The 113,929-nt window shown below is 52.5% G+C and overlaps 8 protein-coding genes across 17 annotated transcripts; 4 read left to right on the top strand and 4 right to left on the bottom strand.

Moving 5' to 3' along the window:
• Positions 1-5,937: 5,937 nt before the first annotated feature.
• EXOC3L2 (exocyst complex component 3 like 2) lies at positions 5,938-29,921 on the bottom strand. The gene is made up of 12 exons (XM_066638516.1): positions 29,371-29,921; positions 24,996-25,684; positions 17,523-18,165; positions 17,042-17,156; positions 16,620-16,730; positions 15,554-15,654; positions 14,069-14,179; positions 13,724-13,859; positions 13,225-13,347; positions 12,506-12,661; positions 11,729-11,850; positions 5,938-6,772 (listed from the first exon to the last, which is right to left on the bottom strand). The coding sequence occupies exons 1-12, from the start codon at positions 29,769-29,771 to the stop codon at positions 6,469-6,471; spliced, it is 3,012 nt and encodes a 1,003-aa protein (XP_066494613.1). The 5' UTR covers positions 29,772-29,921; the 3' UTR covers positions 5,938-6,468.
• Positions 29,922-33,237: 3,316 nt separating this feature from the next.
• Positions 33,238-36,696, top strand: POLR1G (RNA polymerase I subunit G). The gene is made up of 3 exons (XM_066638964.1): positions 33,238-33,299; positions 34,228-34,366; positions 35,117-36,696. The coding sequence occupies exons 1-3, from the start codon at positions 33,284-33,286 to the stop codon at positions 36,339-36,341; spliced, it is 1,380 nt and encodes a 459-aa protein (XP_066495061.1). The 5' UTR covers positions 33,238-33,283; the 3' UTR covers positions 36,342-36,696.
• A 183-nt stretch (positions 36,697-36,879) lies between these two features.
• ERCC1 (ERCC excision repair 1, endonuclease non-catalytic subunit) lies at positions 36,880-43,953 on the bottom strand. Its single transcript, XM_066638965.1, has 10 exons — positions 43,778-43,953; positions 41,523-41,618; positions 40,845-41,174; positions 40,632-40,735; positions 39,833-39,932; positions 39,584-39,660; positions 38,358-38,457; positions 37,923-37,994; positions 37,542-37,610; positions 36,880-37,140 (listed from the first exon to the last, which is right to left on the bottom strand). The coding sequence occupies exons 2-10, from the start codon at positions 41,601-41,603 to the stop codon at positions 37,072-37,074; spliced, it is 1,002 nt and encodes a 333-aa protein (XP_066495062.1). The 5' UTR covers positions 41,604-41,618; positions 43,778-43,953; the 3' UTR covers positions 36,880-37,071.
• A 1,456-nt stretch (positions 43,954-45,409) lies between these two features.
• Positions 45,410-63,686, bottom strand: CIPC (CLOCK interacting pacemaker). 3 transcript variants are annotated; one of them, XM_066638649.1, is made up of 4 exons: positions 63,657-63,686; positions 49,786-50,008; positions 47,620-47,801; positions 45,410-47,308 (listed from the first exon to the last, which is right to left on the bottom strand). In XM_066638649.1, the coding sequence occupies exons 2-4, from the start codon at positions 50,000-50,002 to the stop codon at positions 46,445-46,447; spliced, it is 1,263 nt and encodes a 420-aa protein (XP_066494746.1). In that variant the 5' UTR covers positions 50,003-50,008; positions 63,657-63,686; the 3' UTR covers positions 45,410-46,444. The 3 variants fall into 3 exon arrangements, with proteins under 3 accessions (XP_066494746.1, XP_066494745.1, XP_066494747.1); XM_066638648.1 differs by lacking the exon at positions 63,657-63,686 and adding an exon at positions 56,878-57,148; XM_066638650.1 differs by lacking the exon at positions 63,657-63,686 and adding an exon at positions 56,878-57,148 and having other exon boundaries at positions 47,710-47,801.
• Positions 63,687-63,891: 205 nt separating this feature from the next.
• Positions 63,892-71,072, top strand: LOC136661617 (uncharacterized). Its single transcript, XM_066638949.1, has 5 exons — positions 63,892-64,304; positions 67,068-67,367; positions 68,059-68,092; positions 68,864-68,978; positions 69,595-71,072. Exons 1-5 carry the CDS (start codon positions 64,072-64,074, stop codon positions 69,894-69,896), a joined length of 984 nt encoding a protein of 327 aa, XP_066495046.1. The 5' UTR covers positions 63,892-64,071; the 3' UTR covers positions 69,897-71,072.
• Positions 71,073-73,139: 2,067 nt separating this feature from the next.
• On the top strand, positions 73,140-84,451 carry LOC136661264 (cytochrome P450 2B4-like). Of its 4 annotated transcripts, XM_066638375.1 has the most exons (10): positions 73,140-73,316; positions 75,701-75,858; positions 76,497-76,504; positions 77,086-77,235; positions 81,059-81,219; positions 81,454-81,630; positions 81,992-82,133; positions 82,651-82,838; positions 83,862-84,003; positions 84,270-84,451. In XM_066638375.1, exons 1-10 carry the CDS (start codon positions 73,140-73,142, stop codon positions 84,449-84,451), a joined length of 1,485 nt encoding a protein of 494 aa, XP_066494472.1. The 4 variants fall into 4 exon arrangements, with proteins under 4 accessions (XP_066494472.1, XP_066494470.1, XP_066494471.1 ...); XM_066638373.1 differs by lacking the exon at positions 76,497-76,504 and having other exon boundaries at positions 75,701-75,863; XM_066638374.1 differs by lacking the exon at positions 76,497-76,504 and having other exon boundaries at positions 75,701-75,863; positions 81,059-81,232; positions 81,467-81,630.
• A 3,773-nt stretch (positions 84,452-88,224) lies between these two features.
• Positions 88,225-99,230, top strand: LOC136661265 (cytochrome P450 2C20-like). Of its 2 annotated transcripts, none has more exons than XM_066638379.1 (9): positions 88,225-88,401; positions 91,733-91,895; positions 92,604-92,753; positions 93,191-93,351; positions 93,852-94,028; positions 95,321-95,462; positions 96,750-96,937; positions 98,681-98,822; positions 99,049-99,230. In XM_066638379.1, the coding sequence occupies exons 1-9, from the start codon at positions 88,225-88,227 to the stop codon at positions 99,228-99,230; spliced, it is 1,482 nt and encodes a 493-aa protein (XP_066494476.1). The 2 variants fall into 2 exon arrangements, with proteins under 2 accessions (XP_066494476.1, XP_066494475.1); XM_066638378.1 differs by having other exon boundaries at positions 88,225-88,407; positions 91,739-91,895.
• A 601-nt stretch (positions 99,231-99,831) lies between these two features.
• On the bottom strand, positions 99,832-109,893 carry LOC136661260 (cytochrome P450 2B1-like). 4 transcript variants are annotated; one of them, XM_066638356.1, is made up of 10 exons: positions 109,691-109,893; positions 106,708-106,870; positions 106,315-106,464; positions 105,815-105,975; positions 102,967-103,143; positions 102,735-102,876; positions 102,464-102,651; positions 101,031-101,172; positions 100,631-100,845; positions 99,832-100,053 (listed from the first exon to the last, which is right to left on the bottom strand). In XM_066638356.1, the coding sequence occupies exons 1-9, from the start codon at positions 109,859-109,861 to the stop codon at positions 100,664-100,666; spliced, it is 1,476 nt and encodes a 491-aa protein (XP_066494453.1). In that variant the 5' UTR covers positions 109,862-109,893; the 3' UTR covers positions 99,832-100,053; positions 100,631-100,663. The 4 variants fall into 4 exon arrangements, with proteins under 4 accessions (XP_066494453.1, XP_066494452.1, XP_066494456.1 ...); XM_066638355.1 differs by having other exon boundaries at positions 99,832-100,845; XM_066638359.1 differs by lacking the exon at positions 109,691-109,893 and adding an exon at positions 106,094-106,164 and having other exon boundaries at positions 99,832-100,845; positions 106,708-106,789.
• Between the last annotated feature and the right edge of the window lie 4,036 nt (positions 109,894-113,929).

The raw sequence follows: 113,929 nt of genomic DNA, 5'->3' as shown, positions 1-113,929 counted from the left end.
TGGCCACAATGGGGGGCTGCCTCTTCATCCACCCTGGGTTGGAAAAAGAAAGAAAGGGCAGAGTGGAAGAGGGTATGGAGGCGCAGAAGCTAGGATGCCCCCTCCCGCTGCTCTCCTCTCTTCCGTACTGAAGGTGGAGGGACAGAAGCAGGAGCTGGCAGGCAGAGGTGGGCAGCTGCACCCCCACCAAAATACCACCTGAAGCAACTGCCTCAACCTGCCTCACAGATGAACCGGTCCTCTCCTCTGTCCTTCTATCCATTGTCACAGCAGGGCCCTGTCTTTTCCTTGCCACAAAAGCTTGGATGGAGCAAACAAAAGTGGATCCTTTTAGCCTAGTGCAGGCGTGCCCAAACCCCGGCCCTGGGGCCACATGCAACCCTCGAGGCCTCTCAGTCTCCAATGAGCCTCTGGCCCTCTGGAGATTTGCTGGAGCCCGCACTGGCCCAATGCAACTGCTGTCAGCGTGAGGCTGACTGTTTGACCTCTCCCGTGAGCTGTGGATGAGGGCTCCCTCCACTGCTTGCTGTTTCACGTCTGTGATGCAGTAGCGGCAACAAAGGAAAGGCCAGCCTTGTTTTGTGCATGGCCTTTTTTAGGCCTTGAGCTATTGCAAGACCTTCATTCATTCATATAAGTTCATCTTTAATATTTTCATTTATGTATACTTATGTAAATGTATTCAAATTTTAAATGTAAATGAATTCTTCCCCCCCCCGGCCCCCCAATACAGTGTCAGAGAGATGATGTGGCCCTCCTGCCAAAAATTGGACACCCCTGGCCCTGGCCTAGTGTCTAAGGGCAGAGGATGGAGGCAAAAGCCCTTCCTCCTTGTAGGAATGGGGGGTGGGGTTGGGCATTGCCTCTGCCACTGGCAGCCTCACTCAGCCTTCAGCTTTGCAGCCTCTGGCGCAGCTGTGAACTGTTTCCCTGGAAGATGCGCCCACTTGCAAGGGACCGAGCAGCTTGGGGGAGAGCAGCCCCCCAAACGGAGCATGGAGCATTAGTTATGGAGTGGGGGAGCTCTGAGCCGGAGCAATTTCCCCACACAGCTTCCTGTCAGCGTCCACAGGCAGAGCGGGTTCACATCAAGGTGGCACCAGATTTTGTGGGGTGCGGGGAGGAGGCAGCCCCAGAACGGCCCCTGCAGACTTTGCACTGACTGCCCCCCTCCCCACCAGCACAGGCTCCGCGTTTTATCCACTTGGGTACGCAGGGCTGTTTTGCAGGAAATGCACTTCGGAGGCTCCAGAGCATTTTCCTGAGTTTCCCAGATAATAAACATCCCTCTGACCCCTCACCTTCTCGCCTCTGCTGCACCGTCCGGGGGAATGCAGGGGGAGGGGCAAGGCAGAGGGTTTCCTGTCCCCAGGCCACTGCCTGTGACCCCCCCCAGCCCCTTGCACCCTTGTGTCCAGGGGTGGCTGCTCCCCAAGGAGGCCCATAGGCGCCCTCTGGGCTTGCACCACCCTTTGGCCTGCCAGCAGCTCGAGATTTATTTCTCCCCCCCGCCCCCCGCCAACTGCAGGGCTGTGTCTCAAGCAGGCAGCCAGTATAGTGGGCTGAATAACACTCACGGCGCCTGCAGAGAGCCAGAAGTGACATCATTAATCAGGAAGGGATATCATTAAGCACATGATGGCCACAAAGAAGTACTTTGTTCTCACATAGAAACTCATTAGCAGCAAATGACAGAAAAGAAAATGTGCAAATCTTGATCATATTTTCAAGATAGAGGACTTGTAGTGGGTGGGGAGGCAGGGGAGGCAGAGCCTCCCTGCCGTAGTCCTTCCACGTGCATGGATTATGAGTGCTTGCACACCTCACATGGTGGCGGCGCTTTTCAAAGGACGATGGCAGGGAGGCTCTGCCTCACCTGCCTCCCCGCACACCGCATGTCCCTGTATGGGAAAGCCCAGTTATCATGTGGGCCACCCTTTCAGCAGCGCCACTTCAGAGTTCAGCAGATGAGTGACACCGCAACAGAAGTGGCGCTGCTGAAAGGGCAACCCACATGTTCACTGGGCTCTCCCAGTGCCTCGACAGCAGCTCCCTCTCTCAACGCTCTCGGTCTGCCCCTTTCCCCATAGCATTCCTTGCCTTCTGAAGCCTCCATCCGTCTCTCCCTCCCAGAGCCCCAGCAGAAGCAGTGCTGCTTGAAAGGGCAGTGCTGGGATGGCCCAGTTGTCACAGGGGCTGGACAAAGAGCATCCGGGTCGCATCTGGCCTGCAGGCCTTACGTTTCAAGCTCTGATGTAGAGGATGCTGCTGGGGTTGGCTCCTCTCAGGACTCACATGGCTTCCTGAGCATCCCCAGACAGCCCGTTGCCTCCAGAGACTGCTTAGCTTCTGCAGCTGGGCCAGGAGCTGGTCCTTGTGGTCCAGAGTTGGGCTTTCAGCACTCCTTCTCTGGTCTGCAGCTCAGTGACGGAGCACATTCGAGGCCTGGTTATGTAGGCTCAGGCTGTTTCAGACTGCAGCAGTGCAGGAGAATTGATGCAATTTGGTTCATGTCTGCAGGTAGCAGTGGTGTAGCTGGCCCCGCTGTCGTCTGGGGTGGTGGCTCTTGACGTCACCCCTGGAATTGCCTGACTCAGAAGTAACTGCAGTGATGTGATGACATCACCACCAATCACTTCTGGATTATGGTGCACTTGAAGAAGTTGTGCATCACTCTGAGTGGCCAACGGCTTTTTTTGTGGGGGGAAAAGCGGAGAAAGCTCAGAGCGACTCACAACTACTCTGAGTGCCCTTGAGACCTTCTCGCAGCCCAGTACCATCTCCTGCACCCCTGTTTGTGACTCCTCACCCCTCACCTCCCTTGTGCCAAGAGCAGTCTTTTGACACCCCTCAAGGCAGGTACCTGAGGCCATGTACCCCCTGCCCACCTTTAGCTACGCTACTGGGTTGCAGAATGTCGGCTTTCTGAGCTGCAGAATGTTCCTTTACTTTTCCCATCTCATTCTCATTCCTATCCCAGAACTAACTGTCGTTTCCAAGATTTAAAAGGAAACCGGACTGTGGGTCTGGGCCCGTGTTGCTCACTGTGAGAATTGTCAGTCTGGGGAATGCACCACACAAATGACCTCTATGCACAGGCCGTTTTTCCAAGCCCCTGGAGGGGGGCAAGGAAGGGGGAGGCTGTTCTAGGAAGCGTCGCTGGCTTGGGACAAGTGCTGCTTTCCTCTCTGAGTTGGAGGGCCAAGCGGTCCCTGGAGGCCCCTGTGGAGGTGGGGGCCTGCTGGCCAGGGCTGTGGCTATTCTTCAGCCATCAGCAGAGTTTACATCTCGCAGGATAAATGGCTTGGCCTCTTCCCGACCGTGTTTAATTCTGGAAGGCCTATTGGACAGGTCAGGACATGCAAGGGATTGATGGGGGAGGCAGCGTGACTAAAGGGATCCCGGTGGGGGGGGTAATTATTTGTGGAGAAAGTGAAGTTTGGCAGGCTGCTGCGCTGTGCCGTGGCAGGACAGGCCATGCTGCCCCCTCATGTTGCCTCTGCTGACGTGCCATAGCCACATTGCAGCACTCCTTGGATAGGTGGGGGGAGGGAATGCACCCAGGCAGGCTCAAAGAGACCTGCACTGCTGCAGCTTGACCCGCTGTCAGGCTGACCACACTTCTTTCTTTCTGGTTGTTCTGACTGGTTGTTCTTTGCCAGGGCTTGCAGCCCCCCCCCCCCCCGTGTCGCCACAGTCCCGGGCCTGCAGCAAAACAAGGGCACTGATTGCCTCCCTGGACAAGGGCTGCCCCGCAGAGCTAGAGAGCTGTGACCAGCTTTGTAGGATGCAAGTCTAGGAGACCGGGGGGGGGGCAGCAGCTCAGTGCGAGGCCTCTGCTTTGCATGGAGAGGTCTCTGAAGTAGTGTAGCAAGGGGAGCACAGCAACCCACCATGTAAGCAGCACCTCCCACTTGCTGCCAGTGGCATCACTGCCCAGAATGGCTCTGAAAGCAAATGGTGGTGGTGGGGAGCTTAGACAGCACGTTGCATCACGTGACCCCCCCTAGCTATGCCATGCTACTACTATGCTGCTACTCCCAGGTTTGGTCTCAGGTGGCAGTTGCAGGCAGGACTAAAACAAGGTGTCCCCTGCAGAGCGTGCAGAGGTTGCCTGCCTGCGGCTCTTGGACTGCCAGCACATGACGAACAGGAGCTGGGTGTGAGTCACGGGGCTGTGCTTCCCCACGCCTGTTTTCCTCTCACTTGCTCCTGCTCTCATCACCTCCGCTAACCCAAAAAGGCGGTGAAGAGTGACTGCGAACAAGCCTTGGAAACCCCCTGGAGAGGGATGGAGGAAGTGGGGGTGAGGAGGCCTGGCGGTGTATTTTGACCTGGCCCCCTTCCATTCATACGACAGTACAGGAGTTTATCATGAGGCCTCACCAAGAGAAACAGCAAAGTAGGACGCACCTTTCCTCGTACCTTTTGCAGGAGAAGGTGGCGCACAGTGCCTTTAGCGAGAAGAGAATCCCCTTTAGTTTATGGGAATTAAGGTGGAGGGCTTTCCATCAGGTCCTCAGGGTGGGGGCGGCAAACCCACGGTGGCAAGATCAGAAGAGGTGCAAGAGGCCGACCTGTTCGGGGTCGGGACCCTCTAGATCGGAAGGTGCCCCGCCGCTGATAGAAACGGTAGCCCATTTCGTCCAAGAGCATATGCCGGTGAAGGAGTTGTGGAGGGGCGCAGCGAGGGCCTTTAAGTGGCCCGAACTGGCCCAACAGGCCTGGGAGACTGTCGTCTCTGGGAAGGAGTTGAGGGGAGGTATGAGGGAGGTATGAGGGGACCCAAGAAGACGAGAAATGAGGGACAACGGAGGGGAGGAGACGATAGGTGGGAGGTGCCGTGGTCTACGGTAAGATTGATAAATCTGTATGTCCTTTTTGTGCTGGGCATCCAAAGGGGCAAAGAAATAAAGGAGAAAAAGTCCACCAACTGGCAGGGATGGGTTCGCTTTGTGCTCTCCAGAGTATACGGCGTCACGGCTTACGAAAGGGTGAGAACCGGTAGAGACAGGTGGAAAAAACGGTGGGAGTGGTTAGATGGGGTGAATCCACCTACAACGTGATGTCTCTGTGTTCTAGTTAAACAGCTGATGTAATGAGATGGGAGTTGAAAATGTAAAATGTGATTTCCTACCTTTGTATTATTTACTGTAGCATGAAACTTTTTAAATAAAAATCTATATTTCCCCTTCCATGCATATAGAGCGGGGGGCGGGGGCGGGAAGGATCACTTGGGCAAGAAGCAGCCTCACAACCCATGGCAGGACATGGTTCATTTTGCTTGAGGAGGGCGGTGACAAAAGGCCTTGTTCCGTGGCTTGGGCCAGGGGGAGTCCGGCTGCCCCCCTCCGCTTTCCAGTTGCTGGGTGGTCACCAGGTCTTTTCAGAAATGTTTACGCTTCCCTGAAATCGTACGGTCTGGAAAATTTTCTTGAAAAATGAGCAAGTTTCTCAGGATGCTCAGCCTGGACTGTGACAAACACCCCCCTCTCTGTGTGTGCATAGAAGCTCTGCAGCCCTGATATTTACCCGCACAAATGAACTCTCAGGACCGGCTCATCCATGAGGCCAAACGAGGCCATTGCTTCAGGCAGCATTGACAGAGACTGCCTGCTTCCATCCCCCCGTTCCTCTCTACTGCTTCTCCTCCCACTCCCTGAACTGGAAACAGAAAAATGTGGCAGGGTCTGAGGTTTGTATTGGGGGCAAACATTCAGCAGCCACCTCAGGTGCTGGCTGGACCAGGAGATGCACTTCCCTTGCTTTCCTCCCACCAGCTGCACCTCAGACCCTGCTGTGAATGTCTGGCCATGCAGACATTCTGGTGACCTCAGTGGGACCAGCTCTTCCCCCACTCCTCCAGCTCAGGCCACTCAAAGCAGCCCCCCACCCCAGAGACACACAGGAAAGTAAGGTTAAATTAATATGCATTTATTTTGTACATGGGAGGAATGCCCCCTCCCTCAGGCCTGGCTAAAGCCAACCCCCACCTTGTCCTGCCTCACCCATCCACCCCCTGGACCTGTGAGGGAACTGGGTAGCAGCAATGAGGAGGGGGAGGATCAACACTGCAGTCCTCATTCCTCCTTTGCTGTGCAGTGTGTGCAGGAGGGTGGCGAGGTGGGGTGGCTTCCAGGGGGAGTGTGCTCAGTATGTTTTGGGACTGAATGAATACGGGGGCCTCCCTGGAGAGTGTCTCGAGGACCTCACTTGCTCCTGTGTCACTGCCAGGCCTGGCAAAGGAGGAAGGGCAGGGAGCCTCCTTTCCAACCAGCTGCAAGCCCCCCCCCCCCGGCCCTTTTTGAAGAAGAGCAGCTCATTCTTGGGGTGCTTCGGAACACTGCCACAGCATTGTCAAGTCCCAGCCATTGAGGAGAAGCAGAGAAGGATGGAAGCAACAGGGGGTGAGGGTGGCAGGGAGGCCTGGTCCTTTTGGGCCCCTGCCCCATCCAGGCCCCAAAGTCCTCACACCTGCGATTCAGCCTCATGCTCTTCCCTGGGCCGCCTCTGCTGCTGCCGCTGCTGCCGTTGCCCGGGTCTCCAGCGCAGCCGGGAGAGGCAGGAGTGTCCCAGGTGTGAGACGCGGTGCAGCTGGACCCGGACACATAAGACCTCGCCCGTGGAGATCTCGGAGAAGAAGGCCCGATCCTGGGACAACGATGCTTCATTCTCCGCCAGCTCTGGGCTCTCCAGCACGGCTAGAATGTCTTGGCGCTGGACTTGGCTCTGCAGGCCCCGCACATCTAGAAGGGCCACCAGGTGCTTCTTCCTGCAGGAGAAGGAGGCAAAAGTCTGTCAACCTCCGGGCTCCACCATCAGGAGCACTGAACAACATGGAGCATATGGGAAAGACAGCCAAGGTGTGTGGAAGCCTTGAGCCTTGGAAATGCTCAACTCTGGTGCCCCCCACAGGCCAGGCCAGTGAAAGGACACCTGGGGCAGAGTCACTTGTGTAACCCCTTCTGTTGCTCAGACTGCAGCCATGTGCAGCAGCTCCCAGGAGTGTTTGGGGCATATTCGGCCACTGCCTTGGGGAGCATGGCTGGTGAGGGCCTCTCTCTGTCTGCGGCGTGGAGAGCTACTACCATTGAGCTGCTTCTGCCCAGGCGTGTTCCTCCCCTCACAAGCAGAAGTCCCATGACTCCTGGAAGGGAGGAATCAGGCAATGTGAGGAAGGCTGCCTGAAGAGGCTGTGCTGGTTTGGCCTGGGCAGGAAAAGGCCTTTGAAGCCTGCTGTGCTCTGCTGGCCTGGGAACAATACGAACCTCAGAAGAGCCCTGCTGGATCAGGCCAAAGGCCCATCTAGCCCAGCTCTCTGTATTTCAGTGGCCCACCAGATGCCACAGGAAGCCCACAAGACACCTGCTTCCTGGTGCCATAAGAACAGCCCCACTGGATCAGGCCATAGGCCCATCTAGTCCAGCTTCCCGTATCTAACAGCGGCCCACCAAATGCCCCAGGGAGCACACCAGACAACAAGAAGACCTGCAAGGCGTCCTGGGAATTGTAGTTTAAGAACATAAGAACAGCCCCACTGGATCAGGCCATAGGCCCATCCAGTCCAGCTTCCTGTATCTCACAGCGGCCCACCAAATGCCCCAGGGAGCACACAAGACAGCAAGAGACCTCATCCTGGTGCCTTCCCTTGCATCTGGCATTCTGACATAACTTCCTTGCATCTGGCATTCCGAGGTAGCCTACTACTAAAACCAGGAGGCTGTAAATATGGCATGTAAACTGCAATGGACTTTTCTTCTAGAAATCTATCCAATCTTCTTTTCAAGGCATCTAGGCCAGTTGCCATTGCCACATCCTGTGGCAAGGAGTTCCACAGGTTAAGGACCCACTGGGTAAAGAAACATTTCCTTTTATCTGTTCTAAAATCATCATAAGGATGAGCCCCAGCAGAGCAGGCCCCCAAGCGAGAGAGAGGGTCTCCTTCGGGATGCCTGCGGCCAGAGCCCGCCTCCAGCCGCCCAGTGTTATGCTTCTGTTCTTCTCTCTGCCGCCCTGCTGTCCTGTCCTGTCTTGTCCGGTGTGCCGCATCCCCTCATGATGGAGTTTATTTCAAGCCCAGCTACTTCGGATGTCTCTTTAACTTCAGGAAGCTGGCATCAGGCCCACACAATCAGCAGAGCCCCGTTTTGCTGGCTGTCCAGCAGCGACACAGGCAGAGGGGGGTGAACAGAGGGAGGACCGCACACGGCTGATGGCTTGGTTAATGGCCCCTCAGAGGAGCTTTTTCCCCAGCACCGGGGGCCTGCAGTGGGGAGGGGAAACGGCCAGCCTTCTCAGAAGGATCCTGCCTAATTAGCCCCTCACATCCGCCCGCTCCCACTTCGCGCACATTGTTCCCACTGCCTGCCACTTGCCCAGGCGGAGCAGCCAGGCAGTGCCTCCCTTGCGGAGACCGACCTGCTCAGCCGTGCCACTTCCTTCTGTGGACATTTCCTGCGCAGGAACTAGAGGCTATCAGAAGGGTCTGTGCTGGGTGGCTGGTCCTCTCATACCTCCCCTGCCCCAGGGTACCTGAGCTCCACCAGAGCACTGCGGCCCCAGAAGAGCCCTGGCTCCATGGGACTGATTTGCACCTATAAGCTCCCAGCAGGCTCAGCTCCTGGGGGCATCTACAGTTGGGATGGGAACGATCCCTGTCTGCAGCACTGACGAGTTGCCGCCCTCTGAGGTAGTCTCTGCAGGGCTAGAGAGGGCCAAGGGTCTAGTGCTGGCTCCAGCAGCCCCCTTGTGCAAGCGGCCTGCTATGGCCACCAGGCAGAGCATTCCTTCTGCAGCCTCTCTAAGGTGGCAAAACTCAAAGGGGGAGAGGAGGGCTGTCTTTTCCCTCAAAGCGGCAGCTCCATGACGGAGAAAGAAGGGCTGCAGCCATTGGAGATTAACTTGAGATAGCACGTTTCTGCCTGCTTCCAGGGGTCTCTTGGGGAACAAGTGAAGCCCCATCAAGGGGGAGGGGAGGCCATTTTCTGCTTAGCCTCAAAAGGTTCTGCCCCTTAAACACTCCTGAGCCACAATCACAAAATGGGTTATTTCCCCCAAACTTTTTTTGGTAACCCTGCTGGCGTCAAAAGGGGGTTTCCGCTTTTAACGCGTGTGCAGAGCTCTGGTTCTTTCTTTCCCTTGTGATTTATTGGAGCCAGGGCAAGAAGGTCCCACTGGCTTTGTGAGCACAAACAGCAGGATTTCTGAGCATCCTGGGGTGGGGGGTGCTGTAGGCTGGCTGGTGTTGGAGACAGAGAGCTGGGCAAGTGAAGACATTTGGTCTGTGCCAGGCGGGCAGCTCCTCACACTTTTTCTCTTTGGCTCTCCGAACAATTCTTTGGGGCCTTGATGGGTCCCAGAGCCCTCTGCAGCGCAGCACAGCCAGCGTGATTCTTGTCCTGCTGCCAGCACAAAATGGCAGCCTGGCAGGAAGTTGCTACCCAGCCCACTTCCTGTCTGAAGTCCAGTCACTTGTTTTGCTCCTGCGGGATGCCTCTCGCTTTTTTTTTTGTATGTGTGGTCAAGAAATCCTCCAGCCCAGAAGGGTCCAGATAAAACAGGAAACGTCCGTCAGCCACACTTAACGGGCAATCTGTCGCCTCTGAGACAATTCCTAAGGATGCAATAAGCAGGAAGACGGAAAGGATAACAAACAGAGGAGACACGATAAGGCTGCGACTTCGCCCTCCTCAAGTGACGCAGTCGGTTGGCAGCTGAACGGAGCAGTGCGGGCAGTGTGGAAGGGAGCATATTTATAACCCACCAGCAGCCTTCCCTTCTCCTGAGAAACTGGCGATGACACAGTTAGCTTCCAAGAACTGACTGCTCATGGAGGAAGGAGCCAGGGCTCTCTTGAGCAACAGTCCCTGCCTCAGCTTCCCCTTCAGGGAAGCTGGCAGTTCTACTGGGAAAAGGAGCTCTGAATGGAGGGGTGCTCTTTGGAAACAGGAAAGAGTAGCACCTCTCTGGCGGAGGTGGGGGGTGGCGGAGTTGGGCCACCGTGTCCAGCTTAGCACAACTTCTTAACAAGCTGAAGTGGAAGGAAGTCCTACAGCCTCCTCAGGTTGCTGGTCCCCCAGAGAGCTGCTCTCCACCCGCGTTCCCTCCCTGTTTTCACTGATGCCTGGTGTGACGCTGTGCCTGGTGTGACCCTGTGGCCAAGTGCTCCTGGAAAGTCCCTCCAGTGAAAGGCAGCCCTGCAGCTGCCCCCGTCACCCCTCGACCCCAAGTGCAGCCCCCAGGTGCATGGGGGAAGCAGTCGCCTCCAAGGAGCGGGTGGCCTCACCAGTACAGTAGTCCGCCCTGGGCTCCAGACGCATCCTCGGTGGCCACGTGCCATCTTGTCATGCTGCCCACATCCCCACCTGAGAGCCCTTTTCCTCTGACCGGAGCCATGCCCTGATTGATGCTTCCACTCAAAACTTTGATCTGCAGCTTGTTTGTTCCTGTGCATGGAACAAGGCCGTAGGTCCCAGCAGGGATGGCTGTGGGCCACCACCCGTGGCCATAGCCACCTAGCCTCGTGCTGTCCTGGTTTGTATTGACTCAGTGACCCTGGCTGCAGCAGGGGGAAGAGGGGCAAGTGCCTGGGTGGTGCAACACTGGGAATTGGGAGGGGTGGAAGAGCTGCTGGACCCTGAAAGTTCTGCCACTCCCTAACAGCTGCTCAGAAGGGAACAACGTCGGGGTGTCAGAGGCCACACAGTCTGATGCAGCCCAGTTCCAAGCAGAGGGCTCTGTCTAGACCAGGTGTCCTCCCAGCTCAGGGATTCGGCTTGTCAAAGGCTACTGGCAGTGACAGCTAAACAGAGCCTTCATCTCAAAAAAGACATAGTGGAAATGGAAAAGGTGCAAAAGAGAGCGACTAAGATGATTACGGGGCTGGGGCACCTTCCTTATGAGGAAAGGCTACGGCGTTTGGGCCTCTTCAGCCTAGAAAAGAGGCGCCTCAGGGGGGACATTATTGAGACATACAAAATTATGCAGGGGATGGACAGAGTGGATAGGGAGATGCTCTTTGCACTTTCACATAACACCAGAACCAGGGGACATCTACTCAAATTGAGTGTTGGGAGAGTTAGAACAGACAAAAGAAAATATTTCTTTACTCAGCATGTGGTTGGTCTGTGGAACTCCTTGCCACAGGATGTGGTGACAGCGTCTGGCCTGGAATGGGTTATGCCAGATGCAAGGGAGGGCACCAGGATGAGGTCTCTTGTTATCTGGTGCGCTCCCTGGGGCATTTGGTGGGCTGCTGTGAGACACAGGAAGCTGGACTAGATGGGCCTATGGCCTGATCCAGTGGGGCTGTTCTTATGTTCCTAAACTACAATTCCCAGGAGGACTTGCAGGTCTTGTTGTCTGGTGTACTCCCTGGGGCATTTGGTGGGCCGCTGTGAGATACAGGAAGCTGGACTAGATGGGTCTATGGCCTGATCCAGCGGGGCCGTTCTTATGTTCATCATCAGGGGCAATCTACCTCTGAGTGCCAGATGTTGGGGGACAGGCAATGAGTGGGGGCTGCAGCCTCCTTGGCCAGCTTCTGGGCCTCCTCCCAAGGCAGCTGAGAGGCCTATGAGAGGCAGAGAGCCAGGCGTTCATCGAGCCCAGCAGCAGGATCACTTTCTGTGCTGCCTATTTCTTTCTGGGCTTCAGATCTGGAAGCTGTCCAGGGAAGGGGTGCCAAACTAAACCCTCCGTCTCCCCCTTCCCCAGTTCCAACACTCACTGCACATCGGGGAACTCCTTTGCGAGGAATCCCACTTCCATCTGGATGGCTGGGGTGTCCTCCAGTTCAATGATCCCCGCCAGGTATGGCACGGCAGAGTCCAGCCAGGAGGAGGCAGATTCCTGTAAGGAAGGGAGGGAGATGGCGGTGGTCAGGCCAGGGCAGCAAGAGATTCGGGTGGGGAAGGCAGTTAATTATAGATGAGCCCTTGCTGGTCTTCTCTGGAGATGGGAGAGCTGATGGGCCCCGTCTGTAAACAAGCACCAGGAAGTGACCTTTTCAAACAAATCATGAGTGACCCATGGAACTCCCTGCTGTGGGACACAGGGAGGTGAAATGGCCTGTGCCAAAAGGGATCTGATAAACAGGGAGTTTAGCAGGTCAGGGCTGTCCCAAGAGACAAACGCTGAAGCATCCTCAAGTTGGAGGTTAAGAGTGTGTGCATGTGTGTGATTAAAAGTGGAAGAGAGGGGGATGGAGGGGCCGGGCCCGCCCCCTTGCTGGCTTCCTGCAGCCTCTTGCAGCCCCCTCCCACTCTTCTCATGGCCAGATCTTGAGACGAAGCTGAGAAAAGCAGCGGAGGGAAGGGGACCGGGGTAGGGGCAGGAAGGGGTCCTGAATCCATCTTCCATCCCCACCTTCACCTCCAAGCTCCTCTCTCAGCCCCCTGCTTCACTGTACCCACAACAGGCTCTGCTGCTGCTACCCCAATTGAGGATTAAAAAAGGGTTCTCGGGCCCTGTCTTCTGGAAGGGGCATCCCCCCCCCCCAACTCACCAGCCTCGTGAAGAATTCCTGGAGCTGCTTCGCCTCACTGCGGAGCTTCTGGGCCACTTTGCCCCTCATCTTGGAAGAGGTGCAGATAATCTGGACCCGCATCAGGGGTCGGACGTACTCAATCAGCACCCGGCGGTGCACCTCCTTTACCAGCATCTGGGTGGTCAAAGCACATCCAGAAGAAGGAAGGGGCCATCAGTGGTGGAACCAGCCAGGATTTCTGGGGCATGATGGGGGACACTGGGTCTGGAGGTGCCCTCAGGCAGGGAGGGGACTTCTTTTTCTCCCCCCGGCCCTGCTCCCAAACGTGAAGGGCAGTGTGATGCGTGAAGTGAAGGGGGTGAGACTCTTGTCCAAGAGAAAGACGGGGTCCTTGGCTGGCTCCCTGCCCTGGAGGCTGCCATCAAGGCCAGGAGCACAGCCAGGCGCAGAAGAGGAACTCCAGTGCTGATGCCTTTTGCTGGTCCAGCAGTGACTACTCGAACAGACTCTCTGTGGATTTCAGCAGGGCCAGCCCATTTACGAGGCCGACTGAGGTGGCTGCTTTGGGTCACTGATGTGTCACTCCAGCAGCAGCAGCTTGAGGTGCAGAGGCTCGTGCCCTTACGAGGGTCTCTTGTGGCACTACAGGGGCTCTTGTGTGCCCCCCCTCCTATCATCTCAGCTGCTGCCCTTGTGCTGCCAAAGCCAACTGTGTGCCAGCCTGGAGACTCTCTCACCTGGTACGGCTGAAGCTCCATCCTGCTCAGCTTTTCGGTGTGCTCTGCAAGGAGTGCCATGATGGTGGGGAAGGCCTCTGAGTTGCCCAGCCATTTCCTCTTCATTAGCTTGTGGAAGTAGGGCTGTGGGAGGGGTGTGTGAGAAGAGGCAGAGTGAACTGTTGGTGGAGTAAACTGTTGCATCCAGGGAGCAAGAGTGACTTTCTGGGTGGGTGGGGGCTCACAGGCTGACCCCCCCCACAGAAAATGGGCTGACAGGGCTCCTGAACCATTAGCAAAAGAGGAAATTTTCCGGCAGGTGCCACTTTTGTCCCCTGCCAGCGTGGCTGTGTTGGCTCAAGAATCGAGAGGGAGCCCAGAGTCTGTGCACGTTGCAGCCCCCCTTGCCGCCAGCAGCCATGATGGTGCAGGGCTCTGAGTAGGATTCCAGCCCCCCCACCTGTTCCCCACTGCTGTACTGCTGGAAGCCAGGCTCACCGGCCTTCTCTGCAGCTGGTACCTTGAGCTTTTGGAAAAGCTGCTCCGCCAGCACGTGGTTGCAGATCCGAGTCACCCTGTCAAGGGAGGTGTTTGCCTGGCGCTTGGCTGCCTCGCTCTCAGGGTGGCCAAACCTTGCCAGGCGCTCAGCATAAGCCCTGCAGAGATACTGTAGTCAGGGGGGTGTCTCACGCCAAGCACTGGAGGACATGGCATGAAAATAGTCACCCTGCCTGGCTTGGGGTCGGTGGGAGGAAAGCATAATTGCAAAACCAGCAGCCCCCAGCACTGCCCAGAAGGGGCTGGTTGGCAGCTGCCCATGTGGTGTCTCCAGTGCCCAAGACCAAAGGGGTTCACCTTCACTTACCGGAAAGGTGGACAGCAGTTGACGAGCGTAATGGTCCGCCCCATGTAGTTCTCAGTGGTGAGGCTGGTCTCCGCTTGCTCTTCGTGGAACCAGTCCACCTTCTTCTGGAAACTGGAGAGGGGCAGAGGAGAAGGAACCACTGGGGAGGAGTACAGTCAGGTGACAGAGGCTGCTACATACCCCTTCCAGCTCAGCAATGCCATGTTCACACTGCTATGCCCTTCGTCCCTGCCCCCTGGCACGTGTCTGTCCAGTGCCAAGTCACCCCTCTATCTCCAGTCCAGTTTTTTCCTTGTGCAAGTGATGGGCCAATGCACACAGGCACCGCGTTAACCAGCAGCTAACCATGCGTTAACCAGCAGCTGAATGTGTGGACTGGGCCCGGTGAGCAGCAGTGGGTGTGACGGAACAAGGAAGCTGCGTCTGTGGTCGTGGGCCTGGGGTGGCCCATTCACACATGCAGGCTATGACTAGGGGCAGCAGTTGTCAAGCAGCATGTGAACCTACTCTGGACCCTTCCCTGGGCTGTGCCCCCTCCAGGTTCCCACAGGGTGAGAGGCTCAGCAGGCCCTGCCAGGTGGGGCAGCCCTGTGGAGAGGCTTTGGTTTTCTTGCCCGTCAGTCACTGTCCCCAGCCACGGACAAACCAAACACATGTGCTCCCTGCAAGAAACACTTTGGGATGAAGCCCAGATAACAACAGCCCCTGGCCAGGCTCTGTCTATCTGTCCCAGAGCCCCCATTCCACCAGGCCCCTCAGCCTGCATCTCCACCTTGCCCAGGGTGTGGCTGGCGTTTCCCTACCACAGGTACTTCTCTTGCAAGGGCTATTTGAAGCGTATGGCACGAGGTGCTGGGTGCCACCTATGGGGCTACAGTGACTCCCCATACAAGGGGGCTGGAGGTGGAGGAAGGACTATCTCCCCATGAGGGTACCTCCCTGCTAAGTGTCGTGCCAGCGCCAGTCATTCCTCCCCACCACCCCTCTTGTGGACAGGCTGTAAGAGAAGGCATTCCTGTCTGGCCTGCGGGCAGCTCTGGCATTCCCTGCAGTGACACAAGGGAAGCAGATACTTTTAGGAGAAGCAAATGAGGTGCTGGGGACTGAACTGGGGCCTGCCTTGGGCGGGGAAGGTTGGTCGCCCCTTCGCCGAAAAACGTCTGTGCTGCGCTTCCCTGCACCTTTCTCCAGGGCTCTGTTCCATGGGGGGCGACAGGGAAGCCCCAGGCCCAAAGCGGTGCTACAGTGTCAGGTGCAGCAGGAGTTGTCAGGTGCCCCAGAAGCCCGTGCGGCCAATAACCCCTGGCTCTCTTTGGACTGACTTTGCCAGATGGGCTGAAACATCAGAACCCAGAAAACAAAACTCATGGGCTTCACCACTGGGCCCAAAACAGCCCCCCCCCCGCACTCTGGCTGCCATTCCTGTGGCAGACACCGCCTGCCTGCTCCCCGAGAACCCCCCTGCCTGGCCTGCTCAGGTGATACCTCTGGAGGAATCTGGCCAGGCTGGTCAAGCAGCAATGCGCCATCCGCATCCCGAAACTGTCCGTGATCTGAGGCGCTTTTTCCGCATGAGCCTTTAACACCTGCAGAGAGAGAGAAAGACCCAGTGTCCGTGGAGGGGCAGGAGAGAAGACATCCCACCAAGGATAAAGAGCGACCCTGAGAGAAAGCAGGGGAGGTGCAGGCAGGTGGGGCCTCAACAGGGCCACTGCTCATGGGAATTGCAGGTGAAGGCCCCTCACAGTTCCCAGAATCTCCCATTTAAAAGATCTCAGATGCTGGGAAAGACTGCGGAGTGCTGCAGCCAGAACGCCACTGAAAACTCAGCAAAGACCAGTGAACGCTGGACTCAGCAGGCAGCTCCACATGTCCACAGCCCCTGGGATTCCCTGGGTGGAGCGAGCTGCCCACTTCCCCCACTCTTTGGGCACACCACTTTCTGCTGCCCAGACTCGGTCGCTGAGTTTCCCGATCATGTCACGAGCAACAAAACATGGAGTTTGCTGCACCTGAAGAAAACACAGCAGCTGGCAGGCGTGCAAGTGAAGGACGGGGAACTGAGAGTAACACATGTGCGCCTGGAGGGCTGGGCAACTAGCTCTGTGGACCACGATATGATCCTCAGAGCAAAGAAAAAGGAACCGTGGGTGTCCCCTGGAAACCCACTTCCTCCTCCTCCCAGGAAAGTGTGAACATCTGGCCTGCTGAGCACATGAAGCTCTTCTTGGTTCATCCCCCTGCTGAGCTGCATCCACTGAAGGGCAGCAACTCCTCAGGGCTAAAGAGACAGAAACCTCTCCCTGCTCTGCCCCCCTGAGGCCGTTTTGGAGGGGAGAGGCGAGGACTCTTGCGTGTAGCTGGGGCGTGCAAGCTGGGGGGGGGGGAGCTCTCACTACTGAGCCACTTTTAGGCCTGCAATGCTGAACTTTCTCAGCAGGGGCCCAAGGCAACGAGGGTGAGGCCAGGGGGGGCTCGAGGAAAAGGAGGAGGGGTTGAAGCCAGCGTGCAAAGACCCATCAGTCTTGGGGAAGCCGGGAGTCGGACGTACGGAGATGACTCTGCTGGAGAGGCTGCTCTGGAAGCCGTCGTCCTTCTCCTCCTGCACCCACCGCTCTTCCTCCCTCTGCAGCTCCTGGTTCATGTCGCTGACAATCTTCTCCTGGGAAGAAGTGGCAGCACAGCACGTTGGTGCCCATGGCAGAGGGAAACAGCCAGTGGCTTGTCTACGGGTCCAGGAACATTCTCACGAAAGAGAGGGGCACGGGGTCCCTCTAAGCAACTGCTTCCTCTTCCTCCAGATCCCCCCATATCACCAGCTGTGCAGTATGACTTGCATATTAATTACACTTTGATTCTCTTCCTAGAAGCTGGCACAGCCTGCGTGCCCCACCTCTGCCCACACCCTTACAGCAGCTCTGCAAAGTGGTCAGGCAGAGCAGAGCGGCTTCACCGTTTGCAACTCTGTGTTACCTGAACAGCTGTGATGCAGGCCTCTTCCAAGAGCAGCTGGGTCTCGGGGGACAGCAAGGGGCCGAGCTCCTGCGCCTTGACCAGGGAAGCGATTTCAGCTCGGCCCAGCACCTCTCTGGATGGTGGGGAGAGAGCAAGGAGTACCTTGGCCAGCCCAGCACAAGCCCTTCCCTTTTGCCTGCAGCAGGGATGCAGGAGCCCTCTGCCCCCCATTGATCTACTGCTGCCCCTCCATGCAGCCGCCCCCCCCATGCAAGTTGCAGCAGCAGCAGATTGCAGGAGATCCAAGGGAGCCGCAAACGTGAGGTGCCTTTCACCCAGAGCCTGCCGCTGCCCCTTCCAACCGCCAACACAAGCTGCAGTTATCTGCTCCCTGCCCTGCCTGGAGATGATGCCAGTGAGCCAACTGGGACATTCGGCACACAAAGGGTGCACTCTCCCCCTCCACCCAAGGGTGCCTTGCTCAGCCCTCCTCGCCTACCTCTGATAGATGTTATTGCACCAGTCCAGGATGAAGTACAGTTCGGGGGTGGTCAGGCTCCTCTGGGCGACCTCAGCCAGGTGGCAGGCCAGCCCCTGGTGAAAACCACGCAGGTAGACGCTGAAGGCCCCATACTCCTTGGGGTAGGCGTGCAGCAGGTGGAACTTGACCGTGCAAAGGTCCTCCACGGCACACTTGGCCAGCCGGTCCATTTGCATGGCGAGGGGCCCAGCCCTGCCCTCCACACACTGGAGCAGCCTCTGGTTGACTAGCCGGCCCACCGCCTCCTCCCACTGCCGCTTCAGGGCCCTGGGCCGGGACCGGGACCCCTCTGCCGAGCCCCCCTTGGCCTCCAGCCACTGGCGGTCAGTCTCCTCCTCCTGCTCAATCACCCGCACCATGAGCTCCAGGGGGAGGGAGGTGCTCTTGGCCGCCAGGGCCTCAGCCAGCACCGCCCAGAGCTCCTTCAGGAGGGCCTCGTAGAGCAGGGCCACGTCCTTGGCCTTCCGGCTCCCGTCCTTCCGGGCCTCACCCCCCTCGGGGCTCTGCTGCCCATCCTGCTCGCACTCGGCCTCCAGCTCGATGATGTGCTCGTCGGCTGTCAGCAGGTCCCTCTGCTGGATCAGGTTCAGGATCTCCAGAACTGCAGGGGCCACAGGGAGAAAGAGAAGGCCAATATGTGGGGGGCAGGCCAGGCTGGGGCTGAGTGGAGGCATGTCTCACTGCATTGGGACTGAGTGGAGGCATCCCTCACTGCCTGTCCAAGTTGGCCAGGACCTCTTGGTCAAACACTGGTGCCCCTGGCAGTATGCCACTCCAGGCTGCAGAAGAGAAAGTCCTGAAATGCCCCAGGCCACAGGCAGCTCTTAGGGCTCCGCCAGCCTGCCTGAGCTGCCTGCAGTTGGTGGCCAGGCTGACAGCTCACTGCACTTTTGCCTCTGCTGCCAGCCTGCTCATTGGTCTGCGATCTGCTCTCTAGTTCTGGTCAGTGAATGACCTGGTGGTGGGCACACCTCTCATGCCTGGTGTCCTGGAACTTGGACAGCAAATCCTTGGCAGTGACAACCCCAGATCCCGCAGGTGCTTGCACTGGATCTGCACGGGTTGCCCACTGGAGTGCCTGGGCCCCAGCACAGCTCCTGGCATGGCTGAACTGTGTAGGAACAATACCACAGTCCACCATCACAGAACAGAAGCCACCATTTGGGGCTGGTGTCCTTCACGGTCTGATCTGGGGTCTGCCTTGTTCCTCGGGCAACCCAGGTGCTTTGAGAAAGGGGTCCTGAGTGGGGGGCTGCTGCTGGCATGCCCTCCTCCACCACCACCTCCTGCCCTTCCCCAGCCTGGACTATGCACTTGTCTTGAGCAGGGCAGCTCCCTCCCTCTGCCCCCCCCCAAAAGCACAATCTCTGGGGCCAGGTGTGCTGGGAAGCCAGTCTTTCTGGCTGGAAAGCCCCAACAGGTGTGGTCCTGGGATTACTCCACAGTGTGCCGAATGTTGCAGGGACCTGAGACAGCCCGGCAACAACAATGCTTCCCTTCCAGCACAAACCAGCGCTGGGGGGGGGCACTTCTGGCATCCAGACTCGGGTCTTCAGGAAGGAGTGAACCCAGAATGGTGGCAGCACCAGCCAAGACTCTCATCCCCCCATCTATCACCACCCCAGTGCACCAGGAACAAATACCCAGATCCTTTCTTTGGCCTTCTGGAGGCGACGGCTGTCTTGTGAAGGCCAGTTTCTGCACCTTCACCCCCAGGCTCTGCTCCAGACCCCTTGCCCTGATACTCTCACGCCAGCTTGTTCTGTTGGAGGGGGTTGGAACTGACCAAAAGCTTATCTAGCCAGTAGTGTAGCTAGAGGGGGGGCCAAATGTACTGCAGGCACCACAATATGCTACACCTGCAAGCGGCCCCTTCCACATGCCGTTGGAGCCATTCTGGGCAGCAAAGAGCAAGAGACGCTGTTTGGTTCAGTGAGCACCAGCGCATAGATGTTGCTGCCTGGAATGGCTCTGACAGCAAGTGGGAACGGCCGCTTACACTGTGCATTGTGGTGCCTACGCACTAACGCACTTACCATTCCCTCCCCATTACACTTCTGTGTCCAGCCTTGGAACTCCTGTGGACATGTGGTCTTGTGGGTCTAAGGCTTCCTCCCAGCGGTTGCCCTTTCTGTGGGGCTTCAGCCCCAACCTGAAGCTACCTCTTGCTCTTATCTGGGGCACCTTAAATGGAGGGTGGGGAAGCTTACTGGTGGACCTCGTCTCCAGATAGCAATGCTGTAGTTCTAGCAGTGTGTGCAGCCAGCCGGAGGTGACGGGAATGAGAGCACCAGCTCTTGGCCACAGTCCTCCTCCCACCTGGCCCAGCAAACACGTTGTTTAACTTATTGCTTCCTTTAACTGCCTCCTCTGTGTATTTATATACCGGCCTGCTACTGCCCTGCTGAGCGGTCCTGAGATGCCTGCATGGAGTGACAGTTGCACACAAATGCCACTGTCCGGCCGCTGTCAATGGGAGATCCAAAGTCCTCTGGTCCTATCACTGCTGTAATCTGTACAGCACTTTCCACTTATAGGAGGTTATTAAACCAGTCCTGTTACAGCCATAACTAGAGGTGTTTGAAAATGGTGTTATTTTACTCAGAAGTAATCCCACTGTGTTCATTAAGATTTGGACTATAATCTGTTTTACTCACCAGAAACACAAACAACTCTAGTCATAACACAACCACAGTTTGGTTTCCATAAGCATTACTCATGAATACCTAAACCATGGTTAAGGATTGACTGCAAAGTGGAATATTTTCTAACCATGGTTTGAAATGGACTTGCCACAGCCATGGTTAAATGTTTCATTGGCAGAGAGCAAGCCATGGTGAAACAAGCTTCCTTGCCTCTTCAGTTTTATGCTTGCAAAGTGATACAGCATGTGGCACCTTCCTGTACATGCATCTCTAGGGACAAGATTTAGCTTGGCAAGCTGAACTATGGTTTCAGTATAAGGTTGAAATCCTAACCAGGGTTAAGACAACAAACTGGTTAGTGCTAACCACGGTTATGTATTGTGTTTGTGCTAGGCCTGTGTCAGTGTCAAAGACAGAATGGAAAAGATAGGTGCCACATTTAACTAGACAAATGTCTGTTAATGTTACAGCAGGGGAGCTTTTGGTTTACACACAGTATGCTTTGTCTCAGAAGTGTTGGTATTGCTTCCCAGTCAGAGAGGCTGCTCCACTCAAAGCCACACCTTCTCCATACTGTACTTTTGTAGCTCACATGTTTTAGGTCAAGGCTGGGGACAAATTCCCAAAGGACAAGGTCAATCTGTTCGAGCAACCATAAAGAAGGAAGTTTAAAGGGGCAAAGTGTATCTCTTATGCAAGGGCGAACAGAGCTGTTTCCCCAGGCAGCTTTTGGGGGCTTCTGGACAAAACTGAGTCCACCCCATGGAATCTGCTCAGCAGCAGAAGGTGGGCAGAGAGGCTGGTGGCGGTCCAGGGCAGCCTTACGCAAGGCTTGTGGCTGCTGCAGTAGCAGCAGTTATTTAATCGAGGGTGACGAGGCCGTCGGTGACAGATTGTTCCCGGCACTGCAACTTCGAGAGAGGAAGGAATGCTCATTCCAGGCTTCTGAACCAAAGTTGAATGGCTTTGCATAGATTCCTAGCTTGCTCCACTCTCCCCAGAACTCTCAGAGACTTTTTCCTCCTCCCCCCCACCGCTGCCCCCGGCACATTCTCCAGCAAGGTCAATGGGCCACCTTCACAGACACTCCTGCAATCAGGAGGGGCAATCAAGCTGGAACAATGAGCCCGGACATCAAGCCTCCTCATTAGCCTCCCGCCAGCCCTGACCTGAGTAAACAGGCTGGCCCTGGAAGGTCACTGGAAAGCAGGCTTGCTGGAGCAGTCCCTGGGGAAGGATTTGCCAGAGATTAGTGATTAAAGCACAACTTTCAATCGCTGAACAGTTAGTCTGCAAGGGGAGGCCAGCTCATTGTGGCCGGAGCCAGGCGGCTCCCCAGGGTGGTGGGAACCTGCGGTGGGTGCAACCCGTCTCCTTCTGCTGTTGAGAACATGCTTGCCACATCAGATCAAATGGTTACATGAAACTGATTTCGGAAATGTGGGATGGACCAAAAAGGTGCCCAGATTTATTGGACTGCAGTACTTTTTAAAAGTAGTAGTAGTAGTAGTAGTAGTAGTAGTAGTAGTAGTAGTAATAATAATAATAATAATAATAATAATAATAATAATAAAGTAAGTATTAACAAGTAATTACTAATTAATAATAATGGGGGTGAAAGTTCTGAACATCATGAACATGACTACACTTATCATTTAAGGGAACTGCCCAGGGGCCAACTGCCTCTGGAAAGCACTGCCACACTTTGCCACTGCCAGTCTTCCTTTATAGTTGCAAAACAACACAAAAGTCTAACAGGACCAATAAGTTGTCAGCACTTCGAAAGCCAGCCCATCCTTGAGGCAGACTGAGGCAGGCACCAGAGGAAGCAGATTGCGGGGGAGAGCATTCACCTTCACTGCTCCTGCTGGAAGATAAAGAGCTGGACAGAGATCTTCCCCACACTTCCTCCCATTCCACTCCTTTCTTTTCTACTTCAGGGAGTGGGAGGAGAAGAGGTGGGCACAGCCCAAGATAAGGGGGCAGCATTTGGCCTACTGCTCCTGGAACCAGGAGGTCTTGGCCAGCCCTGCTCAAGGTTCTAGAAGGGGCCGGGACCAGGCGGAAGGATTCAGAGCTACATGGCCCCAGGTTCAGCCCAGCACCTCAGAAGCTAAGGAAAATTCTCAGATTAAACGGACTGTTGACTTGGTCCAGTTCCATTTTCACACCTGTAGGGCGGCTTGCCATTTGGGGTCTGCAGCAGTACCGAATCTCAGAACCATATAGCACGCTGCTGGGGCCCACATTCCCAGTGCCCTCTCGGCCCAGGCCCTGAGGTCCTTCGCATTTTAAGTACACCAGAGCCTCCTCTGTACTTTTAAGTGAAGAAGGGAAGGACCAGGGAACACTGACCCAAATCACCTCCAGAGATTTAAAAAGAGGAATCAACTAAGGGTTAACCTCTAGAATAACCTCTAGGGGCAGGAGGTCTGGTCTAGAGGGTAGAGCCTCCAAAGTTAGCTGGAAGATAACATCCAAAGGTCACCAGTTCAAGGATGGCGAGACCTTGAAGCAGCTGACAAGCCAAGCTGAGTGATTCCACCTGCTCTTGGTGCGAGCAAGAAGCGTCTTGGCTGCCCTCCATGTGAGAGATGGGGCTGCTTGCCAGCCTGTGTGGGAGAACTGGAGGCCAGAAGTGAGACCAAACTAGGAAGATCCATTCTGAAATGTGGTTGGTTCTTGAAAGAGAGAACCTCCATGATTGTAAAAATCCCCTTGAGGGGTTTAGAAACGCCTGCCTATGTATACCGCCTTGAATAAAGTCAGAGGAGTAATCCCATGACCAGAAAGGCAGTATATACAGGGTGTCCATAAAGTCCGTGTGCACTTTAAAAAAATTATAACTTTGTAAGTATTTGTGCTAGAAAGAATCTGTAAAAAGTATTAGAAAGCTTAGTGCGCCTAGTTTTTAGTAAAGTTATTGAGTATTTCTTCAACCCAATATTTTTAACAATTTTGCTAAACTTTAAAAATACTTCTTTTTCAGAATTTCTTATGACCCATGGCTTCAACGGAAGAAAAAGTAAACTGTGTCCTTTGGTTGGCTGAACTGAAATCTACTGTTGCTGTACAAAGAAAGTTTAGAACTGAATACAGTAAAGAACCACCTCATAGGAACTCTGTTACCAAATGGATGAAGAAATTCAAAGAGACAGGCTCTGTCCATGATAAGCCTCGGTCTGGCCCCCACGTTCGCCAGACTTGACTCCATTAGATTTTTTTTTATGGGGACATGTGAAAACAATTGTGTATGCAAGTAAACCTCGTTCATTAGAAGACTTTAAAGCTTAAATAACTAATGTGGTTTCAGGCATTACTGTAAATCAATTGGCAAATGTTTTTGGAGAACTGCAAAATCATATTACCCTTTGTATTAACTAGTGATGGTGGACATGTAGAAACTTAAAAAGTACAATAAAACAATAAAAAATATAGATTTTCTTCTTTCTAATACTTTTTACAGATTCTTTCCAGCACAAATACTTACAAAGTTATAAACTTTTTAAAATGCACATGGACTTTATAGACACCCTGTAAATACCGAGTTGTTGTTGTTGTTATGATGATGATGATGATGATGATGATGATGATGTTCTAGTCCTGCATCCCCTCTATCCCACTCTAATCTTTTGTCTAATCTTTTGTCCTTCATGCCCACAGATGCCCAGGATGACTTTCCTGTCTGGCTAGGAATACGGCCTGCCGGCAGCAGATGCCTATGTAACTGTCTGCTTCCTGACTTCCCACATGAATTCTTAACATGTCACGTCCTCATGGAGAGGAAAGAGCGGAAAGGCTTCCCCTTCTAACTGTTGGTGTATGATGAGGGCTAGTAACTTGTCCTCTGTTCCAAAGTTCAAACTGGAATTCTCAAAAAACCAGTCAATCTAATACTAACATGGCAATGAGGTCATCATGCCAGTTACTCTGCAAGAGCGTTCTGTAGTCCTGACTTTAACTATGATTCCATGGCTTCTTTGACTCCCGGTTGCTGTTTACATTCTAGTCCTCAACCTCTTGCTCTGAAGCCAAAGCCAGTCCTAGCACTCTGTCAGCATTTTTAGGAAAATATAGTAAAAGTACTATTGTATTGTTAATACAAGTACGGTACATGTACAACAGCAGCAGACAGTCACTGTCCTAGGAAGTGGCATTCCACTGTTTTCTCTTGCATAGGAGGTAGTGGTGTAGCTAGAGGGGGTCCCAAGTGCTAAGTTTTTCAGAGAGCCTCACCAGTGTGCAAGCAACCTGCCCCCCTCCAGAGGAGCAAAGCAGAGGTGTTCATTTGGCTCTGAAGGGGAAGGGCCACTTGCACACCGCAATGAGACTCCCTGCAAAACTTAGTGCTTTGCACTCCCTCTAGCTATGCCACTGGTAGGAGGGAATGCCTCTCCTGAGACAACTCCTGCTACAATCTGCAAACAGAGCCGTAAAGCCCTCTCAAACATGCACATGGTGCAAACATGCACCAAAGCAATCAGCAAATGAACAGATTAATCAACTAAACTCATACAATCAAATCAATGAAGGATTATTTAATGGGGGGGGGAACAGCCCTGGTTTTTGGTTTTTTAAAACATGAGCATTAAGGGTTCAGTGGCAGGAATCTCCTAGTGGTGGGGCAGCAGGAAGAGACTCTGATGTGGCAGGATTCAGGAACGGGCTGTGCTACTTGCTGCTTCTTGTGCCATGTCCCCCACCATTCTCCTTCTCAGCCAGCCTGGTGCCAACGGGCACCCTTGTGGGAGCAGAGGCAGGAGGGAAACACTGAGCACAGACTCACCTGAGAGCGGCTCTTTTGCCTTCGACTCCACCTCCCCAGGGAAGGTCGCTGGCTCCGGGGCCTCTGCCTGGCTGGGCTTCTCCACCAGTGAGGACCTGCGCACCTTGGCCCCCAGCCCGATCTTGAGAAAGGACATGCGCTTCATGGTGTCACTTCCCCCGCCATTCTCCTTCTCAGCCAGGCCACAGTCTAGGCTGCAGAGGCTCTCCTTGCGCCGCCCATTCAGGCGCTGGAGCAGGCTGAAGTCCTCTGAGCTGCGCCGTGTCTTTCTCTTTTGGGGGCTCCGGTGGTCCTGGTTGCCTTCTGCCAGGGGAATCATCAGGCGGCCCAGGAAAGACCTCCTATCGGAGCCCTTCTCCCCACTGGGAGACTTCTTGCCCAGGCGGAAAGGGGACAGCCCCACCAGCTTCTCCAGGGTTGCCCGCCGCCTGTAGCACCCCTCGGGGCTGCCGTTGAACAGGTCCCCCCCAAACTCACTCCCGCCTCCTGGGGAAGGGATTCTGCGGCCAGGGGAGCTGCTCCCCAGGAAGAAGTCCCGCTCGTTCTCCTCCAAGTCCTCCTCAAAGGGGTTGCCCCCCTGGCTCTCCTTCTCCAGGATCAGGGTCCCAGCACCAGTGGCTTCGCCGTTGGCCATTTTCAGCTTGTAGGGGTTCTTGAGGACTGGCATGGCAGCTGCTGCTCTGCAGGACCTGGGAATGGAAGAGGCAGAGGGTCAGGTGCATTCTGCGCATGCTCCAAAGAGCTCTGTGTGTAGCAAGGCTGCCTCCTGAGCCAGACTGTCTGCACTGCCCTGCCCTACCTGTCGGGGTCCTCTCCAAGCAGAGCTGGGGGGGGTGAAGGGGGGCTCTGGGGTCCCTTGCTGACCCCAAGGGTCAGCTGACCGCCTCTCCTGATTGTCCCACTCCTCCATTGGTGCCCCCAAAGTAGACTGTGGCCCCAGCGTTCACCTTGCTGATTGGGCAGCTGGGCCTCAGCCCGGTACAAGGTCTTGGCCTGGGTGGGAGAATAATTCCCCCCCCCCCCATGTAAATGAGTCTTAAGCCAAGAGGTGCTTCCAAGGATCACCAGCCAAGTGTGGAGGCATCCTTGGGGCAGTCAGACCAGCAGCACCACTGCCTCTCTTCCCTCTAGCAGCTCTCACCCCAGTTATGCAGGCCAACAAGCCCCACCTGACCACTGTGGGCCAGTCAGGGGCAAGCAGCTTCCTGGTGGGACTGGGCGGGGGAATTAAAGATGTTGGAACAGCTCTCCCACTTTCGGAAAGGAAGCAACGTGTTGCAGAGAGACATTTCTGCAACTGTCCCAGGGATTTTTTGAGGAGGGGGGATTTTGTTGCCCGCTGGCCAGGGCCTGGCTTGAGGCAGGAATCACCAGAATCCAGCCTGCTTCGGCCAAGGCTGCAGGCAGCAGCCATGAGGAAGAAGCAAAGGCGGGTGCTACCAAGCGGACCAGGAGCTCTAGCCGGGCCTGTCCTGCAGACCTCCGGGCAGCCAGGCCAGCTCTGCTCCCTCCCAGCCCTGGAGCACCACTTGCAAGCAAAGCCGGCTGGTGTGTGCGCAAAGAGGCTGGGGGGGGGGAGACTGAGGCGCAACCCGCTTTGCTGTGCAACTGATTGGGAGCAAGGCCCCAGGACCCCGTGGCAGACTGCCTGGCCAAGAGCCGCCACCCCCCTGCACCCAGGGCCAGGAGGGAGGCTGCCTGGGGAGTAACCGTGCAGGTCGGCCAGGGTGACCTTTGCACCTCTGCTCCTGCTCGGCAGCCAAGCAACAGCCAGGGAGGGAGCAGGCCAGCCCTTCCGGAGAGGAAAGCCCCTGCGCTAGGCTGGGGAACCGAGGAGCGCTACCTGCCCCCATGCCGCTGCTGCTGGGAAAGAGGCCTTGATCCTCCAGCTTCCTCCCCAACCCCTTGCCGGAAGGTGTGCAAAGGAACTGCCGGGCTGGGGAGTACCTGGACCTGCTGGACTCGGCCCGCCTCTCACCATGTGACTCCTGCACACTTTTGGCCAGCAGAGAGGCAGAGGAGGGAGGTGTGCCGCTTGTTCTCCCGTCTCTCCCCTTCCCTAGCCCAGGGACTGTCCTGCCAGTGAACTGCCAAGGGCCAGAGCCAGTGGCAAGGGCAAAGGGGGCCCCAGCCTGGAAAGGCAGCCATTGTCCCTCCTCCGAGGGCTGGCATTTCCAACACCCCTGAACAGAGCAGGCAGGTGGGCATCCGTCGTGGACAACGGGGGGGGGGGCATTTTGCTTTCATTCTGCTGAGTTTGTGTCCTGCAGTTTTCTCCAGGGAACTCAGACCAACCACAGACATGGTCCTTGCCCAGCCTGCCCCTCGTCAGAGCAGCCCTGAGTGGCTGGCACAGGTTGCCCAGGGACCTTCATGGGGATTTGAATGTGGAGCAGGGATTCTAGTGTCCCGCAGAGCCAGTCGCTTGGGCTTGCTGGCTCCTTCTGCTTGGGGTGTGCCCTGGTGGAAGGCTCAAGCCTGATGGTTCCCTTCCAGTACCGGGAATGCAGGAGATCCTGTAACTCTGAGCTCCATTGAAGTTGCGGGAGACGAGGAAATGACCCGCCAGGATGGAGAGGCAGGAAGCAGCCCCTTCTCCCTGGTGTGTGTGTGTGTGGGGGGGATCAGCGTTCAGAGCGACTCTCTCGGCCTCTTTGGGAGGTGGGCTGCCTGCAGTTGGGGATTTCCACACTGAGATGTGAGAAGCCCTGGAAGCCGGGAACTGCCTCACTCAGGCATGGCTCCTGACTACTGACAAGAATGCACTTTGCACATGCTCCAAGGTGCCCTTATCCTGCCTTCCAGGCTGGAATTCTGCTGAGCACCTCCTACCAAATTGCAGACTGCCTCTTTAGGAGTTGGGGCTTCCCAAACATCCCTCTCCTCCTCCTCCGTCTGCATAGGTGCTGCACAGAGAGGGTGCAACTCCTCACCAAGAGAGCTTTCAACCATGTGTGTGCAATTGAAATCATGGCATGCCCTTTCCCCTTCCACTCCCTGCTTTGTCTCCCTTCCCTCCCTCTGTGGTCTCCTTTGGGTCATAATCTGGATTGTAAGCCTCTTGGGGCAGGAAGCTCGATCCCAAAGCACCACACATGCACTATTTGTATATAACAGGCAGAAAGAGAACTCTGAAGGGGAGACGCCAGGGACTGCCAAATGTGTGGTGAAGCAAGGTTGGGGAGGGGTGGGAAGGGACAGATCATTGCTGGAGACCTTGATTTGGGGGGACAGACCCACAGAAGTGTCGGGTTGACGTCCACTTCAGGGTTGGGAGGGGCAGCTTTGCAAACCAATCTGCAAAAATGTCTCAGCCATGACCATCTTGGGCAGCCAGTTGGCCCAGGTGGATCCATCAGAATGACTGCCTGGTTGCCTACAGGTGATCCTTGCTCACCACAGGCGACCAGGCCAGGTCTTATTTTTACAGGCTGTTGAGACAGGAAGATGCCAGTGGAGGAGCAGGCCTGGGGAGGCGATACTGTGCGGCCAGAGAGTGCAGGCAAGAGGTTCAAAGAGAAAAGAGCGGAGCGAACCCTGCTTCTCCCCAGCTGTGACAGTTCTCTGGTTTAGTCCCCTGGCCCACCCCATGTCTAGGAGGTTTCCACACAGTAAGGGTTGGCACGCAGAAGGCAGGTAGTGAAAAGGAGCCCTCAACCACCATCAGAACCCCTTCAATGCTTGTTGCGCAAAGCAGGCTTCAGGGCACAACTCTTGCAGTGCGCGGCAGCACATTACTGTGTGCAAAGTCACAGCAAGGCAGTTACCTGAATGGAGAGCGGAATAAGCCGGCAAGTGTGCCACAGCCTTCCTTGCACTGCTGTGGGGGGGGGGGGGTGGCTTGTGTGCAAGTCATGTACAGAGGATGACTGGGCACTTTTGGGCAAGCCTCAGCACCCAGGGGTGAGCAGCTCCCACACTTGGATCATTGTGGGAAGCAGCATCAGGCTGGTGCTTCTCTCAGCAGCCACGCAGCGTGTATGCACCCTGTCTGTGGGCTGAGAACCCTGGTCCCAGAGAGGGCTGTCTGCACACCACACACATCACAGTGTTCGCTGCGGCTGCTGCAGTTGATCCTTGCTAGAAAGAACCCCGAGACCCTTCAGAACGGGTGACCCTCGCAGAGGAGGCAGAGACAAGTTTGCATGAAGTCGATTCCTAGAAATTTAGAACACTTTCCCAGACTGGTTGATGGAATGGATAGAGCCAGAGTTGGGGGGGGGGAGCACAGGGCATTCCGAAGACAAAAAGGCATCCCGACTATCTGGCTACACATGGGAAGAACAAGCAGGTACGACCTTCACCTGAGCAATGCTCCAGTTGCTCTCAGTGCTCCATCGCTTAAGCAACTGCAGGGGGGCCGCAAGGCTCCTACCTGGGTGTGTGCTCTTTGGGACAAATCCTGGCGCTCAGTCCATGCCCTGTCTGCGGAGTGCGTTGTCCCAGCCGCCAGCAGCTCCTCCAGCTTTGTACTGACTCCTTGGCAGTGGAAGCTGCCGGGTGCTGAAGAGGGGGGCTGGTTTTCTGGGAGGAAGCCCCTCCCAAGTGCCTGAATGACTCCAGCCTCAGCAGCTGATTTGCATAATCTGGGCAGCAGCTTCTGGCCACTGCTGGGTCTTGTTGAGCAACCCCAGCAGAGCTCTGGGTGGATTGGCCAGACTCCCACCTAAGGCTGGGTGAAGTCACCTGAAAGGCTGCCTTGGTCTGGGAGGGCCACCACTTCCTCTCCAGCTGGGCCTCTCCAGCTGTTGCTGCCTCCTCTTTCCTGGGTGCCATTCAGGATTGCCTGCCATTTCACCCGCCTCTGCCAGGAATAGGAGGTGGTGGTGAAGAGAGGGGGCCACACATTTGACTGTGACAACATGACTGTGAAACAAGACTTTGAGAAGTCCTTCCCCCATCAGTCTGAAAAGGACGGCTGCTATTTTTCCATGGGGACAGTGCCTCTAAAAAATATTAGCAACCCCTATCCCCCTACCCCTTTCCCCCCATCCTTTTGTCTCTGAGCTCTACCCGGGCTCCAAATTTTGGGGGACACTCCGCAGTGCACATCACCTGGCCCCACCTCCTGCACTTCAGGTTTAGGGGTGCCATCAACCTGGCAATCCCAGCCTCTGAGTATGAGCAGGCTGCCTCTCTACTCACAAGTATGAGACCCTAACCATTTTCTGCGCTTCTGGACACAGTCAGAGGACGAGATGTTCCAGGCAGACTCAGCCCCGGAAGCTTGAATAACATCAGAAGCAGAAGCTGGAATGCTGACAGCCATTTGCACGCATAACGTTCCTGGGATCCAGGGAAGGACACACTTCAAGAAGGACCTGGGCCCAGGCTACAACCCCTGGGAATTAGAGGTTCACTTGCAGATCCTGGTACTGTATTTCAGGAATGCCATTCCCAGCCTTGTGCCCCTCCCAACTGGGCAGGTCTTGTACGATCTGTAGGAGCAGACTGATGGAGTCATCTTAGAGCAGAGGCACATTCTGGGCACTGAGCTGCATTCCCAGATGGCAGGGATATGTGGCTGGTGGGGAGGCTGAGCCAAGCAGGTAGACCTGGGCTCCAAGTCCAGGTGGGAGCCCAGACCCAGGTCTACCTGCCCAGCAAGTGTCCACAGAAGCAATAAGCTCAAGCAGGAGCCCAGGTCTACACAGCAGGTAAACCTAGGCTCCAAGTCCAGGCAGGAGCCCAGGTCTGCCCACCCAGCAAATGGCCATAGAGGTGATAAGCTCAAGCGGGAGCCCAGATCTACCCAGCTGGTAGATCTGGGCTCCAAATTGAGAGCCCAGATCTACCTGCCTGGTTGATCTGGGCTCTGAAGGTAGTGCTCATGGCCCCTCCCAAATAGACACTGGATCCACCCCTGGTTCTAAGGAGATTCAACTCTCAGAAAGCTGGGAGGATTCAACTCAACCAGGTAGATTCAGTAAATTCAAATCTTCTGGCGTTACTGTATTTGACTAGCATATCTTACCTCTTGCTTTGATGTAAACACATTTTATTTTATTATGTATCAATGCATCAGCAATGTGTCATTGACAAATATTATATAGATGCTAGATAGGCGCTATATAGCGTTATATAGATGACATAGGTACTAGATAGGTACTATATAGGTGTTAGGTGTTAAATAGGTGCTATATAGGTGCTATGTAGGTGCTAGATAGGCACTAGATAGTGCTAGATAGGTGTTAAATAGGCACTAGATAAGTGTTAGATAGGTGATAGATAGACACTATGTAGGCACTAAATAGGTGCTAGATAGGCATTATGTAGGTGCTAGATAGGTGTTAAATAGGCACTAGATAGGCACTGTATAGGTGTCAGATAGGTGCTAGATAGGCGCTAAATAGGCGCTGTATAGGTGTTAAATAGGCATGTAGGCACTAAATAGGTGCTAGATAGGCGTTATATAGGTGTTAGGTAGGCGTTGTATAGGTGTTAAATAAGCATTATATAGGCGCTAGATAGGTGCTAAATAGACACTATATAGGTGTTAGGCGTTATATACCCTGCTATATATATATATAGCAGGGTATATATATAACCCCTGCTAATTGGGTAAGAGGCACTTTTTCAAGTGGGTGCTCCTTTTTTTAGCAGGGGGAGAGTAACTGGCCCACCTCCCCCCAGCACTGTCTGTTCTAGTGGCTGTCTGCTGGTATTCATTTGCATCTTTTTAGATTGTGAGCCCTTTTGGGACGGGGAGCCATTTAGTTATTTGATTTTTCTCTGTAAACCGCTTTGTGAACTTTTAGTTGAAAAGCGGTATATAAATACTGTTAATAATAATAATATATAGGTGTTATGTAGGTGCTAGATAGGTGTTAAATAGGCGCTATAGAGATGTTAGATAGGCATTATATAGGCGCTGAATAGGTGTCAGATAGGTGCAGTATAGGTGTTAAATAGGCGTTTTGTAGGCACTAAATAGGTGCTAGATAGGCATTAAATAGGTGCTATGTAGGTGCTAGATAGGTGCTAGATAGGTGTTAGATAGGCATTATATAGGTGCTGTATAGGTGTCAGGTGCTGGATAGGTGCTAAATAGGCACTGTATAGGTGTTAAATAGGTGTTATGTAGGCACTAGATAGGTGCTGCATAGGCACTAGATAGGCATTATATAGGTGTTAGATGTTAAACAGGCACTTTCAATACAAGTAAATACTACCTGGGTCACAGTGATATGTTTTACTTTTGCAGGGTTGCAGGCCTGTGTGTTGCACTGGTGTGTAAATGAAAGGAGATGTTGCATGTTATTTATATGTAGGCAATGCATTTTCCATGGCATGCAGAGATGCATTTATTCTATGCACATTATTGCTACCTTGCTTGACAGCTAATGAATGCATCTTCCCCCCCCCCAAAAAACCCCACATTATTTTCTCTTCATGAAATTGGGGGGGTTTCGGTCTTTGATGTTTCTCCAGACTGATCCTTTCATTCTGCCCACCAGTAGAGATCCCTGACGGGATTGCCCCCTTGAAAAAACAGTCGCCCCCCTCTAGAATCCCGGCTACTGGCCTGGCCCGTCCTGCTGCTGGCAATCTGCGGCCTTCTCCTGCCACCCTGCGGCCGATGCCCTCTCCCCAGATGGGCTCATATCTTGGCAGCCAAAGCCACGCGGGGCGGGCGGGAAGGAAGAAGGTGCCGAGCAGGCTCCCCATCACGCCTGGCCCTGGCCTGCTGCTGTTCTGCCCATCTTCGCTCGCTGGAAACGTGGCTGGGCGGGGGCAAAGCACTGGCAAGCCGGGCAAGCGCCCCCTGCGGGCGCCCCCGTTTTGCACCCAGCTCCCGGAAGAGCTCCGAAGCGGCGCTTACCCGGCCTGCCAAACTCAGCGCTTTGCCCCCCTCCAGCGACGCCACCGCTGCGCCCCCCAGACCGCCCGGGCGCGTCTGCAGCGGGCACAGAGGGGAGCCTTCTCGGCGCCCGGCCTGACCCCCTCCAGCTACGCCCCTGCGCAGCAGCACCCGCGCCCTTCGCAGGCGGCTGCGGCCACCGGACCCCCCGCCAGGGCCGGCCAGCCTTTCGCAGCGCTGCATCCTCGCAGCGGGCTGCGGGCGCGCTCAGGCCCCGCAGGCAGCAGCGTCTGCAGGCGGGGCCGGGAGAGTCGCTGCCAGCCCGAGCGGCGCAGGCGCGGGACTCGGCAGCGCAGCCTCTGCGGAGCCGCAGGGAGGCGCCCGGGAGCCGAGCTCCCTGGACGGGGCTGGGCGGCAGCCTCGACGTCACCTCCCGGCAGGAAGAGCAGCAGCTGCGCCAGCGCCGGGCAGACACGCGGAGGCGGCCATGGAGACCCCGGAGGGTGAGTGCGGCCGGGCCTCCGCCCGGCTCTGGGGTTCCCTCTCGCACCGCCCCAGGACCAGGACAGCCGCTGAATGGGTTGGCCGGAGAGGGAGGACTGGCCCGAGGAAACGTCTCTTGACCCAAGTCTGGGGAACTCCTTGCCACAGGATGTGGTGATGGCGCCTGCCTGGACGCCTTTCAAAGGGGACTGGACCGATGGATGGAGGAAAAGGCTAGCACTGCTGTGCCTTCCTTCTGGGAAGCAGGCTACCCCAGAAGGCCAGATGCAAGCAGGAGGGCCTGCTTGCACAGGCGGTGCTTTTCAACTGACTCCAGTGGGAAGGCTCTGCCTCACCTGCCTCCCCACCCACCGCACGTCCCTGTCTCCTTGGCCATGATCCTTCCCACAATGCACTTGGTCCCTGGAGCAGGCAGTTCTCCTCCAACTCCACACGTGGCAGGCTTAACACCTGGATGTGTGGGCCCTCAGTGTGCTCCCCCTCCCACAAGGGAAGCTCAGCGCTGCACAGGGGAGGTCAGGGCTGGGTAGAACCCCCCTGGGCAGAGGCAGTGTATCTACTGCCAGGGCAAATGAGGAGGAGGAGGCAGTGGCCTCTGCCTCGTGGGTGGGCTTTGCGGTGCCAAGGGTCTGTGATGTCTTTCTTCCTGGGCTGGTGGTCTGGGGCTAGAATTGCAAAGTGGGGGGCAGTTGTGATTAGTTAAACTGCCCAAGACAAGAGGGCTCTTGTTCAACCATGAGAGGGTTTTGCCTCCAGTCGGGAAGGTGTTGGGGTCCAAATATACAACCCCTTTTGGAGAAAAAGATCTGTATTTTTTAGCAGGCAGAACAGGCCCTTTGAGGTGCTGCAGATACTATGCTTCTATGCGGGGATTCTATGCTTCCTTCCTGCCCTCTCTGATCTCCCGTTTTTGTTCTCTCCCCACAGGACCCCTACGCTTTGAGTGCCCTGTGGACTTTGGCCCCTGCCCCTTTTCCCCTGGGCCTGGCTTTTCCCAGGAGACCCTGCGGAACCCTTCCAAGCAGTTGTGGCTGATCCGAGCCCCGGCAAACTTCAGTCCAGACAGGTGAGGGCTGTGGGTTTGTGCTTTGAGTCCTTTGGTGGAGAGAAGGGGCAATATTATTTCAGAAAACCTTCCTGAGCCACCAGTTTAGTATGTTTCCAGAGTGGTTTGCATTAGCCAAAACAGCTGGTGTACACAAGCATGCTAGTAAGGCAGCATTTAATAATCCAGCAGTATTTAAAACTGAACTCACAATACTGCCAGCTGCAAAATTTCAACGGGAGAGTTGCAGAAAGTGGACTTGCACCCCTGCCCCACCTCGGACCCAGGTAACGACTCTTTCCCAGTAGGGTCTTCCCAACACTCATCTGGAATGAGACGCACTGATTGTCATTGAAACGCAAATTATTGTGGCTTCCTTCTCTTGTGCGCAAGCAAGTGAGCCAAGCAAACGATCCCAAACCCATAGCTCAACATGTGCAAAATCCAAATGTTCACAGTTCCAAGTTGGTTCTAACCAGATCCCACAATATCAACCCTTCTTGGCTGTGCCTGTTCCTAACGGTTAACTCTGTGAAATGCCCCACATTGCTGATCTTCCAGTAGTGCAGGTCTCCCACAAACATCCTCAGATTTTCATTGTAGCTGATCCTTTTGTGGCCCAAATCCAGACTGATATACCCCCAAAGGATGGTGTTTACCCCAGTAGGAACTTGTAGGGCAGAGTTGTTGGTTGGGGGGGGGCCGGCGGCAGGGGCTGCAATCGTTCTCTTTCATAGATCATCATTAATACACATCTTGGTTTCCCCTCAGGCTTGATGGCCATGCTGTGCCCCTGTTGGGCTCCCAGATGCTGAAGGTGCCCCAGCCAAATGGGACGCGGAAGAACTACAGCTTTCAAGCAGTCCCAGGAGATCTGGACAGTGCCCATCTGCTGATTCCATCCGGCTGCCAAGACTACCTCACCTGCGCACCCTCTTTCAGTGGCTTGCTGAGCATCTGCGAGAGATTCGGTGATTCTGGTGCCAACCAGCCCCTCTTCCCGGTGGCAGCCAGACTGGCTCCCAAGATCCCCAAAGGCCTCAGGCAACGCTTCCTGCCTTTTGGGGGCCACCCGCAGGGCCCTGTTGTCCGGGAAGTAGCAGAGGAGCCCCCAAGGAAGAAGAAGAAAAAGAAAAAGCGTGAGCTGCACACGGTGGGATACATGGGAGCCCCCGAGGAACCACTGCCCTCAGAGTACAAGCCCAGTCCTGAAGGAGCTTCTGCGGTGCCTGCTGGGGACTTCATGGCACCTGGTGAGGCTGGAGGCTTAAGGGAAGGACAGAGGATTCGGAGGCACAAGCACAGGCGGGGGGAGATGCTGCCGCCGCCTGCTGTTGGCACTGCCCAACAGCCACTGCCTGAGCAAGGCACCCAGCTGAGCAGCTCCCTCGAGGGCTTCTCTCAGGAAGGCCTCTCTTCTGGAGGGGTGACAGACATAAGCCTTAAGAGCAGAAAGAAGAGGAAGAAGCAGCAGCTGAAAAAGGAGGCTGAGGAGTTGCTGCAGGAGCCCAGTTCCCTCCTCCAGCAAGCTGGACTGCAGGTGGCTTGTGCAGCAGAAGGCAGCAGCCCTGGGGCAGAGGAGCTGCTGCCCTGCCCGCCGAAGAAGAAGAAGAAGAAGAGGCGGCAAGAGGAGGAGGCGGAAGCGGCAGCAGTGGACTTAATGGACATTGCTTCCATCAAGCAGGAGGCTGAGGGGGGCCAGTGGGACTTCAGGGGCCTGGAGGGCAGCCTGGGAGAGAGCCTCCCCAGTGGCAGGCACAAGAAGAGGAGGAAGGAGAAGGTTCTGGCAGAGGAGCCACTGCCCTGGGAGCAAGGAGCAGGGGCTGCCTTGCTGGGGCCCAGCCCTGTCCAGCTGGACTGGAAGGACTGGGCTGAGCAGGGCCCAGGGCAGGAGGGGCCAGGGCTGCCTGGCGAGGAGGGGGCCAGCCAGAAGCACAAGAAGAAGAGGAAGAAGCACAAGAGGGAGGCTGCTGAGGAAGAGAGCTGGCCTGCCTGAGGCAGGGGTGGGAGGACTCCCAGCAGCAGCCACCTCCCCCCAGCTGGGCCTGCTTTGCCTCCTGGAGAGCCTTTCGGCGCTTGCTGGCCTCCCTGTGGGACTCCATACACCAGTCCTGGCCCCCTGCACAGGCCTGGGCTGCCCCTCATGCGCTTGGCCTTTTGCTCTCAAACACGCTCCCTTCCAGAGGGCTGTTTCCTTCTTTGCTCCGCTCCACAGGCGCCCAGATTCGTGGCCTGGGTCAGCTGTGCTGACCCATCTCCTGTGGCATGTGGGGTTTCGTCCAAATGCTGGTGCCTGTATTAGGAGTGGGGTGTGGAGGCAAAGGACTGCCAGGCTGGAGCTAGAGGACGGGCTCCTGTGAGCCGAGGAGAGGACCAGGTCTTCCTCTGAAGTGGAGGTGCCACTGCTCAACACCAGTGTCCGGGTCCCAAGTTCCCCTTGTAGAGCTGAACTGGAAATACACCTCGGCCCTGTGTGTCACTCTGTGTTTGTGTGTGCCTCTTTCCAGGCCCCAATTCCAACAAGGAGCCTCCTCTCAGTTCCCACCATTTTTGGCGCTTTTATTTTGGGGGAGGGTGTGGAAGTCCTCCTGGCACTGGCAAAATTGGGTCTCCGTGCTGAGCTTCCACTGGGCTTTTCAGACCAGGCTCTCCTTGGGCAGGAGGTGCAGGGCTGAACTCCTCTCTGGTGCGCACATCCCCAGCCTTGCTCCTAGCTCCTCTGCCGGTCAGAGAGGCCGCTGGTCTGTGGGGCCTTTGAGGAAGGGCTCGTGCAGTATGTCGAAGAGCCTCTTGGCCTGAGGGAGAGAGTTGCAGGGTGAGAGAGGGAGGCAGAGCAGCTCTTGGAGGCTTTTGTGCAGGAGAGCGAGCTCTGTGCGGGGCCTGTGCTTGGCCAGGGCTCCTTCCAAGCCTCCTGTGGCTTCCTGCTCTTTGCACACGCTACTTTCTCTTCCCCCTGGCAGCACAACTTGCCCCCAGTGTCCTGCAGGCTGTCGCGGCCACATTGGGCAGGGCAGGGTACTTGGAAGGTGTTGCCAGGGCAACAAACCTTTCCCCCTCTGACAAGGTTTCCATGTTTGGCCATAGTAGGGAAGTGAGGCCTTTAGGCCATGAGCTCATTAAAAGGTCTACAAAATATTTCACCCTGCTTGAAGCTGAACGGCAGCTTATTTGAGGGTGGGGAGCAGTTGTTTCTTACCTTCTGGGGCCCGATCCCTGGGCAGAGGGACAGATCCTCCTTGGAAGCTTGAACGATGTTCGCCAGAGACTGCAAGCCATGGAAAGTCCTCAGAATTAGGTTGGGCAAGGGAGGCAGAGTGAGCTCAGAGGGTGAGATGCAAGGGCCCCAGAGAGCAACCAGAAGAGCCTGGGACTCAGAGAAGTCCAAGCCAGGAAGTGAGCCATGCCAAGACAGTGTGGGGCTAGAGAGAAGGGTTGGAGGTCCAAATGAAATGATTTCTAGGCAAGAGTTGGCTTGGGAGCGAGACATGCAGGAGGAGAAAGAGTGGGCCGCAAGGGGTGGGTGCTCTGAGCCTCTCTGGATCCCCCCATCCCCCACAGAAAAAGAAAAGTGTCTCACCCCAAAGGTGGAGAGGAGGCTCAGCGTATCTGTCTTGTTCACAGACTTCACGCTAGTCAGGCAGTCTGTGACCTGGAGGAAGAGAAAGAAGTCCGATCTAGGTAACTGTTGGGTAAACCTCAGAGGCAAGAAATTCACAGCATCACTTCAGCTGGATGCAGCCAACAGAAAAGCCGCGGAGGCAGCTCAGGCTTCCTTTTGGGGGGGGGGGCATGAGTAAAAGGGGCCAAGCCATCTGGCAGGAAAGGAGGGTGCAAGCTTTTCTGAGCACCACATCCCAATACTGCAGCACCGCCTTACCCCTCCCTCTGGTCAAGGGGGAGATCAACAGGCATGGAAAATCAAATGCCAGAGTGAAATAGCTGGGGACCTGGCAAACCCATGGCAGAGCATTCTGTGATGGACAGCAGTAGTGCAGAAGTGGAAGGCTCTTACCCTCGACAAGTAGTCCTGGTCTACTTTCTCCTTCAGCAAGTCAGCCGGCTTCTGTTCATAGGCTTTGTATGTCTCTAAGTAGCGTCCAGCCTCCTCAGGGCTATGGGTGGCAAAAGGAAAGCCAGGGTTGGATCCAGGGTCCATTGCCACTGGTGAAGAACCCCACCTCTGAGCAAGCCCCGTCAGCACATTTTTGGTGGGGCGTTTTCCCTGGAAATCTGCCTGACAACAAGGACTAAGACTTGACTTTCTAAAACAGCTTCAACACATCTGTTACTAAGTATCCAGAGCAGCAATGTTCAGCCTTTTTCATCTCACGACACACTGACAAGGCAGTAAAATTGTCAGGGCACAGCATCAGTTTTTTGACAATTGACAAGGCACTGACAGCAGGGGCTGTTAGTAGTAGCCTTACTAACAAATGATCACCTGCAGTCACACTAGAGTGCCACAGCACAGTGGTTGAAAATGACTGCCTCCCCGGATACACAAGTACAAGTGTCTAGAGCAGAGGTAGGAAACCGTCTTGTGTTGGAAGACTGCATTAAGTTAGCTGTAATCTAATAAGGCCGCATTCAAGAAGCTTCCGTTAGATATATTAATATCTAGATGTATCAATTGGATAGACTTCACGCTGATTACACAGAAGGAGGGAATGGCACACAGTTCTGCATGAAGTGTCTTCAAAAACCGGTGCGGTTCAGACTCCCCCCTTTCAGTCAGGCTCCTGGACAGGCTACAGCTGTTCTTCACAGGCACCATTCCCTAAGTTTTACTCCCCCCCCCACTTATCTGAGCGTAATGGAACATTCCATGATCTTTGCTTTAAAACCTGCCCTTCTCTTATCTGTGAGATCACCTTATAGGTGAGCATCTACAGTACATTCTGAAGTCCCATTAGAATGAAATCCTGAGCATAGCAGTGTTCAGATAGCCCTTATGACTTGTGGCCCTCAGTTGGGACTTGTTTTACTCCTCGGTATTTTAAGATTTAAAAAAATAATTAAAAAAACCCTATTAATAAAAATAAAAGGGTTTGTTCTGCAAAATTTGGATTCACTCAAAAGGCGACACTTAATGGCCTATTCTGGAGCCAAGACTAGCCGCCTTAGGTGCCCTTCGGGGAGAAAGGCGGAATACAAATCCAATAAATAAATAAATAAATAAGACTGCTCGGGCCTGCCCCTCCCCCTCCCCCCTGCGCTCTCAGCACTTTTGTTCCTCACCTCCAGGCAAGGATCAGGGTGCAGTCGGCAAGGATGCAGATCTTGGCCAGTTCCTTCAGCGCTTGCTGCGGGTCTTTCTGGGGGAAGCAAGAGAGGCCACTCTTGGTCTGACAGAGAGAACAGGGCAGAGGCAAAGCAAGGCAGTGGGGGGGAGGGCTCCCAGAAGCCAGTGCCAGAAAGGACCAAGTTAGCACAGGGTTTGGGAGGGGGGGTGCTGTAGGCTGTGCCCACGGCCCTGGGATATCTCACCACATCGACCTGAAGCAGGAGCACCCGCAGCATGTACGCCTTGCCCAGCACCCGTAGCCGCTCATGGATGTAGTTAGGGTTCAGGTTGTGGTACCGGAGACTGCGTGTGGCAGAGAAAGAGACATGGGGAGCTGCTGGGCTGAGTCAGGCCCTTGGTCTGCCACCCTGGGGCAGACGCGGCTTGGCGACAGTGGCTTGCCAGGGATGTTTCTCTGCCCTAACTGAAGATGCTGCCAGGGACCTAACCTGCTGGGACCCGCTTTTCAAGCCAGCTTGGCTTTGCCCCGGGGATGCGGCCCCATCTGGGAGAGACTGAGCCTGGCAAACTAACTGCTCAGGATGGTTGCGTTCTTCTCAAAAGAGAGGAACCACAAGAGGGAAGACATCCCCCCCCAGCACACACACACAGGGCTAGCACTTCACTATCACATCATTGCGCCACAGGCTGAATTGGGAGGGGGAGAGAGCCCCTTCCATGGACCAGCACAGCAGTCACATAGGGTCAGATTAATGGTTCAATACTTGGCTCCAGCCTTCCTTAATCCTGACCCACAGACACATACAAGGCTGCTGCGGCTGAAATGTCATGCATTTATTTGAGCTGAAACAGAACACCTGGCTAAGGCTGCAATCCTGTATGCACTTCAATGGGAGTAAGTCCCTATGGAACTCATTGGGGCTTACTTCTGAGTAGACATGGCTAGGATTATGTTGCAAGTACCATTATAAATAACAGGGCCAGCAAGGGCAGTTGTCGGGGTTGGGTGCGTGCAAAACATTTAGTGTGAATCATGCTCACCTGAGGAACAGGGCACAGGTGCTCTGACCCAGCAAGTAATCTGGTACTATCTCTCCAAACTCCCAGGGCACGTTGCAGACAAACTTCAGGATGGGATTTCCTCTCTGAGGAAAGAAGGGGAGATGTGTGACTGCACAGCTGAGGCAAGGGCAGTGCCCCCAGGAAGCAGAGGGGCGGAAGGTGCTTTGTGCCACTCTCCCTGCCCTCACTCACCTGACGGGGGCTGACAATGATACTGTTGTGCTTGGCTCCTGGTTTCAGTGCTGGGTTCGGTGGGGAGTCCTTCTCTTCTGTAGTGTTCTGCACAGCCCTGCTGATCTGGTCTTCAGCCTGCAGAGAGGGTGTCCCTGATGCAGTGTTGGCTGCTGGGGGGCTGCTGGTTGCAGTGCTTACCGATGAGGCTGGTCTCCCCTGAGGAGCTGAGGAGGCAGATGCCTGCCCAACAACATAGTCTGCATAGGATGTGCCCCCTGGCACCACTGTGGGGGCCTCAGGGGCTGGAAGGAGCCTTGCTGCAGAGGATGGCTTGAACAGCAGTTTCACCTGAAAATGGGAGATGGTTTACCGTTAATAGCTTCACTGAAGATCTGGAAGATGTCAGATCCCATCTCTACTGGATTTTCCACCATGACATACTGTCATTGTACTCACTCTCTCCCACAGCCAGGCCCATTTGTCAAGATCAACAGGGATCCCATAAGTCCCTTTCCCACTTTAAGCCACAGCTTGCTTGTCTTTCATTTAATCTTAATCGCAAACAGTATCAAGAGTAAGCACAGGGCAGAGCACCTGGCCACAAATGTTCGGAGTCCAGCTGATGCACTGAGGGAGACTGAGCGCCTGCCAGGAGGAGATGCCCTCCTCCAACCCCCCAGAAACCCCCCAATGTACCGGGGCCACATCTTCGTCTTGCATCTTCACGCTGAACTTCTTCCTTCCTCCTGAGGCTTTCTCTGGTGCTTGGGGCTCCATTTCTCCACAACCTGCCAAGAGTCAAGAACTCACAGCGCACGAAGATCAAGCAAACTTGCCCGAGTGAGAGGAGAGGAGCCAGGCTGCACATGTGCACCGAGATCACATGCCTGTAAACATGGGGCCAGAGTGGAACTGGAAGGATCTTATGAAACAGCCCGCTGTCCAGCGCCAGAGCTGGCACTATGTACGAAAAAGAAACATGGCTGAAATACAAGACACAAGCAGGTTGAAACTAGCATGAGAACCAAGCAGCATGTAGCACATGCAACTAGATAACTTTCAGCAAACGTCAGCAGCCCCTGCATCAGCAGTAGGTCAAGAAAAGCCAAAGATGACCAGATAGACAAGGCCTAAAGAATTCAGAAAGCCTAGCCAAAAGGGGAAGGGTGTTGAGGTGGGTAGGAAAGTAGGTGACCGCCATGTGTAAGAGCTCAGCTCCTAAGGGGGCAGAAAAACACCTGCATAAGTGCCTGTACAGATACTGAGGCCCTGCCCTGGAGGGAGGCAGAGACTGGCCTGCTTGCCCCTCGTACAACTTCTTTGTCTCTCTTCTGCAGAACAAACTTGGAAGCCTTCCAAACTTGTGGCGTTTTTTTATTCTGCCATCACAGGGACGGACCATGAGCTCCCACACCCGGCTTGAGCAGTTTAGCCAACAATATAGGCTGATGGGTTCTGAGCTGTCTGTGACAGACCAGGAGAGGGATGGGGGGGGTGGACAGGTCGATGAAAGTGTCGACCCAATGTGCAGCGGCAGTGAAGAAGGCCAATTCTATGCTTGGGATCATTAGGAAGGGTATTGAGAACAAAACGGCTAATATTATAATGCCGTTGTACAAATCTATGGTAAGACCACACCTGGAGTATTGTGTCCAGTTCTGGTCGCCACATCTCAAAAAAGACATAGTGGAAATGGAAAAGGTGCAAAAGAGAGCGACTAAGATGATTACGGGGCTGGGGCACCTTCCTTATGAGGAAAGGCTACGGCGTTTGGGCCTCTTCAGCCTAGAAAAGAGGTGCCTGAGGGGGGACATGATTGAGACATACAAAATTATGCAGGGGATGGACAGAGTGGTTAGAGAGATGCTCTTTACACTCTCACATAACACCAGAAACAGGGGACATCCACTAAAATTGAGTGTTGGGAGAGTTAGGACAGACAAAAGAAAATATTTCTTTACTCAGCGTGTGGTTGGTCTGTGGAACTCTTTGCCACAGGATGCGGTGATGGCATCTGGCCTGGACGCCTTTAAAAGGGGATTGGACAAGTTTCTGGAGGAAAAATCCATCATGGGTTACATGCCATGATGTGTATGTGCAACCTCCTGATTTTAGAAATGGGCTATGTCAGAAGGCCAGATACAAGGGAGGGCACCAGGATGAGGTCTCTTGGTATCTGATGTGCTCCCTGGGGCATTTGGTGGGCCGCTGTGAGATACAAGAAGCTGGACTAGATGGGCCTCTGGCCTGATCCAGTGGGGCTGTTCTTCTGTTACGTTCTTCATGCCTTGGGGCCCGGCTCCCCACACAGCATTCCCAGAAGTCGTATCCCTAAGCGGGGTCAGGGGTGGGGGATGCGCTGTGTTCCTAGCGCACATGGAGGCAAATGGTGGTGCAGGAGCACAGAGGTACAGGCAGAACCTGCACCTTGCCCCTTTGTGGCTTGCACAGGGAAGGAGGGGGGCAGCCAGTCTGTGCCAATGGGAGATGAGCAGTCTGTGATAAGTGGGCAGGGAGGCAGGTGAGGCACAGCCTCCCCAACCGAGTCCTTGGAAAGGCACCTCCGCCACTGCTGCCATGTGAGGTGCTCAAGCACACTCAACCCACGCTCTGCTTCACCTGCCTCCCCACCCACCACACAACCCTGGTCTGTATGCTCCTTGGGGGCAGAGATCTGCCCAGAGATCTGCCCCTTTGTGGCCTGCACAGTGAGGGGGGCAGCCAGTCCGTGCCAATGGCGGACATGCAGCTTGTAAGCTCCTTGGGGCAGAGACTGGCCCACTTTCTGACGTCACACACAGCAGAAGTGGCTCAGGGGTCATAACCTTGTCATTCCTATGGCAACCCAGGGGGCGGGAGCATCCAGCTCCTACCCTCTAATTGGAGGAAAGCACAAAGCACCGAGCCTTTTGATTGGCTGCTGCTTGGCCAATGGCGGGAGCTCACCTGCCTCCAGCGCATGCGCATCAGCTGCAGCCCAGACAGGCCTTTACTGCGCCGGGACCATAGAGTTAGCGACGTAAGGCGCCGAGCGACCCCGAGTTGTCTTCAGCCGGTCCCGCCGCCCTTCTAAATCCGCATAATGGAGGCTCTCGGAAAGAGCGGGTAGAGGAGGCGGGGCCGCGGCCGCTACTTCCGAACTCTATGGTTCCGCCAGACGGAGAACGGCCGCTCTGGGCATCGCGCTCCGTGGTCTCTATGAGGGTGACCGCTCTCTCCCTCCAAACTCTATGTGGGTGGCTACTGCCTCTCTGGGCGCGTCTCGCTTGCTCCCGTGAAGCCGGAAGTGACACTTAAGCCCCGCCCCTTGGGGAATAGGCCTCCCTGCCAGGGCGCCCTCTGCTGTCTGGAGGATCGTCCTGGAAGCAGCTTGTTGGTGGGAGTGGGGGGCAGGTACAGGCAGTGCTGGTCTGCGGAACTCCTTGCCTCAAGGTCTGGCAGTGGGCACGTCTCAGTGGCTGGCATTGGGTGCTTGCAGGGCCATCTAAACAGGTCCACCTCCCGCTCAGCCCCTGCAAGAGCAGTGGCAGTAGGGGGACGCTGGGCCTTTTGTTCGTGTGGTGAGGTGGTGGCCTGCGGAACTCCTTGCCACAAGGTCTGGCAGTGGGCACAGCTTCAACGGCTGGGCACCAGACTGGCGGGGGGCTGTCGGCACAGCGCCACCTTCTGCTTCAGCCTCTGCGAGGGAGCAGTGGCAGGAGGGGGGAGGTGCCTCAGGGCCATGGGGGGGGTGTAGCCTGTTTCCAACACCCCACTCAGTTGTGCTGTGCAGAGGAGACACGACTGCCAATCCTGCCTGTCACTGCAACATTCTGAGATGTTCTTTGGCTTCCAAAGGGGCACCACCTTCTCCAGAAGAAAACCACCAAGCCTTCAACTGCAGCAGAAACTCCACAAAGCGGCCCTAAAAGGCCCTGCGCAGTTCCTTTTCCTAAGCTGCCCTCCTCTGAACATTAACTCCCATTGAGACGCAGAGTGCCCCCTCCCTGTGGTGGGGGCGGGCTCACATCCTTCTAGCATAGCAATTGTCAACCTTTTTCATCTCATGGCACACTGACAAGGCACTAAAATTGTCAAGGCACACCATCAGGTTTTTGACAATTTACAAGGCACACCCTGTTGCCAGTGGGGGGGGGGGGGCTCACATCCCCATTGGCCCTATTAATAAATGATCTCCCAAATTCCTGTGGCACACCTGTGAACCACTCCCAGCACACTGTGTGCCATGGCAGTGGTTGAAAATGGCTTATACCATAGTCTTTCGAGACTGAAGGTTGCAACCAGCAGCTCACAGTTGAAAACAGACCCATTTCAGAGCTGACATGTTCCAAGTTACTGGAACTTCCACTGTGCAAAACAGGAGACTGGAATCCCCCTTCCCCAAAGACAGGTAGCCAAGTCCCACTTTGTGCTTCTCAAGATCAACTCGATTCCCCTTCTAGCCAAGGAGCAAATGCATCTCTTCGGTTTTGTCTGTGGTTCAGTTTTGATGGTTTTGTTGCACCAGTTTAAAAACTTGTGCGGTTGATTTCTGCTGCCCACTCAGCACCAGAGTGGCAGAGACGAAGACATAACTTCACCTGTAAAGTTTCATTTATTTATTTTTTTCCAAACAATCTGACCACACCTTGGAAGATAATCTCAAACCCCCCAAACAAAATGGGGTTGCTAAGAGCTTTCGGTCTGGTTCTGAACCGAAAGGCCTCTGGCTCTGGCCTGGCACGGGGCCAACAGCCCTTCAGAAGTGGGAAACTCTGGTCAGAGAAGATCTCACGTGTGTGCGGCTCTTCCAGTACAGCAGGGTCTTCTTTCAAAGCCCAAGAACCAGTTACTCCAACATAGGCTTGTCGAGGTCACCATACACAGCAATGATGAGTCGCCAATTCACAACTTTGGTCCAAGCAAATTATACAAAACATGATTTTTTTAAAAATATCGTATATTGGACCATCCTTTGTTGGTGGCAGAACAGGCAAGCTTTCAAGTCAGGCAGAATGCTTCACCAAGCAGGAATCCCCTCCTTTTCCAGATCCCTCAGGCAGAGCTCTGCATCACTTCTCCCAAATGAAGCAATTGAGAACTATGGCCAGGCAGCGCCAGAACGGCTGTTTGTGGAGGGAAACCAACTTCTTTGTAGCAAATGAGGCAAGTGAATCGGCAAGGCAGAGCGTCATTCCAGAGAGGCCTGGGTTCAAGCCATTCTGGCACTCTCAGAGACTCAGAATCATGCTCTGCCTTGAGCTCCCTGGAAACGTGATACACGCAAAGAGCCAGGCAGCGTCCCTCTCCACATGTGCCCCTCCCTCCTCAGCGCCCCCTTTCACTTCTATAAGCACAATGGCTCCAGCTCCCACCCAGGGTCAGCAGAACCTGGACCACCCACCACACCACACCACACCCAGGAGAGTCCAAAGCCACCTCAGTGCCTTGGAGACTATCCATCAGCCCCAAGTGCCAGCAGTCCAGTCCAGGAAGGTCCCCCCACTTTGCCCCCCCAGGCTCCTTGGCCATCCTGGGGGAGCAGAGGGTCTGGTGGCCAGTTACATCTTTCTTTCAGAGAGGCTGTTTCTGGAGAATGCCCTCTGCCCAGAGCACTGCAGAAGATGGTGAGGTAAGAGCTACGGCTGTGCCACGCATTCCAAGGAGTCTGGTGCAAGGGACAAGTGCAGGGGTGAGCTGGGTGGGGCCTCTCTGGGAACCTCTGTGGGGGGACCTGTTGGCTCAGTGGCCAGGCTCTGCCTGGGGGGAACAGAAGCGCTGGCGCCCTTGTCCGCCCAGTGAGCAGCCGAGCGGGCCATGGCCTCCTGGAGGCGGCTCCAGGCCTGGGAGTCGTTGCTCTGGACAGCCTCGCACAGGAGCTGGGTGTGTTCCCGGAGCTCAGCCAGGTCCCGCTGGATGCTGCTGTTCTGCCGGATCAGCTCCTTGGTCCTCAGGGCAATGCCCAGCAGGCCCGACTTCCGCAGGATCTCCACAGTGTTGTGGAAGCGGCGCTGCTTGCCCTGACTGCTGCAGCCCAGCTTCCGGGAGGCCCTGGAGATCATCCTGCCCTCCGCCTGCTCCAGGCCAGGCAGCATAGGGTCAGTGGAGGAGGTCACGGCCTGCTGGGAGAGCACCTCCAAGTTGACCAGGGCCGCCTCTGCAGGAGGTGGGTCCTCCTGCAGCTTCTCCTTGCCCCCTCCAGGAGCTGCAGGTTCAGAAGAGGACACCCAGGCCTCCTCCAGGCAGAACCGCTTGTTCTTGCTGGCACCTCCTGTTGGCAGGGGTCCTGCCTCTCCCGCTCCCTTGGCTTGCAAGTCACGGCCTGGCCGAGGAGCAATTTTGGGGTAGGAGCTGATGGGGAGGGAGGGCTCCTTGGCCGGAGACTTCTGGTCAGGCAGCAGGGGCTTCAAAGCAGTCACCGGTTGCTGGATGAAGAGGACATGGGCAGGGGGGCCCTGGGCACCATCCAGCTGGTGCTGGCTGCTCCAGGTCAGAAACTGGGACTGCAAAGAAAAAGAGCAAGGGAGAGAGTGTTGGGAGAGAGGCAGGCTCCTGGAAGAGAACTCTGGATTGGCACAGAGCAGCCCCCACCAACCCACCCTTGCAGGACTCTGCAATGGAAAGGGGGTTCCCAAGGACTTTAAGGGCCTTGGGGCAGGGCCAGGTCCTCTTGCACTGATGGTGCTCAACACACGAGAAGCATCAAGAGCCAAGGCATAAGAGAAGTTTCTTGCCTGGTGGGAGGACGAGGGGGGGGGAGAGGGAGGCTGCTGGCGCCGGGAGGCTGGCAGTGCCTGGGCATGGGGAGGGCTACCTGTTTGAGGATAACGTTTTTGACAATGTACACGGGGGCGAGGCCTGTGAAGGCGCCGCTGGCGAGCCCCCCCGACGCCCTCTGCGGCACCTGCTGCAGGAAGGCCGGCTGGCGCAACGGGCAGGCAGACTGCTCCTCTGTGTCCGTCTGCTCCACATTACTCAGGTACTCCGAGCTCACATCTGCACAAAGAGGTAATGGACAGAGAGAGATTAAGGAGGGGGAGGGCAGGAAACAAAAGCAGACACACCCTGAAACATCAGGCAGCCCCTCCCCACTCCCTCAGCCAAGAGGACCCTTGCAGCAGCCACCAAGAAATGCCCCCGAAGCAGGGCAGTGGTCAGGTAAGTAAGAAGCTGCATCAGCTTCATGCCCTTCTAGGCAGCTGCCTCCCAGACTGCGTGACTCTCAAGCCCACCTCAGATGTCTTTCGCCCGAGCAATGGCCAGACGCCTACAGGCTGCAGGGTTCTCAACTTGCTACTGAAGCATGAGTCCACTTGCATACAAATAGCACCTACAAGACCAGATCCAAAGGACTCTTCCATCTTTTCTCACATGGTTTAGGTATTCCTTCTTGCCACCTGGCCTGTTCACAGGGAGGGAGTGGGAAAGCTTCTGTACTCGAGGAGGTACATCTGGATTTGCTTTCCAGATTCCTGGGCCCTCCCTTGTGCCCCAGGAGAAGCATGGGGAAGGCAAGGCCCAGTCAGACAACTGCCCCTGGATGGCTCTGAGGCCACCTTGCTGCAGGAAAGGTTCTGTCTGGGAAGCCAAGGGATGAGGAAGGCAGGCAGGCAGAAGCCCTGCCCCAGCCTGTGCCTGGAAAAACTGCCCTGAATGTCCAGAGTGCCAAATGAGTGAAAACCTCCTTTCCAGGAAAAGGCATTGAGTCCAGCTGCGCTGTGTTCTGAACATGCTGGGAAGCTGGAGCTGAGTGGCGTTCTCAGACAGAAAGCTGCCACCCAGAGACCCAGAGCACATGGTGTCAGCCTCTCTGCTGCCTGGGCAGCACTTGGAAGGAGTCAAATGGAGGAGGAGGACTCTTGGCTGCTCCTGACAGCATCATAAGGGGACAGTGAAGTGCGTCTCCTTGGACCAGCAGCGAGCCCAAGGCAGCCCCTTATCACCTGTGGACTACAACTCTGGCTCTTCAACATCAGTGACGGGGAAGGGGGGGGAACAGGGTTGTCAGGCAGCTGCACAAAGAAGGGGATCCCCTCCAGCCCCTCCACTCCTACCAGAAGTCCACATAGCTGAGCACAAGCCCCCTCTCTGGAATGGCCACTCTAAGGTCAATCTCTATTCATGGAGTATCTGAATTATGTTATTTGCTGCATTCTGATGTTTTCTCCTCTGATTTTGCAGACCTGAGTTCCAGTGAGTTTCTTTTTCTAATAAAGGGCAACTGCAGCACCAGCTCATCTTGCCCAGAGAGGCAGCACTGATCAGGTTTTTCAGGGCTATTGTGCCTTTAAAATGGCCATTGACAATATGCAAAGAGAGAGAGTTTGCAGGTTCAGTTCACGTTATTGCTTCTTAAGGAGGGTCAGGATGAGGATGGGGAGAGGGACTGGTGGTCACTGGCCTCCTAATGCTTCCACTGAAAGTTTCTGTTCCTGAGGGGTAGGGGAAGTTTCATTCCATTAATGTTTTTTAGATTAATTTTTATAGTCAATTAGCTCTATTTTACAGCTTTTTTGAAAAAGAAAAATTTTTGAGGACCCAAACTGAAATTCTGGGGCAACTAAGAGAAGACACTCCTCAATAATTTTCCAACTATGCTCATCAGGAAGACATCAAACAGGCTGAGGCTGTAATCCTATACACACTTGCCTGGGAATAAGCCCCACTAAATTCAATGGGGCTTACTTCTGAGTAGATACACAGAAAGTTGCACTGTGAGTCTACAAAGAGGAAACGTAATTCATGCTGCAGGGGACCTTCCTGACAGAACATCCCTGTGTGTAATATCAGAAGAGGATCTTGGCCATAGGGAGGGGCACTCCACTTAATTTAGTACTTTATGAAGTGCTTCGGTGGAACCTTCAGAACAGCAAGATCTCAGCAGCATTGGGTGGGGGCTCGTGTGGACACGATCAGCACCAGCCCCAAGACAAGGGGGCAGCTGCCTGAAGCAGTGCCTCTCTCTCGAGAGGGCCTCTACCTGAGAATCCAGAGTCCTTCTCCCCTTCACTGGCTGGCCGAGGAGACTTCCTGCCAGCACTGTTGCCTCCTGCCACCTTTGTGGGCTGAGCTGTCTGGCCCTTGCAGCCCGGACCCTCTGCCTTTAAGGCCCTGCCCGGGTGGGTCTTCTCCTCTCCTGGCTTGAATGGGTGACCAGGCAGAGCGGTCTCCTCCAAAGGCATGGCTGCTACCCTCATTCGCTCCTGGGGGAGTGGAAAAAGCACAATTATAGGAAGGATAAGAGGATCATACGCAACAGCAACAGAAACTCATGGGTTCTTTCGAGAAAGGGCTGCACAGTACCCAAGAGGCTCCCACTGGAGTTTCGCCATCAGGTGCTTGCAGGGAAACCTGCTGCAAATCCTGGTGACTGCCCCACCTGCTTTTGGGCGAGCCACGATGTGGCAAAGGAAATCTCGCCACAAAATTTCATGATGCTGAGAACTCCCAGCACCTGTTTCCAGGAGGAGAGCAGGGAAGGCTGCCAAGTGGGGCACCCACCTGGGGCACAGCCTGAGTAGCGAGGGGGAGGCTTGCTGGGGTCAGGAGGGCACATGACGGAGCGGGCCCCAGCACTCCTGCCCATTCCTCCACCCACTGCAATTCAGCCAGCCTCCCCAGGCACTGAATGCCAAGTCTCTCCCCTCCTCAAATATTCAGCTTTCCCTTTCACCAATTTCCAATGCAAAGATTCTGGTAAGCAAAATTCACAGTTGATTTCTTTGAATAATAGAGGCAACCTTAGAGACAGGGTGAAGAACGTGTGCTCCTTGTTTTCTATCTTGGGGTGCATTAGTGGCTCCCTTCTCCCCCCACATGCTGACCTGCTGCAGCATTGCAGGTATCCTCAGGTGGTGTAAAGCACAAAGGTTTGTCCCACCAGGCTGGGCACCTTGATACCCTTTGCACGTGCTCCGAGGCATATTTTGCACACGGCATGGCAGAGCCTTGCTCATGCTGAACAACTGCATTACAATGAGAGCGATGGGAAAGCTAGTCCCATGGGTGTACTGAGAGGTGCGGATAAATAAATAATAATAATAACTTTATTTTTACCCTGCCTTTCTTGAAGGGACTCAAGGCGGCTTACAACAGGTTAAAACAGATTAAAAACATAATTTAAAAACAGATAAAAGCATATTAACACATATCATAAAAACAGTAGTCAGATAAAAAGTAGAAAAAAGGTAAAAAGAGCATAGAGCAGCAGCAAGTCATAAAAGAATCAGGCCTGTAAAAAATTAAAAGATGTTGAAAAGATGTTAAAAAGGCCGAGAACTCAGAAGGCTTGTTTAAACAGAAGGGTCTTCAGGCCTCGCCGAAAGTCTCAAGAGAGGGAGCCATTCTTAAATCAAGGGGAAGGGAATTCCACAGCGTTGGTGCCACTACTGAGAAGGCCCTATTTCTTGCCGCCGCCCCACGTACCTCCCTAGGCGGTGGCACTTGTAAAAAGGCCTTCTCTGATGACCTGAGAGGACGAGCCGGATTGTACGGAAGTAGGCGATCTCTAAGGTACCCTGGCCCAGAGCAGCATAGGGCTTTAAAGGTCAAACCAGCACCTTGAATTGGGCCCGGAAACAAATGGGCAGCCAATGCAGCCGCTGGAGAAGCGGACTGACAGGGTCGAACCGCCTACCTCCAGTAACCACATGGGCCGCCGCATTCTGCACTAGTTGCAGTTTCCAAACCGTCTTCAAGGGCAGCCCCACATAGAGCGTGTTACAATAATCTAACCTCGATGTCACCGTGGCCTGGATCACGGATATGCACATGCACAGAAGGCACACAATTCTAGCACAGGAAAAACAAGCCGAGAATGGAGGAGACACAGGGATTAGACAAGAGAAAACGGTGACAAAGGGCAGATCTCCTATGTAAGAGGATGAAAGGCAGGAAGGGTGCCTTTGTGCCACTCTTGAACCCCAGGAAGACAAATCTGGGGCATGCAAGAAGGTGACAGGGCCCTGGGAAGCGGTGCTGGGGCAGCAGCGGAGAGGCCAGTGGGCATGCGAGACAAAGAGGGAGAAAAGTCAGGGTGGAAGGCACAGGAGTGCATTTAACCATTATAGAAAAAGCACACCATGTGTCATGAAAGACTAAGGCAGGAAAACATGGCACCAGCAAAGACACAGAGAGCAGGCACATGGGGCACGGCAAGATGACAGGCGAGTGGCACAAAAACCAGGTGGCTGGTCCAGATACTGTGCTGGGTGCTCACAAGAATCTCCAGAAGCAGGTGCTGCATCATTTGCCCACCTCCTTAGTCCTGCGCATGGCACGGGAGCCTCACATGTTAAAGCTCACTGTGCAGGAACAATGCTTTGGTTTGGAGAGTGTGCGAAAGGTCATCAAAGGAGCCTTGCCCCAGATCACAGAGGAACAAGGTGTGGGGGCAGAACAAAACTGGTTTTGAGAGGGCACCAAATTGTCACCTTTAAGTACTGGCTTTAGGCTGCAATCCTGCCCACACTCACCTGGGAGTAAACCCCACTGACTATAACGGGACTAACTTGAGTAGGCATGCATAGGATTGGGTCCTCAGTCTGCTGTCAATTTGCACTTTGTGTCTTACATGAATCACCTCCAAAGCTACTGGCATCTGGGGGTGTCATCTGTTCTCGCAAGGAGAAAGCCAGCTGTGGCTGGGGTGAGGTGGACACCCCATTTGGCAAGTGTAGGGAATGGGAGGGGGCCCTGCTTGTGGCAGGGCTGCTGCTTGGCAAAGTGCACAGGGAGCATCACAGCTGATGCTCTCCGACAGGCACCAGGCATGGGCAAGGCTTTGGAAATGGCCATCTCCCTGTTACGCAATGGCCGCCAAGGCCCTCCCTGCCCTGTGTGGTCTGGCCTGGCCCAGCGCAGCTCCCAGGAGCAGCTTGCTAAGAGGGAGGAGGAGCAGTGGCAGCAGCTGGCTGCCATCCCCGCCCAGCCCCCCATCACCACTCCTGCCCAGCCCTCCCATTCCTTCACACATGGCTCGCCACACACAAGACGGGGAAAGGCACATTGGCAGCCACGTGCTCCGCTGCCCCCGCCCACCTCGCTCACGCTGCTGCCAACCTACGGAGATGCTGCAATGCCATGCTCCGGTCCGTCACCATATGGAAGAGTATGTGGGATTGCTCCACCTCCCAGCGGAGAAGGGAGGGAGAAGAGAGGCGGGCACAGAGAGGGAGGGAAGCAGACTGGAAGCAAAACCAAACACAGCTGCCTCACAGATATTCATGCAGCCTAGAAATGACCTGCCAGACAGGCCTCCAAAGGCAGACAAACATGTCCTTTGCTAAGGACAAGAGGGCTAGTCCCTTCTCCAAGCAGCTTACAATCTTCAACTCCATTCAGGAGAGAGGGGGAAAGGGCGGGAGGGCACAGGGCAGTGGTGCTAGAAGAGTGAAAGCTCACGGCCACACGGAAAGGATGCGTCTCAGGGGCGCAATCGTCCGCATGGCTGGTGCCAGCACTTGATGGCAAGGCGATAAAGCCAACCAGCTCCAAGTGCACTGCTCCTGCAGAACAGACAGAAATGAGAACCCAGACTGGTCTCTGCACCCCTGCTGCCATCTCTGGCTCCAGGCACAAACTTCAGACAAGGGGCCAGCCCATGATCAGGAAATCTGCAAAATCATGACAGGGCCTAGAAGAGACTGGGCCAGGATGGGGTGTCCTGCTGCCAGGGCCAGCCAGCGTCTTCAGCTCCATGCAGTTCTAGGCCGTCAGGAACCAACAATGGACCCTGCACGGCTTCCAGCTGCCCTTCCTGAACAATAACCTTTTTCGCTCTGTTCTGGCAGAATTCCTTCCATCAGCAAATTCAAAGCCACCCGAGCCAGTCGGCTTATCGTGCAGTTAAAAAAAGAAAGGAATGGGCACACACTCCCAAGGCCCAAGCCAGCCAGTCGCCTGGCAGCCTGTCCATTTCTAAAGACCCTCTGCAGGGCTACAAGGAGCCCTGGACTCCAAAGGTCACCTGTGAGAGGAAGCCTGCTCCCCACTGCAAGGCCACCCCCCCCCAAAAAAAAATATTGGGGCAAATAAGCTCCACTCCAGAGCCACACTAATGGGGACTGAGCTGACAGCGAGAAACCAGGAGGGAGATCTCCGGTTGTGCTTGATACAGGCAGGAGCAGCAGAGAAGGTAAACTCCACGCTGGGATCACCGAGATGGGGCCTGGGAACCAGGCTGCTAAGGTGGCATCGGACCCATGCGCAACCCTGATGCTGTGGAGCTGGAAAAGTGGCAGTAGGGGGCAGCCAAAACTACCAGGGGGCTGGAGCACCTTCCTTCCAGCGTTTGAGGCTTCTTGGGTCAGAAACCAGGACACCTGGAGAGACGTGACTGAGACCAACAACACTATGCAGCGTGGAGAGAAAGACCAGTTGCTGTTCTTGTTGCATCATCACTGCATTTTTGTCAAGCTGCAATGCAAACCGCTGCAAGGATTACAGAAATGTGACTGACCCCAACATAAATTCAAACCTACCCTCGCAAGCAGCGGGGGTCCCACCGCCAGCGACAGCTGCCAGAGGACCAGGAGGCTCTGCCAACTGGCGCCCTTCTGATGCTCAGCTGGGAGTGACTTCCCGGCCACTCCACAGGCGATGCAGGCCCAGTCCAGCCCATCAGGTGTTCAGGCGAGGACCCTTCCTGCAAGAGCCACTTTGCAAGGCCCACCGGGCAACTGCTCTGCTGCTACTCTAAGCCCAACATCTGGGCAGATAGAAACTACAAACCTACAGCGGTGTCACCCTCACGGTGCCCCTCCCAAACTGCCTCCCTGGCTTTGGTGGATTCTCTACAAGAGACACCAAACTCATCCCTCCCCCTCCCTCCCAGAGGCTTCCCCATCTATCAGCTGGAGAGGGGCGGGTTCCTAAACCCGTTTGTTTGCAACAGATGTGATTCTTATCTTGGCCCATCTGATGGGCTTCTTATCTGATGAGCTGCAGCTGGAGCCCAATCTTGCTTGCCTGGTCTGCTGGAGGCCCGCAGAACAATTAGTTCCCACCTGGCTAATGGCTCTGTGTCAGGCATCTGGAGCCTCTTGGCCCAGGTCATGACCACGCAGAGAACAGAGGACAAAGCACGACCAAAGGCTTGCTCCACAACAGCAAGTTTCTAGCCCAGCCTTGGTGTGCAGGGAGCTCTACCTGCCTGGGGAGCTTGCAGACCTCGGCAAAACACCCTCCTGCCAAGGTCTGGCATTCGCCAAGCCAGCAAAAGAGGACTTGTGAGCATCTGCGGCAACAGAACTCTCTTGCAACAGAACCTGGATGCAGAGAAGACACACAGCCCCTCTTGGCCCTCCAGCCAGGGAGCCCAGGAGCCTGGCAAAGAAAGAGATGCACATTTCCTGAAGGAGGAAGAAGGGGGGGGGGCTGAAGACAGAGAATCCAATGACCCTTAGCAGACCAGAAGACATGGCCTGGAGAGCTCAGTGCTTCTTTAGTAAACGGCCCCTTCTCGGAGGAAATCAAAAAGGCTCATTGCAATGGCAGGCGCCACCTCCCTCAAGCCCTGGCAGCCAGAAAGGAAAATCCTGGACATGCGTGAATTCAGAGGGGCCAGAACTGCACCATTCCACCACCACCAGCCCACCCTTAAGTGGGGCCTCAGTTCACAACTGCCATCAATGCAGTGTGCACTGGGCTTCTGGGAGAAGGGGAGCAGGCACTCCCCACCCACCCCGCATGGTCTATTATTTCCTCCATCGCCCCCATCCCCAAGCGCATGCAACCCACCCTGATCCGGAGCAGCAACAGGTCTCTCTTACCAGGCACTTCACACAGCTGGCAGTTCCACGCCCAGGGAGGGAGGGAGAGTCAGTAGGATGGCCATGTGTGTTTGTTTACACCACACCCCTCCCTGGAGCAGGGCGAAGGGTGGGAGGAGGTGGCAGCCACAGCCACTTTCCCAAGTAGAGCCGGTTACGTAATGGCACAGCATGTTCCCAGGACAGCCCGGCGCACACGCACTGCACAGGCCTTCCTTAAGCACAGGAGAGCAGGCGCTCCTCCTCGTAGTGCATGTCTGCGCGGGGGGGGCTCAGCTCCCTCCACCATTGGGCTTTAGTATGTGTGCGGGGGGGGGGGGAGCAGATGGTGGCCTGCTGCCAGAAGGGAGACTCCGTTCTGCACGTGTCAGCACTGTTCAGTCTCCCAGGCCAAGACAACTTCTGCATACTCCATGCCCCCACTTGGCTGCGTTTCCAGCCCCCCCCCCCAACAGAATGCACACTGTTGCTCTCATCTCCCTGGGAGAGGGGCCTTCAGCTCCAGGACAAGCCTGCCCTCCCCTAGACTCCTGCCCCCACCCCCAGCCAGGCCAAACACTCAGAGCTCAAGTCCTTTAATCCCAGAGCCAGTGCTCTCTCTCAACCCCCCCCCCTTGGAAAGCTCAGCCACAGATGGGGGAAGTTAAGGCTTCAGGGTGACTCAAAGGGCAAACCTCCCCCTCCAGCCGCACAAAATGAGCTCCCGGAGACAACCCAGAACGTGGTCTCAACATGAATGTTGGAGGGGGAGAGAAGAGGCTCCTGACCATCCACCTGCAGAATGGAGTGAGTTTATCCCAGGAACACAAGCCTGGCCACCAGCCCTGTGGCTGTGTACTTGCCAGGTTCCTCTGGCCCAGCTGGCCATCCCCGGCCCCCCCCCCCCCCGCCCCGGCCACACTTAGCAAGCCAGATCCCTTTCTCCTGCTAGCCGATACCACAGATGTGCTGTGTTTTGCTCAGCAAAACTCCTTGTTCATCTTCCCCCCCCCACCCCCACCATTCTCCCAACAGGTCACTTTCATCCCACCAAAAGGCAGCTTATTAGTCCAGAGACAGGAAGGCCAACCCTAAGTCCCCATCTCAGCCCCCCCACCCCCGCTGCGCTCCAGGAGGTCCAATCCCCCAGTCACAAGACGATCCTGGCCAGCCTCAGGTCAGGAAGATAATATGCACAGGTTCCCTTCCTCCCCAACCCGAAAAAATCATTATACCACCAGCTGTCAACGACCCCCCCCCCACCAGTACAATCTGCTCCATCCAACTTCTGACTCTGTGGAGGTTTCAGAAGCCCCACATACCTGCTGAGCAGGACTCCAGTCTCCCTGGAAGGCTAGAGAGTGTTGCCCTTTTCCAGAATGTGTCCCCGGACTCAAGAGCACTTCCTTGCTTCCTACAGTGGGGCCAGCCCTCCCCGGCACAACCTTTCTGCCTTAACGGGAAGCAGTGGAGCATCACGGGGAAGGGCAGGCTGAGAGGAGCCGTGGGGTGGGGGGAGCAGAGCCCACCGCCTCACGAGCAGGCACATGGCTCCCTCCCGGAAGGCAGCAGCAACATGGAGCTCACACTGCCCCCTCTGGGAACCGACAGTCTAAATATGGAGACGGTTCGACAGCTTCATTCATCAGACACATACACGCCACGCCTCTCCACGGAAGGACAAGGTGGGCTCAAGGCGCTGGCTGGGGAGGGAGAGCCGTGACACACACACACACACACACACACAGAGGCTGGCAGGCATCGCACTGCACAGAGAGAGGGAGAGAGACTGATGCTCTGGCACAACAGGTGTGGCAAGTTTGCTGGGGTTCCAAAAGCCTGTTTGACCACCGGCAAGAATGGGGGGAGGGAGAATATGTGTGAATATTCTCTGAGAAATGGCCATCAGTCTTGCTGGTGGGAGGAAAGATGGACTCTTTTTGACTGGCACTGAAGTAAGATGTGATGCCAAGAAGGCAGAGAGAGGAGGAGGGTCCCAGCCCCCATCCCAACACCCCTGAGTGGGCTCCTCTCTCTCTGCTGCAGAGCCCTCTGGAAGAAGTCATGGCCAGCTGCACCACTCACAGGCATGAGCCAGACTCCCTCAATCGACAGGCGGGAATGTGGCAAATGCCAGGCATCCTCAAGTGCCACGCAAGCACCAACTGTAGGCCAATGGACCCGTCAAAAGCCTGGCATTGTCCCAACTGTGCTGAAGGGGACATGGGCTTTGGAGTGCAGAGGAGGCTTTGCAGGAGCCCCCTGAGAGAAGCCCACATCAGTTTTGTGCAACCACCATAGAGGAAGCCCCCAGGGGCTGGGCGGAAGCCACCTCAGGGCTCACAAAACCAGGGGGCATCGGCCAGGGGCCCTGCACAGAATCTTGGATTCCGGCTCCCTGAATTGTCTCCTCACAGTCTTGCTGAGGCTCCGCTTTAAATCCAGCCCATCCATACCCATCTCCCAGCAGCGCAAACAGCGAGCACTTTGCTTCAGATGAAGGACGACCAAAGGCAGGCAGAATGATGACAGGGTCCAACTCCTGACTACCCCAGCAGAGGAAGAGGTTTGCATGCCACCTCCTGCTAAGCTCTGGGGGAGGGGTTCAGGCCTGGTCAGTGCCTCCCCCATATAACTGCCCCCACACGCTTGTGGGCTTGTCCAGGGAAGAGGAACCAACTCCGCAGAACAACAACAGGAACTCATAAAACTCCCCCTTCAGGGCCTGCAGTCTAGAAGAAGCCAAACTTTGCATTTGGGGCCCTCTTACACAGGCAGGAGGTTTTGCGTTCTTACTGGTCTTTGCCCTTACCAGCAGTTCTCAGATGCATTTCAACTACGTCCCTCTTACAGGTGGAGAAACAGGCAGGGAGCTAGGAACTGGCAGTGACCACCAAATCAACCCACGGCACAGGAGGGATTCGAACCGGCTCCTGGACCCCAGAACAAACAAGGAGCTGCGTCTCCACCTCCTGCCCACCATCCAACCTGTGGCAGTTCAGTGCAGAGCTTCTGAAGGCTTGGACATGCAGCCACTCACATTGCTCGATGCTGCCAGGGCTCTGCCAAGCCCACGCCAGGGGCAGCAGCTCATGCCACCACAGCCGAGTGGTGTGGGCTCTGCCGTTCTTCCGGCAGTCAAACTCTCTGCCCTGTGAACCCCCCCTTTCATTGCACAAGGATTTCCATGCACGATGCATCCCCTCATAAGAACATAAGAACAGCCCCACTGGATCAGGCCATAGGCCCATCTAGTCCAGCTTCCCGTATCTCACAGTGGCCCACCAAATGCCCCAGGGAGCACACCAGGTAACAAGAGACCTGCAAGGCTTCCTGGGAATTGTAGTTAAGAACATAAGAACAGCCCCACTGGAGCAGGCCATAGGCCCATCTAGTCCAGCTTCCTGTATCTCACAGCGGCCCACCAAATGCCCCAAGGAGCACACCTGATAACAAGAGACCTCATCCTGGTGCCCTCCCTTGCATCTGGCATTCTGACACAGCCCATTTCTAAAATCAGGAGGTTGCGCATACACATCATGGCTTGTACCCCGTAATGGATTTTTCCTCCAGAAACTTGTCCAATCCCCTTTTAAAGGCGTCTAGGCTAGACGCCAGCACCACATCCTGTGGCAAGGAGTTGCACAGACCGACCACACGCTGAGTAAAGAAATATTTTCTCTTGTCTGTCCTAACCCTCCCAACACTCAATTTTAGCAGATGTCCCCTGGTTCTGGTGTTATGTGAGCCCTCAAGCACAGCATGTTGTACCTGGCCATGACCATTTGCATGAGCTCCCTCAACAAGCAGTCACTGGTTCCAAACTTCAAACACACCAGCACATACTGCGTCTCAAAGGACTGCAGAGGCAGGTGTAGGGAGCACCTGCACCAGGTGTAGGGTGGGGCAGGCACAGTCTCTGGGCCAGCATCCTCCTGAGCTTCTGTTCCACTCCCAAGACTGCGCTGACCCCAAAGACCCGCTCCAAAGGCAGGACAACTTCTCACACAAGAACTGTTTTTGTGCAGTGGGGAGGGACTTGGCTTGCGGGCGGGGGGGGGGAGCTCCATGGTCTCACAATGCCTCCTCCAACACACTTTAAAATGGCAGCTCCCCCACTCTGGAAAATCCTTCAAGACACAGCTCCAGTAGGCAGACGGGGTTGAAGTGAAGGGTCTATGCTCACCACTTCAGTGTTTGGGGTCTGTAGGGAAAAACAGGGGTAGGGGCAGAGGAAAGGGGAGCATTTGTGGCAGCTCAGTGGCAGAAAATCCAACCTGTTGCGTTAACTTGGCTCTCTCCCAGAGAGGGAGAAGCCACTTCAGTGCCCCGGTGCCAACACCAAGGACGTCCTGGTTGTTGGCAAAACAGGTTGGGAGAACACAGACACTCCTGGGGCCAAGGCGAGGAGGCCTGTCTCCATCCCTTTCCAACTCTGCCGGATGCTGAGCCCTGCCCTGAGGCAGGCTTCTGGTGCAACTGGTTCCATCCTACATCACCTGGCAGTGGCTGAGGAGATGTTTCTCAAGTTGGTGGCCAGCCGGCAGGGTTGGGGAGATGGACATCTGAGCATCGGCACCTGAGTGGCGGCGGGCTTGGTGAAAACACGCCATAGCCGCCTACAAGATGCGAGGGAAGACCGCACAGGAGGCACCACAGCCCAGGATGCCAGCCCAAGGGACTCCTGCTCAAGACCAGTGAGAACGGGGGAGGGGGGATGCACACATGCACATTCTGCAACTGAGCAGCTGCATTAAGTGCCTGAGAAGAGCCACCTAAGGGTCTCCTTAAGACCAGTTCTTTGCAGCTGAGCCCCTTCTTGGACAGATGGACAGAGTGGATAGGGGATGGACAGAGTGGATAGGGAGATGCTCTTTACACTCTCACATAACACCAGAACCAGGGGACATCCACTAAAATTGAGTGTTGGGAGAGTTAGGACAAACAAAATAAAATATTTCTTTACTCAGCGTGTGATTGGTCTGTGGAACTCTTTGCCACAGGATGTGGTGATGGCGACTGGCCTGGACGCCTTTAAAAGGACAAGTTTCTGGAGGAAAAATCCATTACGGGGTCCAAGCCATGATGTGTATGCGCAACCTCCTGATTTTAGAAATGGGTTATGTCAGAAGGCCAGATGCAAGGGAGGGCACCAGGATGAGGTCTCTTGTTATCGGGTGTGCTCCCTGGGGCATTTGGTGGGCCGCTGTGAGATACAGGAAGCTGGACTAGATGGGCCTATGGCCTGATCCAGTGGGGCTGTTCTTATGTTCTTTTTACACTGCAGTTCACCTGACAGTCCTGACCCAAAATGGCTGCACTCCCCACATGCACCATCACTTTAAAAGCAGAAAATCAGAGAGGGCTGTTCTGCCACACTATGTACACCCAGAACAGACATCGTCACACATGGGGCAAATACGAAACTACCTTGGAGGAGCTGGCAGAATCCCTTCAGGCCTGTCGTGACTGGTGGCCTGATTCACACATGCATGTCACTCGTTTTCTCCACCTTCAGGTGTGTAATCTGGGGCCAGTTTAAAAAGAAACACGAGACTGGGTTCTCATCCCACCAGTATTTGCACTTAACAACAAGAGGCAGAATGCACCCAGTACCAAATACTATCCTAGATACAGAAATGCTCACAGGAAGACACACGCATGCGAACACACACAATACGCAGCCTCCCACACAAAGGAAGAAACCTATGTGTTGTGAAGTCAGCCTCAGCGCCAGAACCAAAGTGAGAGAGTGACCAGAGATACATGGGAACCTGGGCACTCTTCCCTTCCACAGGGGGACCTGTGTACTCCTCACGAGTGACACAGTGACAACCAAGTGCACGGAATGGGAGATGCAGCTCTCCCTTCCTCTAGGACAGCAAGACTCCGTGGAGGACCAGGATTCAAGCTGCGGGAGAACTCTGACAGGTGCAGTGATTTTGTGACACAGGAGAAGGAAAAGGGCGTCTGTCAGGAGGGTACCACAAAACATTACAAGGGCCCAGCTATGGGCAAGGGGGTTGGCATGCTGGACCAAAGACTGCCAATCAGGCACTTGCCAAACTTCTCGAGAAGCCCAGAGTCCAACGAGGCACCAAGGACTGGATGGTTGCCCCCTTGGCACATCTGTAGGCAACCTTCAGTCTCGAAAGATTCTGGTATCGCGCTCTGGATGGTGGTTCTGGAACAGCGTCTAGTGTGGCTGAAAAGGCCAATTCGGGAGTGACAATCCCTTCCACACTGGGAGCAAGTGCAGCCTGTCCCTGGTCTGTCTCCCTGGCTATGGGCCTTCCTTCTCTGCCTCTTTGCCTCAGACTGCTGGCAAAGTGTCTCTTCAAACTGGGAAAAGCCATGCTGCACAGCCTGCCTCCAAGCGGGCCGCTCAGAGGCCAGGGTTTCCCACTTGTTGAGGTCCACTCCTAAGGCCTTCAGATCCCTCTTGCAGATGTCCTTGTATCGCAGCTGTGGTCTACCTGTAGGGCGCTTTCCTTGCACAAGTTCTCCATAGAGGAGATCCTTTGGGATCCGGCCATCATCCATTCTCACGACATGAACGAGCCAACGCAGGCGTCTCTGTTTCAGCAGTGCATACATGCTAGGGATTCCAGCATGTTCCAGGACTGTGTTGTTTGGAACTTTGTCCTGCCAGGTGATGCCGAGAACGCGTCGGAGGCAGCGCATGCGGAAAGTGTTCGGTTTCCTCTCCTGTTGTGAGCGAAGAGTCCACGACTCGCTGCAGTACAGGACTGCACAACTGCAGTACAGTACAGTCCACGACTCAGGACGCAAGCTCTGTAGATCTGGATCTTGGTATGTTCCATCAGCTTCTTGTTGGACCAGACTCTCTTTGTGAGTCTGGAAAACGTGGTCGCTGCTTTACCGATGCGTTTGTTTAGCTCGGTATCGAGAGAAAGCCCTTGGCACAGCTGCCTTGAAAAACCAACCGCAGCTATTTTAAATAGCTGCTGTTGCTTTGCTATAACGTCCAACTTTTAAAATATTTTAAAAGAATATTTTGCAACTGTGGTTTGTACCTGGTGCCTCGAGATAAAAACCCGAGAGAGAGGCTGCTCAAAGAACCAGCCGCGTTCAGACACCTTCCTGACACTGCTTCACTTCAGAAACATTCAGAACACTTTCTTGGGGAAACCTAATTTAACCATTTTGCAGTTAACAGTTGCGCCAACGTTGCTTTTGCGATGGCTGCAAGCATCAAAGGTGCTGGTGATCACAGGCCCTTCTTGCTCTTCTAACTAAGTGAATGATGCAGAAACCCACCTCAGCCCAGGTGCCTCTTCCCAGCCCTGCCCTTTGAAGGCTGATGGGGAAGCAGGCACCTGACAGCACCCCATGTCCTGTACAGCACCTGGCACCAGGCCTGTGCCAAACAGATGCTCAGGAAAGCACCGGCGGCGGCAACACACCATCTGGTGGCATAGTGCAGGGCAATGAAACACGTTAGGTGCCTGCGGGAGGGACACCTGCTTGTTCCCTCACCTGCCCAGACAAGAAACAGAAAAGCCTCTGCCCTGCCCCAGTCTCGCAACACAGGCCATCCCCGACACCACAGAAGTTCCCCAGAGACACACAACACTCCCCAACACCTCATGGGGCAGGCACCCCATTGGCCAGACCACATCACAGCCAGGCTCAGAGGGACAGAGAGCCTGGGGCCCCCATGAGTAGGGCTACCTGGAAAGGGAGGCTCTGCGTGGAAGTTCCACCTTGGGGCACATGGGATACAGCCAGAGAATGGCAGTGGGGCTGGGGCAGGGTGCACCTGAGGTCCTGGCGGGAGGGTCAGATGGGGACGCGGGGGGGGGTCAAAGAGTGCCACTGGGGGTGTGCTCTCTCTCAGGAAAACGGGTGCCTGCGATCCAGGTGAAGGACGCAGCTGGGGGCCTGGTGGGAGAGGTGCCACTTACTGGGGCAGCTGGGGGGACGCCCAGCTGGGGGAAGGGCTCCCTCTCAGGAAACTGGGGACGCCAGACGGGGGGGTTGGGGGGACAGCTGCGGGTCACTCCTGCCTCCACCCGGGGTGGGAGGCTTCTTGGGGGCCCACCCGGGGGGCTGCCAGACCCGGCACCCTCCTCCTTACCTGGCGCCGCTGCTCCGCGTGCGCGTCCTTCCCGGCACAAAGGAGCGCGGCCGGCGGGGCGGGCGGACTCGCAGCTCCTCCCGGCCCGGCCCTGAGCGACGGCGGCTGCGGCCAACGCGCTCCTCCCCGACGCGGCGCCTGGGCGGCCCGAGCGGCTCCGGGGCCACGTGCGCGGCCATGTGCGGGGGCGGGGACAGGACGCGGAGACACGTGCGGGGCGGGAGGGAGCCCCCCAGCTGCGCTCTGTGGGTCGCGCGCGCCGAGGCTGCTGAGCCCTCGTGCCCGTTTGCCCCTCCAAGGAAGGGCGGGCAGCCTGAGACCCCCGCCTGGGACGCGCCCCCCTCCAGCTACGCCACTGACTGGACGCTCCCTGCTGGAGGCAGACGGGCTGCTGGTCCCCGACGCTCAGGCACGAATGGCAAGGATGCTGCGCCGCCTGCCGCGCTCTGATTGGCGGAGAGGGATGCAGCCTCCGCGCGCCTCCCCCCCCCCGCCCTGCCGGGATGCGCGGGGATTAGAGCCGGCCGCGGAGCACCTGCTCGCTTGCAGACCCCTCCCCGGCTTGTCCTCCTCGCGCCACCGGCTGATGGAAGGGTCCGGGCAGGATGAGCGCCGCAGGGATCCATCGGGGCTCTCTCCGCAAGTATGGTGAGTGCCCCATCGCTGGGGGGGGGGGGTTCGTGATGGTTTCTACCAGGCAAGAACAGCAGCCTGCCTGGGCACGGAGGGGGGACCCCGCAAGGAAAGGCTGGAGGGACCAGGAAAAGGGGAGACACTCGGGCGCTTGAGAAGCAGCGCAACTGTGAACGTTGCAGGGGCACAAACCTGCTCCGGAGTCCCTGTCTGCCCAGCAGCCTTTCCCACCATCGAATCCCAGCTGCCTGGTCGCAATTCCTCGGTATGGAACGATGGCACTCTGCACATGCTCAGGGGTCCCTGCTTGTTAATTCATGGTTTCCCACAGCCATGAACAGCAGAGCTGTGAAGCCACAGGGAAGCTGGGGGGCTGCACCCGGGGAGATTCTGCGTTGAATTTAACGCTGCAAGGAGATTGCCTTCCAAACTTGTTCTGTTTTCCAGAACTTTCTCAAGTTCCAGCTTGAGTTAAAAATACCTGCAGAACTAGACATGTAAATGGTTGGACGGTGGATTTTGTCTCTAGATAGTGCCTGTGTCATTATCAACCACACAGCGGGCAAAAATTCAGTGTCTGACATATACCTGTCCTTGCATTTTCAGACTGGGGTGGGTGAATGAGCTTCACCTGTGAAGTTTCCCCCTATAGAGTTCTTTAATCATTGCCTCTTTCAAATGTCTTAAGTTCATAGGCAGTTTTGTCCAGTTTGGGGAGGGGGGATTTCCTGAGAGGTGACGCACTTCACATCCATTTGGAAATAACACTCCCTAGTCTGGAGGTTCTTCTCTTTAATCTCTGTTGTGGAGGAACTCAGGTGGTTAAAATGCACTCTGTACCTGCTCAGGGACACAGTTGTATATTCTGCTTTCATGGTTTTGGGTTTTAGCTTTGGCACTGTTGCAGAAGCAGGTACCAGAGCCGAGCCCTGGCTCCTACGGTTTTCTTCCCTGCGTGTGATGTTGACTTGCACTGCAGCTACCTTGAGTTGGGAACTACAGGCCCACCTGTGTTGTTCCTGCCCCTGTCCTTTGGTCTTAACGAGACACAAAAGGGGATTGCCCCATAAAACATGCTGCCAATCAACTGACAAGGTTTTAAAATATATATATTGTGAGAGTTTTGATTGACAAATAACATCATTTGCTGGATCAAAACATAGAAAGGCAACCAAGAGATGCCTGCGTACCCCAAAGCAGCTGTACCATGTATCTGGGTCCAGGGTCAACGCAGGCATCCCTTGGTTCATGCAAATGTGAGAGCTCCCAGGCAGGAAGGCACAGCTGTGTGTTTTGAAAGCAGAACTGCCAACTTCTTATTGACAGCTGCTCCTGTGCCATGAAGAGTGACTGACTTGCAGGCACTAACAGGCACCACTGATTATTTCTGCTGGCAGAAGCACCTCAAGCAGATTCCTGCATGTTGAGTCCCCAGTGCGGGCACCAGAGCAGCCACCTTCTTCTGTTCTGGTTAATGGCCACTGCTTTACCCCACCACTGATTGTGAATTTTTTTCCTCTAACTTCTTTGTGGGCACGAGCTCAGCGGTTCTTCTGCCCCATTCTTTGCAAAGTGGTCAATGGCGTGTTCGACCCTGGCTTTCTAGATGCCCCTGCACCACACTGCAGACCCAGCGTGTCTCTCCCCTACCCCCCTGCTGCCCTGGGGATTATGGCTGCCAGCATTGGATTGAATTCTAATCCCAGGACAGCAGAGAGAGAACTCAATCAGGTTTTTAATCTGTTGCCATGCGTGATGTTTGTCCTGTCCTAGGCCTGTGAAGGATTGTGGAAAGTCTCTCTTTAGCAGCACATTCCTTGTTGGGATAAACAAATCATCTATCCTCTCCAAGGCAGACAAGCAGCTGCAAAGGGGGCTGGGAAATGCAGAGCAAAAGTGTGTGTGTGGGGGGGGGGAAGATCTCAGACTGCCTGCCTCGTGGAAACCCTTGCTTTCACTGGAGCAAGAGCCATAGGCCAGGCCCTACAGGGGCTTCTGGTCTCACAGCATCCTGAGAGGTTGTTTGATCTTCTCTTGTTTCCTTAGACTTGGGCAAGGGGTGGATAGATTCAGGTGTGCCTGTGTGATTTTCCCAGAACCCTGAAGTACACCAGCCAGAAAGTGACTGGGGGGGGGGAGTTACCAAGCACCCTGCATGAGGTGTACACTGGGACACCCTGCAGACTGGAGATTAAGACCCAGAACTCTAAAACTGGCCAACAGAACAGCACAGAGCTCCACACAAGTGCCACTGGTTACAACTCCTATTTTACAGCTGGGGGACCCTGAGGCTGAGACAGAAGGTGAGTACCAGGCAGCAGAGACTTAAAATGGGCAGTTCTGATAGGAAAACGACAGCAGAGTTATATTAGCTATTTTGTGCCTGATGTCCCATTTTACAGCTGGGGAACGCTGAGGCTTGGAGAGGGAACCTGCCAATCAGTTAATCCCAAGTCTTCTTCATTTCAATAGCCTCATTTGTCAGGGGGCAGGGGCTACTGTTACTACTACTGCTGAACATTTCAGAGTACATACCCCTTGCTGACTGATCTGCTGTGAATCACCCAGAGATCTAGCAGTAGATCTGGATCTCCACTGTGCTCATTCCTGTCCTACACAAACACACACAGGGACACACACAGGCATCCACGGCCTGGTCAGCTGAGTCACCAGCGAAAGGTGGAATTCAGGCCTCTCCAGAAGTGGCAGCCTCTGCCTGAGTGCAATTCTTCATTGTTGTGCAAAATGTACTGTGCTCATGCTTCTTACTTCATGCAGTTGTCTCCAAGCCAACCCTGATCCCAAGTGGTCCGTTGCAGGCGGCTTCCTCTTCAAGCAGTGGAAGGAGAAGTTCCTTGTCCTCTCAGTGGATGGGAGCCTACTTGTCTGCCCAGATGCCAACTCTCCAGCTGAGCTGGGCGTCTCCCTGGGCACTGGCTGTGGGGCCATCCTGGAGGGCAGTGAGATCTGCGACCTGCCACGCCTTCCGTTGGGTGCCCAGAGGGACAGCTGTCTGGGGCTGAGCCTGACTGATGGGAAGTTCCTGCTGTTTCTTGCTCCCAGTAGCCAGGAGTGCAGGTAGGTGATGACGAATTTCCTCTTCTATCCCACTTTCTTACATCATGCTGAGCTCAGGGTTCCATGATAAAAAACACCAGTGAAGTTTGGGCAGGTCTGACCCAAGCCCTCCTGGTGCCTGTGCCAAACAGCACTCTCCTCTCATCTCTAACCTGTGTCAGCCTTTGCTCTACATTTCCCTCTTCCATTCCCCCCTTCTTCTCTCACTGAGGGAGTGAGGAGGAAGAGCAGTGGAGGTGAGTGAGTAGGCAAAGGTAGGCCTTCCTCACTAATCAGCTGCCTGATTAGTTGGCCTCAGGAGTGCACCAGTCCTGAATGTCAAGAATACAAATCTCTGATCTGGGAGCTGTAGGGACCCATTCACTCTGTCCCTAAATCAGCTCCACTGTGGCCTTTACGTAGAAGGTTCACACAAGCGTTGTGTGCTAATGAAGCTGGACGTCACCCCTCACTCCTGCCATTAAAATGACCCCACTAAGAACTGTTTGCCCCTGGGATGCTGGGAAGCTACTGCCATTCAGGGTAGAAAGTCCTGACCCAGTGGACCTGAGAACCGGACTTGGTGCAACGTGGTTTCAGAGGACTTCAGGCTCTCTGTTGAGTGGTCTTGGGATGAAGGAGGTGGGGGTGGGTACTTTGAGGAAGCACAAATGCGTAATATGATTTTTCTCCCCCCCCCTTCTTTCTGCAGACAGTGGCTCAATGTCTTGAGAAAAGTCAAAGAGGTAAGAGAAAGAAAGAAAGAAAGAAAGAAAGAAAGAAAGAAAGAAAGAAAGAAAGAAAGAAAGAAAGAGAAAGAAAGAAAGAAAGAAAGAAAGAGGGAACAAATGTTTGATAGCAGGTTGTGTGAGAAAGTCACCTTGGTTTGGACACCCTTGAAAAGATGTGTTGGCTAAACAATATTGCATTAAAGGGAGGAAAAATCCAGCAACAGGTGCAGGTTTTTATAAGTTTTGTTTGTGGAAAATGGAAAAAAAATAAAACAGAACTTGCAGGTTAAGGTTTGGGGAGGGGAGGCTGTCAAAGAAACCTTAATAGATCCAGGACTCTACAGAAAGCTTAAACAAAGCCTTTCAGGTGTGATTTTCTGTTTTGTGTTTTAAAGATCTGCAAAAGTGAGCAGCTGGGAATTCTCTATTTGGGGGGGGGGGGCGGGAAATCTGCCATCAGATCAGATGCCACTGCTCCCTCCTAGTTCCAGGTGTGTGTGGGAACTGGCTGTCCATCCTTCATCAAAGCAAAACATGGTTTGCACATGCTCAGATGTGCCCTTGTTTTCACAACTGTCTGTGTTCCACTGCTGAACTCTCATATTGAAAGCAGTGTACCAATTCTTGCCCCAGTGGTTGCTGGTTTGAGATGAAGCTCTGTCTGTCTGTGGGGTTTCAGACGCATGCACTTGTGTTTCTGTGTGTGTGTGTGTGTGTGTGTGTGTGACAAAGTCAGGCTCTCTGTTGATTCTGGTGCTCTCTGCTTTGGCTTCTCTCTTACTCCAGAGCTTCTCGCAAGGATCCCCCTCCAGCTGTGGGCGCCACATAGACTCGCCAGTGAGAAGATGTTGCAGGAAAGGGGGCAGCATCGGTGGGTCTCCCAGCACAGACAGGCGAGAAGGTACCTGCTTGGTCCTGGGGGTTGTATTGGGGCCACCTTGGGGCCACTCTGTCACTGACCGCTGTCACGTGGGTGCCCAACTTGTGGGGGAGAGGGAAAGAGGAGCTGCCATCAAAAGCTTGTCTTTACACCCAGCCAGGCGGGGACCGTGTGGTCTGGAGGGAATAAGTGAGATGCAGGACCCATGAGACTACATTGGACTGAGTCAGCCCTTCAGTCCCTCTTGGGAGGCCCAGTGCTATCTATGGGGGGAGGGGAGGGGGAGAGGGAGAGGGACGGGCGCAGGGTCTCCCCAAGGTCCTTCCCAGCTGTACTGAGGTCTTTCAGTAGGAGGCTGAGACTGCCTTTAAGTCTGCATTGCATTAAGGGGGGGGGGCTTTCCTGGAGCTCTCCCAGATCCGTGAAGGTCAGGAGCGGCCCCCAGCAGCTGAACAGGCTGCTCACCAGTGTGCATTCCATTGCTTGTGGTGTTACCACAGCTGTCCATGCCTGCGTGGCCCCTGCTGGCAGGGCTTGGCAGTCCTCCCTCCCCCTCTCTGAGCAAGGTCAGATTTGAGCCTGCAGGCGTTTGCGCCGCTGCAGTGTTGGTGACGCCTGCCCCCGCTTCTCCTTGCAGCTGCCTGGGCAAGTGTGTGCCAGGAGGGCTCCTCACCCCGCTGCCTGCGCCATGGCCGCCCAGCCCCTACAGGAGTGAAGGCGGCTTGCCTCTTGGTGGGGGGCGCGGCAGCCGGCCCCACCCTCGGCTACAGGGCCACCTCGGCCACAGCTGGAAATCCTGAGGACTCTCCCCCACCAGACTTCAAGGAACTGGGCTACCACCCATCTGCTTGCGACTCTGAGTCACACTATGAAGCCCTGGAGTACGAGGGGATGGACCAGGACTTTGACGCGCTGGACTTTGGGGGGTTCACCTTCTAGGCACCATCACCATCTAGACGGGCTCTAAGGGCTTAAACAAGAACCTGCTTGTCTGGGAGAGGGAACAGCTGTCCTCCCCTGTTGGCTTCTTCACCCCAGTACCCTGGAGCCCCACTCGGAGCCCCACAAGGAGACAGCGATCGGGTCACTCTTGGTGGGTTTTCCCTCTTCTCAATGTGTCTTGCTTAAAAAAAAAATTCTGCATTTTCATTATTATGTTGTGTATAATTTTTATCATTATGTTGTGTATTAAGATAACCGGGGGGGGATGTACTACTGTGACAGTTCCAGCTGTCTTGGCAGAGTTGAGGCAGGTGCCTGTCCTCTCCTCCGTGCAGTCAATCGCCTTTCCCTCACACTGTGTCTCTCTCCTGTTTTGCATTAAATAAGAGCTTTCTGCCATCCTGTGTGGTCTTCTGGTTTTGTGGATTATGACTGACCAGCTGGGGCCAGAGAAGTGGAGCAGAAAGAAGTTGGGGGTGAAGCCCACTGCAGTGGGCATTGAGAGGTACTTTCCTGCTGTGGCTTGAAAGACTCCGCAGGAGTCAAGAAATCTCTGCGTTCTGATATTTATCTCCTGCCTTTCCCCTTGTAAGCAAGACATCTGAGGTGGCATACAACACAGAAATATAAAATGCAAACTGTATTTAATTAGCAGTTAGTAGGCTTCCTTTTTCAGGCACCTCCCCTGGGTGCATTGCTGTTGTGTTACCGTAGCATGTTGCCAGCAGCAGACCTGTACCAGAACTGGCCCTCTTGGATCAGACCCACAGTGGGTCCTTCTCATCCTGTATTCTCCTTCCCACAGTGGCTAACCAGATGCCTCCCTGACAAGCCAGCAGACCCTCGGCTGTTGCCCCTCAGTGACTGGCACTGAGTGGTAGATGGGTCGCTGAACAGGGAGGCATTGTGTAGCCAGACACCCAACTGGTGTCAAAGATTTGCTTGCCCTGGTTTGGAGTCTCTTGCCAGTTGGTTTGCCTAGAGCACAGGTATCAAACGTAAGGTCTGCAGGCCAAATGTGGCCCCTGGAAGCCATTTATCCAGCCCCCATTGTAATTGGTCTCTCCCAGCTTGATAATTGGGCTCTTTTATTTCTTGAAAATATGAACTTGCACATTTTCTCTTCTGTCACTTGCAGCTAATGAGTTTCTGTTAGAGAATAAAGCACTTACTTCTGGTCACCATCTGCTTAAGAGTATCAGTTTCTGTTTAATGATGTCACTCCTGGCCCTCGGCAGCCACCATGAATGCTAACTTCAGCCCTCTGTATGAAATGAGTTTGACATCCCTGGCCTAGAGGGTTTTCCGTTTGTTGCCTTTAGCTGCTACCAGCCTGAGCTAATCCTCTGTCCCCACCACATACTGGAGCAACTCTGTCTTCTTTGGATGAAGGGAGAGTGGGCAGGTGGTTGGGGGTTTCTTCCCATCTAAATCTCTTCCAACAAGACAATAAAGACATCGAAGTGAGGAAAAAGGAGTGAATCAGAGCCTGGTTGTGTTGCTTGGGGCAATCCAAGGGCATCGATGTTGAGCACAAATCACTTCTCTCTTTTTTCCATGAAAAAGATTCCATTTTTAAGAATGCATTGATTGTTTCATTCAATGAACTAGGACTAATTAGTGGGTGCAATATCAGTTCAATTTTGGGAGGCCACCATCTCCCTCTACTGGTCATGTGCCAGATTGCACGTGTAACCTGGTTCTGCTTTCTCCCCTGGTTCTGCTTTTTCTTTTGGAAGAGCATATGGGCTCTCTTGGTCACTTTACAGGTCAAGATCATTGCGCTGTTGCTGCCTTAATGGTGCGAGCCTGGCATGGGAAACTGGTTATGATGCCTCCAGTGAAAGGATGGCTGGTTGTGGTATCCTTTCATTTTTGCTGGGAGATGCATTGCAATGGAGAACTTGTGCAAGGAAAGCGCCCTACAGGTAGACCACAGCTGTGATACAAGGACATCTGCAAGAGGGATCTGAAGGCCTTAGGAGTGGACCTCAACAAGTGGGAAACCCTGGCCTCTGAGCGGCCCGCTTGGAGGCAGGCTGTGCAGCATGGCCTTTCCCAGTTTGAAGAGACACTTTGCCAACAGTCTGAGGCTAAGAGGCAAAGAAGGAAGGCCCATAGCCAGGGAGACAGGCCAGGGACAGACTGCACTTGCTCCCGGTGTGGAAGGGATTGTCACTCCCGAATTGGCCTTTTCAGCCACACTAGACACTGTTCCAGAACCACCTTTCAGAGTGCAATACTGTAGTCTTTTGAGACTGAAGGTTGCCAACAACAGCATTGCAATTGTGTGGACTTGCAAAGAAATTTTGCTCCTTTATTCTGTAATCTGGAATGTGAGAACTAATAAAGATATAATTAATGTCATGCTGCTGAAATGGCAAATGTCTCCTGTTTGTGAACTGGTCTGCTTGCTGCTGATTCGTGGTTCTGTCTGCATTCCTGACAATGTGCAGATCCATGTGAAGAAACACTGAACTTTTGCCTGAAGGAGCTGCTGGGTTGAAAAGTTGCCGAACATCTTAGGAGTGACTCGGCACTTTTCACCCTCCTCCCTCTGTTGTTCTTGCACCAGTGATTGTGCAGCCTTCCTGCCTGTGTAAACAGCACCTCTTCATCCACTGTGGCCTTTCTGCTTGGCACATCCTGTGCTACTGGCTGTCCTCCTGTTGCCCGGGGGCATGGCCGCATGGAGACTTTCTCCCTAGTCAGATATGTTTGTTCAGTTGGGGCAATATCCTTGGGGTGGGTGGCCCACTGATGGACTGGAGTTAATCTGTAAACACGAAGCTGCTTTGATTGGGATGGTAGAATTGGTGGCTTGATCGGGTACCCGTGAAGAGAGGTCAAAGAAGTTTGCAAACTCTGGTGCCCTGACAAACATAAGCTCCTGTTGCTGAGCTGTCCTCTTGGAGACAGACTTTGCTTCCTTGCGTTCAAACTCTTCTTTCATGGCCAATTAGTGGAAATTATTAACCTGTAAGACTTTATAAGCCCTATCAACTGGGCAGGGAGGGGGCAACCACTCTTGTTCACTCAGCAGAGCATCTGAGGTGCTTTTTCTGTATCTTGTTAAATTGTGAGCCTTTTTGGGACAGCTCCATGTATTTCTGTACTACATAAAGGGTTGAAAAGTGGTCTGTAAACCCTTTTTAATAACAATATAGGGAGGAACTGAGACGGCTGTCTTTGCACAACTGAATTTTCAGCAGTGGGTCAGGAGTGACCTTCACTTTCCAAATGGATCTGGTTGGAGTGGCGCCCCTCCTCTTGGTCTCCTGCATCGCTTTCCTGCTCATTCTAATCTGGAGGAGGCAGCTCAGCAAGGGCAACCTGCCCCCAGGGCCCCCTCCACTGCCTGTCCTGGGCAATGTGCTTCAACTGGACCTTCGGAATCTCGTCAGGTCTTTTTGGAGGGTGAGTGTCTGTCCTTCCTGCCAGGAGGAATGAGCTCTTCTTCTTGGTGGCCATTCTAAGCCATTCCAAATGTAAGGGAGGGGAGGAGCTGCGTCTTGGGGGCTGTACTAGTGCAGGCAAGACTTGGTCCTGGTGCCTTTGTGTTGCCATCAAAAGTACATGTTGGGAGTCAAGACATACACCTGAGGCCCGTGTACCCCAGAGCGTGTGAACCAGGAGACTGGAGTTCAAATCCTTTTGTCAGAATGGCCCTGGATGGCTTTTTATGGGAGAAAGTTTGGGGGGGTGCCACCCCTTTTTAGGTGCCTTGGAACTCTTTGTACATAATTAAGGTGTATCAATTTATAACAGTATTTCCAGACTGCCTTTCCCCTCAACAAGGGGACCCAAAACAGCTGACAAATTCACATAAAACCACAAAAGAAGAAAAACTCTCACCTAGAATAATGAAAGCATAAGAACATAAGAACAGCCCCACTGGATCAGGCCATAGGCCCATCTAGTCCAGCTTCCTGTATCTCACAGCGGCCCACCAAATGCCCCAGGGAGCACACCTGATAACAAGAGACCTGCAAGGCTTCCTGGGAATTGTAGTTAAGAACATAAGAACAGCCCCACTGGATCAGGCCATAGGCCCATCTAGTCCAGCTTCCTGTATCTCACAGTGGCCCACCAAATGCCCCAGGGAGCACACCTGATAACAAGAGACCTGCATCCTAGTGCCCTCCCTTGCATCTGGCATTCTGACAGCCCATTTCTAAAATCAGGAGGTTGCACATGCACATCATGGCTTGTAACCCGTAATGGATTTTTCCTCCAGAAACTTGTCAAATCCCCTTTTAAAGGCATCCAGGCCAGATGCTGTCACCACATCCTGCGGCAAAGAGTTCCACAGACCGACCACACGCTGAATAAAGAAATATTTTCTTTTGTCTGTCCTAACTCTCCCGACACTCAATTTTAGTGGATGTCCCCTGGTTCTGGTGTTATGTGAGAGTGTAAAGAGCATCTCTCTATCCACTTTATCTTTCCCATGCACAATTTTGTATGTCTCAATCATGTCCCCCTTAGGCATCTCTTTTCGAGGCTGAAGAGGCCCAAACGCCGTAGCCTTTCCTCATAAGGAAGGTGCCCCAGCCCAGTAATCATCTTAGTCGCTCTCTTTTGCACCTTTTCCATCTCCACTATGTCCTTTTAGAGATGTTCTTTAGAGATGTAGAGATGTGTCCTTTTAGAGATGTGGCATTATATTAGCTGTTTTGTTTTCAATACCTTTTCTAATGATCCCAAGCATAGAATTGGCCTTCTTCACTGCACATTGGGTCGACACAAGCAAACAATTTAAAGTGGAAATAGCGAGACAACTCAGTTACTTGACTTCCACAGAAAATCTGTTGGAATAAGTTACAGAACTCTTGTAGGAATAGGAGAAAGCTCAGGCTCTTTGGCCTAATGTGCATGTTTTAAAGAAAATTAGGTTGCAACCCTAGACACACTTCCTGGGGAGAAGCTCTGTTTAAACACAATGTAACTTGCCTCTGAGTAGATAGGTATTGAATTCCACTGCAGAAGCAGCCAAAGGGACTGGGGTGTATGTGAGAAGGAGTGGGCAAAGAACAGTTCTTTTAAGCAAGTCTGTGTGCTAGCACTTCTCCAGAGAGGCTATTTTGGGGGAGAGGGACCCCCCTCTGTATGCTCCTTAAAATTCAGATCTTGTGTTCCTCCACCCTTTCCTATTAGATACTATTGCTTTGCATTCAAATGCCTCAGTATCTCATAGCATTAGACAAGTAGCATATTCCTGGCCTCAGTTCCCTCCCTATAAAATGGAAAGTGATGTCCTTCCTTACAGGGTTGCGGTGAGTAGGTTTGAACTAATTACTACAAGTCAAATTGCAATACAGAAGTGTTACAATCAGAGATGTCATGAGGGTTTGTGCAGGAGCTCATTGTGTCATCCCCTTGAGGGACCTCCTCCCATACCAGAGCATACGGAATAAATTACAGAGGCATCCCTAGGGGTTGGTGTCACCCCCATTAACTTTATTTTTATACATAGTGAAGAAAATCCATTTTTTGTTACGTAAGGCAGTTGTGTTTTCATTTTCTGGTTATTTGTCCATAACGTGGTTTGTTTCATTGCATTCTGCAGTAAATGACACATCAAATGATGTGTAACATGATGTGTTATTCGAAAATACCAAGATTTTACAATTATGGACAGTGTGGTGTCACCCCCCGAGTGCGTCACCCAGTGCAGTCCGCACCCCCGCATCCCCTAGTGAAGCCACCGTTACAGACTTCTCTTGAACTAGTGCTCAGATCCTAATTTGAACATTGGTCTTTTATTCACCTGGTCTGGTGTGTTATTTGTTTTCCGGAAGGTCCGAGACCAGTACGGTCCTGTCTTCACCATCTACTTGGGCTCCCGGCCAGTCGTGGTGCTGTGTGGTTATGAAGCAATAAAGGAAGCACTGATAGATAACGCAGAAGTCTTTGGTGGAAGAGGATCAACGATGGCTCTGGATGAAAAACGCAGGAAGTTTGGTGAGTGCCCAACCAGGCGTAAGAAGAAAGTGCGGGCAGAGCATATGAGAGCCAAAATTTGGGGAGGAATGGCATGATATTCTGACCACATCAACATTCTAGAAGTAGAGACCGACTTGAGAGAGATCTATGAAATAATGACGGTAGAAGAAAATGCCTGTGTTTATGTGGTTATGTACTCCCCACTTCGGAGTGGTGAAAAGTTTTTTCTGAAGCAGCTTTATTTGCCCAAATATAAAAACATAGCCTGTTGGAAGTAATGAGGCACTCATCTTGCAGGCAGCAAAGTCTCTGACCTAATGGCAGTGTCGGGGTATCCTTGGTCAACAGTTGGTTGGGGGTTCCCTGTGCGTAGGTGAAGTGTCTGTGTCTTCATTTGCTGCACATAAGAATTCCTAAGTAGAGCACCCCATCTTGAGTGAAGCAGGAAATGCTTCTTGTTCATTTGCCTGTCAGATTGCTGCCCACCACTTACTTTTGACACCCCCCCCCCCGCCACTCACTCCAGACAGGAAGCAAGAGAATGGGTTGAAGATGCAAATAGGAAACCTTTGACTAAGGTTGAAGGGGACCATTGCCGAAAGAGACTTATGTGCAAGTATATACATTACAGAAAGATCTCGGCCTGGGAAGTGGACATAGCTGGATAATAATGCTCTGTATTAAATATTGTGTGGAAACTTCCTTCTAATCCTGAGTACATTGGGGAAAAGTAATGTCCTTGCAGTACTAAACAGCTATAGAGTTACCCCCTCCATATCCACAGAATCGGTTTATGCTGTTTTAGGTGTATCCGCGGTTCAGAAATTCCCGTTGTGCTCATCTCATCTTTTTGTTTTTGTTTTGTTTGCCAGTCTGCAGCCCTCCAAATGGCTTCCTTTTTGTGCCTGCTTGTTGGTGCTGACAAGCAGGCTATCTGCGGTTTCAGGTATCCGCAGTAGCAGCAGGAACCTATTCCCCGGGGATATGCGGGACAACACCTGTAGTGTGAACAATGGTCCCTTCTCACTCTTCTGCTGTTTCACACACATGCTGCAGAACAGAGTGAGGTCACCACCCTGCAGATGAAGTGCCCATTGAAGGGGCCGAACACAGTCCTTGAATGAGCATTGAGGTCCTTTGGTTTACTCTTGACTTCTGTCAGTTTACGTAAAATCCTCGTGATGACTGCATTTGCAGTAATCAGACAGTCAAATCCATAGCTGTGTTCCCCTGTTTTCAGGCATAATTACCACCAACGGGGAACGGTGGAGGCAGTTGCGTCGCTTCTCCCTGACCACCCTGCGGAACTTTGGGATGGGAAAGAGATCCATTGAGGAGCGGATCCAGGAGGAGGCCCAGTTCCTGGTGGAAGCAGTCAGGAAAACAGAAGGTAAATTGCAATTGCTTGTTCACACTTTCTCACAAGAGGGTGCTGTTGTTTAATATCACCAGGGAAGTAGGAGGAGGGATGGCTCTCCTTACTAAAAAGGCCAGCTGGAATCCTGCACCTCTAAAACTCGCTCAGTTTCTCCAAACTGTGTTTTGAAATTCTGTTTGACTTTAAAAGGTAAAGACTTAGCACCAGGAGTGAACATAAGAACATAAGAACAGCCCCACTGGATCAGGCCATAGGTCCATCTAGTACAGCTTCCTGTATCTCACAGCAGCCCACCAAATGCCCCAGGGAGCACACCACATAACAAGAGACCTGCAAGGCCTCCTGGGAATTGTAGTTAAGAACATAAGAACAGCCCCACTGGCTCAGGCCAGAGGCCCATCTAGTCCAGCTTCCCGTTACCTCACAGCGGCCCACCAAATGCCCCAGGGAACACACCAGATAACAAGAGACCTCATCCTGGTGCTCTCCCCTACATCTGGCATTCTGACTTAACCCATTCCTAAAATCAGGAGGTTGCGCATACACATCATGGCTTGTACCCCGTAATGGATTTTTCCTCCAGAAACTCGTCCAATCCCCTTTTAAAGGCGTCTAGGCTAGACGCCAGCACCACATCCTGTGGCAAGGAGTTCCACAGACTGACCACACGCTGAGTAAAGAAATATTTTCTTTTGTCTGTTCTAACCCGCCCAACACTCAATTTTAGTGGATGTCCCCTGGTTCTGGTATTATGTGAGAGTGTAAAGAGCATCTCCCTATCCACTCTGTCCATTCCCTGCATAATTTTGTATGTCTCAATCATGTCCCCCCTCAAGCGTCTCTTTTCTAGGCTGAAGAGGCCCAAACGCCGTAGCCTTTCCTCATAAGGAAGGTGCCCCAGCCCCGTAATCATCTTAGTCGCTCTCTTTTGCACCTTTTCCATTTCCACTATGTCTTTTTTGAGATGCGGCAACCAGAACTAGACACAGTACTCCAGGTGTGGCCTTACCATAGATTTGTACAACGGCATTATAATACTAACCGTTTTGTTCTCAATACCCTTCCTAATGATCCCAAGCATAGAATTGGCCTTCTTCACTGCCGCCGCACATTGGGTCGAAATTTTCATCGACCTGTCCACCACCACCCCAAGATCTCTCTCCTGATCTGTCACAGACAGCTCAGAACCCATCAGCCTATATCTAAAGTTTTGATTTTTTGCCCCAATGTGCATGACTGTACACTTACTGACATTAACATAAGAACATAAGAACAGCCCCACTGGATCAGGCCATAGGCCCATCTAGTCCAGCTTCCTGTATCTCACAGCGGCCCACCAAATGCCCCAGGGAGCACACCAGATAACAAGAGACCTCATCCTGGTGCTCTCCCCTACATCTGGCATTCTGACTTAACCCATTCCTAAAATCAGGAGGTTGCGCATACACATCATGGCTTGTACCCCATAATGGATTTTTCCTCCAGAAACTCGTCCAATCCCCTTTTAAAGGCGTCTAGGCTGGACGCCAGCACCACATCCTGTGGCAAGGAGTTCCACAGACCGACCACGCGCTGAGTAAAGAAATATTTTCTTTTGTCTGTCCTAACCCGCCCAACACTCAATTTTAGTGGATGTCCCCTGGTTCTGGTATTATGTGAGAGTGTAAAGAGCATCTCCCTATCCACTCTGTCCATCCCCTGCATAATTTTGTATGTCTCAATCATGTCCCCCCTCAAGCGTCTCTTTTCTAGGCTGAAGAGGCCCAAACGCCGTAGCCTTTCCTCATAAGGAAGGTGCCCCAGCCCCGTAATCATCTTAGTCGCTCTCTTTTGCACCTTTTCCATTTCCACTATGTCTTTTTTGAGATGCGGCGACCAGAACTGGACACAATACTCCAGGTGTGGCCTTACCATAGATTTGTACAACGGCATTATAATACTAACCGTTTTGTTCTCAATACCCTTCCTAATGATCCCAAGCATAGAATTGGCCTTCTTCACTGCTGCCGCACATTGGGTCGACACTTTCATCGACCTGTCCACCACCACCCCAAGATCTCTCTCCTGATCTGTCACAGACAGCTCCGAACCCATCAGCCTATATCTAAAGTTTTGATTTTTTGCCCCAATGTGCATGACTTTACACTTACTGACATTGAAGCGCATCTGCCATTTTGCTGCCCATTCTGCCAGTCTGGAGAGATCCTTCTGGAGCTCCTCACAATCACTTCTGATCTTTACCACTCGGAAAAGTTTGGTGTCATCTGCAAACTTAGCCACTTCACTGCTCAACCCTGTCTCCAGGTCATTTATGAAGAGGTTGAAAAGCACCGGTCCCAGGACAGATCCTTGGGGCACACCGCTTTTCACCTCTCTCCACTGTGAAAATTGCCCATTGACACCCACTCTCTGCTTCCTGGCCTCCAACCAGTTCTCAATCCACGAGAGGACCTGTCCTCTAATTCCCTGACTGTGGAGTTTTTTCAGTAGCCTTTGGTGAGGGACCGTGTCAAACGCCTTCTGAAAGTCCAGATATATAATGTCCACAGCGCATCTGATATATAATGTCCACATTGAAGCGCATCTGCCATTTTGCTGCCCATTCTGCCAGTCTGGAGAGATCCTTCTGGAGTTCCTCACAATCACTTCTGGTCTTTACCACTCGGAAAAATTTGGTGTCAACTTGTGAATGGAGAGTCCTCTTTGCTTCAGTTTCCTTGATGGTCAGATCATGCAGTGGGATGAAGTTCCAAGGGTGACCTTTTCCCTCAGCTCGGTTCCTCTCTTCCCCTCTCTTCATAAGAGCATAAGAACATAAGAACAGCCCCACTAGATCAGGCCATGGGCCCATCTAGTCCAGCTTCCTGTATCTCACAGCAGCCCACCAAATGCCCCAAGGAGCACACCAGATACCTGCATCCTGGTGCCCTCCCTTGCATCTGGCATTCTGACATAGCCCATTTCTAAAATCAGGAGGTTGCACATGCACATCATGGCTTGTAACCCGTAATGGATTTTTCCTCCAGAATATTGTCCAATCCCCTTTTAAAGGCATCCAGGCCAGATGCTGTCACCATATCCTGTGGCAAGGAGTTCCAGAGACCAACCACACGCTGAGTAAAGAAATATTTTCTTTTGTCTGTCTTAAGTCTCCCAATACTTAATTTTAGTGGATGTCCCCTGGTTCTGGTGTTATGCGAGCATCTCTCTATCCACTCTATCCTTCCCATGTATAATCTTGTATGTCTCAATCATGTCCCCTCTCAGGCATCTTTTCGAGGCTGAAGAGGCCCAAACAACGTAGCCTTTCCTCATAAGGAAGGTGCCCCAGCCCCGTAATCACCTTAGTCGCTCTCTTTTGCACCTTTTCTATTTCCACTATGTCTTTTTTGAGATGCGGCGACCAGAACTGGACACAATACTCCAGGTGTGGCCTTACCATAGATTTGTACAACGGCATTATAATATTAGCCGTTTTGTTCTCAATACCCTTCCTAATGATCCCAAGCATAGAATTGGCCTTCTTTACTGCCGCCGCACATTGGGTCGACACTTTCATCGACCTGTCCACCACCACCCCAAGATCTCTCTCCTGATCTGTCACAAACAGCTCCGAACCCAGCAGCCTATATGTGAAGTTTTGATTTTTTGCCCCAATGTGCGTGACTTTCTCAGTCTCAGGTAGAGAGGTGTGAAAGTTTGGAAGTGTGGGGAAGGTGGAGTGGGGAATGGTATTCACCAAAATAAATTCAGCCATGACCACTGCAGGCCTCAAGAGCCAGACCAGCAAAGACTTACACTAAATGTCTCCCCCCACCCTGTGCCTGTTCCCCAGGATGTCCATTTGACCCCACCTTTTATCTCAGCCACGCTGTCTCGAATGTCATCTGCTCCGTTGTGTTTGGCAAACGGTTTGACTATGACGACAAGGAATTTGTTACTTTACTCGTCCTGATCAACAAATCCATACAAATTGCGTTTTCCTTCTGGTCGCAGGTAAGGAATGTGACAAGTTGGGATGGAAGCTGACTGCTCTGCTGTACATAGAACCCTTGGCTTAAGGAAGAGTTCCAGTTCCTCCATCTCTTCAGTTGCCCCTCCCCCTGCTTTTCCTAAATTAGCCTATTTCCAAGGAAAAAAATAACCCAGAAATTAGGAGTAAGATGCCAGGCGTGGGATGCGGGATGCGGAGCATGGACAGGCCTTGATAATCCTTTTTCCCCCCCGCAGCTAAGGTTGGCTTTCCCATCGCTGATGAAGATCATCCCTGGACCGCACCACCAACGCAATGAGTACTTGGACGAATTAGTCCGCTTTGTCAATCGGAGGATTCAGATGCACCGAGAATCCCACGATCCAAATTGCCCCCAGGATCTCATTGATTGTTTCCTCACCAAAATGGAACAGGTACCTGTTTATAGGGGAAAGGGGAATTTGCAAGGACAACTTTTATCAACTGACTATTCAAACGTGAGCAGAAATGATTCTGAAGGCAATTTTCTGAACCGTGGGCTTTTCTGAATGAATATCATTGGAATATATATATATATAATATATATATTTTATATAAAATATAAAAATCTAATGTATATGACCCACTTCATACGGTACTGTGTCTCCCTCTCACCTCTCTTATTCTGATTGGTTTGTGTTATAATGAGTTGGGCTGACATGGGAATCCTGTAGTCTGCAGGCTCCAAGGTTTCAATCTTAATTGAAGAAAATGTAATTGGTGCAATCATGTCTTCCTTTTTCTTTCCTGTGTCAGGAGAGACAGAATCCAGCTTCAGAATTCCATGATGATAACCTGGTAGTCACAGTTGTCAACCTGTTCTTCGCAGGGACAGAGACAGTCAGCACCACCCTGCGCTATGGGCTTCTCCTCCTCCTCCGATATCCAGAGATAGAAGGTGAAAGACCCCCAAACCCGGCTCCAACCATGTTCTCTTTTATTGCATGTCCCCATGTATAGATGTTGTACTTGGCTGGCTGGTGAGTTCCTTCCTACTAAAGGATCCAGGTTTCCAGCTTCCAGCTCTGACTCATGGAGTCTCCTTCCTGCCCACTTATTCCTTCTTTCAGACATAGCCAGGCTGTCAGGCCTGCTGTAGCAAGTTCTGCCATTGTTCTATAATGGAACAGTGGTAGGCTGATGGTATATTATTATTGAAGATCCAGCTGTTTGCCAAACCCCCCCCCCAGCTGCTGTAACAAGATAAGCGGGTGGTTCTGGTTCTGGTTCTGATTCTGGGGTATGGAGTAGCTGCTTCTGTTTTGGAGAGCGCTCGTTAGGCAGACCATAGACTCTTCTCCATTGCAGAGCAAAATGCCTGAGGTTCTTTGCTGTGGAGGTTAGAGTGGGACGTAATCACCATTATTTGGAAAAAGTGGATGCAGCAACCACTACATGCACCCTCTCGTTCACAGCAAAAATTCAGCAGGAGATTGACCAAGTGGTTGGGAGAAACCGCAGCCCCTGCATGGAGGACCGAAGCCGGATGCCCTACACAGATGCCGTCGTCCACGAGATTCAGCGGTTTGTGGACTTAATTCCCCTGGGGGTCCCTCACTCCGTGATCAGAGACACAGTGTTCCGGGGATACACAATTCCCAAGGTGAGGTGGATTCCTGAGCTAACAGAAACATTGGCCCCAAGTCAGAATTCTGCCTGCGGGTGGGCGAGTGCCCTTCAAAGCAACAAATGCATTTTGACACTAGAGGGCCCCCATGCCCACCTGACATGTGAAGCATGCCGGAACGGCTCCCAGAGCACCCTGAGTGACTCCTCTGTCTCAAGGGCCTGTGCACAGGAGGGAGTGATATTGCTCTGTCCCCCAGTTGCCTCTTTGAAAGCGCCCTGCAGAGGCAAGTGAGGGAGTCCAGTTGCTGCACCCCAAGGACCGGAAACAGTGATCTCACTCCCTCCTCTGTGCACCGGGCAACGCAGAGTGTGCTGGGATCGCTGCCTGGATTGAAGGGCCAGGAGAAGCTGTATGTTGGCTTCCTGTACGTGGGTTAGCGTGGGGGGCCAGATCTTTTCCAGAAAAGATGGGAAAGTTGCGCCTCTGCCTTTGCAACAAATATTAGGTGCATTAGATGCTCATTTACGTGTAAGAAGCGATTAAGAAAACAAAAGAGGGAAGGTAGAGTCTTGTTCGAAAACAAGTAAAATGCAAGTAGATAAATAGGTCCCACTTTGGTGAGAAGGTAACAGTGTTCCGTGCGCTTCGGCATTTAGTCATGGTGGCCACATGACCACGGAAGACGTCTTTGGACAACACTGACCCCCTTGGCTTGGAAACGGAGATGAGCATTTCCCCCTAGAGTCGGACACAACTGTGCAGGGAAACATTTACCTTTAATGTCTTGTCAGCGCTCTCAGTGGAAGCAGGTTCAGTCATCCTATACAGAGTCCTGTAAGGATTATACCAGTTTTCCACACATTATCTCAGTCATATTTACAACATATGAAGAACTTTCGCTACCCTGAAGCACTAGGTAAGTGTGAAGTCCTGATGTAGTTTAACATAAGGTTAGAAGCGTGAAAGCGAGGGGGCCCAAGGATAGCAGCCCTGGCTCAGGTGATGGATGTGAGTACAGGGGAACCGGCCTCAGTGACAGTTGTTTGCCTCTTTCAGGGCACCTCCATCTTTCCTATGTTGACCAGTGCTCTGAACGACCCCCAGCACTTCGAGACACCCAGGAAGTTCAATCCCGGCCACTTCCTGGATGAAAATGGGGCCTTTAAGAAGAATGAAGCCTTCCTGCCCTTCTCAACAGGTGACACCAATTTTGGGTTTGCTCCTAAAAGGGAAATGAGCAAGTGGGGCAACCAGTATGACTAAATCTTAGATGGATCTAGGAATTTGTAGAGAATAAGGAAAGAGGGAAGGGAAAGAGTTCAGGTTGAAGTGACAGAGGGGTGCTCACCTGGAGTCAGGCATTGGGCAAGGACTAGTCCTGGGTTTGCCTTTTAGGAAGAAGCAAAAGCTGTGAAGTGGAAGTGAGAGCTGACTGTAAAAAACATTCCATTCTTCCCCCTCCAGGGAAAAGAGTTTGCCTGGGCGAAGGTCTGGCCCGTATGGAGCTTTTCTTGTTCATGGCGACGTTGTTGCAAAACTTCAGCCTGAGAACACTGAAGAGCCCTGAGGAAATCAACATCCTGCCCCAAGCGCTAAGCTCCGGCAACCTTCCTCGGCCGTACCAACTCTGCATGGTGCCCCGGTAAATGGGCGCCAGAGCGCATGTGCCCAGGTCTGTGGGGGAAGGAAGCACAGTGTGTGTGAGCCCCCAGCCTGAGCACTTCTTGCTTTTCATCTGAAGACAACGCCGGCAAAACTTAAAACAGTAAAGCCTCACCACTGAGCTTGACCGGGCGAGATGTCCTCAAATAAAAGTCCAGTCTCTGAATCTGCCTGAGGACTGTCTTGTTCATCAAGGCTCTTGGGTTGAGCGGATGCACAAAGACTTGATGCCACGTGCTGCAGTTTTGGCCAGCCCACTCCTGGCATAATCAAGGGACAGGAAAAGGTGTGTGTGTGTGTGTGTGTGTGTGTGTGTGTGTGTGTGTGCGCGTGCACAGTGCTATCAACAGGGCATAGAAGGCTCACGTTGCTCCCATACCAAGTCCCATTGTTTTTCCACACTTTTAGTTGAAAGTTACATCGGAGGGGAGGCTTCACACAACATTCTGTATATCTTGTTGAAGCATAGCGTAGCTAAAGAGGGAAATGGAAAAGGTGCAAAAGAGAGCGACTAAGATGATTACGGGGCTGGGGCACCTTCCTTATGAGGAAAGGCTACGGCGTTTGGGCCTCTTCAGCCTAGAAAAGAGACGCTTGAGGGGGGACATGATTGAGACATACAAAATTATGCAGGGGATGGACAGAGTGGATAGGGAGATGCTCTTTACACTCTCACATAATACCAGAACCAGGGGACATCCACTAAAATTGAGTGTTGGGCGGGTTAGGACAGACAAAATATTTCTTTACTCAGCGTGTGGTCGGTCTGTGGAACTCCTTGCCACAGGATGTGGTGCTGGCGTCTAGCCTAGACGCCTTTAAAAGGGGATTGGACAAGTTTCTGGAGGAAAAATCCATTATGGGGTACAAGCCACGATGTGTATGCACAACCTCCTTATTTTAGAAATGGGCTATGTCAGAATGTCAGATGCAGGGGAGGGCACCAGGATGAGGTCTCTTGTTATCTCCCTGGAGCATTTGGTGGGCCGCTGTGAGATACGGGAAGCTGGACTAGATGGGCCTATGGCCTGATCCAGTGGGGCTGTTCTTATGTTCTTAAACTACAATTCCCAGGAGGCCTTGCAGGTCTTCTTATTGTCTGGTGTACTCCCTGGGGCATTTGGTGGGCCGCTGTGAGATACAGGAAGCTGGACTAGATGGGCCATGGCCTGATCCAGTGGGGTTCTTCTGTTCTTATGTTAAGAGGGGGCAGCACAGCAAGTACGGCAGGTGCCACAACTCTGTGTGTGCCCCTCCTAGTTACCATCAGAGCCATTCAGGACAGTGATGGCAATGCACAAGCACTCACAGTCTGGCTACACTACTGTGTGGAGGAACAGGTCTTGTCAGGGAAGAGAAAGAGCAGAATGGCCTGTGGATGGCATTGCCACACTTCCTCTCTCGCACGTGCACACTGTGGCAGGAGGACTTTGCACCCAATCTGGGCCTGAGGAAAGGGGCCCGTAGGAGAGCCTCCTGCCCACGTCTCCTCCGATGTCACCAGAGGATGGCACACACTCCTGGGCCCAGAGGAAGTTCCTGAGGAGAAATGGCTGACTAACATCAAATTAACGTTATTTTAAGGTCTTGGGCCTAGAACTGCCAGGGCGCAGGCCCAATTTCCAGCTTTCTCGCAAGTCTCAACGGCAAAAGCAAAGCACCTCCTGACAGAGCAGAGGCCAACTTGAGAAACTAACTTTGGCTGAGGGGCAGGAATGGCCCTTGAATGGAGGGCGGCCATTGACCAGGCCAACTCCTGAACCCTCAGTGCCAGTGGATGTGCCCAGTGTGCCATCAGGGCCCACGGCAGCCCAGAGAAGGGCTTTGCCCCACAGCTTCCAGCCTCTCACTAGTAATGCTGAGGGACACCTTCCCACTCCATTGTGCATAGGGGCACACACCCCCTGACACTTCAAAGCCAGAGGGAGTGATGTGCAGATCTCTCTGCCAGAGAGTCTTGGGCATGGATCCCTGCTTGGCCGGGTGGGGGTGGGGGGGCTTGAGCACAGCATTCATTTCCAACACCAGACAGTCAGATACTTATGGAAAACCGACAAGCTGTCAGAGCCAGGGGTGGGGGAATCAGGCTGGTGGCAGGACAGGTTCCAGAGCAGGCAAGCAAACAGACTGGGCCAAGCTGCCTACAGTCAGACCCTCAGACCAAGGACTGAAGCTCCAGCTTATATGTGGTCAGCAGAGGCCCAATTCCTCCCAGACTTGTTTGCTGTAGTTTCCCTTTTGGCCACTGGCCAGGGGTGCTATCTGGCAGCAAGGCTCTGGTCCACCAGCCCTCCTGCTACCAGGGCTCCTGCTCTGAGACCCCTGGGAGTTGGCAGTGGCAGGGGGTGAAGGTGACAGCTCTTCTCTTGGGATGGTAGAAAGCCTTTCCTCACATGACCGCAGTTGCCTGATTCAGTGGCAACACTAGGGGGTTGCAGCAGTGCAGACCGCACTGGCTGATGCACTTGGAGGGACTGACGCCACCAGTGGCCAAAACTGTGAAAATCTTGGTATTTTCAATTCATACAATCATGTTATATATCATTCAATGTGCAGATTAATGTGGATTTATTCTGTGTGGTCTGGTATGGGAGGAGATCCATCACGGGGGTGGTGCAATGAGCTCTCACACTGGGTGATGCAAACCCTAGTCATGTCTCTGTTCTGATTGACCTGCACTGGCAGAAGCCCATTTAGATAATGCAGATGGACTTTCTCCCTCCATAAAAAGGTGTCCTTGCTGAGTCAATGGCCCTTTCCATGAAGGGCCAACAGAAAGGCTACCTGCCAACATGAACAAGGTCTGCTTTGCTTTACATGGTGAGATTGGAAAGTCCTGTGTCCTTGACTGAGCAAACAGGGAGAGAGGTCATGGGGTGTGGGTGGAGCTGCAGGAGCTGCACCCTAAAAAACACCACTGCAAACTGGACTTTTGCTTTAGAGAGGCTTTCTTCTGTGTGGGTGTTCTGCCAGGTTCCCAATCCAAGCCTCACTTAGGGAACTTATGCCTACTCCGAGCTAATTAGCTCCCCAACAATGGCCCCAGTTCTCCAAGGCAGTACTGCTAGACTCCCCCACCAGGGTAGCTTGCCTGCTTAAACTGCAGGGACCCCGCCTCCCAGTTCATAAGGCAGCAGTCCTTCCAGGTAGAGCAGCACACCTCAGCTCTCCAGCTGTCCGAAGCCTGTTCGAGTAGTTAGTGAGCCAGATAATCAGTTAGCCAGAAGGCCAGTCCACAAGGCAGAGCTCTAAGTCAACAGTCCAGTAGGCCCGTTAGCCACAAAGTCAGTCAGAGTATCCAGGCCAAAATCAATAAGCCGAGTCACAGTCCGAAGTAAGTCAGTCAAATCAGTCAGAGTTGCCAAGCAGAAATCCAGAGTCAATAAGCCCAGTCAATCTCCTCTTCTACTTCCAACCTGCACTTCTTCTACAACCCACAAACCCTTCCTGCCTCAGGTGCTCCTTATATCCTTAGGTACCTCATTGCCTATAGTTGCTGCAGCGGTGCAGCACACCCTTTGCTGAAAGGCCAGGCCTCAACTCTTGAAGGGGCCACTGCAGACACCACCTTCTACCTCCTCACCAGATCTTCCGTGGTTCCAATGCAGTGGGTTCATTCTGCTCTGTCCAGTTAATCAGTGAACGTGAAAGGGCGGAGACTCTCTGGCTGTTATTGGCAGGCTTTGCATGCACCTCTCCGTTCCTGCACAGCTGAGGCTTCTCCAGCAGCAGGTCGAGTGCAAACTTCAGCTCCACAATGGATCCGCTTGGAGTGGCACCTGCCTTCCTGGTCTCCTGCATCATTTTCCTGCTCCTTCTAATCTGGAGGAGAAACACCAACAAAGGCAACCTGCCCCCAGGTCCCACCCCATTGCCACTGCTGGGAAACTTTCTTCAAATGGACGTCCGAAATATCATTGCGTCTTTCCGAAGGGTGAGTGTGTGCCCTTCCTGCTGAGAGGGAGGGGCTCCCCATTTGAGGAAGGTCTCCCTTTGCCATTCAGGGTGGAAGAGACGGAGCAGCCACTGAGCATGCAAGCAGGCAGATTCAGTGGCGTAGCTAATGCTCATGTAGCCCAATGTCGAGCTCAAAATGATTCCCCAGAAGTGATGGCGAAACCAAAGTGATGTCACACCCGGACTTTTAAAAAAGTGAAAATTGGGGGCAAACCCACCTCCTTCCCCCCAGTAGCTCGCCACCCACTTGCTCTGCCCACCTCACCCCAGCCAGTGGCATCACTAAGGCATCCATCTTCTACCTGGGGTCAAAGAAGATTTTGTAGCTCCCCCATGACAAAATCAAATTTAATTAATAAATAAAAAGTATGCCCCTTATGGGGTAGAAACACTGTGCTGGGGTGCAGAGGGGTGGTTATTCCCCCCCTGCCAAATGTAAGAGGAGCACCACTTGAAAAAGGGCCTCTTTACTCAGCAGGAGTAACTGTTTTATGATACATGATGAGTAACTGTTTATGATGAGTAACTGTTTTATGATACATGGAAATGAGAGCGGACTCATATTAACACCTTATTGGTTCCCTGTTGCATCATAATGACAGCTCATTGGCTCTCAGAACAGTCAGTCTCGTAGGTCAGTTTTGAGTTAAAGAAATCCACTTTTTGTTCCATAAGACGGCTGTTTTCATTTTGTGGTTGATTGGCCATAACTTTTGATAGAATACAGAAATTCCAGTTTGGTTTATTTTTTTGCATTCTGCATTAAATTACCTTTCCAATGATATATAACACGATGGTATTATGCATACATACCCAGGTTTTCACAATTTTGGCCACTAGTGTCAAGCTCAGCTTGTTGCCCTCCCAAAGCTTGTTGCTTGGTGCAGTTGCTACTCCCTGAACCACTTAACTTTGCCACTGTGCAGACTCAGTTGGGGGGGGGGAGCCTTTACCCCCCTGTCCTGGTTGCCATTGCAGCCCCTTCCTCTCAGGAGAAAAACTGTGGAATGAAGAGCTGTTTGGCTGGCCATTGGCTGCAAGCTTCTAGCTTTCCTGTCCTTGTCAGAACTCTCTGCTCCGGGTGCCTGGGTGCTCTAGGAACAAGAGAGAAGAAGGTCTCTTCAACTGACTGACGACGAAGGGCCTCTGGGGGGCTGCAACATCCACTTGGCCTCCTCCTTGTCCTGCTCCTTCTTCCAGTGCCCCTTTCCTCATGCAGCTTCTGTTTTCAGTTTTAAGCCTGAGGCCCAGGTCTGTGCATCACTCGGTGGCATAGCTGGAGGGGGGTGGGGTGCTCAACCTGGCAGGGAGCCTCAGCGAGGCAGGCAAGCGGCCCCTCTCTTTGGAGCTAATCCTAGCGGGGGGAGCAAAACGGAGCCATATGGCCACTTGCTCAAAACATACGGATCTCAAAACACATAGACGAACAGGCCTTGCTGAGGGAGAATCAGCCTGGCTTCTGTAAGGGTAAGTCTTGCCTCACAAACCTTATAGAATTCTTTGAAAAGGTCAACAGGCATGTGGATGCGGGAGAACCCGTGGACATTATATATCTGGACTTTCAGAAGGCGTTCGACATGGTCCCTCACCAAAAGCCGAGGGGGTGGGGGAGGTTTGCACAAATCCTGCCAGGGTATCCTGCCAGGGTCCCTCACCAAAGGCTACTGAAAAAACTCCACAGTCAGGGAATTAGAGGACAGGTCCTCTCGTGGATTGAGAACTGGTTGGAGGCCAGGAAGCAGAGAGTGGGTGTCAATGGGCAATTTTCACAATGGAGAGAGGTGAAAAGCGGTGTGCCCCAAGGATCTGTCCTGGGACCGGTGCTTTTCAACCTCTTCATAAATGACCTGGAGACAGGGTTGAGCAGTGAAGTGGCTAAGTTTGCAGACGACACCAAACTTTTCCGAGTGGTAAAGACCAGAAGTGATTGTGAGGAGCTCCAGAAGGATCTCTCCAGACTGGCAGAATGGGCAGCAAAATGGCAGATGCGCTTCAATGTCAGTAAGTGTAAAGTCATGCACATTGGGGCAAAAAATCAAAACTTTAGATATAGGCTGATGGGTTCTGAACTGTCTGTGACAGATCAGGAGAGAGATCTTGGGGTGGTGGTGGACAGGTCGATGAAAGTGTCGACCCAATGTGCGGCGGCAGTGAAGAAGGCCAATTCTATGCTTGGGATCATTAGGAAGGGTATTGAGAACAAAACGGCTAGTATTATAATGCCGTTGTACAAATCGATGGTAAGGCCACACCTGGAGTATTGTGTCCAGTTCTGGTTGCCGCATCTCAAAAAAGACATAGTGGAAATGGAAAAGGTGCAAAAGAGAGCGACTAAGATGATTACGGGGCTGGGGCACCTTCCTTATGAGGAAAGGCTATGGCGTTTGGGCCTCTTCAGCCTAGAAAAGAGGCGCCTGAGGGGGGACATGATTGAGACATACAAAATTATGCAGGGGATGGACAGAGTGGATAGGGAGATGCTCTTTACACTCTCACATAATACCAGAACCAGGGGACATCCACTAAAATTGAGTGTTGGGCGGGTTAGGACAGACAAAAGAATATTTCTTTACTCAGCATGTGGTCGGTCTGTGGAACTCCTTGCCACAGGATGTGGTGATGGCGTCTGGCCTGGACGCCTTTAAAAGGGGATTGGACAAGTTTCTGGAGGAAAAATCCATTATGGGGTACAAGCCATGATGTGAATGTGCCACCTCCTGATTTTAGAAATGGGCTATGTCAGAATGCCAGATGCAGGGGAGGGCACCAGGATGAGGTCTCTTGTTATCTGGTGTGCTCCCTGGGGCATTTGGTGGGCCGCTGTGAGATACAGGAAGCTGGACTGGACGGGCCTTTGGCCTGATCCCGTGGGGCTGTTCTTATGTTCTTAACTACAATTCCCAGGAAGCCTTGCAGGTCTCTTGTTATCAGGTGTGCTCCCTGGGGCATTTGGTGGGCCGCTGTGAGATACAGGAAGTTGGACTAGATGGGCCTATGGCCTGCTCCAGTGGGGCTGTTCTTATGTTCTTAACTACAATTCCCAGGAAGCCTTGCAGGTCTCTTGTTATCAGGTGTGCTCCCTGGGGCATTTGGTGGGCCGCTGTGAGATACAGGAAGCTGGACTAGATGGGCCTATGGCCTGATCCAGTGGGGCTGTTCTTATGTTCTTATGTTGCCTGCCTCGCTGAGGCTCCTTGCCAGGCTGAGCACTTCGCCCCCCTCCAGCTCCGCCACTGGCCTCACTATTCCAGAGTCAGGAGGCACTACGAAGACAATATTGGTCTGAAAAGTGTTTTGTTCCTTGGCAGCTCCAGGAGCACTACGGTCCCGTGTTCACCGTCTACATGGGCTCCCGGCCAGTCGTGGTCCTGTGTGGTTATGAAGCCATCAAGGAAGCACTTGTAGATAACGCAGAAGCATTCACTGGGAGGGGACCACTGCCGATGCTGGATGAGACTATCAGAGAGTACGGTGAGTGTCCAGCTGAAAAAACAAAACAAAACAGAAGTTAGTAGAGCAGTTGCCAAAAGTGGTTTTTGGTGGCAAAAAAATTCATGAAACATTGCGTTAGTTTACTATGCAAATAAGGGCACAATCCTAACCAACTGTCCAGCACTGACCTAGCCACAATGCAGCCCAAGTTGAGGCAACAAGCATGCCTTGCCTTGAGGAGTTCCCCTTGACTGCCTCCTCACTGCAGGATGCTGTGTTCACCACATTGGCACAGCTATGTCAGTGCTGGAAAGTTGGTTAGGATTGCATCCTAAATTTATGTCTTAATCTGTAGGTCCCACACTAATCCAGCTCTGTCTGCATGTGAGCTGCCCATTCAGGAGATCCTCTGCCAGGGGCGTCACTAGAGGGGGTGCAAAGCACTAAGTTTTGCAGGGAGCCTCAGTGTGGCCTGCAAGCAGCCCCTCCCCCTCCCCTTTGGAGCCATTCCCCCTTGCTCAAAAGGGGAGGGGGCACTTGCACACCACGTTTGGCTTCCTGCAAAACTTAGTGCTTTCCACTCCCTCCAGTGACGCCACTGCCATCCACAGCCACTAAAAGTGCATTTAGGTCCTTTGGCCCAATCCTGGACTCCCAACTGTAAGGACTCCCTTACAGGCAAAGCCAGATAATTAACAGGAATCAGACATAACATAGCGCGCAAAGATACATTTGCTTCATTTTCAGGCGTAGTTTTCACCAATGGGGAGAGGTGGAGGCAGTTGCGTCGCTTCTCCCTGACCACCCTGCGGAACTTTGGGATGGGAAAGAGATCCATTGAGGAGCGGATCCAGGAGGAGGCCCAGTTCCTGGTGGAAGCAATCAGGAAAACAGACGGTAAATTGCAATTGCTTGTTCACACTTTCTCACAAGAGGGTGCTGTTGTTTAATATCACCAATGAAGAGAAGGGGGAATGGATGTTCTTTCTAAAAAGGCAGCATAGAATTTTGCCTGGATTTGAAATTTGGTCAACCTCTCCAAATTCTAAATGCTTGTGTGTTTTAGATTCATGTTTGAAGTGTGGAATTGTTAAAGCTACAAGGATCCGTTTAAACCATTTGCACAAATTACACTATCTGAAACTAAATATAATCATCACATGTTGGTTTTAAGAAAAGGAAGTCTGTGGTAGAGAAGACAAATGAGGGAGAGGAGGGGAGCTGGCAATTGCCACAATATGCGCCAAAATCTATTCTGACGTGGCTGCTGTAGGCCCAAGAGCCAAGTCAGCAACTACAAACCCTAAATGCAGCTGCCCATTCCTGTTCCACAGGGAACCTCTTTGACCCCACCTTCTATCTCAGCCACGCTGTCTCAAATGTCATCTGCTCCGTTGTGTTTGGCAACCGGTTTGAATATGATGACAAGGACTTCATCCGTTTACTTGGTCTGATCAACAAATTGTTTCAACTCACATTTTCCAGCTGGGCACAGGTAAGCATCCTCTCCAACTACCTGCATTTAACAGGAACAGTCTGAAGTGGTGCAGGTGCCCTCTTGAGCATTGGAGGAGTTCCCCTTGTTTTACTCTCAACCAGCCACCCTCACAATCCGATAGCTCCAGTTGTTCATCCTGTCTGACCCAATAGCTGCTGGGAAGGGGAATATTTGCCGAAAAAGAACAGCCACAAGTATACACAGGCATACCAGGTAATAGCAGCAGGCGACAGAAGCAGCGGCCGGGCTGTCTGAAACAGCTGCTGCATCAGGCCTCGCTGGTGAGCCAGCCCTGAAGAAAAGAAGAGTTACAGCCCTTTGGCACCCTTAAGTTGATTCTACCTGCCTGTTTCCTAAGCCAAAGAAACCTTTTGATTTCTTAGTAGAACAAAAAAAAAAAAAAAACAGGAGAAGGCAGCAGAGCTCCAAAGACTGGTGTGCAGGACCCCAAGCGTGGGCAGGTTTTGACAGGATGATTTTTTTCTTTTTCTTCACAGCTGTTGAACTTTTTCCCAAGTTTGAAGTGGCTCCTGCCTGGTGCACACCATCAATTCTCCGTCTGCATTGCTGCACTCAAAAGTTTTGTCTCTCAGAGGATCCAGATGCACCGGCAATCATTTGATCCAAATTGTCCTCGAGACTTCATAGATTGTTTCCTCGCCAAAATGGAGCAGGTATGTGTTGAAAGGGAAAGACAATTGCAATTAATGAAATATCCTACAGGAGTTAAAAAAAAAAAAAAAGGAATTTTTTTTTTGGGGGGGGGGGGGAATCCAAGCCGATTTTCATAACTCATCACAGTTTGGAGATGGATTTTGTTTCTTTCTTGAGCATTTGAAATGCATAGAGATATACACTTCTTAAAGATATTATTGTATGTCCCTCAGTTCCACAAGTGGAGATGTTCCTGCATATGCTGGATCTTGACTGATCTTGGAAGCTAAGCAGGGTCAGGCCTGGCTAGTACTTGGATGGGAGACCACCTGGGAATACCGGGTGCTGTAGGCTTATACCATAGTCTTTCGAGACTGAAGGTTGCCAACCATTTTTTTCCCCAGGAGCAGTGCTGTGTGAGTGTGGTTTCCTTTGGATTGGAAAGCACTAGAAACCCCAGGCATTTTAAAAATATACAAATACATAACCAGATAAAACATAAGTGGAGGCAAAGTGCAGGCACTGCTGTGAGGCAGAAGATCCATTAGCCCACATCACATCTCCTGAGAGAGAGATCCTGACTCCGAAGGTGCCCCCCCTTTTTTGTGCCTCTCAGTCTCATCTAACCTGCTGTTTCTTCATGCATGCCCATGCTCTCCCTCTCTCTTTTCTCTCTCCCCCCATCCTTGTGTCCCATCCCCCCAAATCTCTTGACTCATTCACACACTTCAGGCATTCAGAGACGACAGTGAGCTCCCACCTGCTTCGCACCCTGGGCTTTCAGTGAGCAATCATATTGGATTTAGAAGCTCTAAGAATATAGAGGCGAATGTTTGCATGTACAAATTAAAATGGAACATGAATATTAGCCTTGCGTATATAAGCAAGAACAGAGATTTAATCTAAGCAGCCCCCATCTTACTTTGTCAATTGTGGATTTAGTGCAATTGCATCCCCCAGTATAGCACTGAGGTGTTTTTCGTGGTGTTCTCTTTCATTGCTGGCAGTGGTATAGCTAGAGGGGTACAAAGCACTAAGGTTTGCAGGTGCCTCAACACACTGTGCAAGCAGCTCCTCCCCTTCAGAGTCAGGCATTCCACCTCCATTTTGCTGCCACCACCCAGAATGGCTCTGAAGGGGAGGGACCACTGCAAGGTGCATGCAGGTGCCTGCAAAACTTAGTGCTTTGCACCCCCTCTTGCTATGCCACTGATTGCTGGTCATACATACAGCAGACCTGCTTGAAATGTTCTTGCAGATCCACAGACTTGCTTTTGGCTTGATTTTGTTGCTTTCTTCTTCCCCACGTCAGGAGAGAGGGAACCCGACTTCTGAATTTTGTGACGAGACTATGATTGCTACTGTTCTCAATATGTTCTTCGCGGGGACAGAGACAGTCAGCAGCACTTCCCGATATGGGCTCCTGGTCCTCCTCCGATACCCAGAGATAGAAGGTGAAAAATCTCCCTCTCTTCTTGCCTGTTTGCCACCATAGAGATGGGTTGTACTTTGCTGATTGCTGGGTTCTTTCCTAGCTAAACATGTCAGGAGGCCCGAGTTTCATAACTCTAGTAAGCCCTGTCCAAAGAGACCTGCGTCAGCACTTGCTTTGAATGTGGTCACAAGGGCAACTCTGCAGATGCTTAAGAGACAGAACACATAGTTTTGGAGTACAGGTTTCTGTCCTGAAGAGAATCAGGACCGCTTCCTAAGCCTACGACTTCCTTACAGCCTAACAGCCTGATCCTATCCACACTTTCCCAGGAGTAAGCCCCATTGACTCTAATGGGACTTACTTCTGAGTAGACCTGCATAGGATTGGACTTTAAGCCTTACTAAACACAATGGGCTTACTTCTGAGTAAAATAAATAAGTTTCCACACAACTCTATTAATGAGGGATTATTTTCTCTCAATTAGCTGGAAGTGGAATGAAAACAGAAGTTCCACACATCACTTTATATAGTGCCGTATTATCCAGCAATGCTCCCCCCCCCCGTCCATGTATGACCCTTTGACAATGTTTACTCAGAAGTAAGTCCTATCCATACAACATTATTTCCAGTGCTAATTATGGCTTCCCTTTTGCAGGTTCAGCTAAACTTATTGCTTTCTGATAGATGCAGCTGAGGGATTAATGAAGAATTGCACCCTTTAAAGTCTCGTTCCATTCTTACTGGGAGGGGCAAATTAGATTGCTGGTTTCTTTGCATTATATTTTCCTGTTATTTTTTTTTTCTTTTATAGTCAAATAGTGCTATATAATAGCTCACACACAGAGAACAGAAACTAGCCAATACTCCAGCTGATCTGAAAAAGAATCCATAAATAGGCTGAACCTGCAAATGGAAGGAAGACTTTAATTAAAGGTACCCTTGCTCTTAAAGTCTCAGTCACACTTTACCAGGATAGGCTAGTGCCCCCATTGCATTTTATTGCTTTAAAAAAGAAGACCTACAACAAATTAAATCTGAGAATCTGAAAAAATCACAAATCAACACAGGAAGAGGACACAGAAAGGACTCGAAGACAATGATTTGACAACAGCGTCATTCTGAATGGCCACATAAAATTGAGTGAACATGGCTGTCCATTTTAGGCAGCTATACTGGTGTGAAAACAACCCTCATTCAGTAGGTATAGGTTTCTTCTTAGCCTAGAATCAAAGTAGTCCAAAATACCACTGACTACAGTTTGAAAAGATCGATGCATCAGCCACTACATCCACCCCTTTGTTTACAGCAAAAATCCAAGAGGAGATTGACCAAGTCATTGGGAGAAATCGCAGCCCCTGCATGGAGGACCGGAGCCGGATGCCCTACACAGATGCTGTCATCCACGAGATCCAGCGGTTTGGAGATATTGTCCCACTGGGGCTTCCTCATTTGGCAATGGAGACCACACAGTTCCGGGGATTCACCATTCCCAAGGTGCTATGGGGCACAGGGCTGATGGAAATATTGGTGCAGGTTCAAAACTCAAAATCCTACCTAGATGCAGAAATCATTGTCTTCAAAACGGCTTCTTCAGACCGCCATCTTGCCTCCTTGCATTTCTTTTCTTAGGGATGGTTCTAGTTGCTACCTCCTGAACAATGTTGCCAGCCTCTGTTCTTCAGACACTCTGTAACTAAATCTAAACCTTTAAGGGCGCAATCCTGGCTCTGCTTCATTTTGTACTGCAAGGCCAAACTTGTCTGATATTCCTGTTACCTCCTGACTTCCTTCTTTAGCATTCCAATCCCTTATAAGAAGGAGGACATCTTTTTTTTGGTGTTAGTTCTAGAAGGAGTTGTAAGTTTTCATAAAATCAGTTAACTTCATCCTCTTCAGCATCAGTGGTTGGAGCAGAGACTTGAATTACTGTGAGCTTAAAAGGTTTGCTTTGAATTTGAACTGAAATCATTCTGTTGTTTTTGAGATTGCACCCAGAACTGCTTTCCCCCTCTTTTGTTCACAATGAAGGCAACTCCATTTCTTTTATGGGATTCTTGTCCATAGCAGTAAATATAATGTTCACCTGAATGAAATTTGCCCATTCCTGTCCATTTTAGTTCACTAATTCCCAAGATGAAGACGTTCAGTCTTGCCATCTTATGTTTGACCACGTCCAGCTTACTTGATTCAAAGATCTCACGGTCCAGGTTCCTATGCAACATTGTTCCTTACAGCATCGGACTTTCACTTCCAGACGCATCCGCAGCTGAGCACCCTTTGGTTTCGGCCCAGCTCCTTCATTCTTTTCGAGGCTACCTGTAATTGTTCTCTGCATATAGGACACCTAGTAGCATATTGGACACCTTCCAACCTGAAGAGCTCACCTTCCGGTGTCATATCTTTTAGCCTTTTGATACTCAAGTCCATAGGGTTTTCTCGGCAAGGATTCTGGAGTGGGTTGCCATTTCCTCCGGTGGATCACGTTTAGTCAGAGCTCTCCACTATGACCTGTCCATCTTGGGTGTCCCTGCACAGCATAGCTCATAGCCTCACTGAGTTACTTGAGCCCTTAGCCACGACAAGGCAGTGATCCATGAAGGACCACTTTAGATTTGCTTCTGCTGGAAGCATTGATGGAACTATATTCTGCGTTGTATTAGTAACTGTATGACAAGAGTTTGCCTAAATAGTGAGAATCTGAAGTTTTCCATCCTGGATCTGTCAGCCTTACTGTTGTTCTCTTAAATAATTATTCGTGTTTAATCTGATTCAATTTGCCTGTCAGTCTCCTCAGACCTGCGCCAGCCATTTTGCTGGTGTACATGTGAGAAGAACAAAAGGGTGGGGGGGCCTGGGGAAGAAGGGGTAGGGTCTGGCCCATGCCAGTGCTGCTGAGATCGACCCCCTCCCTCCCATGATCAGCCCTGAAACATCCCTGCCCACAATATGCCCCTACCACCAACTTCCTGGTGCCAGCTGAGGCTTCTGCAGCCACAAGGTGCTCTCTCAGGCTCTGCTGCCCCACCTGTGCAGCCATTTTTATAACAGCCCCTCCTGTGAAGCCCTTGGAAGTGCTGCTTAAGCACTTATGTTGCTGCCCCTAAGGGCAGGGTTGCCCATGTGAAGCCGGGGCACGTGTGGAAATAAGAGGGTAAATGTTGAGGGCTGACTGGAGAGAAGGTGGGACCCCATCCAAACTGGTCCCAGTAACCAGAGGCCTCTGTTTGTTCATTCCAGGGCACCACCATCCTTGCTCTGCTGACCACTGCTCTGAATGACCCCCAGCACTTTGAGACACCCAGGAGGTTTAATCCCGGCCACTTCCTGGATGAAAACGGGGCCTTTAAGAAGAACGAGGCTTTCCTGCCCTTCTCAACAGGTGATGCACGTCCACGTCTTGCACCTCCCATGGAACACTTGGCTGGAGCTTGGGGTGATGCTGGACGCTTGTGGGAGATGAGAGGAAAAGGCTAACGCTCTTGGCTGCGCTAGTATACAGTCTGCTAGATACTGCTGAGTTAGGGCTCATCTTGGGCAGGTGACTTTCAGAAAAGCTTCCAGGAGTAATTTAAATATCTCTTTCTCTCTTTTTTTCCTACCTCCAGGGAAAAGGATTTGCCTGGGTGAAGGTTTGGCTCGCATGGAGCTTTTTCTGTTCCTCACAACCTTGTTGCAAAATTTCAGTCTAAAAAGTCTGCAGGATCGAAAGGAGATCAACCTTTTCCCCCAAATGCAAAATGGTCTCAAACTTCCCAAACCTTACTATCTCCGCATGGTCCCTCGGTAAAGGAACCCAGAGGAGTGAGAACACTTTCTGTCTCCTTTCAGGACGCTTGTGATTCAGCTGGACTAGGCAAGATTTCCTCAAATAAAGCCAATTTCCTCAGATTAATAAATTGTCCTGTGAGCAGATATTGATATGCAGATGTAGTTATTGATAGATATTGATATAGATATTGATTGATGTGTAGATATAGACATTGTTATGATGTGTTTCTATCCAGGTACTTGCAGCGTACTAACAGAATACATTGGGACATGCAGCCTGTCCTGAAAGCCGCCACTGCCACTACTCTTGTCTCACTCAGACTAGCACCTGAAACAGCCTGTTGCTGAGTATCTTGTTGGTCGTAGTAACCGTGGGGCATCTCTGTGCCCAGCTCCTTCCCATTGCTCCCAAGTTTGTTATGAGGGCAGTTGCATGGGGGAATTATTCAGTAAAGGTTCCCTGGAGGTGGATACAGGCTGGCCAGTCCAGCCCTTCCAAAGGAAACGGCTCCCTGAGCAGGAATCTTTTAACTACCAGTAGCTGCAGTCAGCACAGATGGGGGGGGGGGAGAGATAGAGACACCAATCCCTGTTAAAGAATCCACTGGAAGAGATAAAGCTGCCAATCAAACAGATGAAAGATTTATTGTAAAAGAACTTTCTCTGGGCTGCTGAAGAGGGAGGAGGGATTGGCACAGGGCAGGACAATGGCAAGTGAAAAGAAGGGCTACAGCATGGCAGAACGACAGCTCCTTCCCAAAGACAGCTTGCCGAAGACAGCTCCTTCCCGAAGACAGCTTGCCAAGGCAAGCTTGGTGCAGTTCCGGGCAGTGCTTTGGAAACTGAAGGAAGATGCAAAGACATGGGGGGTCACTGCAGGAGTCATGGAGACACTTAGACTGGCCCCAACATGTATTGGCTTCTGGAGGGATGCCTGAGTATTGATCAGGGCACGGCAAGCTGGGGGGTCCTAACCAGACGTGTTTCTGGGATTGGGACCGATCAATAGATTATTTGGGGATGCAGGAAAGGATGTCCATTGTACGCTCACTTTCCCAAACCCTGAGAGCGATCAATGTCTCTGCTAAGGCTTTGCACCCACTGCCTGACCTGGGTCTCCAAGCAAAGAGGCTCTGCTGTCCAGTTGACTGTCTGCTGTCCATTATGTCCATGTTGCCTGCCTGGGCATAAGCAGGCAGCCAGACCTGAATGGTGCTGCTGGGCACAAGGGCATCGAGATGATTATGAAAGGGAATCATAGAAAAGGTGTCCAGGAACCTTCTCAGGGAACAAGCCAGCCTGCGCCTGTCCACAGCTGCTCCCTTTGCCCTTGTGGAAGTCCCCCCCCCTTCAGATGCCTTTTCCAGCCTCCCTCGCTTTGCACACCTGCTCTCTTTGGCAGTGCTTGAAGATTCTCACCCAGGGAGGCAGGAGGCCAGTGGACAAGATGCTTCAGCGGGGTGTGAGGCAGAGCTGGTAATACTGTGGGGCCTTCCCGAAGCCACTGTGTTCCGGGGTGATGTCAAGGTCTTCTGAGTTGATGGGAGACATCAGGGTAAAATTCTGCAGGATGGTGGTGAGGTAGAGGAAGAGCTCCATCCGAGCCAGGCTTTCCCCTGGGCAGGAGCGCCTCCCTGGGTGGGGGGGGGGGGGAAGAAACAGAAGTCCCTTTTTAGAATGACTGCATTTCTGGCAGCAGAGTCCTGCAGGGGTTTATCCCTTCAGTTCCAAAGGACTTAAAGGCAGGGAGGGGAGAGGGCTGAGGGCCAACTGCCCCGTGGAACCTGTGTGAAGGGTTTCCCTCTTGTGGAAGACCCACCTGCAGAAAATGGCAGGAAGGCAGGGGGTTTCTTGAACGTGCCGCTGTCATCCAGGAAGTGCCCTGGGTCGAAGGTCTCGGGGGCTTTGAACTGGGTGGGGTCGTACAGAACGGAATGCAGCATAGGAAACACAAGGCTCCCCTGGAGAAATACACAGAGGAAGAGCACAGGAGGGACCACTTGGCTGCCTCTGTTCAGTTCCCAACACATTTATTGAGCAGCAAAGCCTATGCCCAGCTCTTCTGCCTGGCTGAAGGTTCAGGTTGGAGAGGAGGGTTGGGTAGAAATTTCTTTATTGGCCAGAGGAAAATGACAGAATGATTTCAAAAGGTGCAAAAGAGAGCGACTAAGATGATTACGGGGCTGGGGCACCTTCCTTATGAGGAAAGGCTGCGGCGTTTGGGCCTCTTCAGCCTAGAAAAGAGACACCTGAGGGGGGGGGGATGATTGAGACATACAAAATTATGCAGGGGATGGACAGAGTGGATAGGGAGATGCTCTTTACACTCTCACATAACACCAGAGCCAGGGGACATCCACTAAAATTGAGTGTTGGGCGGGTTAGGACAGACAAAAGAAAATATTTCTTTACTCAGCGTGTGGTCGGTCTGTGGAACTCCTTGCCACAGGATGTGGTGCTGGCGTCTAGCCTAGACGCCTTTAAAAGGGGATTGGACAAGTTTCTGGAGGAAAAATCCATTACGGGGTACAAGCCATGATGTGAATGTGCAACCTCCTGATTTTAGAAATGGGCTATGTCAGAATGCCAGATGCAAGGGAGGGCACCAGGATGAGGTCTCTTGTTATCTGGTGTGCTCCCTGGGGCATTTGGTGGGCTGCTGTGAGATACAAGAAGCTGGACTAGGTGGGCCTATGGCCTGATCCAGTGGGGCTGTTCTTATGTTCTTATTTCCTGGTGCCTGTCAGCTGCTGATGCCCAGACTGTCAGGGTCAGCAGCAGGTTGCAAGGGGCCCGTGGGTGCTCTGGCCCAAAGAGACGCTCAAGCTCTCTGAAGAGCCACACAATGCTGGGAGAGGGTGCAGAGAGGAGGCAGGACCAGTGCAGGGCCTCCCACCTTCCCCTGTTCCCCCAGCCAAAGCACACCAGGTATCCTCCCTGGATAGCACATCCCGAAGAATCCAGGGATGGAGTGTGATGGGTGTCAAGGAGCTTCAGGGTAGGCTGGGTGAGCTTAGAGAGCTGGCCAATCTCTGTGCCAACAGTGATAGTTCAGTAGAATCTCCGTGTTCAGGGGTAGTCTACCTCAGAAGCTAGGGACAAACCACCACATGGGAAACCCATTCCCTACCTTCTGACCCTGCTTATAGCATTTGGTTAGTTGCTTTTGGACTCTGAGTCCAGGTGGACCTGAGTCTGTCCCAGCAGGAAGGTTCAGATTTGATCAAGGGAGGCCCTATGGACCCAGCGTACCTTGGGAATGATGTAGCCTGCAAACTTGATGTCCTGTGTCACGGAACGGGGTATCCCAAGGGGATTAAAGTCAATGAATCTCTGGAGCTCGTGGAGCACGGCATCTGTGTAGGGCATCCTCAGCCTGTCTTCCATGGACATGGCCCGATTCTGCCCCACCACTTGATCTATCTCGCCTTGGATTCTCTCTGTGAAGAAGCAGCACATGAGGGAGAATCAGCAAACGACAGGCTTAATACACTGGCGAGCAGTCTTCTCCAGCCCCATTTACCAGCAACATGAGGGTACTTCAAGAGAATCAGGAGAGAATATCTCAGGGTGTTGCTGATGCTCTCAGTCCCAGCAAAGAACAGGTCCAATGCAGAGGCAACCAGATTCTCTTGGTGGAAGGCAGAGCTGGGATTCCCATGGTCCTGCAGGCAAGAGGAACCAGTAGGCCAAGGCCCGTAGCAGCTGAAGTCTGCTGCTTTCCCTTTCGAAACACATTTCAGTGGCCAACATACCTGCTGCATCTGGATAAGAAAGGCATCTATGTAATCCCTTGGGCAGTCTGGCTTCAGAGTGTCCTTATGCTTCTGGATTATTCTGGATACATACCTCTTCTGCTCTTCATAGTTCTCAATGACCCTCTTGTGTGGGCCTGGAAGGAAATTCATAACTCCAGGGAAAAGATTGTAGAGCTGTGAATTGAGGCAAAGTTCCAAGAGAAAGTTACAGGGGTTCCTGCCACCAGTGGGAAACAGACCCCCAAAGGGGAGGGCAAGGGGAGTGCCAGCCTCAAGGAGGGGTGCCTCAGACCATATCCACTGGAAGCCATGACATCACCCACTGATTAAATCACCACCCCCTCTTGGGTTGTTTGTGGACAGGCCAGACAGGCAAATGCTTCTTCCACCTCCCAGAGCCTCCTTCCAAGGTTGAGTAGGTGAGAGCTTGCCCTGTTCCACCTGTGCATTAAAGTCTCTTGTATCCTCTTAGTTCCTAGTTATCCTCAAACACTCTAATTTAGAGCACAATTACCTTCCAGCACTGAGGTAAGGGTAGTGCAGCTCCAAGGTAAGGGAACAAACATTACCTTAAGGAGGCCTTGGTGACTACTCCCCAAATGCAGGTTGCAGCACATGCCCCATTGGCACAGCTATGTCAGTGCTGGAAAGTTGGTTAGGATTTGGGCCTTAGAGAAAAGAAGCCTTTTAGTGGTTGCAACCCTTAAACATTGGACTGTAACTTCCCTGGAAGGAGCTCTTGACTGCCTTCTGCCCCCCCTGACGTAGCAAGCAACCCATCCTTCTAAATGTGGGTCTTCAAACTCCTAGTAAGGCAAGGTGACCTTTGAACCTAGACCTGGATAGCTCAATAGAGTATAAACAGAGTACTAAGAATTAGTTTAATATTATAGCATATGCACAATGGAAGCGAGAGAGCTGCTTGATTTTAGAAACAAATGCTTAAACAAATGCTGAACAACCACACTGCTATAGCATCAGTAAGTTTAACTGCCTGCTTTTATTAAAGCATAAAAGCATTTCCAGCTAAAAAAATCATAGTTGGCCTCACAGAGAACAGGACAAGCAGTTTGAAGAAAAAAAAAAAGTATTTTCAGAAGTTTGCTAGTTTCATAGAAGCTACACAGAGATTAGAAAAAGTAACCAAGGCCACAAGAGATAACAGGTTACTCGGCAGGCGCTCAGGTTTGGGCAACATGACAGGTGCCAACTTATTCTTCTAAGTTTTCAAAGGAAGGAAAAACAAGTACAAATATTTAGTCTTTGCTTTTAAAGTGTAACCAACATATACAGGGCTTTTTTTGTAATGGAACGCACCTGAACGGGGTTCCAGCACCTCCCCCCACCTTTTTTCCCTCCCTAAGCTGCCCTACTGGCCAGGGAGGGATTCAAACCTCCAACCTTGTGCTCCACAGCCCAGCACTCTCTCCATTAGGCTATAGGAAAGCCTAGCGTTAAAGTGTTCAGAACTAATATATAAGGTCTTGAGCCCAGCTGGTGGCCATCAGTGCCTCAAGTATTAGTTCCAAACACTTTGAGCCTAAGAGTTCCCATGGCTCAGTTGCTGAAGTGCTGGTCTGTGGAGCCAGAAGCTAAGGGTCCAAATCCCTATGAGGAATTTTTTTTTCTTTTTTTAGGTGGGGAGGTGCTCCATGGCTGCAAAATATAAAGGTTGGTTGCCAGTTGCCAAAAGGGGGGGGGCCAGTTGAGGCTGCAAAAAAAAAAAGCCTGCCTGGGACTGAACTTTGAGGAGTTTTGCAGCCTCAACTGGCCCCCCTTTTGGCAACTGGCAACCAACCTTTATATTTTGCAGCCATGGAGCACCTCCCCACCTAAAAAAAAAATTTATTCCTCATAGGGATTTGAACCTATGGGTCACAAGAAACTAGCTGAAGCCTCATTACATGTTAACAAGTGCTAGCCAGTCACAAAAGGAAAGGTCAGAGCCCTCAGTACCAATGTACTCCAAGTAACTAGTCATAATAGTTACATAGATTTATATGGTAAATTTGTTAAGAGGAAGTTGGATAGACTTTGGTTCACACAGGTTTGTAGGAAGGGTTTAAAAGGAATATATGTCAATCAATGGGTTGGAAGTTCTGCCAAATTTAAGTTCTTCACACCCATGTTTAAGTGTTTGTGTGTTCTCTCTAATAGGGATAGTATGAAAACCTATTTTCTCAAAGAGGTTCCTAATTAAATTAATAAATGTGAGTAGGGGTCAGTGCTGGATGGAATAATGTTACAGTGAACCCTGCTGGTTTAGTAAACTTTTGGAAATTGTGTAATTTTGGCACAGCGTTAAGATGAAACCCCACCTGTATGTAAATAAGAGCCAATCAGTGGTTTTGCTCACTTGTAGCCCACCTATTTTCCATCTTGTATGTAAATGGTATTTTATCTATGTCCTATTAAAAATGAGCCCCATTTATGATGTCAAACCTTCAGCGAATGAGAAGTCTGGATTTTCAGACAAAGGATTGTGTAGTATAAAAGTTAAAGACCACCTTTCAGACAAGGTCCATGATCTGGATGCAAGTCTCGTGGACCAACTGTATACAATTCAATAAAAGCCTGTGAACCTTCATCCTTGTGTACCAAGTCATTCTGAGTTGCTTATCTGAGTGGCTGTTTGGCCTTGCAACACTAGAAACAAAAGCTGGGTCTGGGGGACTCACGCCTTCCAGTCCTGAGTCGATGGGTGTAGGCTGATACTGTACCAGGGAAGGGCCAGAACCCAATTTGACACACATCCAAATGTTTCTCTTCTGGGGCCAAACGTTGCCACCCAACAAGCAAGCGATCTTCCCCCACCCATTCCTGGCCTTCCTCCAGGTTGGCTCACCTGCACCCAGGTGATGTCTATCAGGCGGAAGTTCTCTTGGATGAGGTCGAGCAGTACCTGAAAGTCCCGGTCATCATACTGAAAGCGCTCCCCAAAGACCACGGAGCAGATGACGTTGGAAACAGAGCGGCGCAAGGCAAAGTTGGGGTCAAAGGGGGAGCCTGCAAGGCAGAAGGAGGAGAAGAGGGCATGAGGGTAACTGTCAGGTGCTGCTGCAGAATTTCTGGAGTGCTGGAGCGGAAGTACCCAGGCCCTGAAACCAGGGCAGGTGGGGAGCACCTTGGTCTGATACAGCAGGGCTCCCTTTTGGATCTTCCGCATCAAAAGCTCTTCTGGCAGGGCTTGATTCCCTGCAACACAAGAAATGAGAAATACGGGCAGGGCAGTCATGTACCAAGTGCATGTGTTTGGGTTTAGAGCGCATTCTGATGTTCTGGGATGCACGTCCCACTACAGAAGTGCAAAAGGTTTTTTTGCAAAAGATGAGCAAAGACCCAAACCTTGCATCTTCTGGAATTCCTCCATCAGGAACCCAATCTCCTCCTGGATCCGCGCCTCGATGGACCGCTTCCCCATCCCGAAGTTGCGGAGGGTTGTGAGGGTGAAGCGGCGGAGCTGTTTCCATGTCTCCCCACTGCTGGCAAAAATCCCTGTGGGTGGGGTGGAGGGGACAGAGAGAGCCCAGCGTTGGTCAAACAGGGTGAGGGTGCAGGAGGAAGAGAAGGCAGGCACCTTCTTCCTTGCCCCCAAGTCCCCCCCTGCTGAGACTGTCTGTGCGGGGGGGGGGGGAGGGAATACTGCACCTAGCACAAATAGGGTGCGAAATAGCCCCGGAGCAGTAGCGGTGGATTGGGATCCTCAGCTGACATGTGGCCCAAAAGAGCGGGACTCACCGTGGTCTTTGTTTGTCTTCTCCAGAATGGGGACTTGGGGCCTGCCTGCAAACTCCTCTGCTTGGTCCACCAGGGCAGCCTTGACCATCTTGTAACCGCAGAGCACAGTCACCAGCTGGGGTCCAAGGCGCAGGGAGAAAACATCTCCATATTGCTCCCGCAGCTGAGTCCCAAATGGCCAGGGAGAGAAAGAGAGGTCTGGGTTACTTTGGGCACACGTGACGCCTCCTGCTGTCATTTATCACTCAGAATTAGGGCCGGCACCCACTGAAAACAGCTGCAGTTTGAAAGGATGCGAGCTGTCCGTGCGCTTAGAATGGCGCATGCGAGATTCACAGCAGGCATGTCCTCCGAAGAGGCATTCCACCCTCTCTCCCACGCCCAGGAGAATGCCTCTTGTGTGCTGCTAGGTCAGTGATGGTGAACCTTTTAGAGACCGAGTGCCCAAACTGCAACCCAAAACCCACTTATTTATCGCAAAGTGTCAACACAGCAATTTAACCTGAATACTGAGGCTTTAGTTTAGAAAAAAACAACTCCTACATTAACATCTTTTACCTACTATTACTTGTTACCTGTAATGAACTTTTGCTCTAGAAATTTGTCCAATCCCTTCTTAAAGGCATCTAGGCAAGTTGTCATCACTGCTTCCTGTGGCAAAGAGTTCCACAGACTAATTACATGCTGGGTAAAGAAATATTGGCAGGGAGGGGGTGGCTGCAAGACCTGGCCACTGCTCATTTTCTCAGACAAGAAAATACTTTTTTTTAAAAAGCCCCACCCACAGAAGTGGGCTCTAAGGCTGCAATCCCAGCCACTCTTTCCTAGGAATAAGCCTCATTGACTCTAACGGGGCTTACTTCTGAGTAGACATGCACAGGAGCAGGATCCAAGGCTGCAATGCCTGACACTCTTCCTTAGGAGTAAGCCTCATCCACTGTAATGGGGCTTACTTCTGAGAAGACATGCATAGGATTGGGCTCTCAGGCTGCAATCCTAGCCTGGGGAGCAAACCCCAGTGACTTTAATGAGACTTACTTCAGGACCAGCACCACGTGCAAGGCTGGCTCCCCAAAGCCCGCAGCAGCAGCTTGGCTGTGCCCACCCACATGCGGCATGTGAGCTGCCTGCCTTACCCCAGACAGGGGAGGGAGGAAGTGCTCCCATTGGGCTGCTGGGCAGAGGGCCTCTCAGCCTTCCTTGCCTCCCGGGGTTACGATCCTAGGGGCTCCTGCCTGGCTACTGGGGCGATGGCGAGCGTGCCCGCAGAGATGGTTCGGTGTGCCCTCTCTGGCACGTGTGCCATAGGTTAGCCACCACTGTGCTAGGTCATACATTAACTGGATGAATCCTATAGCTAGGTCTGCTACTGGATTCATCAAGAAATGGGGCAGGCTGCCTGCAGGGATGGATCCGAGGGGAGGCTCATTGGTGTGTGGTCCTCCCAAACTGTGGAGCAAGCGGGGGAGGGCACCTGCTGGGTTGGGGCTTTTGCAGGAGGGGGGGCAGAGGAAGAGGCATTGCAGAAGTTGAATACCCCCTGGATCCTGCATATGGGGGTGGGGGTGTCTCCCAGTTCACCTCCATGCCTCTGCTCATATTGTGCAAGGAAGGAAAAGAATCTACTAGATGGATTTTGGGGTGTGAGACCTCGGAGAGTCAAAGCAAGATATACCCAACCTGCAGCCTGTATTGGAATCGAGGAAGATCTGGCAAGGAGGAAGGGTGTGATGTCAGCAGTGGCCCCTTTAAGGGTAAGGCCTGGGCTTTCAGCAGCTGGTGTGCTGCACAGCTGCAGCCACTTGAAGGCAAGAGGGCCCTCAGGCATAAAAGCACCTGATGAAGGGAGAGTTGGGTGTGGGCAACAGAAGGAGGAAAGACAGGCTGGAGGCATGGACTAAGGAATTGATGGTGAATGGACTTTGGAGACACTGGTGTGTGGCTGCTGTACCCAAGACCTGCTGAGGGCCAAGGGGCTGCTGTAGTGGTGGGAGGCTGCTGGCAGGAGAGAGGACCTCTGCAGGTTGAACAGGAGAGCTACCCTGGAGGTGGGGTCCAGCAGGACTGCAAGGCAGAACCAGGGTCATTTTGGGGTAAAAAAAAAAGGGGGTGCTAATTAGCTAAATGTGGGCATAATTCTCCAGGCAGAGATTGGATTGGGATTTGGCAGAACACAGCTGAATCCTGAGCTCCTGTGGCATGCAGCTTTGGTGGCACAAAAAACAGCTGCCACCAGAGCCTGCAGGCAGCACCTCAGGGGAAGGGGACTTTTGTAAGGGAAATAGCCCTGCAATGGGGCTATTCAAGTTACTGCCAGCCGAAAGGTTAGCGCAGGGTAAAGGTGTTCACGTAGGGCGAGACTGAAATGCTTTGGTCATCTCATGAGAAGGGAGGACTCTTTAGAAAAGACCCTGATGCTGGGAAAAATGGAAGACCAAAGGAGAAGGGGACCGCAGAGGATGAGATGGTTAGATAGTGTCATGGAGGCAATGGACATGAATTTGGATATACTCTGGAAGTTAGTGGTAGACGGGGGGGGCTGGCATGCTGTGTTCCGTGGGGTCACGAAGAGTCGGACATGACTTAACATGACTTAATAACTGAACAAGAAAAATATAAGTTCAGCTTTTTTAATACTAGTTCTATACTGGCATACTTACTGATATATAGATATATATATTATAGATACGCCATTACTCCATATGCCTTGCTCCAGAGTAAGTCTCATTGATGACAGCAGGAGCATAAACACAGTGACAGTGTTTCAGCATAAACACGGGTGCGGTTTGTTCCTCACTGGACCTTGCCCCTCTGAGCTCTGGACTCAGACACCCGTCTCTCTCAGCTCAGCACCAGGACGTGCGAAGTTGCAGGAGGAAGGCGGGGTGAGCAATCTGGAAGTGAGCTTGTTTCCACAAGCTTTGGTTATCACCCAACCGGTCCCTCCTGCACTTGGAATGTGGGAAATGACCCCAAAACTCACCTTCAGGAAACTTTGAAGGAGGGAGGCCTCCTTCAGGGACGGCAGACCTCCCAGCACAGGCCAGCTGAAGGGACCTGGGGGTAGGTTTTTGGAGCGATTCTTGTTCCAGAGCAGGAGGAACAAGAGGAGGAGAAGGCCCAGGGCCCAACCGAGCCCCAGCCAAGGCCCCATTGCACCCGCTGCCCACAGCGCTGTCAGCAAAGTGTCTTATCTCTTTTTTAGCCACAAGCCGGAATAGGGAAGGAACAGACGCTCACATGCAACAGCAGCAGCCAATGTGAGCAAGGCAGAAGCAGCACTCTGTGGGAGACTGCAGAGGGAGGAGACGCTGGGAAGCATCCAGGATTGTGTTTCATTAGGGAGGAAGGAGACATGGAGCACGACTGGTTTCCTCAAGGAAGCTGTTTAGAGGGCAGGGGGGCTGCCTGGCCATCCATGGCAGCCCTTCTCAGTGACAAACTGGGCAGATCTTCCTTTCTATGTATTTTATCTACCAGCCCTTTGTTTTTTTTATCAGTGGTTCCTAACCTTTAGGAGCTCAGGGACCACTAAGGCAAAATTTGCAGATGCTGAAGGCCACACGCAAACCTGCCACTCCCACACACAAAAATTACAATTCAATTTGTAATGTATAGAGAAGGTTGTTTAAGAATTAATGGTTGTGCTTGCATTTGCTTCACTAGCTGTGAGATTCTTGGGTTTATACTGCGGCTCAAAGCTATGTGCACATCGTCATTAGAACCAATTTTGAGCTGCCCGCTCTCTCATCTGCCATTAGTCTGTGGAACTTCTTGCCACATGATGTGGTGATGGTGTCTGGCCTAGATGCCTTTAAATGCCTGGAGAAAAATTCATCACAGGTTACAACTGGTGATGGACATGTGCAACCTCCTGGTTTCAAGGTAGGCTGATGTGGAAATGCCCACATGCCTGGAGTTCAAACCCTCAGCAAATCCTCTCCCCACAAACAGGCCAACCTCAGAGGCCAATCTGCTCCTGCCCCCAAAATCCAAAGGTTGCAAGTCTCCACCAATTCATGGAGCAGTAACCTGATCCCCCTTCAAAGTGCTGCACACCTTGAGAATAGGTGTGCCCAGGTAACTTGATACCCACCTTGCCTGCCCACACCCTGCAGATGTTCACCTTCCTGTTGCCAGAGGATGCTTATAATCCGAGTTTATTAATGCAAGTCCATGGCCTGGTTTCGGCTACTTTATTTATTTCCCACATTTTCACACTGCCCATCCTCCAAGGAACTCAGGGTGGCGCAGATAGTTTTTCCCTCCTCAAAACAACCCTGTGAGGTAGGCTAGACTGAAGGATTGTTTCTGGTCCCAGGAAGCTTCGCAGCTGAGCAGGAATTTGAACCTTGATCTTCCAGGTCCAAGTTCAACTCCTGAACCAGTCTGGACTCCAACATTTTTGGCAGGAAATGTTTCCTTGTTTGTTTGCTTTTATTCCCTTCCCTCAAAATAAGCGCCTTCCACAGGTGATAGAAGTGCTGGTGGAATCTTTTTAGTAAGAAAGGGCGAAAGGAGAAGAAAGAGACATTTAGGGGGAGGAGGAAAATGGTTTCTGCCCATTGCCTCTTCAAAGGGGGAAATGGGGCAGAGCTTTCCATCTGGGACCTGGACCAGGAGCATCCAGGAGAGGCAAGAGAAAAGGACTGAGGTCTGTGCTGGAAGCAAGCCCGTAGCCAGGATTCTAGAGGTGGGGGGGGATTATTTTTTCAAGGGGGGTAATGATGTCAGGTATCTATACTGGTGGGCAAAATGAAAGGATAAGTCTGGAGAAACATCAAATTTAAACATTCATTCACACACCAGTGCAATACACAGGCCTGCAACCCTGCAAAAGCAAAACATATCACTGTGATGCAGGTAGTATTTACTTGTATTGAGAGTGCCTATTTAACACCTATCTAGCATCTATATAGGGCCTATATAGCACATACCTACCGCCTATCTACTGCCTATCTAGCGCCTATATAGGACTCATTATAGCGCCTATATATGTCTCATTATGCTGCCCTCCTGCTTTCCTCTGATATCAATATGCCCAGCTCACAATATAGAAATATCCCAAGATGCCCAGTTCACAATATGAAATACCCACAAGGCTCTTCTCTGACCAAAAGCCAGCATCTAAAATTCCTCTTAGCGAACAGGCTAACTGTGGTATAGATTCACAAGGGTAAACAGAAAGTAATAAACAAGAGCCATAAACAAATAAAAGGGATGCATAGAGTACCAGATCCTTTGTAATGGATATCTCTGTAAACAAATTGCCGATGCGTATCGAATTGCCCTCCTGAACATCCTGAGGATCAAGATGTTGATCTGATAACCAAGCCAAATGTTGTTTGTGGGACTGTTGGTCTGTTATTTTTCCCATGCTTGCTATGGATGTGTTTTGCTCTCTTTGTGTGTTCTTGTCCCCCCTCCCCTACCTAGATTACCCTATAAAACCTGGATCATTGTAATCTTTCGGGGTCTCTCCACGTGTGTGTGTTTGTGGGGGGTCCCCATTTGCAAACGAGTAAATGTAAGAAGTTCTTTGAATTCTCCTGTCGCCTGTTTGTTTGCCTCTCCAAAAATCCAAAGAATCGTGTGTGTGTTCATTCGAGAACACCTCCAACTGCCTGCATTGTAGACCAGGGCACCCATGTGTGTCACCCATGAACAAAGAGGGGCTTCTCCCCCCTCTGGCACTCAAGGAGACACAGAACAAGGACCAGGCATGCCCAGAGCCCTGTGAGCAGACAGACCCTTCTCCTGCCCTGCAGAGTCCCAACATGCAGGCTGCTTGTGCCGTATGTCCTGGCGCATGTGTGCGCACTCTGAATGAGCACAGCACCAAGCCAGAGAGGCATGGCTCAAGGCCACATGCCCTGCTAGCTGAGTTCTGCTTTCCCTGGCAGGGGCCTTAGTGCTGGGTGGGTTGCCTGCATCCTGTGCTCAGCTGTAATAAAGTGGGTGGGGCGAAAGGGATGGCAGGAGTCAAGCTCCTCTGCTGCACGGCGAATCAGGGTTCAAAACAATCTCAGCAGACTTAGTATTGTGGTTATCTTCAAGCTTTATTCATTGCCAGCAATGGGCTTCTCTTGGTGGTTCAAAATGGGGAACACAGAGAGCTGTGGTCTCTCAATATCCCAGAGAAAAAGCAACATTCCCTGCTGGGTGTGACCTTATATACCTGTAGGTTCTTTGTCTCGAGAAAACTCCAATCATATTCGTTAGAGCCTGTGATGTCAGAAATGGGGATTTTCATTGGCTATTGCCATATCTGGAGCATATATTTAAAATATCTCAGGTTACTGTATTCGCCATTTTGGAGAACTCCTCCCCTTTCTGTAATGTCAATACTATTCCAAAGGGGGCAGTGTGCCTCTATCTTAATTTTCTTAATCACATTAATTTGGTAATTATTCATTTATTTTAATCTGTGTTTATACTTATTTTAATCACCATTTTATCCTGTCTTCTAATCTAATTTTAATTATTTTGTAACTTTTTCCTACAAGAAGTTATTATAGGATTTCTGATTTATATAAAATCTCTCTCTTCTCTGATATAAGTTGCATTTTCAAGAGAAATCTCTAGCTGGAGGCCTCCCTCCTACATTCCTGAGGCGTCTTCCTTATCGGATTCTGTCAATTTTGATATGTGTAGTTCCACTAGTTTCATATCTGTTCTGTCAACTTTGAAAATGCACAGACTCTCTGCTAATGAGTCCATGTCTTCCAAGATTAATTATTATTCCTTATTATTAGAAATATTCTTAAATTCACTATCTATTCTGGCGCCTAGGAAAGTCTGGGCATTTTAGTTAGTTGTCAAGTTTGAAATATTCCTGCTTAGATAAGAATTTCACATTCCATATTAGCTGTACTGCCTTTATTTTGCAAGCCTCACTCTAAGGCAGACTCAAATCTTTTTATCTTTGGTTTTCCCTTATTAATTTAACTAATATTCAGCAAAGAATATACTTGCTAACTTCTGAGTTTACAAACAATAAATTTTGTGACATTATATGTGCTACTTTCCTTTTAAATGACTTCAGAACAGCTTTTAGTCCCTATTTGGTGCTGGAGCTTCTGAATCACTGTTCAGAAGCTGGTATTTTCATTTGTGGACCATGTGGCTTCTGTTGACCTCTAATCTCTCCTACTAATTACCATTTACAACTTTTACCCAAACAAAACACTTCTGCTAGCAGTTTGCTTCTGTTTACGACTTC

The sequence above is a fragment of the Tiliqua scincoides genome, chromosome 10, assembly GCF_035046505.1.
Source record: "Tiliqua scincoides isolate rTilSci1 chromosome 10, rTilSci1.hap2, whole genome shotgun sequence".
In the NCBI taxonomy this organism is placed as follows: domain Eukaryota; kingdom Metazoa; phylum Chordata; class Lepidosauria; order Squamata; family Scincidae; genus Tiliqua; species Tiliqua scincoides.
The sequence above is the reverse complement of the archived record's forward strand: the minus strand, read 5'-3'. Positions and strand labels throughout refer to the sequence as shown.

Excerpts from the sequence above, each read along its gene's own strand:
- EXOC3L2 (XM_066638516.1), bottom strand. The coding sequence starts at position 29,771 with ATGGCACCCAGGAAAGAGGAGGCAGCAACAGCTGGAGAGGCCCAGCTG. Across the intron at positions 17,157-17,522 it reads TGCAATAACATCTATCAGAG|AGAGGTGCTGGGCCGAGCTG; the intron begins GTAGGCGAGGAG and ends CCCACCATCCAG. Across the intron at positions 11,851-12,505 it reads AGGAATTCTTCACGAGGCTG|GAATCTGCCTCCTCCTGGCT; the intron begins GTGAGTTGGGGG and ends CCTTCCTTACAG.
- POLR1G (XM_066638964.1), top strand. Across the intron at positions 34,367-35,116 it reads GCAAACTTCAGTCCAGACAG|GCTTGATGGCCATGCTGTGC; the intron begins GTGAGGGCTGTG and ends GTTTCCCCTCAG.
- ERCC1 (XM_066638965.1), bottom strand. The coding sequence starts at position 41,603 with ATGGAGCCCCAAGCACCAGAGAAAGCCTCAGGAGGAAGGAAGAAGTTC. Across the intron at positions 39,933-40,631 it reads ACCTGTGCCCTGTTCCTCAG|TCTCCGGTACCACAACCTGA; the intron begins GTGAGCATGATT and ends TGCCACACGCAG. Across the intron at positions 38,458-39,583 it reads ACCCTGATCCTTGCCTGGAG|CCCTGAGGAGGCTGGACGCT; the intron begins GTGAGGAACAAA and ends TGCCACCCATAG.
- CIPC (XM_066638649.1), bottom strand. The coding sequence starts at position 50,002 with ATGAGGGTAGCAGCCATGCCTTTGGAGGAGACCGCTCTGCCTGGTCAC. Across the intron at positions 47,802-49,785 it reads GAAGGACTCTGGATTCTCAG|ATGTGAGCTCGGAGTACCTG; the intron begins GTAGAGGCCCTC and ends CTCTTTGTGCAG. Across the intron at positions 47,309-47,619 it reads AAAACGTTATCCTCAAACAG|TCCCAGTTTCTGACCTGGAG; the intron begins GTAGCCCTCCCC and ends TTTTCTTTGCAG.
- LOC136661617 (XM_066638949.1), top strand. The coding sequence starts at position 64,072 with ATGGCAAGGATGCTGCGCCGCCTGCCGCGCTCTGATTGGCGGAGAGGG. Across the intron at positions 64,305-67,067 it reads GGGCTCTCTCCGCAAGTATG|TTGTCTCCAAGCCAACCCTG; the intron begins GTGAGTGCCCCA and ends TACTTCATGCAG. Across the intron at positions 68,979-69,594 it reads CAGCACAGACAGGCGAGAAG|CTGCCTGGGCAAGTGTGTGC; the intron begins GTACCTGCTTGG and ends TTCTCCTTGCAG.
- LOC136661264 (XM_066638375.1), top strand. The coding sequence starts at position 73,140 with ATGGATCTGGTTGGAGTGGCGCCCCTCCTCTTGGTCTCCTGCATCGCT. Across the intron at positions 73,317-75,700 it reads TCGTCAGGTCTTTTTGGAGG|GTCCGAGACCAGTACGGTCC; the intron begins GTGAGTGTCTGT and ends GTTTTCCGGAAG. Across the intron at positions 77,236-81,058 it reads AGCAGTCAGGAAAACAGAAG|GATGTCCATTTGACCCCACC; the intron begins GTAAATTGCAAT and ends CCTGTTCCCCAG.
- LOC136661265 (XM_066638379.1), top strand. The coding sequence starts at position 88,225 with ATGGATCCGCTTGGAGTGGCACCTGCCTTCCTGGTCTCCTGCATCATT. Across the intron at positions 88,402-91,732 it reads TCATTGCGTCTTTCCGAAGG|CTCCAGGAGCACTACGGTCC; the intron begins GTGAGTGTGTGC and ends GTTCCTTGGCAG. Across the intron at positions 94,029-95,320 it reads TCCTCGCCAAAATGGAGCAG|GAGAGAGGGAACCCGACTTC; the intron begins GTATGTGTTGAA and ends TCCCCACGTCAG.
- LOC136661260 (XM_066638355.1), bottom strand. The coding sequence starts at position 109,861 with ATGGGGCCTTGGCTGGGGCTCGGTTGGGCCCTGGGCCTTCTCCTCCTC. Across the intron at positions 103,144-105,814 it reads TAGACATCACCTGGGTGCAG|CTCTACAATCTTTTCCCTGG; the intron begins GTGAGCCAACCT and ends CTCAATTCACAG. Across the intron at positions 101,173-102,463 it reads CAGGCTACATCATTCCCAAG|GGGAGCCTTGTGTTTCCTAT; the intron begins GTACGCTGGGTC and ends GTATTTCTCCAG.